Source organism: Beta vulgaris, chromosome 1, assembly GCF_026745355.1.
Source record: "Beta vulgaris subsp. vulgaris cultivar EL10 chromosome 1, EL10.2, whole genome shotgun sequence".
NCBI lineage: Eukaryota > Viridiplantae > Streptophyta > Magnoliopsida > Caryophyllales > Amaranthaceae > Beta > Beta vulgaris.
In genome coordinates this window covers 62,756,739-62,899,513 of record NC_079202.1, presented here as the reverse complement: position 1 = coordinate 62,899,513, position 142,775 = coordinate 62,756,739, and the positions used below count along the sequence as shown (strand labels likewise).

At 35.0% G+C, this 142,775-nt stretch overlaps 15 protein-coding genes across 19 annotated transcripts; 10 read left to right on the top strand and 5 right to left on the bottom strand.

Moving 5' to 3' along the window:
* Window positions 1–3,578: 3,578 nt before the first annotated feature.
* Window positions 3,579–20,115, top strand: LOC104895404 (hypothetical protein). Its single transcript, XM_010681942.4, has 10 exons — window positions 3,579–4,356; window positions 11,972–12,044; window positions 12,392–12,459; window positions 16,228–16,316; window positions 17,302–17,499; window positions 17,596–17,800; window positions 17,926–18,093; window positions 18,331–18,498; window positions 18,584–18,774; window positions 19,445–20,115. Exons 1-10 carry the CDS (start codon window positions 3,892–3,894, stop codon window positions 19,614–19,616), a joined length of 1,797 nt encoding a protein of 598 aa, XP_010680244.2. The 5' UTR covers window positions 3,579–3,891; the 3' UTR covers window positions 19,617–20,115.
* A 5,464-nt stretch (window positions 20,116–25,579) lies between these two features.
* LOC104895550 (transcription repressor MYB6) lies at window positions 25,580–27,362 on the top strand. Its single transcript, XM_010682131.4, has 3 exons — window positions 25,580–25,977; window positions 26,151–26,280; window positions 26,455–27,362. The coding sequence occupies exons 1-3, from the start codon at window positions 25,845–25,847 to the stop codon at window positions 27,206–27,208; spliced, it is 1,017 nt and encodes a 338-aa protein (XP_010680433.2). The 5' UTR covers window positions 25,580–25,844; the 3' UTR covers window positions 27,209–27,362.
* A 21,954-nt stretch (window positions 27,363–49,316) lies between these two features.
* Window positions 49,317–52,154, top strand: LOC104895627 (cytochrome P450 76AD1). Its single transcript, XM_010682207.4, has 2 exons — window positions 49,317–50,273; window positions 50,928–52,154. Exons 1-2 carry the CDS (start codon window positions 49,374–49,376, stop codon window positions 51,531–51,533), a joined length of 1,506 nt encoding a protein of 501 aa, XP_010680509.2. The 5' UTR covers window positions 49,317–49,373; the 3' UTR covers window positions 51,534–52,154.
* Window positions 52,155–57,824: 5,670 nt separating this feature from the next.
* On the top strand, window positions 57,825–60,376 carry LOC104895710 (cytochrome P450 76AD1). The gene is made up of 2 exons (XM_010682319.4): window positions 57,825–58,857; window positions 59,597–60,376. Exons 1-2 carry the CDS (start codon window positions 57,958–57,960, stop codon window positions 60,194–60,196), a joined length of 1,500 nt encoding a protein of 499 aa, XP_010680621.2. The 5' UTR covers window positions 57,825–57,957; the 3' UTR covers window positions 60,197–60,376.
* Window positions 60,377–64,041: 3,665 nt separating this feature from the next.
* Window positions 64,042–64,620, top strand: LOC125499347 (inactive cytochrome P450 76AD1-like). The gene has a single exon (XM_048647925.1). The coding sequence runs from the start codon at window positions 64,042–64,044 to the stop codon at window positions 64,618–64,620; it is 579 nt and encodes a 192-aa protein (XP_048503882.1).
* Window positions 64,621–64,665: 45 nt separating this feature from the next.
* On the bottom strand, window positions 64,666–65,307 carry LOC125499348 (inactive cytochrome P450 76AD1-like). Its single transcript, XM_048647929.1, has one exon. The coding sequence runs from the start codon at window positions 65,305–65,307 to the stop codon at window positions 64,666–64,668; it is 642 nt and encodes a 213-aa protein (XP_048503886.1).
* A 3,310-nt stretch (window positions 65,308–68,617) lies between these two features.
* On the top strand, window positions 68,618–69,980 carry LOC104890018 (cytochrome P450 89A2). The gene has a single exon (XM_048647930.2). The coding sequence runs from the start codon at window positions 68,618–68,620 to the stop codon at window positions 69,743–69,745; it is 1,128 nt and encodes a 375-aa protein (XP_048503887.1). The 3' UTR covers window positions 69,746–69,980.
* Window positions 69,981–73,714: 3,734 nt separating this feature from the next.
* On the top strand, window positions 73,715–78,418 carry LOC104895792 (hypothetical protein). The gene is made up of 5 exons (XM_010682440.4): window positions 73,715–74,686; window positions 75,880–76,344; window positions 76,643–77,020; window positions 77,138–77,205; window positions 77,980–78,418. Exons 1-5 carry the CDS (start codon window positions 73,991–73,993, stop codon window positions 78,164–78,166), a joined length of 1,794 nt encoding a protein of 597 aa, XP_010680742.2. The 5' UTR covers window positions 73,715–73,990; the 3' UTR covers window positions 78,167–78,418.
* Window positions 78,419–79,718: 1,300 nt separating this feature from the next.
* On the bottom strand, window positions 79,719–96,664 carry LOC104895878 (DEAD-box ATP-dependent RNA helicase FANCM). 4 transcript variants are annotated; one of them, XM_048642286.2, is made up of 23 exons: window positions 96,425–96,664; window positions 96,024–96,342; window positions 95,447–95,590; window positions 95,200–95,282; window positions 94,968–95,082; window positions 94,182–94,273; window positions 94,022–94,076; window positions 93,817–93,938; window positions 93,627–93,740; window positions 89,781–89,974; window positions 89,179–89,309; window positions 87,485–87,545; window positions 87,295–87,365; window positions 86,024–86,073; window positions 85,780–85,945; window positions 85,556–85,683; window positions 85,139–85,465; window positions 84,991–85,054; window positions 82,763–83,233; window positions 82,185–82,685; window positions 81,948–81,993; window positions 81,014–81,169; window positions 79,719–80,686 (listed from the first exon to the last, which is right to left on the bottom strand). In XM_048642286.2, the coding sequence occupies exons 1-23, from the start codon at window positions 96,662–96,664 to the stop codon at window positions 80,131–80,133; spliced, it is 4,206 nt and encodes a 1,401-aa protein (XP_048498243.1). In that variant the 3' UTR covers window positions 79,719–80,130. The 4 variants fall into 4 exon arrangements, with proteins under 4 accessions (XP_048498243.1, XP_010680843.2, XP_048498358.1 ...); XM_010682541.3 differs by having other exon boundaries at window positions 82,185–82,682; XM_048642401.2 differs by lacking the exon at window positions 96,425–96,664 and adding an exon at window positions 95,690–95,819 and having other exon boundaries at window positions 96,024–96,105.
* Window positions 96,665–102,911: 6,247 nt separating this feature from the next.
* LOC104896040 (actin-related protein 7) lies at window positions 102,912–107,783 on the top strand. Its single transcript, XM_010682760.4, has 7 exons — window positions 102,912–103,112; window positions 104,009–104,224; window positions 104,678–104,819; window positions 105,123–105,367; window positions 105,710–105,893; window positions 106,764–106,831; window positions 107,201–107,783. The coding sequence occupies exons 1-7, from the start codon at window positions 103,035–103,037 to the stop codon at window positions 107,351–107,353; spliced, it is 1,086 nt and encodes a 361-aa protein (XP_010681062.2). The 5' UTR covers window positions 102,912–103,034; the 3' UTR covers window positions 107,354–107,783.
* A 552-nt stretch (window positions 107,784–108,335) lies between these two features.
* LOC104896130 (hypothetical protein) lies at window positions 108,336–112,421 on the bottom strand. 2 transcript variants are annotated; one of them, XM_010682865.3, is made up of 5 exons: window positions 111,902–112,421; window positions 110,305–110,998; window positions 109,351–109,426; window positions 108,904–109,030; window positions 108,336–108,801 (listed from the first exon to the last, which is right to left on the bottom strand). In XM_010682865.3, exons 2-5 carry the CDS (start codon window positions 110,925–110,927, stop codon window positions 108,584–108,586), a joined length of 1,044 nt encoding a protein of 347 aa, XP_010681167.2. In that variant the 5' UTR covers window positions 110,928–110,998; window positions 111,902–112,421; the 3' UTR covers window positions 108,336–108,583. The 2 variants fall into 2 exon arrangements, with proteins under 2 accessions (XP_010681167.2, XP_048498496.1); XM_048642539.2 differs by lacking the exon at window positions 111,902–112,421 and having other exon boundaries at window positions 110,305–111,670.
* A 390-nt stretch (window positions 112,422–112,811) lies between these two features.
* LOC104896196 (ran-binding protein M homolog) lies at window positions 112,812–123,802 on the bottom strand. Its single transcript, XM_010682934.4, has 11 exons — window positions 123,222–123,802; window positions 118,902–119,048; window positions 118,606–118,692; window positions 118,134–118,179; window positions 117,535–117,611; window positions 116,949–117,111; window positions 116,349–116,417; window positions 115,607–115,666; window positions 113,937–114,023; window positions 113,251–113,510; window positions 112,812–113,148 (listed from the first exon to the last, which is right to left on the bottom strand). The coding sequence occupies exons 1-11, from the start codon at window positions 123,572–123,574 to the stop codon at window positions 113,103–113,105; spliced, it is 1,395 nt and encodes a 464-aa protein (XP_010681236.2). The 5' UTR covers window positions 123,575–123,802; the 3' UTR covers window positions 112,812–113,102.
* A 3,093-nt stretch (window positions 123,803–126,895) lies between these two features.
* LOC104896259 (cytochrome c oxidase assembly protein COX11, mitochondrial) lies at window positions 126,896–131,261 on the top strand. Its single transcript, XM_010682995.4, has 7 exons — window positions 126,896–127,235; window positions 127,316–127,631; window positions 128,193–128,245; window positions 129,731–129,803; window positions 129,891–129,995; window positions 130,521–130,601; window positions 130,703–131,261. The coding sequence occupies exons 1-7, from the start codon at window positions 127,150–127,152 to the stop codon at window positions 130,802–130,804; spliced, it is 816 nt and encodes a 271-aa protein (XP_010681297.2). The 5' UTR covers window positions 126,896–127,149; the 3' UTR covers window positions 130,805–131,261.
* A 324-nt stretch (window positions 131,262–131,585) lies between these two features.
* Window positions 131,586–134,633, top strand: LOC104896332 (UDP-glycosyltransferase 92A1). The gene has a single exon (XM_010683108.4). It carries the CDS (start codon window positions 132,165–132,167, stop codon window positions 133,608–133,610), a length of 1,446 nt encoding a protein of 481 aa, XP_010681410.2. The 5' UTR covers window positions 131,586–132,164; the 3' UTR covers window positions 133,611–134,633.
* Window positions 134,634–135,494: 861 nt separating this feature from the next.
* LOC104896400 (V-type proton ATPase subunit G 1) lies at window positions 135,495–138,360 on the bottom strand. Its single transcript, XM_048642770.2, has 5 exons — window positions 138,201–138,360; window positions 137,285–137,391; window positions 137,059–137,159; window positions 136,414–136,566; window positions 135,495–135,975 (listed from the first exon to the last, which is right to left on the bottom strand). Exons 2-4 carry the CDS (start codon window positions 137,370–137,372, stop codon window positions 136,423–136,425), a joined length of 333 nt encoding a protein of 110 aa, XP_048498727.1. The 5' UTR covers window positions 137,373–137,391; window positions 138,201–138,360; the 3' UTR covers window positions 135,495–135,975; window positions 136,414–136,422.
* Window positions 138,361–142,775: the final 4,415 nt, after the last annotated feature.

Sequence of the window (142,775 nt, the reverse complement as noted above, 5' to 3'; positions counted from 1 at the left end):
CTTTATGGAGCTCCTCCTTCAAATATTTGACCAACGATCAGGTAACATATCTTCAGTATCCTTTATGGAGCTCCTCCTTCATGTAATGTTGCAGTGTTGTGGGAATTTTCAGATAACGAAAATGTAGATATAATAAAGTTTGTAAGACCTTCATTATAAAAGCAAAAGCCACAAGTTAAAAAACAGATCATATGATGTATGATCGCAAGAAGCTATGACCTATCTGATTTACCTATAACCCAATCACCAATTCAGACAAAAAAACATAATAATGCCAATTTCAAACTTTCAAGCATACTCATAGATATAGAGTTTTCAAGTACTTAACACGTTAAAATGGATACGGTTTAATAACATATGCATGGCGGATAAATTTGTTTTCATGTTTTCAACCAAGACACACGACCTCATCTAAACTTCTTGTTCTTTTGCTAGACAAAAGGAATAGAAAGCTGTACTTAAGCTTAAAATTAATTAAACACACAAAACAAAACACCAATCAAGCCAGGAAGACAAAGTAGCCAAAGCTATATTACTCAAACTCTTCATTTCACCTTTTAACTACCCGTGTTTGATGCTCAACACTCAACCGTCGAAAACTACAATACAAGCATATAGTATGAGCACTTCAATTCAATAACATGCAAAACTTCTATTAAATGGCCAAATTTCACACCTCGCCCGCGCTCAAGCCTTTTTTTTTTTTTTTTTGTGGTAAGAAGAAGTGGCCCGGACCCTGCTTGGCTCAATGGGCCAGGCACTTGAGAGTAAGGAGGAAGGGTAAGGGAAATCCCTACCTTCAAAGTGCCTCTGGTAGGGATTGAACCCCCAACCTTACCACTAGACCAAGTACTACTTGGTCCGCGCTCAAGCCTTATACTCTAGTCCAAGTAACAAATAGCACACATAATATGTCATTATGTCACATAGTAAACTAAATACACAATAGTCAATACTTTATACTTCCACCAAACTTATAGTATGACATATAAACATGAATACGGATTCGAACCCTAAAAGGAAAAAAAAGCACAAATCAATGAAGCACCTTTACATGAACTAAAAGCCAATTTAACATCAATAAGCAAAACTTCCACCTCAACCCACTAACCAATTGCCAAAAAAATGCAACTTTTTGAAACAAAAACTCATCAACAAACAACAAAGCCCAAATTTTGACCTACATTTTAATTTTAATCCTCGTTAAAAGATTAACTTTGGAAAATCTCATCCTAATTCGTTGTATTTAATGACGAATTTCAATCTGGGAAATTAGTTCCTCGATAAATAGTAGTGCCCTTTTCTGCAATTATTCAGAATTAACAGAGAATTTGCAGTAAATCTTCATATACGACATAAACAAAACGAAATTATTCAGATAATAAAAAGGAAAAGAATAAACATAGCATGAAAATAAGAAGAATTGCTCACAGTAAGTGGGCTTGATTTGTTTAATTTATGGATGACAATTTATTTCTTCGAATTCGGAAATTTGTCTGAAATTGAATCTCGAAAAAGGTATAAGGGAAAGTATGAGAGATTTTGTAGTAAAATATAAAACTGGAAAAAAAAATGTTGTATTATAGAAACCAACAAAAGAATAATTCTGTAACCGTTAAAAATAAGCGACCTAAACGAACTTTTTTGTTCTTCTTACTGATGACAGTTGGGTTTGGCGCAAAACATATTCGTTTAAGGGTTGCATTATTAATTTTTCTTTGTTTTGGTGTAGATGAGCGATAAAGCGCAATAATGTAAATGAGATTCGGTCTTCAGTTTTTGGTATCATTTTTACACGATCAATAGTCTATGGTATACGAAAATGTTATAGATTCGCATGTATTCATAAATACGGATGCTTTCACGTTTCGAAAAACTCAATAAACTTTATTTGTTCTTGATGGACCACCACCACCACCTACTCTTTCTCTTTTCTCGATAGACGACCCTTGCTAGAAGGACGTCAATTTATTTTAACATGAAATAAGGCTAGATATATGTTTCATACGTCTATCGACATCTGTTTCAGACGTCTATTTGACATTTTTGGGAAAAAAAGTATAAGGAGGTAGTCAAAGATCTGAGAAGAAGAATTCTAATGGTTGGTAATTTGGGAATAAGAAGTGAGTATGACGAAATATTGGGAAATTTCAGGCTTTATAATCCCTATGAAGATATTGTTTGAAAATATGTTTGAGCATGCTTCAAAAGCACCATTAGGCACTGCATGGGCCATGGCATGAGTTCATGATAGTGCATACAACATTTATAAAGTAGGGATCAAATATAATGATGGTGGATGGACTATAAATTCACCAAGAAATTAAACACAATGACAAATGTATTTATGATCTCCACAAAATGAGCATGACACCACTCACCTTGGTAAAGAAGTAGAATGAACAAACCATGTATTTTATTTTTTTTAAAAAAAAGCTAGTAATTCAAAGACTATGATTAATTAGACCATATCTTTTAGCAAAAAGGATCACTTACTATATCGGCACACATCTGCTTGATAAAACATCTTATATAACCTACGTGATCATATTCTATATTACTCCTCGACCAATAATAATTGCAACACTATTAAATTAAAAGCTAAAAAATTATCGATAATTAAAGATATTTAAAAATGTCAACTTTTTTATTATTTTTACTCCTTTCTTGTTACTTTCATCATTATATTTTCAAAATATCAATTTCTTATAAATATAACTAATTGATGATTATTAAACATATCAAAGTTCAAAATTTTTTGACGGAATAGGAGATATCAAACTATATAGTCCAAAAGTACAAGTACGAAAAATATGTTACATGGTTTATTTATACAAATTTTCTTTACGGTGTATCATTAGCCTAATTAATGATTATCTTTTGAAATAATTTGTGAATTGATCTTTCCAATGACTTATAATTGGACGATATCATAAATAATACATGAAAATGATCCAAATTGTTAATTATTATTAATTTTCAAAACAAAGCAATATTATCGTAAAAGTATGTAAAAAGAATATCATATTAATTATTTTTTAAATGTTTCATGCTTAAAAGACACGTGCCAATTCTTAGCAAATTTAGTAAAGTTGGGGCATTTTTTATGTTTTCACTTTTAAGTAAAGTTTTCGATTATAATCTGAATTACTATAGTTTCCTTGTGAGTTAGATCCCCTTATCCCCTCACCTCATAAGTAATCTGTTTGTTATGTGCCAGTAAATTTCTAATAGTATAAGAAAGATGTTAACAAATTTATATTTTTCATTCACCACATGAAAACTACTAAAAAAAACACCTCAATAAAAAATCTTTAACTAAACTTACCATCAACACAAACATACAACCACATCGAAAACATACCTATTCCATGAAATCTTACACCCACAATAACAAGAAGCAAACAAACAAACACTACCAACATCCAAGCACTAAAATTGAATGAGTTAACTTGACAAAACATGTCAAAATTTGTCTTTATATGTTATAATCTCTCTTTCAAAAAAAAAAAAAACAGTATTACATCCCTAATCTAATTTAAGGATCTTAATTAATCCCATAATCCAACTTTTATTTCTTCACTCTCAAACTCCACTTGGGTCGTCGGTGCAGGGCCCCACACACTGTAATCTCCTTTCTTCTTCCTTTTTTTCACCTTTTTTTTTTCTCTTCACACTCTCACTCTCTCTCCTGCTAAACGCCATAGCCATTCACCTCCATTCTTTCTCTCTCCTAAATCATCAAAATCACAATCATTTTCATATCAACAATTATGTTAATCTTTAAAATCTTCAATTTTTTACCCTCTTAATCAAAATTTTCTGGGTTTTCCACCATTTTTGAAGTTTGATCTTCCCCATTAAAAAAGATTCAATCTTTCCTTCGATTTGATGCACGGTTACAGTCGTCTCGGGCCCAATTTCAACCCATCATCACCACCCACTTCTCCACCCTCTTCCCCTCGATTCAGGCCCACACGTATGAAGCCCAATGGGCTGATCTCCGGCCCAGGAATCAGTCGTGTTGGTGGTGGGCCGATGAAGTTGGGTAATTTCGTTGAACGAGTGGTGTACATTGTAATTGCGACGGTTTTTAGGAGAAAAGGGGTGTTGTTGTTTGCGCCATTGTTGTATATTACAGGAATGTTGGCTTATATGGGATCTTTGAGCTTGGATAGTAAAGTTAATGGAGGAGAGAGAATTGGGTTGGAGAAATTAAAAGGAAATATTGTTGAGTTTAGTGGTGGATTTGTTCTAAATGAGCCAAGATTACCTGGTTCTTTGTATAGAAGTCCTGAGGTTTTTGAGAGGCTTTGGCCTTTTTTGCAAGATGAGGCTAATCATTCTACTAATGCTGTATGTTCTTAAATCATTACATACCCTTATTTTTAAATTTATGTTTTGATTAGTTATTGTTTATGAATGTGTATTTTAATGCTTAGTTTATGATTGGTTATGTTATGGGTAGTTAGGTTTAGTTATGGTAGGTGGAAACTTTTAAGTAGGAAATGTGCCTTGTTTGGTGTAGCTTGAACCTTGAAAGGTAACTTGTGTGTTGTTCTAGTATGAATGATGATGATAATAATGTTTTAGTTGGAGCAAGTTTTGGCGAGACTGGCTCACACTAACTAAAGTCACTCATGTAGTCATGTTCTGGGTGGTGTTCTTGGTCCTAGCTTTAAGTGTCATTGCCTGATATTAGAAGCAAAATATATGAACGTTTCGGACATTAGCTAATATATGTTGGCATTTCAGCTTATAGGAAACCCAAGTAAACAACTAAAGGGGATATGTTATGTGTACTACTTACGCCTTGCATTGGATTTTTGGTGAGCTTGTATTAGTATTCAGTTTGGTAAGATATTGTGGACAGGTAAATTGACAAAGAATTGTAAAGTTCGGTATGCAGAAGTATAGCTAGTTACCATTATGTGTTTGCTAAATTTTTATTATGATTGGTACTACGAGTTCTATGTTAACCGTTGCTCATTTATATATTGTTACAATCTGGAACTTAGCTCAGAAAATAGAGAGAATTGTAGAGAGAGAAAATCATTGTTCTATTATTGAGAGAATGAAAATGACTAACTGCTACAATGAATGAAAAGTAACATTTATACAAGAGGGTCTTGAGGGTCTTGCTGACTCATCAAAGTTAGTTACAACTAACTGTAACAGAAAAGGAAGGGAATTACAAGTATATATTTAACATCCCCCCTCAAACTTGGGGTGGAGAAACCAAACCAAGTTTGCCAAGCAAAGATTGAAACTGATGTGAGGGAAGGATCTTAGTGAAGACATCAGCAAGCTGACTAGTGGTAGGAAGATAAGTTAACTGAATTAACCCTTCTAAGACCTTGTCTCTGGTAAAGTGACAATCGAGTTCAATATGTTTCGTCCGTTCATGAAAAACGGGGTTCTTGGCTATATGAATAGCACTCTGATTGTCACAATGCAAGACCACAGGAGTAATATTAGGAATCTCGAGTTCCTGAAGAAGTCTGACCAGCCAGGTGATCTCACTAGCAGCAGATGCCATTGCCCGATATTCTGCTTCACTAGAGGATTTTGAAACGGTGCCTTGTTTCTTAGACTTCCAACTGATGGGAGAAGACCCTAGCATCATCAAATACCCAGTAACAGACTTTCTAGTATCCAGACAAGCACCCCAATCAGAGTCTGAATAGGCTTGAAGGACAGGAGTGGCAGTGCCATTGAGGAGGATACCATGACCTGCTGTAGCATTGACATATCGGAGAGTGTGTTGGAGAGCTTGCACATGAGGGAGACGAGGGGATTGCATAAACTGGCTGAGGTGTTGAACAGTGTAAGCAAGGTCTGGTCTTGTATTAGTGAGGAAGTTTAACTTCCCAACAAGCCACCTATAATATTCAGGGTCATGATACAACTCCCCTTCAGTTGCTTGCAGCTTCAAATTAAGAGGGAGAGGAGTAGCTACTGTTCTAAGATCAGTAAGCTTAGAACTTGTAATAAGTTCAGTAGTGAACTTCTTCTGAGACATACAAATCCCAGTAGGAAGATAGGTAATCTCAATGCCAAGAAAGTAGTGCATTTTCCCCAAATCTTTGATGCTGAAAGTTGTATGTAAATGAGCTTTGAGTTGATGAATGCTAGGAAGGTCATTGCCTGTCAATATAATATCATCGACATAAACTGCTGCCAATGTAAGAAGGCCATTATTGTGCTTCAGAAAAAGGCTATAATCATTCAAAGATTGTGTAAAGCCTTGAGAGAGGAGCTCATGCACAAGTTTGGCAAACCATTGCCTAGAGGCTTGTTTTAAGCCATAAAGGGATTTTTTTAGTAAACAAACCTTGTTGTCAGGGTTAGGGAGACCTTCAGGAACTTTCATGAATACTTCTTCAACTAAATCGCCATGAAGAAATGCATTATTGATGTCTAGTTGGAAAATATCCCATTTGTGATATGCTGCCAGTGCAAGCAAACACCTAACAGTAGCCATTTTTATCACAGGGGAGAAAGTTTCTTGGAAATCGATGCCTTCTCTTTGATTAAAACCTTTGGCAACTAATCGTGCCTTGTACCTCTCAAGGGTCCCATCTGACTTAAGCTTCACCTTATAAACCCATTTAGAGCCTATAGGTTTCTTTCCTTTAGGAAGATCAACAAGGAGCCAAGTATCATTGGCAGCTAGTGCTTGTAGTTCCTTAGTCATAGCAAGTACCCAGTTAGGGTCCTGAGAAGCTTGAGAATAAGAAGCAAGTTCTGTGAATGTAGAAAGATGTGAAAAGAAGGCAGTGTGATGAGAAGAAATAGTAGAATAGGACACAAGATTACACCAGTGGTCCTTAGAAGAAAGATCAGTAGAACTGACTTGTGAACAAACAAAATCATCAAGATGTTTAGGAAGAACATGTTGTCTGGTGGATCTTCTCAGAGGAAGAGGAGGAGAAGTGTGTGGGATAGAGATGGAAAGATCATGGAGAGAAGGAGGAGAAGAAGGAGAACTAGAAGGGGAAGAAGAAGGGGTGTATGGATCAGAATTAGAAGTAGCAGATTGTGAAGGAGTGGAGGTAGGAATTGGTGAAGGAGAAGGGGTATTAGATGTATGAAAGATGTCAGGAATATCATAATCTTGAAAGGGTTGTAGTGGAGTAGAGAGGGGAAGAAATATAGATGAAGAAGGAGAAGGAGAAGACTGAGGAGAGGAAGAAGAGAAGTGAAAGGGAAAGTGCCTTTCATAGAATGTAATGTCCCTGGAGACAATAAACTTGTTGGTGACCAAGTTTAGAACTTTGTAACCCTTTTGTGTGAGTGAATAACCCAAGAAAATACAAGGAGCCGCTCTAGCATCGAACTTAGATCTCCCTTGCTTCAATGTAGAACAGAAACATAGGCAGCCAAACACTCTGAAGGAAGAAATATCAGGCTGACTCCCAAATAACCTCTGAAAAGGGCTGATGAAAGAAAGACTCTGTAGGGGCATTCTATTGATTAAATGAGCTGCACAAAGAATGCATTCACCCCAATATTGAGCAGGAACTTTGGACTGAAAAAATAATGCCCTGGCAGTTTCAAGAAGATGCCTGTGTTTGCGTTCCACAACCCCATTCTGTTGAGATGTTTCAGTGCAACTTGTTTGATGAAGTATACCATGTTTAGTGAAAAACTTCTTCAAATCTCCCTCACACAGCTCCATAGCATTGTCAGACCTCACAGAAATGATAGAAGTTTGGAATTGTGTATTAATAAACACATAAAAATCAGCAAATACTTGAACAACATTAGATTTGTGTTTCATGAGGAAGACCCAAGTCATTCTAGTATAATCATCAACAAGTGTAAGAAAGATATTGCAACCAGAATGAGTAGGGATCTTATATGGTCCCCAAATATCCAAATGAACGAGTTGAAATGGTTTAGTAGTTTTTATTGAACTGATAGAAAAAGGTAATCTAGTTTGTCTAGCATAATGACAAACTTGGCACATACAATTTTCAAGATATTCATGGACATTAACATCAGGACAAACTTTATTAATATGAACAAAAGGTAAATGCCCTAGTCTAAGGTGCCATAACTTGGCTTTGTCAACAGCAGTAAGACAAGCAGTAGGATGATGAGTAGAGAAGGGAACAACAGGATCAGTAGAAACAAGATGCTGATCACCCAGGCAATATAACCCATGTTTGATTTCACCAAGAAGCAGTGGCTGCTTCAGTGAAGGGACCTGAATATAACATGCATTATGTGAGAAATAAATATGGCAATTCATGTCTCTACATAGCATGGGAACAGATATAAGATTGAATTTGAAATTGGGAACATGTAAAACGTTTTGTAATGTGATGTATTTGCCTAAAGATACTATGCCTTTGTGGTGAACTTGCATAGTGGAACCATCTGGTATAGTGATATTGTTATGAGAGATAACATTTTGGATATTAGAAAACAGACTAAGATCATGACACATATGATCTGTAGCCCCACTGTCAATAATCCAGACAGAATTATTGAAAGAGAAAAAACAAGATATATCTGCTAGGAGGGCAGTGTGAGAGAGATCAGAATTTTCAGTGGGTGGTTTGCCAATGAGAGCCAGAATCTGGTTGTATTGAGCAGTGGTAATAGGTGTATTCAAATCAGGTGATGGTAATTCTTCAGTTTCTTCTATTTGAGCTGTAGCAGCAATTCTTTTACCCTTCCAATCATCTTTTGGATAACCATGTAGCTTGTAGCATTTGTCCTTTATGTGACCTAGCATCTTACAGTAGTCACAAAAGGGCCTTTTTCCTGAATAAGTTCTTGACTGAAAAGATCTATCTCCAGTATTAGATCTGTTATCATAAAATCTTTTCTTACTGTAACTAGTATTAGTAGCATTGAAAGCCATAGTATCAGAAGAATTGTGCACAGCATTATACACTTCTTTGTGTTTCTCTTCTTGCATAAGCAACCTATATGCATGTGAGATGTGAGGCAATGGTTGTTGCATCAATATAGTACCCCTGACTTGCTTAAAATCTTCTTTAAGTTTCATGAGAAACAAAGTGAGCCTTTGTTCTTCCTGCACTTTAAGCATCTTTCTTGTCACATCACAAGTGCAATTATTGCAAGTGCACACAGGTAATGGATTGTGAGCATCAAGTTCATCCCACAACATTTTGAGTTGAGTGTAGAAAGCAGACAAGCTCATATTACCTTGTTCCAATTCTGCTATCTGTTGTTGTATACCATAAACTTGTGTACCAGAAGTCTGACCAAAGCGTTCTTCTAAGTTTAACCATATTTCCCTGGCTAAATCAAAGTACAGAATACTTCTAGCAATAGTGACATCCAGAACTTGAATTAACCAAGAGATAAGAGTACTGTTGCATCTACTCCAGGCTTTGAACAATGAGGAATCTGTACTTGGTTTGGTGATGGAACCATCTATGAAACCTAGTTTATTTTTTGCTTATAGTCCTATGATTACTGAGCGTTTCCAGTCATTGTAACCACTTCCAGAGAAGGGTGTAGGAACTAGTCTATATTGAGAATCACTAGGATGAATGTAGTATGGTGAGGAAGGATCTTGTGCTGGATCTAAAGTGAATCTATTCTGAGGATTGTTAGATTCATTAACCTCAGCCATATTGATGAGTGGAGAAATTGATTCAACCATAAATTGAAGAAATCAGATGAAATTTTGATAGAGAGAATGAAATGAAATTAACTAAGGATTCAAGATTTGTAGATTTCAAGAAAGATATGCAGAAATATATGAGAATAACAGATGAACTTGAATGATTTTGAACTCACAACATTTAACAACTTCAGATAATGAAAATTTGATGATTCAAAAATGAATTCAGAGTTACAAACAAGAAAATCAGAATCGAGAAATTTGATTTAGACTTACAGTTCCCGATTTCAGCTCAAGAAATGCTTACTGATTTGTAATTTTGAATAATTGCAGAAATTTCAGATTCCATTTAATTTGAACTGAATCGATGATGATTAAGATTTTGCGGAATACTGACTGAATTAGTTCAAGAATCAGGAGAGCTCTGATACCATGTTACAATCTGGAACTTAGCTCAGAAAATAGAGAGAATTGTAGAGAGAGAAAATCATTGTTCTATTATTGAGAGAATGAAAATGACTAACTGCTACAATGAATGAAAAGTAACATTTATACAAGAGGGTCTTGAGGGTCTTGCTGACTCATCAAAGTTAGTTACAACTAACTGTAACAGAAAAGGAAGGGAATTACAAGTATATATTTAACATATATCAGTCGTATTGTCAAACAATTATCAAGTAGTTTTGTGCATTTTGTTGTTTGTTCTAGTGGCGACTTTGTCCATTTTCAACATAGTTTTCACTTTTCACTTACTGTGTTTGGTTATTGGATTCATGAACCGCACACACTTCTAATATATTGTGAATAGTAGACAATTATTGCATATCAGGTCATGATCTAACAAGAAAGAAACTCTATGCACATTGGACCATGTATACGGAACTTAGAGCAGGAATTTGTTTAGAGACACTGGGATAATGATGATGATGATGATCTCGGTGAACACTGGTGATCCGTGATCTTTACTGACATATAGCGGAACATTTACATCTTAAGACTGAAATATTGCAACTTTCCCTGTATGTTACTTAGACTTGGCTATTAGTGCCAGATATGGGTGTATCGTTCCATGAATCCAGATGTAAGACATGGCCATTCTTTGGTCCAAAACATAAGGGTGCAGGGCTTTGGAGTATATGATTGGAAATGGTAGTGGTGGTTTCTTGGGTGCATAGTCTATTTCATATTAATCTTCTCCAAGTGTGCTCTATTACTTGTGAGTTTTTCAACAGTTTCTTGGAGTTCTGTCATACTAAATGTTTTCATAGACAAAATATTTGACTTGCAACTGAAGTTCCATAATTTTTTCTGAGATTACTAAAAGGCATCGTATATGTCATCAAATAAGTATCTTTGGGGTTTTTTTTTGTGGGGGGGGGGGGGGGGGGTTGAGAAAACAAAATCTATGCTACTGGGTTTTCTATTCTGTTCATTTTTTTGATACTCATAGGAAGGACTTAAAAAGATTAAGTCTGCACCAGTCCTCCAAAAAAGGAATACACTTAAAGATATTCATGGCTTTGCCAGATCCGTTGTAAAGATTGTAGTCTGTAGATCACAACCCATGCAGGAAAAGTAAATCTTTTTCCGGCAGTTGGAGGCTTATAGCATCTTCTATCCATACTACAAAAAACAGATCTAAGGTCAAGTATCAAAAAGACTACAGTGCTGTTGCTCCAATGGTTACCTGTTGGATGGGGGAGTGAAGCATCAAGTCCACCAAATAATTCTAATAGTTATAAAAGGATAGTGACTGAAATAAGTACTTGGCTCATATTTTGATCGCTGCAGTCTCTTGATTAGCCAAAGTAGGGATTAATGAGCTGAGCGTTTTCCATTGAGTTCAATTAGTGGTCTTTTTGGGTTGTGGGTTGTGAACTGAACAGCTAACCTTGAAAATACGGTATCTATCTTCTTCTTATGCGTTTCCAGAAAAAGAATTGAAGTTTCTGATACAATCAATATAGTTAAGCTGAATGAATTGACTATCGAGTTCGTTCTTTAGCTTCTTTTTTATTTTATTTTTTGTGGGGTGGGGGGTGGGGGGAAGGGGGATTGTATAAGCAATGCAGTGGAGTGCATATCAGATTACCCCTTTCAGCCTGGAGGGTATGATGTAATGTGACTCCTTAAAGGGTTTCAATTGTACATAACAATTTCGGAATGAGCAGTGTATACTGCATAGTACCTTTCATGTCCCCTTTTCCTGGTTCTTTATTTTGATCGAGTGACTTAGATAAAGTAGTGTCATAGGTGAAAAATAATTGTTCACCATTCAGCATATTCAAATATGTTTTTTGAGGCCCTTGATTCTTGTCTCTGATGCATTTCTTATATTTGAGCTTCTATGTCAATTATGTGCAGTTGACAACAGTGTGGCCTACAAGATATCAACGAGGCTGGAAACCCTGCATAAATAACAGTGCTGTTGAAACAGGTTTGGCTTTCATTGTCCTCGTGGGGCTAAGTTTTATGCTTTGCTCGTTCTTCCTATCGACGTAGTGGTATCTACCTAGAATATATGTCATTAGCATGAAATGAAACAGTACATGATCCACATCAATGTTGGTCACTGAAATTAAGTGAAACAAAATAACATGCCTAAGTGCAGCCTTTTGCTCTATTGAAAAACTTCTGTTGTCTATTTACTATCACTAATCAGTTAAGCAGTGTCCTTAAGCAACATGAGACATCCTTAACTTATATAGTACGAAGTATATAGTATTTTCTTCTTGTTTGTCTTTTGATTTTGAGTCCTGATCTCCTGTCCGCATCCCCTTTCAGAATTGCCCAAGTCTAATGGATACTTCATAATTGAAGCAAATGGTGGACTTAATCAGCAACGCCTCTCAGTACGTCTGTTTACCTTTGTAATTTTCCATTAATCAAATTTGAATTTCTACTTAAAACATAAGTTTGCTCATTAGAGCAATGAAGGTAAATGGTGATCTGTAAAATGCTGTACGGAGAAATTTGATAGGACATATTTGATAGGTTAGTGCATTGGTAAACACTGAATTTTTTTTGCCTTAAAGCAACTTGTTCATAGAAGATATGGTGTTTTAGCTGGAAAAAGAATTCTCCAGGATGCACTTTTCCTTGAAATACTTCAGTTGTCAGCAAAGTTTTCCCGATGACACAATAGTAAATTTTTGCTTGTTTTTAAATCAATTTCTGAGGACAAATCATTAGGTATTTAGCCTTGCTGTTGTGAACAGACTTTCTGAATGCAAACAATTAGGATTAGAATAGATTTAGTGGTAGCAGTGCAGATGAGAAACACAGACAATATTACTTAGGCGGATAGAATAAGGAAAGATAAGAAGATTTTGAGCATAAAGATAATAAGGAAGCACATACAAGGGGTGAAATTGTGGAGTACCAACACCATGTTGACTAGAATCTGAAAAGGCTATAGGAAGGAATTCTCTATCCTGCTTATTCAAAAAGTCCTTCATTCCCAACCTCATGTTAAGAGTCATTTGTATATAGTGATATTTGGAGCTGGAAATGTAGATTCAAGATGTGCTGGAACTTTGGATGATCATTAAATTGTCGGGTAAGAACTTCATATCCTTGTTGAAGTGATGAGTGTTCAATATGAGTACGTAAGACAAAACGAAGAGTCAAATTAACATACCCCATGTCAGCATGCCATAATTCATTTTTCAGAGACTTGTTCTGGTGGAAAAGCCCTTTCGGCCAGTCTGTTTGTCTTTTAGGTGATTTTCTAAGGTTATCTTCCACTGCTTCCCTTGCAAGGTAGATGAAGCTTGACCCGAAGTCACCTGAAGAAATCCAACTTGACCCAAAGTCACCTGAAAAGTATTAAGAAGCTCCCTTGGGTCATGACATTGCTACTAGAGCCTTTTATGCTGCTAAGACTGCTTGCTCTTAGAGAAGGTTATAGTTTGTGCTTGTGTAATTACCCAATTGCAGGACATATTTGTGGCTTATGTTGCTCAGTTTTGGCTATTAGTGTCCAGTACGACTCATAAGTATGTGTCCAAATGTCAGAGTCAAGCATTTTACTAATATTTTGCACTGGCCAGCAGTCCAAAGAAGTGTTAGTTGTCGAGACATGAGTGCAGGTTGAACCGTTGAAGTGAAGAACTCGACTAACATAAAAACTTCCAACCTCCATTATGGTTTGCCGGAATTTTATATTAGCATAGCCGGTTTTAAATGTATATAACTCATGCTTGTGAGGTGGGCTTGGTTTTGATGGAAATTCTCGAAGAAAATTAAAGGGAAGCCATCATCCTTCAAAGCATCGTTATGGGTTTGGTAATTTCTGTATTAGCCATCGTTAGACTATAGACACTGGCGGAGCTAGGATTTTCAATTCGGGGGTGCACGATTGTAGATTATGTAGCATCGAGAAAGATACGGGGACGAAAAACGCCAACATCAAGATTTTAGAAAGCGGGTACGATATAGATTCGGCAAGAACTTATATTTTTGTTAAAAATTATATAAAAACTATATATAAAATAGGATATTTTGTCAAAAACCACCCTATAAAATATGAAATTTGTGAGAAACCACCTTATATAATTTTTTTTTGCGAAAACAAACCTTAAACAAAAAATTTCTTGTGAGAACAAACCTTATGTCTTCTTCCGATCATTAATCCAAGGTTCATGTTGGGTTTAAAAAGTCACTTGCCTTGCACATGACGTGGTTAATGCCGGAACCTTGGATCGATGATCGCAATAAGGCATAAGGTTTGTTCTCGCAAAAAAAAATTTGTTTGTTTTCGCAAAAAAAAAGTTACAAAAGGTGGTTTCTCACAAATTGCATGTTTTATAAGGTGGTTTTTGACAAAAAAAAATCCTATAAAATAATCAAAACATTGATTAATATTTTGTACTGATTTAAATGGTAACATTTTGGTAATATCTTTTCTACCTTAGTTAAAAGCTTCTTATTAGCTATTTAGATAAAGTACAAAAAAAAGAAAAAGAAAGAACATTAATTAACTGTTGCCATTGCTAGAGGCTAAAAATATTCGAGAAAACAACAAGTCTATGCGTTCCGCACAAAGGCAGTGCGTGCCGTGCAGAGGACTTGGTGAATTTATTTCTTCTATTTTGGGAGTGCACATGCACCCCCATGCCCCTAGCCGGCTCCGCCACTAACTACATATGATGATGCACCCCAAATCTTTAAAATTTGAAGGATATAATTCATGCTAATTCGATTTTGGACGAAGTCAATGAATGTGTTGGATTCAAAATTGGACCACAACAAATTTTCCGTACATACTTGCACCATAACATCAAAAGGAAAGATGGAACTTGAGATTGATGGAAGAGCAAGGTTTTTTTTTCTTTTTGGTTATTTAATGGCTTGCAAGACTGTAGACAACACTAGATCCACCATGGCATTGACCATAAATCATGTTAGAGAGACTTTCAGGCATTAAATTTTTTGATGGATTTTTTAGGAAATATTTTCAGCTTCTTCAAAACTTTAGATCCAAAATTATCGAGATAGGGTCCATTGGAACAGTTACTTTACAAGTTCGTGAAACCTAGATTTGAAGGCTACAACTCCCCTATTAGACCCTTGTAGGATTGATGTGACTTTTTTTAGAAACCTGAGAGAAGCTTTCTTAGGTTGTCTAAGTAACATATTACCTATCTGAGTAAAAAATACATATGGGCCTGAATCCATTTCGGCAAGGCCCTTATTAAAGGCTATAACCCTTGGCTGAAAATTACTATAAAAATTAGGACGCCTTCTTGCTTTGCACAATGGACACCTAGACCATAGATGACTGCATATACAGTAAAGGCCTAAAAGTCGTGACTCGTGAGTCATGATTTGGAGACCCTTTTTGGACATCACATTTGAAATTTCCATGAACATGGTATGGTGGTCTCTTTGGATTTCGAGGTCACTATATGGTTCACCTGACCTAGGGTCATATGAGTGTTGTAGCTCACTTTTTTCTCCACAGAAAATAAAGGGAAAAGTACAGCAAGTTTTCAAGCTGTTATGATCTAGGGCTTTAGGCAATACCAAATGTTGGACTTTTATTGCCTACATCTTAAAGTCCACGAATGTACTATGAAAAAGGAATGGTGAGATCTCCTGCCTTCCACCCTTGGTACAAAAGTTCGCTTCTCCACGAGAGGAAGGGTTGGGGGGTGGGGTGTTTTTTTGGGGCTAGGCTTGTGTTCCTAAAAGAGGTGGCCTAGCCTGACCCCATTATACTTATCCTAAATTAAGAGATCCCATGAATCTATTATGAAGAAGGAAAGAAGTACAATGTTGAACACATTCCTCAAGGGAAGCTGAGAGGTTGGCGGTGGAACAGTGGGGAAGGGTATTCAAAGGCCTATACCATGTGGCGAAATTTCATTTAGACATTTCCTCTCTCGGACCTGTTTCATCTGATTTCTCGTCTACTGCATGTTATTAATTAGGTAGTGTGGTGTTATTTTATTGAGCAAAATGCTTGGATGGTCTTACATGTTTCACATTTAAGGATTCTTGGTAGGTGCAACATTTTTTACTAGAAAGCAGTTTTGTTATTAATGGAACATCACTATTATTAACTGCGACTGAAATTTGATATTGCTTATGAAGTTTTAGTTATTTTCAAAATTCAGATATGCGATGCAGTGGCTGTGGCAGGGCTGTTGAATGCTACCCTTGTTATTCCAATATTTCATCTAAATAGCGTTTGGAGAGATTCCAGGTACCACTTTAATGCACAAATTTTTAATAATGAAAATTTTGTTGCCATTTCTAGGTCTCGGACTCTCATCATTTTTCTTATTAAAGCTAATGTGTTGGTATGCGTGACTTCATATGTGAAGCATTAGCTAGAACTCAACCCTAGGATAGTTTTAGTTTTTATGATGGCTGACCAGCTCATACTAGAATTTTATTGGAATTTGAGGATGCATTCAAGCTGTAATTTCATGTCATTGAGGTGAAATTAGTGAGTTGAAGGACTTTTAACTCCTTAACTAGTTATATTCTCGGATGCTTAGCTTATGCTTTGAAGAGGAAAGGGTGTCGTTGGAGGACCAATTCTCAGAAGAAAGGTACTTTTTTCCACTGTCTGTTAAGGTGACACTAGTGAGATGAACTATTTGAGAGGACTAAACTGGATGCTCTTATTAAGGTCTCAAGAAGAAAGAGTGTACTTGGACCAACATTCAGAAGAAAAAAGTAATATCGTTTGTATCAGACAATACTATCTATTTCAATACAAGCTACACTTGTTTGCTCCCCCATACCTCAAAAAATGATGAAAGTGATAAGGGCTGAAGCACAATGTGTTTAGAGAACTTCATTCGATATGCTGGATAACCATTCTCAATGAGCATCAAATATCTATTCATTGAGTTGCTCATAAAATGTCTACTTTATGATAATTGTGCTGCAATAGTAACTGATAATATTTGTCAAATTATTATTTGAATGGAATTGCTGCCTAGGTTTCTAGGTTTGTTGTTGCACTGGACTTAATAGATTTAGGCCGTCTACCTGCAGTTGATCTTCATTGTATGTGGACGTTTTAGAATATTCATTGTGCTTGGCTGTCTTAGTGTCTTGACAAGTTGACAGGAGGGCTATGTGCTTTATGTATGAGATTATCTTTTTTTGTAGGAATGACTTTGGGATATATTATCTTCAATGCTCATGTATTTCTATTTTCTTTTATTTTGTTGCAGTAAATTCGGTGACATATTTGATGAAGATTTCTTCATATATGCTCTTAGAAATAAGGTGAATGTAGTAAGGCAGCTCCCAGAAGATGTTCTCCAGCGGTATAACCATAATATTAGCAGCATTGTGAACTTGAGATTAAAAGCTTGGTCGAGTCCATCATATTACCTACAGAAAGTACTTCCAAGACTGTTGGCATTGGGGTATGGATTCACTCTAGTACATTGGCCTCTTATGCTCTATGCACAACATTGGTTTATTATAGTCCCATATGCCTCAATTCTTGTCCTACTTTTTAGGGCTGTGCGTGTAGCACCATTTTCAAATAGATTGGCTAACACAGTACCCCCAGAGGTGCAAGGGCTACGATGCTTGGCAAATTTTGAAGCCCTGCGATTTTCTCAGCCTATACGATCACTTGCAGAAGTCATGGTTCAAAGAATGGTTCAGAAAAGCTTAAGTAGTGGGGGGAAGTATGTTTCAGTGCATCTACGCTTTGAAAAGGTGTGTAGAAGATAAGAGGTTAAACAATGTCTCTCATTTACTTCAGTAAGGAAAAGTAATGCCTAAAACATGTCAGGCTGCATTTTTGTCGTATATGCACGATCTTGAAAGCTATCTTCTTCCAGGACATGGTTGCATTTTCCTGCTGTATATATGATGGAGGAGAGGAGGAAAAGCAGGAAATGGATATTGCTAGAGAAAAAGGTTGGAGAGGAAAATTTCGTAGAAGGGGTCGAGTCATAAGGCCTGGTGCAATCAGGAGGGATGGAAAGTGCCCACTAACTCCGTTAGAGGTATGAAACAGCTTGGTGACAAAAGACTGATGTTGCTTCAAGTATTTAACGCATTTCCTTTTCTGTCCATCTCTAAACCAACAATGCATAAAGTAGATGCTTCTTTCCCCCCCTCTTTAATTTCTCTACCGACTTCTTGAGTTATCATCTATGCGGTTGTCCATCCTTCTCCCACTTTCTCTTCCTCGTGGGCCTTGTTTCCCATATTTATTAGGTGATTACTCTAATTTTTTTCAGGTAGGAATGCTGCTTAGAGGCATGGGTTTTGACAATTCCACATTAGTGTATGTTGCTGCTGGGGTAATTTATAAAGCTGAGAAGTACATGGCACCTCTTAGAAAGCTTTTTCCACTTTTGGAGACGAAGGATACTTTAGCAACCCCAGAAGAACTTGCCCCATTTCAGGTATATACATACTATCATGGTGCTGGTATAGAAGTATATCTATATAAGGATATCTATGCAGACGGCTTGACTAAATTTATTGCAGGGCCACTCTTCTCGGTTGGCAGCCCTTGATTATACGGTTTGTCTTCATGGTGAAGTGTTCGTCACTACCCAAGGTGGAAACTTTCCCCACTTTCTAATGGGTCATCGACGTTATATATATGGAGGGCATTCAAAGACAATCATACCTGACAAAAAGAAACTAGCTCTATTATTTGACAATCCCGATGTTAGGTAATTGCATTTCCTTGGTTATCTTTCACGATCCTTGTTAGCTCTGGGCAGTCAGAATTACATCTATTTATGGTGGAGTTTACGAGAAGGTAATATATTGGATATGTATAGGAAGTGAGAAGAGTCTATTGTTGTTAAGAGGATAAGATGCAACTACGTTCTGCATTTGATGTTAAATAACAAAGAAGTGAGGTGAAGATGAAAATTGATTTCTGAAGCAAGTTCAAGTTTTTTTCTCTTCGAATCAAGTGACACTAATTTTGCTTATTGAACTTATTCTTAACCAATGTTTTTTACTGTCAAATATATATTTGGCTATATAAAGTTACTGATTTCTATTGACCCGCACTAAGTTTTACTGATTAAAAGTGATATTTGCTGTATTATGATTTACGATTAAGAGAACAGGGTGTAAACTGTATGAAAACAGTAAATCATGCTTTGCAGTTGCATAATAGTTGAGCCGATGAAGTTTAAGTAGATCTGTGCTCGGATTGAGCGACATTGCATTAAGACACCAAATCAGAACTGTCTCAGTGTTCTTTTGTAATTTTAAAAAACAGGAACCTATTTACTTCGCTTGCAACTTACATGAAACTTAATATGTTACAGTAATCACATGATGATTTAAACTTAGCTTGCTTACATGATACTTAATTTGTTAATGCAGATGGGAAACTTTTATATACCAGATGCAAGATATGCTCTACCGTAGTGATTCAAAGGGTCGCGAGATGAAAAAGCTTACGGCATCACTCTACACATTCCCCATGCCTGATTGTATGTGTCAGGAAGCTGATACAAACACAATCGACGTAAATGGTACACTTAAACTATCTTGATAATTTTTGACCCATATAGATTTTTGCCATTATACTTATATTCATATTGATCTCCATACTTTTTGTATATGGTTCAATATATATAGTAATTATTTTAGCCATGTAACACTCATTCAATTTGCTAATTAGTGAAGTTCAGATGGGAGATTAGCTGCTTTTTTTTATTTTATAAGGAAAACAGACTTAGACTGACCCCCTAGTCTGGGGCTAGCCTAAAACATCCTTTCGGATGATAAGGGAGAAATCCATACAGCACGGGGAAAACCAGTATGGTAACGAGGGGTAGCTCTGCGCCTTCTTGGCCATAAAATCCGCCTCTTTATTTGCTTCCCGAAAGCAATGACGAAACTGACACTCCAGAAAGCAATGGGAGATTAGCTTCTGATTCTTTGAAGTGTATTACTTGGAGAAGTAGGTACTAGAATTTTAATTATTCTTTGTAAAATACAAGTTGTTACATTGTAAATTAATTCAAAGGATAATTTTTCTGATTGTTTTCTGTTCTTTTTTCAAAAGGTAAAAAAGTGAGATATAGTTCTTGAATTTTTTTTTATTCTAACATGATGAAGGATTCTCCATTGTATTTTAGTCAAATGTTCCTGGAAGGTTGTCTCCTTTGTAACGTATACTAGTACCTTTTAGTTTTGGTAAGATGGAATCTCAGAAAAGCCATGAGTCTGACATTATTCGGTGCTAAACAGAATTATGTGCAACAAGTCATTATTAGGCCAATAACTGTCAATGAGAAAAAGTCCTCAATAATACATCAAAGGACCCCCAATAATCTTATATTGTATTTTATTTTTTTCAAAGGTTCTTTTTTTTATAGGTTTCTAAGAGGTAATTTAGTCCATTCATAAGGGATAAGTCTTGAAGAAATAATAAATACTTTCTTTATTTTATAATTTATCTGTCCTTTTAGTTGCACTATTTGACATTTGGTCACTATTCATTTGCTATATTTGACAAAATTTACCTCATCATTACGCAAGAAAAAATAAGATCTTATTAAAGAACTTTAATAGAGATTCCGAATATGAATTTTGTATAAGTATCAATCTCCTATGTACATCACTTTAATTACTTAAAACCTCATATTTCCTCTTTTTTAAAAAAAATTTTTGTTTGGGGTCTCTACTGGAGAACCCGCGATAAGATGAAGGCCTTGTCATACCAAAACCTCTCCCAAGTTAACCCAACTTGGGTTTACAGGCAGACACCTTAAGAGTTAACTTCATATTTTCTCTTTTTTTTTTTAATTGTTTTTGGGGCCTCCACCAGAGAAGTTAACGCAGCTTGGATTTGCTGGCAGACACTTTAAAAGTGGGGGATGATATTATGATAAGGAGAACCCTTCTCCCAAAGTGCTCCTAGTAGGGATCGAACCCCCAACCTTAAGATCAGAAGATTTTTTCCTCACCACTAAGCTAAGTTTAGCTTAACTCATTTTTTTAAATATACCATTTTACTTTTCACGTTTGTCGAGACGTTTATACGACTATCACTTTAATGGCACCATAGTCGACCTGATCTTATACAAGCTATTTTCTAAGGTGAGAATTGGGTGTAGGTGGTTTTTTTTATAGTTTATCTTGGGGAGATAATAAGTATTGATTGATTTGATTATGGAGGCCTAAGCCTAATGTAGTAGACTTCCACAAAATAAGGATGACTATCAGTTATATGCATGAGGTGGTTACCAACCCCTGCAATTTGTCTAACTCTAACCTCGTTCAATCTCCCTATTTTTAGGTTGTTTTTTTGACTTTTACTAACAACGGTAATCAACTACTCATACTCGTTGTTGTCTCTCATTGACCGATTTCTTCCGCAAGATATCTTTGGAAATTTGTTATATATGTTCTTATAATTCAATTAGTTGCAATGATGTTTTTTGGCGCAAATTTCAAAGAAAGTGAAAAAAAGGACAGCAAAAAGTAGGTGAGATTTTTTTTAAAACTAATTTTTACTTATACAAATTATAATCAGAATGTATTTACAACAACTAATTATAAAATAAATGAAAATAAATTGAACAAAATATAATTTCTATTTTCTATTAAAAGGAACCCGATAGACTTAAGTGGGTTGAGAGCTAACTTAAACGGAAAAAAATTACCTAAAGTATTATGTTACGAGGAAATTAGGAAATTTCTAAAAGAAAACTATAGCAACATTTTTGTCTAGGAATTAATATAATTATCATAATTGCTCCATTAGTCCAATGAAAGACTAAAAAAGTATTCATTTTAATTCCACATCATTTAGGACTCATATTCTTCTTATCTCTAATTTAACTAAATATCATAATATTACTTTATGTGTTTCAGATTACATGTAACGATTTTTACACTTATCAATATACGTTTCTGACTATTTATTTATATATTAATAATTATAAATTAGTAAAAAATTATAAAAAAATTAGTAATTCAATATATATTGAGACTGATCCAATAATATTTTAGTTAATGATATAACTAATTTTGTTTTTCATAAAATTATTTTGATCAAAGTTACTCCCTCCGTTTCCTAAAGATCTTCTCACTTACTGTTCCTACCGATACCAAGGAAAATCAAGTTGTGTGGGGCATGGTGTGAGTAAAGTAGGAGAGAGAAAGGGGTTAAGATAAATAAACAAATAAAAAAGGGTTAAAGTAGGAGAGAGTGAGGGAGTAAAATTGAATTAATAATGTAATGGTGGACCATATGATAGTGACATGAGAGGGTAAATAGGGAAATTTATTTTGCCAAATAAAGAATAAAGCAAAAGAGGAAAGATTTTTTGGAAACATCCTTAAACGAAAAGAGGGAAGATTTTTAGGAAACGCGAGGGAGTAATAGATAAATTATACAAAAGTCAAATGATTGCAAATATTAAGACGAAGTTATATGTAAGCGCAAGCTAATCTATACAGCTTGATGGTAAAGATCGAGAAATTCTTCGTTTTTTTGTGCAACTCTGCTCAAACTGCCATCAATCAGGCTAACATTTGGTTACTTTGTCGAAATTTGGTATTGCTTTTTTGACTTTGGAAGCATCTCCACGCATGAAGTGATTCATCTATGAAATAACAATATTATCACTAGTAATGGTAATATTGCTTTGTATAAATATATTTAAGGGATTTGAACATCAAGGAGATCTTTGTAATCTTAACAGTAAATGGTGGAAGTTTCTTTTATTTAGAATATTAGACATTATTTGGTCATTGAGTTTGCTTTTTATTGAATTTATTGATAAATTTATGAATTCGAGGAATAATTTATCAAATTTTGGCGGTTGGAGCAATTTTTTTAGCTAAGAAATAGAATATACTCCCTCGTTTTCATTTATATTTTCACGGTCTCCAACACATATCTTTGATTATCAATATCTCTAGTTACAAACTTACGTATTAATAAATTTATAAAAGTTGATATTATAAAACTTGACATATTAAGTCGAATCTAGAAAGATCTCACAAATAAGTATGCTTTTTTTGTATAATATCAATGAGATATTTTGTCAAAAGTTTAAAGTTTGACCATAAAAAGCAAAACGAAAATTATATTTTGAAATAGCGAAAGTAATCAAAAGGGTAATATTAAAAAAAAAGTGAAAATAAATGAGTTTAAACTTTAAAGGCAATAGCTCGGAGAATAAGGAGAGTGGTGGTCTGGTGGATGTGAGTTAGTTAACAAAATAGATGTAAGATAATGTGAGACAATCATGTATTTTTTATATGAAAAATGACCTAAAGCATGTATAAACATAAACAAAATGAAAATTTGGTGAATTTTAACCACATGGCATTAAGTTTAGAAACATATAGATAAAAGATAAATTTATGAACAACTAGTTGATTAACTAGCCTCCTAAAATACTTGTCGTGGGTTTAACTTCGATTTTTTTTTCCTTCTAACATACTTCATAACTTTGATCTAATTCTATACATCTTTTACTACTCGTTATACATATATAGCTTTATAGAATTACGTAAGAATATGGAATAATATACTTCCTCCGTTTCGAATTAAATGCAACAAATTCACTTTTTTACTATTTATATTTTTCACTTTGACTAAGATTTGTGATTTATACATGATTAAAAACATAGTCAACTCTCTTCAAAAAAAAAAACATAGTCAACTAGAATCTTGTTAGATTCGTCTCGTGACGTACTTTTGTAAAATGAATTTTTATAACTTTTACTTATATGTAATTAAAGATATTTGTGGTCAAAATAATACATCGGCATTTGTACGTTAAAGTGGATTTGTCGCATTTAATTCGGAACGGAGAAAGTATATATGTCCGTTATAGAGAATTAGAATATTAGTTAGCCTCCTAATTCGGAGCGTACCGTGAGCATGATATACTCAAAGCTATATTTTTGCTCATTACTCATTTGAAATCATCCAAATGAACAAAAATGACTAAAAAGGAGAGTTTTCAATGAGCACTAAATTAGTCGTCTTAAGTGTATGATAAATGAACTCATTTCTCCCCTCCCCCATATGGCTATAAGAGTTCTTCGAGTTTTTATTAGTTTACCTTTTCTTTTAACATGGTCCTACCAATTTTCTGCCCTATTGTTTTTATTTATGAACGATAATTGGTCCAAAAACAATCCTTGTTAGACTACTAGCATGCAGGGCACACCAGCTCATAGACAGGGTATAAAGTTAAACAGTTCAAAAGTAAAGCCCCAACATATGGTCGGGATGAGGATTCGAACCCTAGACAATGCCTTAAAATTCAATGTGATACTCCAGTGAGCTACCACCACTCCCTCAATTTTCTTAAAATAACGTGTCTAAAAAAATGGTAAACTAATTAAAATCAGAGTCAATATATATATATTTTTTAGTAGGAAAGATAATTAGTCCAAAGACCAACCCTTACTAGGTTACTAGCCTGCAGGACACACCAGCTCAAAAATTGGGTATAAGACTAAACAACTTGGAATGAAATATCCAACATATTATTAGAATGAGGATTCGAACTTTAGACAATGCTTACAAGGTACACCAACTAAATAGCCCAGAATTAAATACCCAACATATTATTGGGATGAGGATTCAAATCATAAACAACGCTCTAAAATTCGATATAATACTCCATTGAGCTACCACCTTTCCCGCAAATCAAAAACAATATTTCCTCCGTTTCTAAATAAGTGCAACATTTGCATAGTGTTTACTATTCACAGTTTAAACTTTAATTAGCTTTGGTGATTTACATTATAGGAAAAACATAGTCATGTGGGATCTTGTTAGATTTGTCTGAATGTGAATTTTTTTAATATCAACTTTTTATAATTTTTACTTATTGATAATTGAAGATATTAATGATTAAAATAATGCATACAAATGTGAAAACAAGAAGTGTTGCACTTATTTAAAAATGGAGGAAGTATTATTTAAAACAAACGTTAGTGCAAAAGAAGCAAAATGAAGCAAGAAGACCAAAAACATAATACCACGTGCCCCTTAACTTGTGGGACAACCTTCATGCCACATGGTCTTACTGCATGTTTAGTACTTACATGTGACTCTCTCTCTCTACCTCTATCTCTACCTCCACCTCCTCCTTCATCTATTTTTCTCCCTAAATTTTTTAAAAATAACTTAAAACACATAAAATAAAATCAGAAATTTCTGCAAGTAGAAACTTACAGAGTTTGTCTTGTAAGAGACCGCCTACTTTTAAATTAAAATTAGGCAATGATAAGCCTAATATTAAAGCCCAATAGTAACTAGATTAATTTATTTTGGTGACTAATTTAATCCATTTAGTTACTAGGTTTACTTTTATATTAAAATTAGACCGCCTCTTTTAATAATTTTTGAAACTTACAACTACAACTAGATGTACCCACTTGGCCATGACCCACGTAAAATTAGACCTACCTACCAAATCTCAATTCTTCTCTTCTTTCTTTCTTTCCTTATTTATACTATTTACTTCCACCCTTTTTTCTTTATTAACCAGTCAAATCATCTCTATTTTCTTTTAATTATAGATCGAGTCTTTTGGAAATTAGCTTATCCTCCAATCATCTCCATTTCTTCCTCCTCTCTTTCCTCTCCTCTTTTTCTTCTCATTTATATATCTCTCTCTTTCTTTCCTTTTCTTTCCACCAATTTTAACTCTCTCTCTCTCTTTCTTTCTTTCTCTTAACTATATCTATATATAGTTGTTAGTTATATACTTACACATATTAATAATATCATATAGAAACTATGGGTCGTTCTCCTTGTTGTGAAAAAGCTCACACTAACAAAGGTGCTTGGACAAAAGATGAAGATCAACGTCTTATTGATTATATTCGTCTTCATGGTGAAGGATGTTGGCGCTCTCTTCCTAAAGCCGCCGGTACGTCTACTTAACTATGACCGGTCTTCTTAAAATAATCTCGGCAATATATAGCCAATGGAGGATACGCGTACTTTATGTTGGGATTGTTTTGAGAAGACGGGTAGTTATTTGTTATTGTTCTTTAGTGTATAATTAATAAAGGGTTTGGATATATGTATTGTTTGTTTCAGGTTTGCTTAGGTGTGGTAAAAGTTGTAGGTTACGTTGGATAAATTACCTTCGTCCTGATCTTAAACGTGGTAATTTTACTGAAGAAGAAGATGAACTTATCATCAAACTTCATAGTTTACTTGGCAATAAGTAATTCACTTTTCCTTTTACTTTTTTTAATTAATCCTCCTCCCCCAACCCCAATTCAATTTATGTTTAATAAAAAAAAAATTATATATACTTCATCCGTTCTGAAATAAATGAAACAATTCTCTTTATAAGTTTATTTGAATGATTAGCTAAAATTACGGAAAATTGTCACAGGTGGTCCCTTATAGCGGGAAGATTACCAGGAAGGACAGATAACGAGATAAAAAATTACTGGAATACCCATATCAAGCGTAAGCTTCTAAGCCGCGGCTTGGACCCACAAACTCACCGTCCGTTAAATTCCACCTCCGCCACCACCGTAAGTGGTGGCGGCGCCGCAACAATTATCGCCGGGAAAAATTCGCCGGAAATTCTAGGATTTGCGGCGGTTAATCCACCAATTATGGTTACTCAATTTGGAGCAATTTCTCAAACAATTGACTTCAAGAAGAATAGTTACCCCGACATGAATAATTCCAACAACAATAATAATAATAATAACAAGGTGAAAAGTGAATCTTGCCACAGTGGCACAACCACAGATGAAGGCCAAATGGGCCGGATCCCGGGCCAGCAACAGAAGGCCCAAGAAGATATAAACCTAGAGCTCTCCATCGGGCTTTCTAAGTTCCAGGGTGAGGCCCGTAACTCTACTGCCAGCAGTGCTGAATCTAGAGATGTAGGCCCAAGCCCAAGCCCAAGCCCAAGCCCAAGCCCATTTGAGTTGTTTGATAAGCATAAGCCCATGAAGAAGGGTATGTTGTTGTTGTCATCATATGAGGGGCAAAATAGGGAAATATGTTCATGTTGTGAATTAGGGTTTCAAATGAGTAATATTAATGGTAATAAAGTAAAAGAAGGTTGTAGTAATTGTCAAATAAAAGGTGGGTATTTTTATTCTAGGTACATTGGAACTTTAGGTTCATAGAATTGAATATTTTTTTTAGGTTATGGTATAAATGCTTTCACTAATTAACTCCCCCACCAAATTGTATTAAATTTTGGGGGGTCCCAAATATATTTTGATTTTATTTTATGTCATATCACAATCACAATGAGAAATGAAGAAAATCTTCACTGGACATGTTTGGATATTTCATTTCTATCTTATCTATTATGCCTAATTTTTAGTGGTGTAAAATAACTCAACTAGTTGCCATGTTCAAGTTTATGTTCCAATGCTAGACAAAATTTTTATTCTATGTAAATTGATTTAGATTCGTTGCTTAAATGATTGCAAACTTACATAAGTTCACTTTCAGAAAATGTCTACATCTATCATTGAGCATACAAATTAAATTATTTTAAATTTGTGCGAGACAAAAGTAAATCTAATAGATATATAGTAAAAACACATGACCTCTCATTTGGTATGTTAATGCTGGACTAACTACACTACAATACTCATGTTAGTCTTTGGGGGGAGGGGGGAAATGATTTAAAAACATATTTAATTTCTATTTTTGAATACTTCAAATATACGTCATTAAATAATCTGGGGTGTATAGTCCGGGGGAAATGATTTAAAAACATATTTAATTTCTATTTTTGAATACTTCAAATATACGTCATTAAACAATCTGGGGCGTATAGTACGGGACAAGAATTAGTTATTTTTTAAAATTCTTAATCAACATAAATTGAGAGTAATTACATCCAAAGTTCGATTTTGACATTGTGCGTGCCTTATATTTTGAAACGGAGAGAGTATTAATATAAATAATAAAAGTTTAATTTTGTAATGTATTTAATTAGACAGATTAAATAAGACCCCATTTTTTTTTATATATTAGAAAAAAATTAGAAGATTTTGTTTACTTTTTTTTTATTATTGGGAAATTAAGTCAGCCCAAGGGCTAACCCCTACCAAGGCTACTAGCCTTGTAGGAACTACCAGCGCATTGGCTGGTAAAGCATGCAAAGCATGCCAAGGAAATATCCCAGTATAACGCTGGGAGTAAGGATCGAATCCCTGACCTCAGAGATCAGAGGGGAGTGCTCTACCACATGAGCTAGCTCCTCATCCTTAGATTTTGTTTACTTATGAAGAGTGTCAAAAATAGAGATGGGAAGTATATTGAGGGAAGGAGAAATTTTTTTAATATAATCTAACTAGGCTTATTATTATTATTATTATTATTATTATTATTATTATTATTATTATTATTATTATTATTATTATTGATCTCTCTAACTTACCCACTGAATAAATATTTTTTTTTATCCATCACTGAATAAATATATCATTGTCTAACAATAAATTGTCAACTCAGGACCTTTGGCTATTGATAATTGGACTTTGGTTACCTACTTCTCGTTATTACAACACCAACTTTTGGCATCTTTGATTGGTCATAAACATAGAAGTACTATATTGAAAGACTTGAAGTAACTATTTTAAAAACACACTTCATTCTATTAGGAGTATGTGCATAAACTAGAAGTCTTTTATGCCAACAATTTATGTATGAAACAGACTTAAATTACTTTAATGAAAGATTATATATTTAGTCTTTGTAATGAATTTGAACAAGTACTTCAATTATGGAGTATATTATAAGGCCTAAGACATACAGATATAGTCATTTATTAATATTTTTTTAATATCACTCCTAAAAAGTATTTTCTAGCTTCTTCCACATACTGGAAATTAGAATCAAGGATATCTTGATCTAGTGGTTAAGATTGAGGTGTTGTGAACGATATGTCACATTTTCGAATCTCCCCTTCTCTTCTTTGTACTGCCTTCATGGATCATATGAAAAAAATTAGAATTGGGCATTTTTATTAGTGATGGATTCACAACTTATTAAAAAAGGTTTTGAATTAGTTAGTTGCAACTTACTTTTTCTATAGCATGTGGTGTTCGTTATTTTTCCACATCAGTCATCATCTACACCTTTTTTTACTTGTCTAGATCAACACCACCCACCATATTGCATATTTATCTAGAAGAAAGTATATTACATATGTAATCAAACATGACCGTATTCTAAATTAAACCAAATTGAAATTTAATGAACTAATATATATTTTTTTCGTTTAGAAATTGTTGCACCGACCATTTGCACAGTGTTTATTATTCACATCTTAATACGCTTTGTTTATCTTTGGTAATATATATTTTAGGAAAAACATAGTCATATGAGATCTTGTTAGATTCGTCTTCTCATTGATAATTGAATATATTTAACGTTTATCATACATTGATAAGCGTGAAAATATGAAACGGTGCAACTATTATTAAACGGATGAAGCATAAAAAAAGGACTTGAAGTTAGATATTTATCCACATATGATTGAATATGCTGACTCAGCCAAAAATAAGAAATACTTTCTTTGGTAATATATATTTTAGAAAAAACATAGTCATATGAAATCTTGTTAGATTCGTCTTAATGTATATATTTTTTTAATATTAATTTTTTTATAATTTTTACTCGTTGATATTTGAATATATTAACGTTTGAAATCATGCATTGACAAGCATGAAAGAGAATATTTATAGTACAACTGGGTGTACCATGCTCATGGTACACCCAAGACTATTTTCTCCAAATGAGCAAAATGAGCGAATGAGCAAATGAGCAAATGAACAAATGAGCAAACATTTCTACTCATTTAAGAAAATGATCAAACACTTTTATTACAAAATGAGCAAAATGAGCAAATGAGTAAATGAGCAAAATTCCCATATGAGCAAATTTGGTGTCAAATGAGCACCTGAAGTTCTAATTTATTACAAAAATACACCCGGGTGTACCATGAGTTAACTCAGCTTGAAAATATGAAACGGTGCAACTATTTTTAAACGGATAAAGTATAAAAAAAAAGACTTTATAAAGTTAGATATTTATCCACATATGATTGAATATGCTGACTCAGCAAAAAATAAGAAGTACAAATGGGAAATTCCTATCCTTTCATAAGAAAAGGGGTAAATAATTAAAGGAGAAAAGCAGTGCCCTTACAAAAATATGGTCTATGCAATTTGGGTGGCAAGCTTTGATGGAATTGCAAAAACAAAAACAACTTTTTATTTTTTTTTCGTTTTCCTTTATTAACTTGGTCATACTTTTGATCTAGAAAGTTTCAAGTAAAACTTGCGGAACGTGATATGCTTAATTAAGTGCTAAACCTTTCTGATCTCATTTTATCCCTTTTATATATTAAATCATGTCTTTTTTCTTTTTTTTTGGGTGAGAGTTGTATTTTTGACTACTTTTGGATGTTCTTATCTAGTTTTGTAACTTGCACACGGGTTAATTAAAAGGGCAATCTTAAGCTTATGCAAGTGTGTGAATTATGAATCACATAATAAAATTAAATGGTCACTTCTATATATATTGAGATTTCCCGCATGACTGGTATTACTATGTGGTGAAGTTAATAATAAGTCGAGTTATAGACAACACATTAATCGGTAAAATTGGATCGCTGGTAGCAACATGTCGAGTAAAACCAAATAGCGATAGTCTGACAACTTAAAAAGTACGTAGTAGTATTATAGTGTTGTGGTTGCTTATTCAATTTTTCTTTTTTTTTTGCCTAAAAATTAGTATTACATGAAATGTTACGATCATTATTACGAGTCATGAGAGTGATAATTGTAATTTTTACAATATAATTATGAGAACGATATAGTACTTATCGTGTATTTATATTACAGTATTTCCCATGTAAAATTTTACTTAGCTTAAAGATGAATAGAACTTCTATGAGAATTTAGGGTTTCTATTAGGTTTAACAACAAGAGATTTGAACTAATTTGATGTAATTTAAAAAAATGATTTGATTCAAATTGATCCAAAGCAAATTGTGTCAAATAAAAAGTATATGTTATTTTAGAGGATGACAAATTATTGACAAATTAAGTTGTAAAGGTAAGAATAAAGATAATTATATGTTATTCAAAGCTATATTAGTGTAAATAAACTATATATTCTAAAAGTTAAATCAACACTAAATTAGTAAGATTAAAAAATTAAATTTTATAGAAAATAGATATTATGATAAACCGGTCGGGCGAGCTTGCTCGCGGTGTATTTGAGGTTTTTCATATTCGCCCATTAATATTAGCGGGCGGGGCTTGGCACGCCCATTTAGAATTTTTTTCAAAGATATTGTTCAAGTTCACAACTTGAGCAGGACAGGTTGAAAGAGCTTAGCGTCTTAGCATGCCGTCCCGTCCCGTCCCGTCCCGTCGCGTCCCGTCCCGTCCATAAACAACTCTAGTATGGAGTAGTAGTCACCTAACAACATTTCTCATTACATGATTAGAGCCAAGTAGACCTTGACATAGGTTTTAGTACCTCTGTCTTGAGGCTAATTATTGCATTAATTAATCGGTTAATAATTTCGCAAATTTCCCCAAATTAAATTAAGGACTTGAAACTTCCTAAGAAAAAAGGGATGAATTTAAAGCTAGCAATTAATTTGAGTATTTGACAGAGGGGGTCCAGCAAATTTTGATCAAAATTGTCTCTTTACCAAACTTTTCATGGCTTAGCTTGATTTTATTGTTCTTTCTGATCTGCCCACATGTATGGAAATCTTATTCTATATACTACTTAGTAGTTAGTACTTCTATATATCAAATTTACACAAACAATTGCAGGTCTTTCTCTACCTAACTTTATACCTTCGCACTTTTACTTATCATTTCATAATCATATTCCACGTATAGTACAAGTTAATGCTCGTCTAATTATGTAATGTAACACTGAAGATACCTCATATCATTTGAAAATTTAGGCCCAGATTAAAGCATATTGCATAATTATATACTACTAGCTACCTAATGCAGATTATTGTATGTACGTAATTTTAAATCTTTTAGAAGGAAAACTTCTAAAAATATCAAACTAGTGCGTATCGGAAAAAATTGTTAAACCTTTTAATTTCCGTTTTTTCTTTATGTACTTTTCCTCGATGTCAAAAAAAAAAATTGTTAGATAGCTTGAGAGCAGCATATTATTCAGTTTATGTTTTATTTAACGTAATGTAGCTACTTTCAAAATTCTATCTCCTTCATAAGATTATTATATTCTTTTTGTTGAAGTAATAGTTAATAAGTATATCATTAAGAGTAACATGGGATCCGAAAAGTTTAAAATTAATCTTACTGAAACAATTAGAAAATAGCCTATTATTTAAATGATCTAGCTAGAATAAAAATGTAGTCTATTAGTATTACAGGGAAGTATGTAATACATACGATACAAAGAGTTTTTTTTCTAGTAGATCATTAAAGTCCAAATCTTTTGTCCAATTAGTTTTCATCAATATATGTGTCCCTCAATATTAGACTAATTAGTTTCTATCAATATATGTGTCATTCAACAATTAAGCCAAAACTAATTAGACCAGTCCGTATTCAAACAACTTTGCAATATATATAACGGGTCATTGACATGTATATGTTTTTTTCCTGGCAAGATAGGGCATATTGCATGATATATATATGATACATTATTTGTGCTATTAACATATTATCTGCAATCAAAACAACGGTAATTATTAAGATAAATACTACCTCTGTTTTCTATATTTGCAACAATTAGACATTTTTCTTCTCTATTTTATGTTAAATCGTTGCACGTAATGAAAAAAAAAAACGTACATATTATATAAACATCATCCTCTAAAAGGAAAAGATAGAGGCTGTGTAACTTATACTTGGAGAATATATAGAAGCTGAAAACATGTGACATGTTTGGAGGGTAGGTAACCAAATCTCCCCTCTTAAATAAAACAAAAGAATGATTAAGAGTGAGAGAAGAGAAACAAACAGTTGGTTAGTTAAAGATGGGATGAGATGAGATGGTGGGGTTATAACTTATAAAGAGTCACAATAAAGGGATAACTAAGAAGGGGTGTCATGTGCAAATACAGTAGTGTGGAATGAGATTCATTGCTACTAACTAGGAATGAGATCTTAACATGCAAATAAATAATATAATATTATTCTTTTACTTTTTCTTAATTCTTTTTTTTTTTAAAGATAAAGATTGTTCAAAAGACTCTCATTCCAATCCAAAAAACTGTAAATATTTAGTTAATCGATCTTTTTCATGACTAATATTAATTGTCATATTGATATTACAGAAAATATATTATTCTACAATCGTTATAAATCTTATACGTGAATTATTTAGTATTAGTATGATATACTATGTTTTATTGTACATAACCAATAACAGTTTGGTTACTGTATATAATATGATTACATTACTTTGTATTTTATTTGGCGAATTTGGCTACTAGGTTATTAGACATCATCTAATACTTTATACAACAACACATGTATTTTTCATCGATCTATCACATCTATGTTGTAAGATAGTTTGCTTCACATATACTATTAGGTTCTCTTTTCTTATATTTGAATATCGCGTATATATATTACTGATTGATCAAATAAGTGATGTGATTAATTAGTTTAATTATACAAAGTCATCATGAAGAGATCAAACATGATATAGGTTTTTGCTTCTTAATAAAGGATAAATCTTGCAATTCATGCTCTTGGGAACCAAAATTTGATGCGATTTCCTAGATTTCTAGGTAAAACAAACAACTGAATTACCTTGATAAGTTCAATGACATGTATCATACATAATGAAGAATCTATATATATATATATACATTTTTAGCCGCAATTTGATTAACATTATGCACCTTTCATTTTGATAAATTAACTGCGTGTTTACGTAAACATCCAGCAAATTTGTTCACACACAGCTGAAGATTAATTTGGTTTTTGGTCTTAATCAGCACATCAGCAATTAAAGCTCGCAGCAGATAAAGTTTTTTAGATAGAACGTAACGTTCACATGACACATGGGGTCCAAAATGCAATTACTCCCTCCGTTTCAAATTATAAGGCATGTAAACCACTTTTACGCATATTAAGAATTTAGTTAGTTTTAGTTAGATTTGCATAGGTAATAAGAATTGACATTAAATATTGTATTGATAATAGAAAATAACCTATAATATTATCTTGATAGTATAAAGTTGCATTTAATTTTACATTGGTAATTGAAAATGCCTTATATTTTGAAACAAAAACTTTTGGCTAAAATGACTTATAATTTGAAACAGAGGGAGTATATCTTTTTGAAGGTTTCTGGTTAATTAAAGCCCAATGTCTTAGGGCATATACAGTTCATCGCCTATTTTGTCTAGGGTATATCTTGTTTAACAAGAGATATACATACAGGGACATGCATGCATCAGAATAGTAATTTGTGTAAAAATTTTATTATAGATCTGGGTATACCGTGTATATGTATCGTAATGTTTTTTTTTATCTATATGAGCCACGAAGGCGGTACAAAGTACAAAGAAGGGGAGGGTAGGTTCGAACATGTGACCTATCGTTCACAACACCTCAATCTTAACCACTAGGCCAAGACAATCTTGGTTACATGTATCGTAATGTGAGCATGGTATACATGCAAGGTACTTTTTTTGTTCTAAAATAATCCAAATAAGCAAAATGTATTAAAAAAGCGAGTTTTAACTTTTATTTAAATGAATATACGAGCAAAAGTCTTGCATGCGTATACCATGCACATGCATGGAGGATATTTTTTTTGAGAAGGGGAGTGGAAATTAGGCAAGATTAGCCTTTTGTAGGTGGCATATCACATGTCCAAGTCAATAATATATGAAGTGAATCAAATTCAACAACTTTGTTTCTCTAATTGGATCTATTAGCTAGGTTTGTACTCTTACCTAATTTTGCTACATGAGATTGTACAAAATAAAGGGGGTGTCTTTTAGAAAAACGTGTATATTCGAGTATGATATAACTTGAGCCACCAAATGTGATCCGTAAATGAAAAATTATCAGATACATATGTTCAACAAAAATTCGTTTTTCATAGGTTTGCGATATCTAGAGACTATAAACCGTTATGCATGGGGTATTATACACCCATTTCAATGAATACCCCATGAAATCTGCTAAAAGGCATAAGATGATGAAATCAAAATTCCAAAAAGTAGCTCTTTAGTCAAGATTTTGGCTTTTCTAACACCTAATAGCCAAACCACCATAAATTCTAACAATTCAAAAGAAAATTTTGTTATAATATTGTGTGCTTGGAATATACATGTTACACGTACATGACTCCCTAATTCCTACGTTTAATAATATATATATACTTTCCTGTTTTGAAATAAGTGAAAGCTCTCACATAAAAAAAAGCAAGTGTTACACTTATTCGGAATGGAGGAAATACATAGCAATATCATCACAAATATCATAAGAGTTAATAAAATTAATTACACTTCCTAATAGTGATCATTTTCCTTTAAGGGGGGATTACTTTAATCAACGTACATTATATTATTAGTTGTTTCTATTTTAGGAAAGTGATGATTTTATAAATTAACATTCAATAATCATTAAAGAACTCATAAACAAGAAATATAGAATTTTTTTAATGTTTAATAATGATATATATTCATATCAACAAATCCAAGAAATCCAAATATGAATTACATGAATGAGATAGCTAAAAATAGTAAGAGACAACAATCTTAGAGAAATAGCAATAAAAGGCTTTAGAAGTGATGATAGTGGTAGGGGGATGGTTGGTAGCTTGGTTACGCTGAGATAAGTGTACCTAACTTTGTTTTCTTCTTCTTTCCATATTTGTCCGGCCTTTTATTATTATTTGCACGTTATTCATTATATCCATATCCTTCGTCATTTATTGGGCCTTCTTATTGTGTATATAATATTACTCCATCCGTCCCATAATATAAGTCCCCTTTCCTTTTAAAATATCCCAAAATATAAGTCTTGTTTCTATTTTCAATCAATAATTTATACCCAAAATACCCTCATGAAAATAATTTAACTCCCAAAAAGTCCTCATAATTTCAACTTCCAATACACCATTATTAATGATAGATAGAATCTCATAACCCATTAAACTACTCTACACATTAAACTATGCAATATTAATGTTAAGTTTTTATTTTTTGTTAAAAAGAAAAAAACAATGTAAGTGTTTCCCAATAAAAATGAATCTTTTTATTTAAATAAAACAAAATTCTACTTTACCTTAATTCCTGTGTAAAAACAGAATCAGGACTTATATTATGGAACGGAGGGAATATTAATACTACTATTATTGTAATCATTGAAAAGTAATATATATTTTAATATTATTTAGCTTGAATAATTGGTAAAGTTCTAGTATATAATCTACGAGTAGAGTTCATATTCTGAGATCGAATTTTGTTTACATACTTAGTTTATGACTCCCTATATAATATAGATACATTAAACTAATTATAATGGTATTTATATAATGTTTGTATCCCAATTAAAGGTAGTCATTTTTTTTCTCGAAAATAATTATCATATTATACTTCTAGGATGTATGAAAAAAGTTGTCAAGTACACAATGCCTAGATAATGAATTATATATACAACTTCAAATTATTTTTTTTCAAAATTTTTCGAGAATTACTATTGAAACATAAGTAGAGAGGGTTAATAGTTTAATACCCTGCTAGAATAATTGGAATAATGTGAAAAGCTAATTTTGTGGAAAAAAATATATTGCTATGAGGATTCCGACAAAATACAGGATAGTGACAATTACTTTTGGATGATTGGTATATAATTTATGAATATATGTAATAGGTGAGATCATACATATGAACTTATAGCTAAATAGTCAAATAGATAACATGAGCTGACCCTAATAGTCCAGGCATGAACCCATGTTACACTTACCTAACTTGTTTCATCCTTTGCCTAATTGAATAAAATATGGAATCATTAACCATCTATTCTAGCCCTTTCATTATCATGCTTGAAATTGATCTCCAGATTAAGGTGTTAGTCTAAATTTATTCTCCGTATTAAAATCTATATATATAGAAGTGAGTTCATATGAAAATATATACTTAAATGAATAATGAGAATAAATTTTACGCGCTATAACTCTTATGAATATATATATATATATATATATATATATATATATATATATATATATATATATATATATATATATATATAAAATATACGTGACATCGATTGCTCTAATATACACTATAGTACTGCACATATTTAATTATTTATATGAGGAAGGTGCCATGCATCCATTAGTAAGTGACAGACTCACCACAGGTTTTGTTGCGTAAGTCTACATTAATCTTTGTTTTTTTAGAAGCAAACTTTTTTTAAGACATTCTTATAACTTAGTTAATTAATATTACTGCATTACTGCTATTATCCGCATTGTTTTAGTTAAAGATGACATGAAGAACGTAGTAGTTACTCCTTCTTGTCTCTTATCGTATCTCAAGGTATACCTAATACTTATATATAGAAGTGTGGAGCATTAATTGGAGGGATTTATATAATGTGTTTAGCAAATTTTACTATAAACATTAAAACATGGTTATCGCTATATAATTTTATATGTGGGTAATTATGAGCTAAATTGGTTACTTAAAATAGCTTTTAAAGTTATTAATTTATTAACCAATAAGATTAGGACTAAATCTTGTTTGAGCAGGAGGAATAGTTACTATTTGTACGTGATTCATATAGGGTAGTATACATCTTAGGGATTAGTCCAAAACCAAATACATTTATGGGCATTTTGTTGTAGAATAACTCATGATTACGTTTAATTTATAATCCATTAGGAATGATATCATGTTGTATAATATGATGAACACATGTGACATACATATAGTCGGAATTAATGGAGAAAAGGCAAGCGCAATTCCTAATACGAACATATAGATTTACAAATAATGAATATGTAGAAACCCCGAAATCCATCATAAAAGAGTTAGACTCTCGAATATTATTATCACACATAAAAGGTGTCATCTAATGACAGCTATAAACATTTAAATAGTCTAAACAAAATCCTAACACAAAAATTAGGCAAAATTAAAATTTTGAAATAATTAAAATGTTGTTTTCGAGTCCTAAACGAACTTAGATAACTTACAAAGCCTGTAGGTCATCATTGCATAGCGGAGTTGGACTCGTTGACTCGTTTTTCTTTCAAAAAAATGTATTTTATTAAGCATTAATGCATTATGACACGGGAAGCCTAACTAGTAGAAATCATTTTAGGCTTTTTCGACGATGAACTTCCTCGTCGAACTGTGCAGCTAGTCGTCCTACGTACGTCAACATGTTTTGTGTACGAAACGGATGTATCATATATAATTGTGTTTAGTCATTCCAAATGATCCCCCAAAAATCAAATTCGTAAAAGGGTGATTTTCTCTTTGGTCAATATGTATTGTTTGTATCATGATCCCATTAAAATCATTTATTCAATAAATAAAATAAAAAGTAATTCAGATTACTAAAGGCTCGTTCGTTATCGTTTTTTGTTTTCAGTTTTCATTTTTTTTGAAACTGAAAAACAAAAATATAAAAACCAAAAAATGTAGTTTTCAGTTGTCAGTTTTCAAAATTGACATGTTTAGTATAAATATAACTGATTTTAAGTTTATCATTCCCCTTATATCATATGACTTTTATATTCAAAAACTAAAAAACTGGAAACTTACAACGATGTCAAAAAGATCCTAAACTTTACGTTGAAGAAACAACACCGTATACCTTCCAAAAAAAACCCCGTGGGAGAAACAAAGAGGAATATTCAGATGTATAGTTGGTGTACCAAAAAAAGCTCGACTTACACTTTGATCAGATCATCAATTTACTACAACGTAAAGAATAATGGCGCATAAAGAGAGTTGTTATAACTCATAAATAAAGTCACAAGTATTGTTACACAAACAAAACATAATGTCAGTGGAAGTCAGAAAAATAAAGGTTTTAAATTGAAAATACAACAAAATGCTAGTGAATAACACAAAGAATAACATGTTCAAATTACTTACAGATCTATCTATATATTGCTGGTTTCCTACGAAAGTTTCTTTGAAGACATTAAGATTCCTAAATCCTAACAATATCTGTTTTTTTATAATAGTTATTTTACCACAAATTATAGCACATTCTTCCATATTAATTATTGGATTATTAGGTTTAGGATCAGAGACACTGCACTTTGTTTAAGTAGATAGATATATATATATATGGAATAATTATTTATACCAACCAAGAAGAACGTGGATACATTAAAAGAGTTGAAATTACCAATGTTATAACGGATGTGAGAAAGAAACAAATAATTGAATATAAAAACAATAAAAGCAGACAACATATTTACGTGGTTCACCAATTTGGTTACGTCAACGAACAAAGAGAATATTTTATTATGTGAGGAAAACCAGATTACAGATAGAATTAGACTAAATTCGTAATCTAAAACAATTAGGTAAATAACCTATTTATACGTCCGCGTCGAAAACGTGTTTTCTGGAGAAAACGGGCCTCCGTCCCATCAGGTCGGGAGACATCCGCCCAATCGGACGGTAATTACTAATCCTAGAATCGTTGCGGGCTCGATCAGGCGAAACTCACCCGGTCATAGTTCGGTGATTACGCCCGATCGGGCGACTCCCGGAAACTGTTGTTCCCAAAAGGTCACGGTCCCGATCGGGTGACGTCGCCCGACCCGATCGGGTGGTACTCCAGAAACAATCTTTTTGACGCATTTTGACAAGAACTTTCAAGGCACAATTCTTACAACCAATGGGGTGAAAATAATATACTCCCTTCGTAACAAATTACTAACAACAATTGAATATTTTACCTCTTACATATAATATCAGATACTACAAGTAGTAATTCGTGATAGAATACAAAACTATTTTTGGGATTTTAATCAAAAGTTTAACGTAGAAAAACCCTTGATCTTTTTATCTAACCAAGGGTGTGACCAAGAACAAGGAGATGAAGCTATTTGGGCTGGAGTTGTCGTGAAGAGTGAAGACTCGATCAGCGTAAGAACAATAATCATCCACCAACTTACAAAACCCACCCTCTGTCATAATTGGGTTAGGGACGACAACGTCAAATTAAACAAGCTTTATTTCTACAAAACTACACCCTCTTAGATAATGTGCGTCAAGATGAGTAGACAATTTTTTATGATCGATCAACCAGATGTATTTCACAAATTATTAGAATAGGCGATTTAGTTTTATGTATAATTAGACGAACGGAAAATTGAATTTTTTCTAACAAATCCATTTCATTTCACTCTAAACTACACCTTCTCTTCTCCTTGTTTTTTTTTCTTGATTATCGAACTACAACCGATAATCTCAAAAAACTAACTTGGTAGTCTTACCGAACGGATTATTACACTAGTCACTAAATGGATCAAAGAATATCATTACTGAATAGATTAAACTGATCACAAAATAGATTAATTTGGTCTCTAAATAGATTGAATTAGTTACTATATTAAAAAAGGTGACATGTTCTCTTCTTAATATTGGGCTTGGATCGTGCCTAATTCTAAATTAAAATTAGACGGTCTCTTACAAAACTACCTGAATAAGTTTTTGCATTTCTTGGAAAACGTAAAAATGAGATAAACAACTTTGTAAGTAATATTACTTTCCCTATTAACCAAACCATAATCATGAGATGCTTTATATTTCCTTCGTTCTTATGTATTTTTTTTATTTAGATATTTTTTAAGAGAGAAAAAAGTAATGTAGGAAGAACAAATAGAAATGAAGCGAGTAATAAAAAAAATTAGAATAAAACATTTAATTATGAGATCAATAACAATTCAAGAGAGACAAGAGGACCTAAAATTACAATTTTGTTAGAGGGCTATTGTTATTGATGGGTAGGAAAATTTATTCTTTATTTAAGTATGTTTAATTTGGGGGGTCCATGCCCAAACATGCCTCATAAACTAACAACTTAAACCAATCACATGCGTACAGCTTTTCATGTTGTACTTCTTGGTACCAAGTTCATCATTTTGTGTGCTTGTAAGAATATCATACACAGAAAATTGGAAATAATTGGGGGTTGTCCGAAACTGGTGATATTGTCATAATCGTTGTTCATTTTGTCCCTTAAGCAATTGATCGGGGTTTGATCCTCAATTTTTGGGAATGAAAAGATATTATTGGCCAGCCTTTTAAACTTGGTTCGCTAAATTTAATCTCAGCTTTTGATTATTTTAAAATAATTCGAACTTTGAGAAATACTTTCTCAAAATAATTCAAAATTTTATATTTCTTTCATATAAAATACCCAAAAAAATTGGTGATGGCATGAAAAATAAAAATTCTGATTATTTTGAAAAACTACGCTCAAAAATTGAGAATATTAAAATATATTCAACATTGAAATTTAGGGCCTGTTCTCTTCGGCATAAAATAGCTGAACTGAACTGAACTGAAATGAATAGTGATGTGTGAGAGTAAAAGTATTGTCAAGAGCTGAACTGAACTCAGGGCCTGTTCTCTTCGGCATAAAACAGCTGGACTGAACTGAACTAGACTGAACTGAACTGATCTGAACTGAGTTGAACTGAACTGAACTGATCTATACTGAACTTATCTGAACTGAACTGAACTGAATTAAACTAAACTGAATGGTGATATGTGAGAGTAAAAGTATTGTCAAGAGTTGAACTGAACTAAACTGAATTGAACTGAATTGAACTGAACTGAACTGAAATGAAAATAAGCTGGGGAGAACAGGCCCTCAATTGATCTGAACTGAACTGATCTAACTGAATTGAACTAAACTGAACTGAAAATAAGGTGGGGAGAACAGACCCTTAGCGAATCGGCCAGATGTTGGATTATTAAAAATCAATTTTTCCTTGCACTTTAATTTGGTTTTTTATTTTATTTGGTGCATTATATATATTGGGCTGTCAATAATTTGTTTTCACGCTTAGAAATCAATTCAGTCACTTTCTCCAAATGATTTGACCTTATCTCCTCCTTAAGTAAATCAAATCCCAAAGGCCAAGCCATGACTTGAATTGGGCCCATATCTAACTAAATTTCAAAACCAAAATACCAAGATACCAAGATGGGAATGCTGCGTCTACAAGTACAAAAGCGTGGGCCAGATATGCAACCTACGCCTTGGGCCCTATAATTGGGCCGTCTTGGCCTGGTTTGCAACCTGTTGCCGGAAAAGCCCATAGAAAATTTTCAATCTTTTTATATTTTATTTTTGAGGTGGATTTTGTCATATTTATAGTTTGGTAATTTTTACAGCCAATCTTCCCCGAAAAAACACATCAGCAATAGATAGGTAGCCATTATCAAAATCTTAGCCGGAAAATTGCATGCAAGTATTTCGTGAGTTAACCTTCAAAAATTATTAAAAAGACGGTCTAATTTTAATATAAAAGTAGACCTAGTCACTAAATGAATTAAACTAGTCACATAAAGAAGTTAATTTAATCACTATCGGACTATTTTTTTTTTTTAATATTAAACTTACCATTGCCTAATTTTAATTTAAAAGTAGGTGGTCTCTTATAAGACAAATTCAATCCTTATACTTTTTGTTTGTTAGGTTGTGGTTGAAAAGAAGTTAGGATTCAAACGTGAATTAAAACCCTAAATTTATTTAGTAAGTGTATTCGAATCATTTTTGTGGATGTGTTCCAAAAAGTTAACCTTTATAATAAAAATACAAATAAAATATAGAATATTTGAATGAATTTTATATTTTCAGTAACATTATTAGGTGAAATAAAACTAAAAAAAGTTTAATTGACACTTAAGTACATACACTTAGTACCCCGGGCGACCCAAACTGTCAGCATCCAATTCTTAACAAAAATGATCACTAAACCTCAATCTTCAGCTGACCAACGTTTGGGTACATTATTTATTATGTGACACTTGTGCCATTGCAAGTATCTCAATGTGTTCTCATGCTCTTGCAAATAGAGTGGTTTTATCATAACATATAAAATTTGAATTCCCCTTTTATTCCCAAAGGAAAATTTGTCAACAGCTATGTACAAAAACGTTTTTATCATTTGTAAAGTTACCTAAAATTTAGTATTTTATGTATGGGTATTGGTTAAGACCTAAGAGGGACTTGTTCTCAAAGAAAGAGGTAACGGAGGATGAAACCAAAAGAGCTGCAACACTAAGAGCATGGTCAATTGTTGATCTAAGAGGGGGTACCGAATTTGAAGATTAAATACTGCAAGCTCTATCATAACAAGATCGCAGATGGACTAGCGAAGAAGTGTCGTATTAGTAACGATAGTGCAAATGTAACTAGGATTTTTTCCTACTCCTAATCATTGTATGATGTTATACCTTGTGGAATGTAAGAATGCTTAATTAATTTGTATGGTTACTTTATTTAACAAAAAAACAATAAAAAAAAATTGTTGATCTAAAATTTTGGATCATCTATCCTTTTAATAAGAAACATGTACACACAATAACTAGCCACAACAACAATAACGAGAGAGTACCAATATCGTATTCGTATGGTGAAGAAAAAAAAGTTTTTTCACAGGTATAAATCTGTAAGATCTCTTAGATAAGGTGGATTGACTTCCTTTTACAAGTACGAATCTTAGGGAAGTTAAGTGCCTCTTAATTGCTCCACTAAAGTGATGAATCACATTATGGACTAAAAACTTATGGGTTGACGAGTACACCATATATAATTGGCCCAAATTAAGGCGATCTATATGTGGCCCACGTACTCTTAACTCAAGAAAATCATTAAAAGCTACATGATCTAAAAATTGACCTGGATTTGATTCAGAAAGACGCATATAAGAAACTAGAAGTAAAAAATGTTAAGTTATATACTTCCTCCGTTCTGTTTTAAATGAAACATTGGAGGAAATGACATTATTCACTGATCAATTTTAACTCCAATTTATCGCTATTATATAAAGAAGGATAATGTTATATGTAGCCCTTAGGATTCATGACAAAATTTCACATCATTTGAGGTAATAAATGCTTGATTCAAATTTTTATTTCTATTTTAAGCCTCTTATACATAGCCCTAACTCCTAAGGGCTACGTATATCATTTTCCTATAAAGAAAAACATAGTCAAGTGAGATATTGTTAGATTCATCTCGATGCATACTATCAAAATATAACTTTTTTATATTTTTTACGTGTACACAACTAAAGATATTAATGACTAAAGAAGTGTATTGGGTTGCGTGAAAAAACAAACGTTTCATTTAAAACGGAACGGATGAAGTAACAAATTAGCTAAACGCGTGATTTAATGCTTGTGTAAAAGTTTGCACCACTAAATTAATACTTATATTAGTTTGAATATATTTACGGTTTATCAAAAGCCTTAAACTAAGAGCTACTGTTAATCACACGTCTAATAAGAAAACAATTGAATAATCTTATATTAGGATCAACAATTTGAAATTCCCAAAATGGTACTCCCTCCGTCTCATAATATAGTGCTTCATTTCTATTTTGGGTGTCCCAAAATATAGTGCTTGGTTCTATATTTAATTCCATAATTTTTTGTGATTTGCCTAGAAAAATCGTGCCATCATTATTTGTTTGCTTCTTGAAAATAGTTTTTTTGCTTTGTTTATTCAACCCAAGGGTTGCATTTAATGCTCTTTTACCAATTATTCTTCATTCTCTCTCCTAAGATCACCTTTTTCCACACAATATTTATTTTAATAATAAAAAGTTTTTACTTTCCTCTTAGATTCTATTTACCTTAATTCCCGTGAAAAAATGGAATCAAGCACTATATTATGGGACGGAGGGAGTACAAAGTTTATGAAAAGATCACGTATCATCAACCTTGCTGAAGTTCAATGATCTGTTCTCATCAAATGCACATGAGATTGTGGAAGGGGCTATGTTGATGTAATTGAATAGCTACCGACTTGGACACTAAAGGAGGGTGGCTCAGAACTCAGAAGATCTTGTAGTGTTTATTCTACCTTGTTTTTATATACTTCCTCCATTTTTAAATACATGCAACATATTAACTTTCATCCCGTTTTTTATACAAGTAATACAATAACATATTGACTTTCACACATGTTAATGCACTATTCTTATTGTAAATCTTTTCAACAATCGACTAGTAAAACTTAAAAAAAGTTGATATTTTGTAAATAGATTTTAAAGCTAAGCAACAATATATCATATGACATCATTTGTATATACTTTCTCTGTTTCACAATAAGTGAAGCAATTTTCTTATTTGGAATAATCATAATAAGTGAAACCAAGCTCTAAATGGTAAAAAAAAGTTCACTCTTATTACAAATATACTATCAAAAAGTAAGAGGGGGCCATAATTTCAATACTTTTTTACTCTACTTTATTGTGGTCCCAGCTTTCTCTTTCTAAATTCCTTGGTAACTCCCCACTTTCTTTATGTTTTACTTATTGTGAAACGGAGGAAGTATATATTAGCTAACTTTGTCTGAATAATGTAAAGTTTCAATATTGCAGGTATTTGGAACCTTAGATGGAATTAGAGGTGGGCATGGACCGGCCAGACACGAGCCCGCTCGAGACTCGGTCCGACCCGGCCCGTTGTTCGCTACGTAGACCGCGGGTTTGTCACGGTCAAGAAATGTTATTTCAGGCCCGCATCGGCACGAGCCCGCGGGCCGAACACTCCTTTCTTTTGTTTTTTAGCCTAAAACTGTAAAAAAAATACAAAAAAACAACATAAAACACGGACTAGGCCCGCAGGCCTAGGCCGGACCATGGACAAATCTGAAATTTCCAGCCCGACCCGCCATTTCCCAACTCCGCCCATGGCACCAGGTCTAGATGGAATGCTGTTACAAAGTTGTATAAATATGGTCTTATGGAGGCTTAGACAAATGAAAAGTGCACATAATAACATCATACTCAAATCCTTTAGACCAGTTTTTCAACCACCATCGATCACTTGAATAAGATATTATTATCAATTAATACATTGGCGCAAATAATATTTTTCTTAGTGGATGCAACTAATTATTAAAGACATTTTACTAAAGGATATCATTTGGAAATCCTAATATTTAGCCATTTTCTAATTTCTATCATTAGTACACCTCCTGTCGGTTGGTGACATGAATTATTTTAGTAGTATTTCATATACTAAACTACCTTACTAAGTAGTAATATGTTTTCAGTGACAAGAAAGTTGCTAGTTGACACAATGACACTTATTAAGTTCTTAACTGTTAATAAAGTGGTGGTGAATGTTAATAATGCGAGCCTTGACAAAAATGTAGACGATTGTGCGTGCCACCACATTTATGGTTAATGGAATAATGGTCGTCAAATTTCAAATGTAGGAGTATGAGGATCGTGTCGTCCGTGATGCTTAGACGCATGGCTTAGCCGCCTGCGTGACTGCGCTGTTTACTCTTTAAAAGATTCACTTAACTTTTTGACTTGTCAAGATAGTGCTATATAATTAATATATTTTTAGATGCAATTCTATGAGTATAGCACGAATTTTCTTTGTTAAAAGGTATCCATACATCACTACCGGATGGTACTTGGTATGGGTGTAAATGAAACGACATTGTTCAAGATTAATTCGCTTAAAAGTTGATTTGAGAGCTCGATTTCAAATGTTAACGAGATAAGTTGAATAGCTTAGTACTCGACTTGAAAACTCGTGAGAAACTCGAATATTCAAGTATATATAGCAAAATACTTAAATTTAAGATTTTTCTGGCTACCTTAGGATAGTTGTTAACACGAATCGGTAACAAGTTGTTCGAGATTTACTCGGTTAAAACTCGACTTGAGTTAGTTTAACTCAACTCGAGCTCGACTCATAAGCCAAACGAGTCGAGTCAAGGATAGATCCGGTCCCGTCTGAAATTAGGTTATCTAGGTTAAGCCTGGTCTTGATTACAATCGTCCAACTAGTAGGTAGGTCATGGGCCGAGCTTCGACCGCATCGTCATGGAAACCTAATTCTAATGAACTAATCTGAATTCAATTGCACAACACACCTGAGCCCAGCCGGCGTGCATGTCTGGTGACAAGTTCCTTCCCACTCAATCTTCAACAAATGTATAAATAAGAAAACTCTATATAAAAAAGGTAGGATACCTCTAAACTACCAATGTGGGATAATGAATTTTTTATTGTTTTAAAGCAACACTTAGAGTGAGAAATAATATCACTCAACTGTACTACTAACTCCAACATAACCCACTTGCGTATTCTCTAACTTCTTACTATAATTTTTGTTGAATTGTGTAAGATTATATAAGGGTGAGAATATTGGGAGTCTTATGGCTAGACTCAACAAGACTCAACTATATTTGAGTAAAGTCTTGAGTTGGGTTTTGAATTTTGATATTCATGACTCCTCTCAAGACTCTTGCCATGCAAAGGATATATTTTCTGGTCAGTAAAAAAATGTCATGTGTCATCTTTTTTTTTTTTGTGTAATGAGTTTGAAGAGAGTATGAGGAATAAAGTATAAAATTGGAATGAGTCTATAGATTTAAAAATTAGTGAAAAACTGATGTGACATAGTCTAAAGTTTAGAGTTGAGTCTGAGGGATAAACTCACCTTAACGCTTAAGGGCTAGTTAGGCAATGCTTGCCAGTTGCCACCACAGCCTATCTACGTCAAAGTCAGTGAATCCCATTGCTAAAAGTGGAATGTGTTGTATTTGGAGAAGTGGAGGAGAATTCGCATTTGAGAAACTAGCTAGACTGTGGGTGCCAAATTAAAGTAGGCTACACTTCTAATCTTCTAGCCGGCAAGGCTAAAGTTGGTAAGGTGGGGTGCGGCTAAAAAGTGCATATGAACTGCGTAGACCAACTAATAATGATGTAAATTAGGACAACTTTCAAAATTCGATTGAAAGTAGAGGTCTATAATTAATTAATATCTTATCATCTTTACTCTAAAGCAAAAATAATTTCGACTTCTTATTTTGGGCTCTTTCAGGAAATATGGGACCAAGTTTGGTGCACACCTTCGTGCACTTTTTTTCTTGATAATTATGGGTTGTTTGGTAAGCATATTAGTAAAAGTTTTTGGCTTTTTGTATTTTGGTTGATGTTTATCTAATGTTGTTTATTGTTACTAGTCTTACTACTTTGCAATCACGACCAAAAATCACCTAGAATATCGGCGGCTAAACAAGTGAACAACCCGCAAAATTAATCACAGTTGAGTAAAATGATTTTTCTAGATATAAGAATGGCTATAATCTCAACCACTTATCAACTTATTTACATATGAACAATGTATATATATGCATGCTTCTTTAGTAAAACTATAAATAATACATATATACTCTGGTCCAAGAAATTTTGTAGGGAATTGTAAAAGATTAACTTGCTACACTGGCAAAGTACATGCATATGCATATAATGCTAGGAAAGAATAAGATAAAAATAACGAAAGATTATAAAGGAGCGCGCCTATAAATAATTATACGAATAAGAAACACAGAGATAGATTACATACCATAAGGAAGAAATTTTGACAAAAGTGAAAGGTCGAATAGCCCAAAATAGTTAATATTATTCGATCTTTCAGTTTGTAATAATCGGTAGAAATCGAACTTGTAATCTTAAAGGTAAAAGTTAAAACTTTACCAATTAGGCAATTTTTTTTATATAAATTGGTAAGAAGAATTTTCTCTAAACTGCCCTCGCACAGGACCCCCACCCAAAAGTCCATTACAAGCCAGACAGGCAGACACTCCCCAACCCCCCTCACCCCTTAAATTCCAAGCAAATAAATGCTTGGGGTAAGAATTGAACGCTAGACCTTGTTAGGAAAGATGGAAAAACTCACCACTTGAGCCAACCCTAATTCCTTATCAATTAGGCCATTACGTACCTCAAGTACTACATGGTATATTAAAACAATACTACCTAATAACCAAATACAGCATGAAACTGATTGTTATTATACACGATTTATTAAACTAATTTAGCAAATTTTCTTGACCTTCTTGCTTATGTGTCATGGCTGCTGAACTAGTGAACTAATAGAAAGACATCGAAGTTGACCATCTTTTTATAACCAAGTCAAGACTCAAAGAGTTGGAAACTCCTTCGACTACAACACTCTAATAATACTCACTCTATATATATACATACACACCCATCTACCATCTCAACCAAAAAAAAAACAGCTAAACACCCAAAAAAAAGTAACACAAAAAAATGGATTATTACACAACTTTGCTAATTTTATGCTCCATTTTTTTTGCTTTCTTCCATATTTACAAGCTCATTTCACCCTCCTCAAAACTTACTTCCAATGATTCAAGGCTTCCTCCAGGGCCTAAACCTATACCAATTTTAGGAAACTTGTCACATCTTGGAGATTCACCACATCTTTCATTAGCTAATCTAGCTAAAACTTATGGCCCTTTAATGTCTCTTAAATTCGGAAGTATAACAACTATTGTTGTATCTTCATCTATAGTAGCTAAAGAAATGTTCCAAAAACATGACCTTACGCTTTCTAGTAGGCATGCCTCGGCCGCGGTACGCGCAAACGGGCACGATAAATGCTCTATAGCATGGTTGCCCGTTTGCGCGAAATGGCGGACTTTGAGAAAAATCGCAGCCCTTCACTTGTTCTCAAGTCAAAAACTCGACTCGAGTCAAGCTCTTAGACAAGAAAAAGTGTCTAAACTTATTGATTATGTTAAGGAATGTTGTAATGTAGGAGAAGAAATTGATGTTGGTGGAGTAGCATTTACAACTTCGCTTAATTTGTTATCAAACACGTTCTTTTCGTTCGATTTAGCTAGCTATAATTCTAGTGATTCAGGAGAGTTTAAGGAGCTTGTTTGGAAGATTATGGAGGAGATTGGAAAACCGAATTTGGTTGATTGTTTTCCTATGTTAAGGTTCTTAAGTGTGTTTAGTGTTAAGGGTAAGTTACTAGGGTATGATAATAAATTAAATGAGGTTTTTGAGAATATCATACAAAAGAGGTTGCAAAATTATTCTGGAGATAGTTCAAGTGGTGGTGATGTGTTAGATACTCTTCTTAGACTCATGAAAGAAAATAAATTAGACTTGGATCTTGGGGATATTAAACATCTTCTCATGGTAAGTCCAATTTAATTTGAGTTAATATAATCTAATTTAATTCAAGCATCTTGTATAGGGTTGGCAATCAGGTCGAGTTGGGTCGGGTTCGTGTTCGGATGCGATCGATAATAAATGGGTCAAAATCCCTCAACCCAAACCTAACTCAATTAATAAACAGATTGAAAAACTCAACCCTGATCTGATCCATTTAATAAACGGATTACACGTACAATCCGTTTAACCCATTTAATACATTATATTATTATTTTCTTAAAAAACAAAATGAGCAAGTTTACCACTAAAAGTATGCATGTCTAGAGTTTCTTGGAATAAATGTGACATATTTTAGAGATATTTTACTATATTTTAACCAAAATTTAGGTTTATCAATATATTTTTCGAGAATTTTCTATATGTTTAAGTTAATCAGATCAAAGTAGGACATTTTGAGGTCGGAAATGTCAACCTCAACCTAACCCTTTTAATTAAATGGGTTAATTGTGTCAACCCATTTAATTAAATGGGTCAAAAATTCAAACTCTATTCCACTTATTTCGGGTTGGGTTTGGATCGGGTTGTAGGGTTGGGTCAACTTTTGCTAACCCTAATCTTGTGTAATAAGTTTTGTATTTGGACTGATCATGATTACATGTTATGTCGTATGTGGAACAGGATTTCTTTACAGCCGGAACAGATACTACTTCGAGTACATTAGAGTGGGCAATGACAGAACTCCTACGTAACCCTGAAAAAATGGCAAAAGCTCAAGTTGAATTAGAGCAAGTCCTAGGAAAAAACAAGGTTGTAGGAGAATTCGATATCCCAAAGCTTCCTTACTTACAAGCTATAGTGAAGGAGACATTAAGAATGCACCCACCAACCGTATTTTTACTACCACGTAAAGCAAACAATGATGTAGAATTGTATGGTTATGTTGTGCCTAAAAATGCACAAGTTTTTGTTAATGTTTGGGCTATTTCAAGAGATCCTAATCATTGGGAAAATCCGAATTTGTTTTCACCGGAGAGGTTTATAGAACACGAAATCGATATGAAAGGACAAGATTTCGGACTTATACCCTTTGGAGCAGGAAGAAGAATATGTCCAGGAGATATGTTGGCGTTTCGAATGTTGAATCTTATGTTGGGTAGTCTTCTTCATGGTTTCAATTGGAAGGTTGGAGATGGGATAAGTCCACAAGATTTAGACATGACTGATAAATTTGGGATTACTATACAAAAAGCAATACCTCTTCGTGCACTTCCAATTCCTAAGTAAAATTAAGGAGGAATGGAAGAAATGGAACATATATATGCTATGTTAAATAAGGCGGATGATTCATTTTATTACTTGATTATATGGTTATCAAAGTACTTCGTAAGGGGGAGTTATGCGTCCAATCTTGACTCGTAATATCTCAAATATGTTACAGTTACACAATCCTGGTGAGATAGACAAAATATTTTCTCCGTTTTGAAATAAGTGAAACACTTCTCTATAGGGGGAGTTATGCGTCTAACCTTGACTCGTAATATCAAATATGTTACAGTTTCACACTTTGGTGAGATAGATAAAAAGTAATTCTCCCGTTCTGAAATAAGTGTAACACTTTTATTAAAAAAAACTCTCATATAAGAGAGAAACGTGTTTCACTTATTTCAAAGCGGATGAAATATAAAATAGTACTCTCAAAGTCTCAAGTGTAAGCGTGAGAAGAGAAGACATGCTATAAATTTCACTTCACCAAATAAGTATGAAGAGAACTTTAAATTTACTTCTCCCTCCTTCCCATATTATAATGATTGTTTCTCTATTTTGAGTCAAACTTAGAAATGTTTGACCAAATATTCTCACTTGTATATAAAAAAAAATATATTCATATGACACCTTGTTATATTCGCCTCAATGTATAGTTCATAATATCAATTTTTTATATTTTTATTACATAAAAAATCGAAAATATCGAAAGTTAAAGGTGTGTTTTGAAAACCGTTAAAAAAACAAGTATTATATTATGGTAAATATGTTTTTACTATACACCCCAAGTGTGAAGTGTCTGATAAAGTTGGAGGGTTACACGAATTTAGCACTGAAGAATGCCCAGATAACCTATACTCCTAAGTCGTAAGTCTAATACAATTATAAGACAGACCAAAAAAGCGCAATACCGACAAATATTAGTGGTTCTTTTTTTTGGTTTTTTTGAGGGGAATATATATTAGTGGTTCTTTGTTATGTGTAATACATGTGGAGTTATGGGCTTTACTAAAGAAATGCAATATACGGGTTGGCTTTCAATGCACCAAAAGTCCAGTATTTTTATCGAAAAGTACTACTCTCGCATCACTCCGTTTGGTTTATCCCCATCAATTTTGTTTTTCAGGATATTTTTGGACTTTTTCGAGTCTAGTTATATATTCTCCTGATACATGTTTAGGAAAGTTAAAGTGCCTTGTGACATTGCGCGGGTGCTTGGCACCATTTGTGTTGCCTCGAAAAACCTTTGAACATCCCATTTGTTCATTTCTCGTGAAATCCAAAATTACCTTGCAATGAACGTAAAGACACCCATAAATTCGTTCCAAGCCACATGACTTCTTTCCAATGACCTCCCATACCCTAGGAGGCATCCCGTGGTTCGGAGCTTGAGCTCCAAGAAAGTCCGAAAGCATGTATTATAATCTTCAATTTTGGCTGTTTTTGCGACATTTTTGGACTTCTTCGGGCCTGCTCATATTTTCTCCCGAAACATTCTTAGGAGTGCCGACGTGACTTGTAACGTTGCACGTGTGCTTGGCACCATTTGCATTGCCTCGAAAAGCCTCTGAACACCCAATTTGTTCATCTCTCATAAGACCCAAAATTGTCTCGTAATGAATGTAAAGGCATCGATATATTCCTTCCAAGCCACATGACTCCTTTCCAATGACCTCCCATGGCCCTAGGAGACATCCTATGACGTTTGGAGCTCGGGCCTCGGAAAAGTATGAAAGCGTGTATTATAACTTTCAATTTTGGCTGTTTTTGCGACATTTTTGGACTTCTTCAAGCCTAGTCATATTTTCTCCGAAACATTCCTAGGAGTGCCGACGTGAATTGTAACGTTGCGCAGGTCCTTGGCACAACTTGCATTGCCTCGAAAATCCTCCAACATTCCATTTGTTCATTTCTCGTAAAGTCCAAATTGCCTCGAAATGAACGTAAAGACATCCACATATTTGTTCCAATCCACATGACTCCTTTCCAATGACCTAACATGACTCCGAGAAAGTTCAAAAGCGTGTATTATAACCTTCAATTTTGGCTGTTTTTCAGACATTTTTCGACATCTCTGGGCCTGTTCATATTTTCTCCCGAAACGTTTTAGGAAAGCCGACGTGACTTGTAATCTTGCGCGGGTACTTGGCACCATTTGCATTGCCTCGAGAAGCCTCTGAACACCGCATTTGTTCATTTCTCGTGAAAACCAAAATTGCCTCAAAATGAACGTAAAGGCATCCACATAGTCATTCCAAGCCACGTGACTCCTTTCCAACGACCTCCCATGCCCATAGGAGGCATCCGGTGGCGTTCGGAGCTCGGGTCCCGAGAAAATCTGAAAGTGTGTATTATAACCTTCAATTTTGGCTGTTTTTGGGACATTTTTGGACTTCTCTTACCTTGGTCATATTTTCATATGAAACATTCCTAGGTTAGCCGACGTGACTTTTAAGTTTGCCTAGGTGATTGGCATCAGTTGCGTTGCCTCGAAAAGCCTCTAACACCCCCATTTGTTCATTTCTCGTGAAACATAAAATTGCCTCGAAATGAACGTAAAGGCCTCCACATATTCGTTCAAAGCCACATGAATCCTTTACAATGACCTCCCATGCCCCTAGGAGGCATCCCGTGGCGATCGGAGCTCGGACACTGGGAAAGTCTGGAAGCGTGTATTATAACCTTCAATTTTTGTTGTTTTTGGGACATTTTTGGACATCTCCGGGCCTGGCCATATTTCCTCCCAAAACGCTCCTAGGAAAACCGAAATGACTTGTAATGTTGCGCGGGTGCTTGGCACCATTAGTGTTGTCTCGAAAAGCCTTTGAACACATTATTTTGTTCATTTCTCATGAAACCTGAAACTGCCTCGAAATGAACATAAAAGCATCCACATTCGTTCCAAGCCACATGATTCATTTCCAATGACCTCCATGTCCCTTTGAGACATCCCGTGGTGTTCGAAGCTCGGACCCCAGGAAAGTCCAAAAGCGTGTATTATAACATTCAATTTTGGTTGTTTTTGGGACATTTTTGGACTTCTCCGTGCGTGGTCATATTATCTTCCCAAACATTCCTAGGAAAGTCGATGTGACTTGTAACATTGCGCGGGTGCTTGGCAGATTTGTGTTACCTCAAAAAAGCCTTTGAAAACCCCATTTGTTCATTTCTCGTGAAACTCAAAATTTAAAATTAATTAATTGTTGTTGCATAGAAATTTGTTGTAGTTTTGTTTAGAACCGACAAAAGATGTATATAATAGGGCATAGACTGTAGAGTTAGCTAAGAGATTTTAGTTGGGAAAATATCATTTTGTAACTGGGGATCATTGAGGCATGAAACTCGCTGGTCTTTCAAAGAAATTTTGTCTTCTCGAGTTCCAGGAGTGGGAAACATGATCTTCATGAGAGTTTTCATGCTAAATAGATTTTAAATTTTTTTAATGTTTATTGATTTACACATCCTTACTTCCACTTTTGTAGTTCTGTAAGTGAGGTTTTCTTTTTTCATAATGCAAAGCGATGGTCTACGAGTTTATTTTTACCAAAAGGGTTGATTATCTGGTGGCTTCTTATTGTATTATGTCTTTTCCTATATGGTAATTTAAATTTTTTATTGTGGACACTTAAAGCATGATTAAAAGTTGGTTGAGATAGTAATTGTGTGATGTTATAATAGCAAGAGGTCAAGGGTTCAAATCTTGTTGCAAGCTAATTTTACTTTTGTTAATCGATATGACTTATGTACACATTGGACAATTCTAGTGGAGTAACATAGGTGACACGTGGCGTGTAATATATTGTCACACACGCCTTTTAACATATTTGTATAGATGAGTGGTAATGAAAATTGCTTCCCCTTAGAGACAAAAACACAAGTTTAGGGGTGAGATTGCTTGTCATTGGAGAAAAAATGCATCCTCATGGAGATTTTGAGGGTGCTTACCTGATAAAATTACATTTAAAATTCATTCACATTACCACAATTTATTAACGACTACCAAACGGGTCGTAAATGTTATTCTTTTAACATGAAAATATTAATAGCCCAAGCCCCAATGTATCGTCTGGGCCTAACAACTAGTTAGCTAATTATTTTGAGTTAGATATTCCATGATTAGTTGTGGACGAAGTTTATTTGGTTTCGAAATGTTCGTTACGGTTTGGATTCCTATGCTGATAAGAAAAGAAGTCAAGACTCGATAATGAAGTTTTGGAGTATTTTGGAATAATGATGGGAATATGAGCTTGTATGTTAAGATGTCACAATTCAATATGCCCAAACAAGAAAAAAAAAAATTGAGGTAGAAGTTTAACCGCATATGTAGACTTCATCCCTTTCTATGCTTCCCTCTTTTGTTTCTCTTCTTTCATTTTAGTAATTTGACCAACTATTACATGTATAATAACAAGGACTAGAGCTAAAATGTGTAATGCTTATACATGTATGATATCAAAATCATCAATTGGTTTTAATTTTAAAAAAATTTGAGATTATTTTTCAGTTAAACATATGAAATTGATTGTGTTGTACGTAGGCAATAGAAGGAGAGGTGGGGTCAAACTCATATAATCACAAAAAAAATCTATCACAAACAAGTTGTAATCGCTTTGTTTATATAGCCATAGGAATTTGGGATCCCACTTTGCAATGGACAAGGTTCGAATCTCTGTCACAGATGTGAAAGGAGATCCTCCAATCAACTAGGTCAAACTTGATTCTTAAAACATACTTCCTTTTTTTATGTTCTTTTAAAAAAAACAATTTTTTTTGTAATAACAAATTTCATTATAATAGGATTTGACCCCTTAAGGATGTAGGAGATTTCATGTGTATTTTTCTTTATCTTACACATTGGGGTTGTTTGGCAATCGGTTATTGGCTGTTGGCTTTTGGCTGGTTTAGTTGACTTGTTTGACTGGCTGGAAGCATTGGTGGTATGTATTAACTTTTCAAGTTGGTTGTTTAAGCTAGCTGTTTGCAAAAGTATTTGGCAAAATTAATTGTGGTTGTTGGTTGTTTATTAGAGAGTTTGTGGGCCAATAAGCAAAAAGTCAATCCAAAAAGCTGCTTAAAATAGCTTTTTCATTTTGGTTTAAAAGTCAGCAATTCAACCAACCAAACACTTTTTTTGGCTGTTTGACCAAATAAAAAAGCCAAAAGCCAATGAAAAAGTCATTTACCAAATATGGTCGTTGTTAATATTTTTAATGAGATCATAAACATGTGGCACATACATTGGATAGTGATATGTGATAGTGAGCTCTAAGGCACGCCCGAGCCTAACAACTAGTTAGCTAATTATTTTGAGTTAGAATTCCATGAGTAGTTGTGGACGAAGTTTATTTGGTTTTGAAATGTTTGTTACGGTTTGGATTCCTATGCTGATAAGAAATGAAGTCAAGACTCGATAATGAAGTTTTGGAGTACTATATTTTGTAATCATGAATTCATGATAGGAAATTGAGCTTGTATGTTAAGATGTCACAATTCAATATGCCCAAACAAAAACAAAAAAATTGAGGTAGAAGTTTAACCACATATGTAGACTTCATCCCTTTCTATGCAGCCCTCTTTTGTTTCTCTTCTTTCACTTTAGTAATTTGACCAACTATTACATGTATAATAACAAGGACTAGAGCTAAATTGAGTAATGCTTATACATGTATGACATCAAAATCATCAATTGGTTTTAATTTAAGAAAAATTGAGATTATTTTTTAGTTAAACATATGAAATTGATTGTGTTGTAGGCAATAAAAGGTTAGGTGGGGTCAAACTCATACAATCACAAAATAAATCGGTCACAAACAAGTTGTAGAGTCGCTTCGTTTATATATCCATAGGAATTTGGAATCCCACTTTGCAATGGACAAGGTTCGAATCTTTGTCACAGATGTGGAAGGAGATCCTCCAACCAATTAGGTCAAACTTGATTCTTAAAACGTACTTCTTTTTATGTTCTTTTTAAAAAGAAACAATTTTTTTTGTAATAACAAATTTCATTATAATAGGATTTGACCCCTTTGAGATGTAGGAGATTTTATATGTGTATTTTTCTTTATCTTACACAATTATTTTTTAAAAAAAAGGTTCATGTTTTCATCTTTTCCACTATTGTTTTCTTTTGGCTAACAATGCTGATGAACTCAGTGACAAGGAACTTAAGTTTTTGGTTGAGTTGGTCCTTTGACATGGTATCAAGAGCCAGCGTGACAAAAAGGTCATGGGTTCGAATCTCATCCACCCCCTCTTATAATAGAGTATAAATTTATTCCTGGAGCATCAACCATCTGCTTAACATTTAATTATCAAAAAAAAAAAAACTCAGTGACAAGGATATAATAGTACTCACCTACTTACTAGATCACTAATTATATAAAGCCAGTCATAACTGATCATAACACATTAATCTATTACTACACATCCATAATTAACAATTACAATGGATTATTACACAACATTATTTTTTATTCTACTCCCTATTTTCTTTGCTTTATTGTACTTATATGTTTTTAAGCGCAATCCAACATTCACCACAAATAATAATGCAAGGCTTCCTCCAGGGCCTAAACCAATACCAATCTTAGGAAACTTGCCTCATCTTGGGGATAAACCTCACCACTCCTTAGCTAATCTAGCTAAAACCTATGGCCCTTTAATGTCTCTTAAATTCGGAAGTATAACAACTATTGTTGTATCTTCATCTATAGTAGCTAAAGAAATGTTCCAAAAACATGACCTTACACTCTCTAGTAGGCATGTTTCCGCGGCGGTACGTGCAAATGGGCACGATAAATTCTCCATGGCATGGTTGCCTGTTGGTCCGAAATGGCGGGCTTTAAGAAAAATTGCAACCATCCATTTGTTCTCCAGTCAAAGACTTGACTCAAGTCAAGCTCTTAGACGGGAGAAAGTGTCCAAACTTATTGATTATGTTAAGGAATGTTGTAATGTAGGAGAAGCAATTGATGTTGGTGGAGTAGCATTTACAACTTCGCTTAATTTGTTGTCGAACACGTTCTTTTCGTTCGATTTGGCTAGCTATAATTCTAGTGATTCAGGGGAGTTTAAGGAGCTTGTTTGGAAGATTATGGAGGAAATTGGAAAGCCGAATTTGGCTGATTGTTTTCCTATGTTGAGATTCTTAAGTGTGTTTAGTGTGAATTACAAAGTTATGGTTTATGGGAATAGATTAAATGATGTTTTTGAGGATATTATACAAAATAGGTTGATAAGTTCTAGTGCTGATAAAATTGGTGGTGATGTTTTGGATACCCTTCTTAGACTCATGAAAGAGAATGAATCTGAGTTAAGTCTTGATGATATTAAGCATCTTCTCATGGTGAGTTTTCTTTTGTGTGCTCATATGTATATGTATGAGAAACTTCTTACTTCCTCCGTTTTATATTACTCGTTACACTTCTTAATTCACGGACTCCTAGGCAATTTTTGGAGAATAGAGAGGTACAGAGTAAAAAGATAAGGGATCCATGTGAGAGGAGAGAGATAGAGAGAGTTTATTGTCCAAAAAGAAAGTGTAACAAGTAATGTGAAACTTCCCAGAACGGAAAGTGTAGCGAGTATTATGAAACGGAGGAAGCATATAATTTCTCTAATGTAATTAAAAGATATCCTAGTGAGGTTTGATACGAATAAGAGTATACAATGGATTTTGAAAGAATAACACCTAAATGATCCAGTTGATCTCTATCTATTTACAAATTTTATCTAAAAATTCGAAAAAAATATACTCCTTCGTCCCAAAATATAGTTTCCATTTCTATTTTGGGAGTCAAATTCTAAAAACTTTGACCAAATATTCTTACTAATGTATATAAAAAAAACATATTCATGAACGGTCTTGTTAGATTCGTCTCAATATATAAATTCGTAATTTCAACTTTTTATATTTTTTACTAATAAGAAATTAAAAAGATATCGTAGGTCAAAGGTACGTCTTGGAGACTGTGCACAATAAAATGTGAACTATATTTTGGGACCGAAGGAGTATAAAAACGAACATATGAAATTAAAGTTATGATTTTGATTAACTTTGATCACATCTCATGCATGTGGAACAGGACTTCTTTACTGCAGGAACAGACACAACCTCAAGCACATTAGAATGGGCGATGACAGAACTCCTACGCAACCCCGAAAAACTGGCAAAGGCTCAAGCTGAATTGGAACAAGTGGTAGGCAAAAACAAGGTAGTTAAAGAAGCTGACATCTCAAAGCTTCCTTACTTACAAGCCATAATAAAAGAGACATTAAGAATGCATCCACCAACTGTGTTTCTACTACCACGCAAAGCAAATAATGATGTTAAATTATATGGCTATATTGTGCCTAAAAATGCACAAATATTTGTTAACCTTTTAGCTATTTCACGAGATCCTACTCATTGGAAAAATCCAGATTTGTTTTCACCTGAGAGATTTTTCGAGCTCGAAATCGATCTGAAGGGACATGATTTTGGATTCATCCCTTTTGGAGCAGGAAGAAGAACATGTCCTGGAGATACATTAGCATTTCGAATGTTGAATCTTATGTTGGGAAGTCTTCTTCATTGTTTTAATTGGAAGTTTCGAGATGATGAAGATCTGGATATGAATGATAAGTTTGGGATTACTATACAAAAAGCCAAACCTCTCCATGTTATACCAATCTCAAAACTCTAGGGCGCAAATAATATGTAGAGAAGCAATAAAGATATAGGCTTTGCTAAATAATCATGATGTTCTGTGTTCGTTTTGTTACTTGAATACTTTCTCTGTCACAAAATAAGCGACACATTTCTCTGAATAAGCTCTCACGTAAACGGAAAAAGTGTATCACTTATTTCGTACCAGAAAAAAATATTAGAGGGACTTATTGATGTGTACATGTTACTGATAATTGTATCATAAAAGTGATATGACTTTCAAAGTTTTAGTTAAAGTTAGATTTGGCAAATGTTATTTGCATTACATAAACACTTCTTGTAATTATGTGATCTTCTTGACCCCGGTCCCTTAACAGGATCTAGTATATTGCCCAACAAATGAGATAGCTTATGTGTGGGGATAGCTTATGTGCACGACCACGTAATATAATTTTTATTGTTGAGCTTTTCAATATTATCAGATGAATTAGTAATAATATTTTTCATTATTGGTGATGCTCGGCATTCAAGCAAGCAAATTAAGGGTGTGTTCTCTTCAACTTAAAAAATGAAGTTTCAAGTCCAATAGGTTCAGATAAGTTACAATCAGGTCTAATAAGGTCCAATAAGTTCAATCAGGTGCAATAAGTTCCAATCAGGTCTAATAAAGTCCAATAAGTTTCAATTGCTAAAAGTTAATACGGTCTAATAAGTTTCAATAAGGTCAATAAGTTTCAATCAGGTCCAATAAGTTCCAATCATGTTCAATCAGGTCCAATAAGTTGAATCAGGCCAATCAAGTTTAATAAGTTTTATCAATTCAGTTCAGGTTCAATAAGTTTAGTTCAGATAAGTTCAGGGCCAATAAGTTGAAGAGAACGCACCCTAATTGGTCCTAGTCTACCAGATCAACAAACTCCACAATCCCACATTGTGCATTAATAGAAATTTGAGAACGTATTGTGTCGGACTCGTCCGACCATAATCTTGGTCGGACGACTTTCAGATGGTTCCAATTTTTTTTCAGGTAGTCTTCATTGTTTATCAGGTGGTTCCAATTTTTTTTCAGGTAGTCTTCATTTTGTTTTCAGTTAGTCTTCTTTATTTTTCAGTAGGTTTTTGTGCTTCAGTTAGACTTACTTGGGTTTCAGTTGGTCTTTATTCTTTTTCAGGTAGTCTACATTTTTCTTCAGGTAGTCTTCATTTTGTTTCAGTTAGTCCATTATTTCTTTCAGTTGGTCCAACTGAAAGAAAAGAAAGTCTAACTGAAAGAAAAGAAAGTCTAACTGAAAGAAAAGAAAGTCCAACTGAAAGAAAAGAAAGTTCAACTGAAAGAAAACAAAGTCCAACTGAAAGAACACAAAGTCCAACTGAAAGAAAACAAAGTCCAACTGAAAGAAAACAAAGTCCAACTGAAAGAAAACAAAGTCAAACTGAAAAGAAAATAAAACACTAACCTTTGATTTCTCTCACTTTCTCCTCCTTCTTCATTCCTCTTGGATACTCATGATGATAGTTCTGATCAACCAGTTGCAGACCAAACTAGAAAGACTCCTAGAAGGTGGAGGAATTCTATTTCTTGAGCTTTGTGAAAAGTTTTTACATGGAATAGGCTGTAGCTGCTATGTAGTAGGCGGTCTGGTGGCTGTTCGCTGTAATAAGGACATTGGTTGTTTGTCCTGGGCCAATCATGACAACGTTAGTGGTGAAGGGTTTGGTGTAAGCTGCATCTGCTTCTACGACTGTCATCTGGTGGTTAGCAATTGCGAAAAAGAGTTGTTGATTGAGTGCAGCATTGATGATCCGCAGGAGAATTGTTTCGCCGGCTTTAACAGGGAATGTAGTTGTATTTGCAAGACAAATGATGCAGTTGTAAAAATCCAAAGAAGAAGAAGAAGAAAGAGGAGGGAGAATGTGACCTAAAAAGTGAAGCAGAGAGAAGATGTATTGGGCTCAGCCCGTCTGACAGTAGACAATACGTCAGACGGTCTGGCCCAATACTTTCACTAGAAATTTACCTCGCACTGCTGTTCTAGACCACCATCTTTTAGATGGAAAAGTACTAGTTATTATGCTCGGGATATGCTTCGGGACCTCGGGTATATAAGAAAAAAATTATTTATTAATATTGTACTTTAAGATAATAACACTAAATGTCACTTTGTCTTATTATTACGACTTCGGCATATAAACTTGAAGTCGGATCAAACCCTATACAATGCAATTACTAATTTTTTTTATATAGTATATGTTTTACAGAGAGTAGAATATCCATAAATATCAAACACCATCATCCAACGTGCTCTTATCCTTGCAAGTTTTCGGGCTAAGAGAGGGAAGCACACTAAACAGGAGGAGGGTCCAAGAACTTCTACCACCCGAGAGATCGTAGATATTGCCATATACGTTGATGCATCTTTTGTGAGTATTCATGAGCCTACTGGGCTCGGGGGTTATTCGGAATAGGAAGGGTGAATGGGAGGTGGGATTTAGTCAACGAACCTTTGCTAGAGATAATAGTCTTGCGGAATTAAGGGCCATTAAACTGGGTCTACATACAAATTGCTAAGGAACAGAACATCCATACTGCTACCTTATTTTCGGATTGCGTTCCACTCTTTTTAGACCAATGATTTTGTTTGTGTATAATGGTGTGAAAACTGGAGAAACATATGGAGTAGCATTGTGTCCCGTAGAGTTCGCCATAACAATGTCAACGTGGTTGCGTGAAATTTCCATTGGAAGACGACATCTGGATCTTCTGGTGTTAGATCACCATCTTGGGCAGATATTCTAGGCCCCATGCGTCGCAGCATGAAGTTTTGTTCATGAGCTAGGTTAATATGATCTTGCTGGTTCATGGTGATAGGAAGAATCAATTTTTTTGGTTGTGTTTAGCTGTGAAAAGTGGTTCCCTTGAGGTTTTTTTCTTTTTACACTTTTTGTTTTTTTTTCTCTCCCTCTAACTTCTAGAGTGAGATGCTCTCAAAACTTGAGACTGTGAACATTTGCAGCCCTCTTTTGTTTCTCTTCTTTCACTTTAGTAATTTGACCAACTATTACATGTATAATAACAAGGACTAGAGCTAAAATGTGTAATGCTTATACATGTATGACATCAAAATCATCAATTGGTTTTAATGCTTAATTCATCTTTTCCACTATTGTTTTCTTTTGAATTTTTTTTCTTGAATAATGTAAAAGTGGGTTTTGATTCCCAAAATATGTCCAAAAAAAATAAAAATTCCCTGCGTACCGTCCAAGTAGGACGGCACGCGAGAAACTTTTTTTTTTGTTTTATCCTAGGTAACCGCTACTCAGAGTAGCGGTTTATTTTATTTATAAACCGCTACTCAAAGTAGCGGTTTATAAATATAAACCGCTTCTCTGAGTAGCGGTTTACTTGGGCAAAATGTTCCAAACACATATCAAACTCAACTTGATTAATGAACCGCTACTTGAAGTAGCGGTTTACACAACATTTTTTTTTTTTGTAAACCGCTACTTCAAGTAGCGGTTTTACTTAAGTTGAAAAAAAAAAAATTCTCGGCACTTGTAAACCGCTACTTCAAGTAGCGGTTTTACGTAAATTAGAAAAAAAAATTCTCGCGTGCCATCCTACGTGGACGGTACGCAGGGAATTTTTATTTTTTTGGGCATATTTTGGGAATTAAAACCCACTTTTGCATTATCCAAGGAAAAAATTCGTTTTCTTTTGGCTAACAATGCTGATGAACTTAGTGACAAGGATATAATAGTACTCACCTACTTACTAGATCACTAATTATATTTTTTTTGAATAGAGATCACTAATTATATAAAGCCAGTCATCACACGTTAATCTATTAATACACTAATACACATCCATAATTAACAAATACAATGGATTATTACACAACATTATTTTTGATTCTACTCCCTATTTTCTTTGCTTTATTGTACTTCTATGTTTTTAAGCTCAATCCAACATTCACCACAAATAATAATGCAAGGCTTCCTCCAGGGCCTAAACCAATACCAATCTTAGGAAACTTGCCTCATCTTGGGGATAAACCTCACCACTCCTTAGCTAATCTAGCTAAAACTTATGGCCCTTTAATGTCTCTTAAATTCGGAAGCATATCAACTATTGTTGTATCTTCATCTATAGTAGCTAAAGAAATGTTCCAAAAACATGACCTTACACTCTCTAGTAGGCATGTTTCTGCGGCGGTACGTGCAAATGGGCACGACAAATTCTCCATGGCATGGTTGCCTGTTGGTCCGAAATGGCGGGCTTTAAGAAAAATTTCAACCATCCATTTGTTCTCTAGTCAAAGACTTGACTCAAGTCAAGCTCTTAAACAAGAAAAAGTGTCTAAACTTATTGATTATGCTAAGGAATGTTGTAATCTCCTCCTCAATCCAGGGTGTGCTTGTCACTATGAAAGTTTCCTTCTCAGGAAGGGATACCTTGCTTGAGTTAGAGGTTATTATTCCTCTTACATGATTAATGAAATTGAGTGTTTAACTATCAAAAAAAAAAAATGAGAGAAGATGCTTAATATCATCAAGACTTGACTCAGATTCATTCTCTTTCATGAGTCTAAGAAGGGTGTCCAAAACATCACCACCAATTTTATCAGCAGTAGAACTTATCAACCTTTTTTGTATAATATCCTCAAAAACATCATTTAATCTATTCCCATAAACCATAACCTTGTAATTAACACTAAGCACACTTAAGAATCTCAACATAGGAAAACAATCAGCCAAATTCGGCTTTCCAATCTCCTCCATAATCTTCCAAACAAGCTCCTTAAACTCCCCTGAATCACTAGAATTATAACTAGCCAAATCGAACGAAAAGAACGTGTTCGACAACAAATTAAGCGAAGTTGTAAATGCTACTCCACCAACATCAATTGCTTCTCCTACATTACAACATTCCTTAGCATAATCAATAAGTTTAGACACTTTTTCTTGTCTAAGAGCTTGACTTGAGTCAAGTAGTCTTTGACTAGAGAACAAATGGATGGTTGAAATATCAAACACCATCATCCAACGTGCTCTTATCCTTGCAAGTTTTCGGGCTAAGAGAGGGAACCACACTAGACAGGAGGAAGGTCCAAGAACTTCTATCACCCGAGAGATCGTAGATATTGCCATATACGTTGATGCATCTTTTGTGAGTATTCATGAGCCTACTGGGCTGGGGGGGGGGGGGTTATTCGAAATAGGAAGGGTGAATGGAAGGTGGGATTTAGTCAACGAACCTTTGCTAGAGATAATAGTCTTGCGGAATTAAGGGTCATTAAACTGAGTCTACAAATTGCTAAGGAACAGAACATCCATACGGCTACCTTATTTTCGGATTGCGTACGAATGATTAACCTCCTAGATAATTATGATGGTTATGCTGACAATTATTTGAGTGACTTATGTGAATGCAGAAAGTTGTGGAAGGATCTTCCGGGAGTGAAGATTAAACATTGTAGCCGGACACTTAACATGGTTGCAGATGGACTCGCTAAAGCATGTAGAAGTAATGCGGATAGTATGAATGTAACTAGGATTTTCCCTACCCCCCTAGTTATATTATGAACAATTTCCTTGCGGATTGTAAAACTTTCATGACTTCGTAATTTATTTAAAATACGCATGTTCACCAAAAAAAATGAATGTCCATAAAATTAGGAAGAGCGTCACGTGATACTGTTCTTTATTTATAAACACCTTTTAATGTATTTGTATAGATTAGGCAGAAGATTAATGAGAGGAATGATGCTAATGTGGATGAGGTGTTTTTTTTCTTCTCATTACTCTCAAAACTATAGAACATGGTATATATAGGAATCATGTCGGCACATTTTAATTAGCCGACTTTCCCTATCATGCTCTAATAAGTTATGTCTAATAAGTTCTAGATATCTCTATCGCATAGGTTGGTTAGTCTAACTAGTTTTCTTTTGATATCATTAAAAATCATAATTCTAGTGTCTTGCACCTAATTCCACATGTACAATATACTTATCAAGATTTTTCAAGATTACATTGTTTCTAGATTTTTCAAATTAAGAATTTTACAGTTTTAACTGTGGTGATATATATCGATGTCCGACCAATAATTGGTCCTTATAAAACATAACACACCGTGTAGTTCTTGATACTAATTGTAGGATATTTTTGAGGTAATATGTGAACTCAAGCAAGTTATGTGTGGTTGTATGGAAAGAAATTTAACTAAATAAAACGAGGAATCAAGTAGCCAAGTGCATGTAACAAAGAGACAATTACTCACGACGCAAGGATACTAAACTATAGTTCCATACTGACACAACTAACTCACAAGATATTATTTACTTTCAGTACAAAAAACTAGCTTCAACAAAGCTCTCTAACATAGATTGTTGTACGACGACAGACTACCATATTCCAATAGAGACGAGACACTTCCCTGTTGAAAGGTATGATCAGTGTAAACAAGCTCCAAGTTTGACCTCAGAAGATCGGGTCATAAGTGATAGAGTATAGATATAAACCTGGGGCCTCAACCATCAGCTTAAGCTTTTGGTTGAGTTGGTTCTTTGACATGGTATCAAGAGCCCGCATGACAAAAAGGTCACGGGTTCGAATCTCATCCACCCCTCATTTCTCAGTGGAATATTTCGCGCCAGGTATGAGGGAGGCCTTTGCTGCATCCACACTTCAAGCCCAAAGGGCTCTTGCGTGAGGGGGCGTGATAGAGTATAGATATATTCCTGGGGCCTCAACCATCAGCTTAACCTTTTGGTTGAGTTGGTCCTTTGACAACAAGTATGGATTCTAAAAAATCGTCTTATTGTTCTTCGTTAGTACCTCTAAGTGCCTCCTTCTACTCAGCAAGCAAAATCTACTTTATGGATCACCAATCACTCCACCAGCAAGGGTGGGCACTCTAACTAACTAAAGTCTACTTTCTGATGTCAAAAAAAAAAAAAAAAGCAAGGCTCTCTAACTAACACAAGGGTGGGCACTCTATGCAACTGAAACCGTGCACCTTCTTTGTCCATCTCATAGATGAATTGGAAATTTTCCAACCATGTACTAATATGATCAAGTTTTGTTGAAGCCCAATTCAATTTACCAACTTATGGCCGTACATTACATATCAGTTGTTTTCTCATACAGAAGTTATACAGTGTTTTCTTCACAAGAACTGTTCTGTAACAAATAAAATCGTTTACCACGGATCCTTGGGTGAATGGGTTTAATGATATGCCTTCCTATTTTCTACATGGGAGACCAAGGTTCAAATCTTGGTGGAGCAAAAATTTCAATATTGTTGGGGAGGGGGGTTGGAGCTTGTTGGGTCTCTGGGTGAATGGTCCTATGCAAGGGTAGCCCAGAAGAAATTCATCTTACCACGAATTCTCGAAAGGGGGTAAAAAAACAAATAAAGTCATTTTTGACAAACTATTTTCAATAGTAAAATATCATATTTCTTTAATATGCCATGGTTTCGAAATACTATTATTGATAGACTCTAATCCATGTATTAACCCAGTGGCTTACTACATCAAATCCTACATATATCATTAATTCGATCGGTTGGCTACCTAAATCCTAAATTAATAAATTGGAAAAATGTTGACATGCTTCATGTTCCTATTCTTTCCCATTCTAACAAATTTTTCAAGTTTGGTGCTACCTAATTCCTTAAAGAGTTTTTTTGTTTTTGAATGAGTTTCTTATAGATTTTTTAAATGTTGATATGTGTCTTAAACTCGTATTCGTGTCTACTCTTTTCGTCCAAACAAATCTCATTATTATATGTTATAACTGAATACTCCTATCATTAGACTCATACCTACATGATCTATGATTAATAAGTACCTTTGGAATCCACGCTACATTTATTAGTTGCTACATGCATATTGTATACTATAAATACATAACAATTAAAAAGAGATCTACTAAGTACACAAACAAGTGAAACAAATTAGACATGGATTCATTGTTGTGGTTAGTAATAATGGTAACATTAAGCATTGTTGGACTCCTCCTAATGCTCAAACCTTTCCTCTCATTCAACTCCACATCTAAATTGCCTCCAAAAGCTCCGGGTGTACCCATCATAAGTAGTCTTTTATGGCTCCAAAAAACAACTATAGAAGTTCGGGCTGGGCTTCGAGTACTTCACTCGAAGCTCGGCCCGATCATCACCATACCCATATTGTCACATCCACTTATATTCATTTCCAATACTTCTCTAGCACACCAAGCCCTTATACAACATGGTGCTTTATTTTCTAACCGGCCTTTTTGCCTCCCTACTACAAAAATCCTCACAAGCAACCAACATAACATCAACACAGCCAATTATGGGCACACTTGGAATGTCCTACGCCGCAATCTAACCCATTTTTTGCACCCATCTCAACCCAATGGCTTCTCGAATGCTCGAAAATGGGTCCTCGACAACCTCCTAGCCCGCATTATGAGGTCTAGTGGTGCATCGAATCAGTGTGCCATCGAGGTGAATGACCACTTTCGTTTTGCAGTGTTCAATTTACTAGTGTTTATGTGTTTTGGACAAAAGTTAGAGGAGTCTAAAATTAGAGAAATCGAGGCAATCCAACACCGACTATTAACAACCTTTAATCGCTTCCTAGTTCTCGATTGCTTGCCTTGGATCACCCGTATGTTACTCCCTAATCGTTGGGCGGAGGTCTACGAGTTAAAGAAGAAACGCGACGAGGTGCTAATTCCCATCATCAGAGCTCGAAAGAAGTTGCTTCAAGCTCAGTCACAAGATGATAACACAAGTATCATTGCTGCTTATGTCGACACTTTGTTTACTTTGCAACTCTCAGAGCCAGAGGATACTACTACTACTGCAACTACTACTACTACTACGACTACTACTACTAATAACAGTAATAGAAGAAGAAAGAGGAAGCTAAGTGAAGAAGAAATGGTAACAATCTGTTCCGAATTCCTTAATGCAGGAACTGACACAACTTCGACAGCATTAGAATGGATTATGGCTAATCTTGTTAAGTACCCGAAAGTACAAGATAAGCTATATCAAGAGATTCAACGAGTAGTCGGAGTATTAGAAGTTGATGAAGTGAACGAGAAACAAGTGTCTAAGATGAAGTATCTTAAAGCTGTTGTATTAGAGGGACTTAGAAGGCATCCACCAAGTTATTTTTCTTTGCCTCATGCAGTGACTCGAAAGGTGGATTTGGGTGGATATACTATTCCTGAAAATGCTATTGTGTTCTTCACAATTGCAGAGATGGGTTGGGATGCAAAAGTGTGGGATGATCCGATGGAATTCGAACCCGAAAGATTTTTATCAAGCGATAATAAGGTGGAAGAATTTGACATAACTGGAAGTAAGGAGATAAAGATGATGCCATTTGGGGTAGGAAGAAGAATATGTCCTGCATTTCAATTAGCCATGTTTCATCTTGAATATTATGTGGCTAATTTGGTTTGGAAGTTTGAATGGAGAGTTGTAGATGGATATGAGGTTGAATTATCTGAGAAACAAGAGTTTACTGTTGTGATGAATAATTCACTCAAGACTCAAATTTTTCCTCGTCAGATTGTTAATTAAACAGCATGAGCCATGACTCATGAGGAAGTACTATATGCTTGTATTTTGCACTTAATTCCGATAAGTTATGTTCAAGTTCAATAAGCGTAAGGCTCTGTTCTTCTCAACTTGTTTGATTGAACTAAAATCTTTCCTCGTTAGATTATTAAACAGCATGAGCCATGACCCATGACTCATGAGGAAGTACTATATGCTTGTACTTTGCACTTAATTCCGATAAGTTATGTTCAAGGTCGATAAGAAGGCTTTGTTCTTCTCAACTTGTCTTATTGAACTCAGGTTACTTCTGGGTTAACTTGATTTATTTATGCTAAACTTAAATTTAGCTTAAAAGAATAGATCATGAGCAATAATCACAACAGCCGTTGAAAGTGAAAGTTTCAGCTTCAAAAAACGAAAATTATATCAAAGTACTCCAAGGAAAAATGGTTTTACACTCTTTTGCCAACCAAACAATGTAAAACTGAAAATAGATAAAAACAGTTTTCCGAAAAAACGTGTTACGCCCTATCAAACGGAGCCTATATCAAAAATATTATCAACCAAAGATGTGCCTGAGAGACTGGAAAATACAATCATGATTATGATGATGATGGAGCATAATGTTCCATTTTCAATTAACTTTTTTTCTCCTAATACGATAATATCAGCATCGTTGTAAATTTGCATCCTGTAGATGATAAAGTAATTCAGATATTATTTTTTTTGGATCTCAACCGGAGAAACCCTTGGTAAGAAAAATGACATTACTACACCAGCACTTCTCACAAATCAACTAACCCGATTACACAAGTCCACTATTGTCGCTTCAAAGTACTGGGATATAAGGAAATCTCTACTCCTAAAGATAAGTAGGTTGTAATGTTTGAAGTTACGATATGAGTTATTACCCACCACTTCCAGATCCAGCAAGTTTAGTTATAAAGTACTCCGGATATGCTCGTGAACATATTGCATAAAGTCATAAACTATTAGTAATCATATGTAAAATTGTATAACATCACACTTAAAGACTCACATAACAGCATACATCCCATATTCCCAAATCCCACCAAATACTATATGCAATAATTTTTGTGGCTTTTTTAATCTCCTCGCCAACATGTCTTTCTTGCTTCAAGTTCAATGCATACTGCAGCTCATGCTGATCAACCATCAAAAAGTGTTTCGCCCTTTTACGGTGACCCTGAACTCATACCAGGGGCTGCACGAGTGTAGCACTTAAATCAGCCCAAATAAAATATTATAGCCCAGATAAAATATTCAGCCCACTTATAAATGTTTCTACTTCCTCCGTTTTTTATTAGATGTTACACTTTTCAAATCACGGACTCCTAGGTGATTTTTGGAGAGGAGAGAGATAGAGAGGATGAAAAACAAAAGGGTCCCATGTGAACATGTGATAGGAGAGAGATAGAGAGAAGTTATTACCCAAAATAAAAGTGTAACATCTAATTTAAAACTTCCTAAAATAGAAAGTGTAACATCTAAAAAAAACGGAGGAAGTATAAAATTTGGAAAGACCAACATGGACACGGTGGACCTAGCTTTATGAGTGGTTTACTGGTTAAGCATATAAAATTACTTTAGGTTTAGGTTCAAGACAATATCCTAGTATCATAATTCCTCCCTTTTTTGTTTTTTATTTATCAGAAAAGATGATTAATCTGAATACTGTTTTATGCTAAACTACTAGCCTGTAAGCCACACACACTTAGGGGGTGTTTGGTATCATGTTTTTTCACAAAAGAAATCGAATCAAAGAACAAAATCCGTTTCTAGTTGTTTGGTTAGTGTGTAAAGTAACAATTACCGTTACTTGAGGGAAACACATCCCCCCAAGTTGTTTCCACTCAAAAACCTAAGGAAACAAATAACGTTTCACTCTCAAACAAGAGGAAAAGGAGTGGATTATATTTGTTTCTATCCATTAGGATACCAAACAACTAATAAGGGTAACACTTATTATTACCTTTTCCCCTTCTTATCAAAATCCTTTCCATTCCGTTTACGGTATTCATACCAAACACCCCCTTAGAAGTTATATGCACGGCTAAACAATACAGAAGACAACAAGCCTAAAGGTCCACTGCCACCACAAGTGAAATCCCTAATATATTGTTGTGAGAATTCAAACCATGGAATAGAGTGGTACTCCATTGAGCTACCACCTCTCTCTCATTCTTTCATTTTTAGTAAAACATAGGAAGTATAAAACTAGGGTTGACAATCAGATCGGGTTGGGTCAGTTTCAGGTTGACCTGCTTTGTATTTCAGGTCACTTACCCCTGACCAAAACCTGACCTGATTTATATTTCAGGTTGAAAATCTCAACCCAAACCCGACCTTATATTTTTCGAGTTGACCCAAAACGACCCAAAATGACATGAAATAAAAATATAAATATCCAATGATCGAAAAACTGCCAACTTAATTAAAAAAAGGTAATGTACATGTAACATGTTTAAGTTTCACTATTCAAAGACGGAATTTTCAGGAGAAGTGAGTTGGGCTTGGCCCAATATTATAACCTAACCGGCTAAAGGCTAACCTAACATAAATATAAGTTATTTTTAAATCATGTCATTTCGGGTTATTTTCAGGTTGAAAAGATCAACCTTAACCTAACCCATTATATTTTCAGGTCGGGTTGGGTCGACCTATTTTTTTTTCAGGTCGAAAATCTCAACCCAAACCCGAAATTTTCAGGTCAGTTTCAGGTTGGGTCAGTTTTTGCCAGCCCTATATAAAACTGACCTCATATCAGGGATTCCCTCCTTTTACATGGGTTTCCCTCCTAACCAGTCTTCCTCCGTATTTCCCACCGTAAAATGGTAAAAGTAATAAAACACAAAAAGTATAAAACTTCTAATGAATTCATTATCACCCAGTCCTTACATTTTGTTCTTTATCATATGAAGTATCAAGTTTTTGAAGTAACAAAGTCTAGCCAAATACTTCCTCCGTTTAGAAATAGTTGCATCATTTCTATTTTGTGCACTATTCACATCTTATACTTAGATTGTCTTTGGTGATTTATATTTTAGGAAAAATATAGTCATGTGGGATCTTGTTAGATTTGTCTCGATGTAAATTTTATTAATATAAACTTTTTATCATTTTTACTTATTGATAATTAAAGATATTAATGGTTGAAATCATACATCGGCATGCGTGAAAAGTGAAAATGGTGCAACTATTTCTAAACAGAGGAAGTATAAACATAAGATTAAATTAGAATTAATAAAATTTGATCAAATTATTAGTCTTAATTTAGATAAGTTGACATGTAACGAAGACGACGTTATAATTCAAGAGAGTCGGTTAAATCCAAAAAGAATTTCGATTTGTGGGGCTGGGTTAGGGTTTAGATTTTATGGTTAGGGGGTTAATAATGGTATTATCGTAAATGAAGCTAACAACGACTAAACGTCTGTTATAAACAGGGTAGATGGTGCATAATTTTGAAAACTCGGAGTTATAGGGTGAATATCTGAAATATTAAAGGTATATGATGAATTTCGTGATTTGTCGGTATTATTTGGTGGAAAAACAATTCAAAAAATTTATAACGATTCGATACCGATAATGTACTTATTTATACGAATCAAACCAGACACACATAACTATACTTTCCTTATATATTGTGAAAAAAATTAAAATATTCTCCCTAATTATAGATACTATCAAGATTTCAAATGTGTAAAATAAAGTGAAACTATTTGTTTTACTATAAAAAAAAAAAAGAGCAAATGTTTTTAAAAATCTATGTTCCCCAACATCATCTGAAATTCCAACGCTGTCTCTTTCCCCCCATCTTCTTTGTCTTCTCTCTTTTTGACCTCTTTTCTCTCTCTCTCCTCTCATTCAATGTGCCAAATTTCTGGAAATACATCTTTCAAAACACAACTATTATGAGATTTTATGACAATATACTATTACTTATAAATAAATTAACACTACTATTAATCTAGAATATAAAGTACAGAGAAATTTCTAATTTTAAAATCCCTCTAAAACCCTAAACATCAGCCGTTACTCTTTTTAGCTTCTTCTTCAAAAACCCCTCTTTTTATTTTCTCTCTCCTCCTCATCCCTTTTTTCACGTTTCTTCTTCATCATCTTCTTCTTCTTCCCGCCCTTTCTCTTTCTAATTGGACCTTTTTTCTGCAAATAATTTCATCTGGGTTTTTTTTTCTTCTCTGCAAAATATTATCTTTTTGCAGGAAATGCTAAGTTATTTCAATGCAGAAGCTACTACGTCGAAGCCCACCTGGCTCACCTCTCCTCCTTTGCTCATCTTCTTCAATTGATTCCAACTTTCTCTCTCCTCATCATCCTTACAAAACCCCCAAAAAACCCAAATTAATTTCACTTTCTCTCTCCTCAAATTACCCACTAGGGATTTCTGTTAAACCCTCTGTAAAACTTCAAGAGTTAATGCCGATTTCATTTTCTACCGCTTTTCACTTTTACCCATGTGTTAAATTTCCTCCCACTTCATCTTCTTCATCTTCTTCTTCAGTAATTTCTGCAACTCCTTCACTTGCGCGCGGTTTTTCCGGCGGAAGTTGCCGGTGCTCCGGCGAAAGAGGGAGGGGCCCACAAAGGCCATGGAATGTTCTTAAAGGAATGCGAGGTGGGTCCCGTTTAGCTTGGTTGCAGAGTGCTGCTGGAGATGGAGATGATAATAAGAGTTTGAATGTGGATGAGGTTGAGGTTGATGAGGAGGGAGAAAATGGTGAAGTTGAGGTGGAGGGTGAGGAGAAGCCGGCTAAAACACAAAGGAGAGCAAGAGGTTCTGGGAATGGTTCGGTTTCCGGGCTTGCGGCGAGCCCCGATTTGTTGACAATACCAGGTGTTGGGCCGAGGAATTTGAGGAAGTTGGTGGAGAAAGGAATTGGTGGTGTTGCTGATCTTAAGCAGCTGTATAGAGATAAGGTTGTTACTTGTTACTCTATTCTTTGTACTTTTGTCTAATTTTTTGTGTTGAAAATAGTGTAGTTTTTATTGGTAATGTGAATTGGTTAAATGGGTAATGTGTTAATGTGGTAATGTGAATTGGTTAAATGGGTAACGTGTTAATGTGGTAATGTGGTAATGTGGTAATGTGGTGACTTGTTTGTGTGCCTGCGGTCAAAATGTAGCAACTAAATTGGGACGGAGGGAGTAGCAGTGTTGTATGTTAGAATTTGTGGGTCGTGTGTGTTTTGAGGAGAAATAGATGGATTTTCGTCTTGGAGTTTAGGATTGTTGTTGGGGATATAGATTTGTTAAAGGCTGATAATTAGTTTGAACTTGTTGTATGTTAAGATTGGGTGTATCTTAAACTTGCTGAACTTATTAGCATTAAACTGAAGTTAGATGGACTTTCAATGTATGTTAAAGGAGAAATAGATGGACTTTCAATGTATGTTAAACTTGCTGAACTTATTAGCATTAAACTGAAGTTATCTGAACTTATTTTGGGTTCTGATTTGAATTTATAATCCCTGGATTATAGACTATTTTGAACTTACTAGCTCTAAGCTGAACTTGTCTGGATTATCTTGACTTATAAGACCTTAATTTTGTTTTCCTTTGGCGAATAAGATTGGTTGTAATCAATGATGCAAGTTTGACAGAGGCATGAATGGTAAACGATAAGGCTGAGCATATGTTTCTCTCTCCTTAACTCTGTTAAACAGCAGGGTTGATGGCACCTATGTCGTTGTTGTTGTTTCTTGTCATTGATATTGTTGTGGTTCTTGTTGCTGTTGTTGAAATTCGTAGGTCCAAATCTATGTACGGTACACTTGGGTGTACGGTATAGGTTGGCCGTATTGAGTTGGATCTTTTTTTTATTAAAAAAAATTGTGATGGGAGGAGGGGAGATGATGGGTAGGATGATGGGTCATGGGTGTACAACCAGATTTTTGGCGTTATTAATTAAACTTGAGACCCTTAATCATCTGTTAAGCAAGGTTTCGTTTTTTATTAAAAACACCATTTTTATTCTGGTGTGCTTATATATGGCTTTTGAAATGAGATTCTTAAATCTGTGTACTTCTAGTGTATATTGGCATTGTTAGTTGTCCGAATTCTTTCATTTTTTTTATTGATATGAGTTTGCTTTGTTGGTCTTTTGTTAACAGTTCTTTGGCAAGTCAAATCAGACGATGGTTGAATTTCTCCAGAGTTCAGTGGGAATTATTCACAGAAATCATGCTGAAAGTATAACTAGCTTTATCATAAAGAGCGTGGATGAGGAATTAAAGGAGGATGGATCTGATTCCGGTTTTAAATCACAGAAGAATAGAATCACCCTCTGCGTGGAGGGAAATATAAGCGTTGGAAAAACTACCTTCCTGAAAAGAATAGTTAATGAGACCATTGAGCTACGTGATCTTGTTGAGATTGTCCCTGAACCCATTGATAAATGGCAGGATATTGGGCCTGATCACTTTAATATTCTGGATGCTTTTTATGCTGACCCGCAGAGGTATGCCTACACTTTTCAGAATTATGTATTTGTTACGAGGGTCATGCAAGAGAGAGATTCATCAGCTGGAATCCAACCCCTGAGGCTGATGGAGAGAAGTGTCTTCAGTGACAGGATGGTAAGCTCACGGTGAATTACTGTATTATGCTGATTCATGTTATTACATGATCATGATTGATTATTGATTTGTTCATGGATGAAACCATATATATCAAATCTGGGGTAATGTCAGATTAATCTATGAACAAGAACATTCGGTGATGAGTTGTCTTGAAAGCATTGTTTGTACAATGACAATAGTTTTGACCAATCTATTGAACTGTGCAATGATTGATATTGGTTTTGTCTGTGAGTTGAGAATAATTTGCTGTTAGTGTAAGATGGATAAATATATTTCTCACTGTTGCATACTATAGGTTTTTGTACGGGCAGTTCATGAAGCAAAATGGATGAATGAGATGGAAATCAGCATCTATGACTCTTGGTTTGATCCAGTTGTTTCATGCTTGCCGGGGCTTATTCCTGATGGTTTTATCTACCTTAGAGCGAGCCCTGACACGTGTCATAAGCGTATGATGCTACGTAAAAGAGAAGAAGAAGGTGGTGTAAGCTTAGATTATCTTCGTGATCTGCATGAAAAGCATGAGAGTTGGCTTTTCCCCTTTGAAAGTGGAAATCGTGAAGTTCTGTCAGTCAGTAAGCCTTTCTTCGACTTGGACAGTACTTCATATCCTACTATAAAAGAACGTGTATGTTTCTTGGAGGGTCCTGGCATGCATTCTAGCATTCAGAAGGTAATTATTAGCAAAATCTTGACGCACCCCCCCCCCCAAAAAAAAAATAAAGGAAAAAAATGAACAAGACTGCAATTCATTAAATCAAACAAATTCAATCTGGTTTGCGCTGTGCAGGTTCCTGCTCTTATTCTGGACTGTGAGAATGACATTGATTTCAACAGAGATATTGATGCAAAGAAAGAGTAAGACGCCCTCTTTTGTCTTACCTTGACTGCTGGTTTATCTCTTTGGCTGCTTACTCACCGTATTTATGGACTGCTCTCACTTGTTTACAAGCTTTGTCACCCACCTTCTGTATATTTAGAATCTTGCTGTGGCTATATGAGAGTGCCTTCTGTCTGAACAAGTTATATTTTTTGCCCTTCCCTTTCTCCTCTTGATGAGCATCTAACAACAAGAAAAAGAAGTATAAGACCTCATCTTACGTCCCGTGATCTTTAGTTCTTTCTCCTTATCCTGAAAGCAGTTTCCTACTCAGTAAAGAAGGCAAACGTTGTTCATCTTCTTTCAATAGTAGAGTACATATGGCTCATGGCTGCACATGGTGTCATTGTTTGATACATTAGTATGTTAGTTGTTACATTCCTGTAACTAATCCATTAGGCGGGCTGCACATGGTAGTATAGTTATGTTAAAAAAAATCGCATTGTGGCTGGTTTAGAGCACCGCAACTCAAATTTCACATCGTGGATCTGTTATTCCTCTGTTCATGTAACTCCTTTCAATTATATCCCTTCTTACGTGTTGGGGAAAGAAGGGACATAAGAAACTGTGTATTGGTTCATCGATTGTGATGGATATTGGGAGGCATGGAAAGATTAAGAAGATGATCCATATGTATCTACGTGTGTATGTATATATGTTAGCATGTTTCCATGTGATATTCACATGTATATCTGCTTGTCTTGTAATTTTGATCTCTTTTACATACTAATATGTTAAATTACCTTTTGAAGCTATGCACGCCAAGTTGCTGAGTTTTTCGAGTTTGTGAAGAAAAACAAAGAACTGCAACCTCCTCAAGCTGGTGAAGAAGGTGGCAAGCCACAAGTTCTGCTTCCGAAGAAGGACGAAATGTGGTTCCCCCCCTCAGCCCTTCAATCTTTGGACTTCAGACAGGCAATGTCATTGTTCTCTGGCTAGTCTCTCTTCTATCAGTCTTGCTGATCTTATAATGGGTCGTGAGGTACCAGTTTTGTGTAGTATGAAAGCCTTTAGCTGACACTGCTTTCTACTTGTTTAAAGATTGTTCTAACCCTTAGGATTTGTGTCGGAAAGATGTAGATAGGGTTGTTTTGGCCATGGATGCTGTGATGTATTCTGGTGTTTAGATGGTTGTTTAGTTTAGACAAAAGATTATTTATCTGCTCCTTTATTCAAGCCTTGTTCATAGTAGATGATTTGGTTATAGTTAATTTCTGTATATTGTAGAAATGCAACTTTTTACAGTTCTGCAAGTCGTCGTCGAAATTGCCGTTTGGGCATTGAGTGGCTTGATGCACTTAGCTCTTTGTATGCACAATCATGCTGTTGTTCTTTTTATAATGTGTATGCATGTTGTTCTCCTTGGACTTTCTTTGTTTCTTAGCATGATGATATTTTACCACATGTACATGTTAGTTTTGTGATGCCTTCATGTTCTTTTTATTTGAACATACGATGTGAAATGGAAAGAACATTTAGGGTTGATGAAAAGAATATGCATCTAGAAGTATGAGGCCAATTGTGCTTTTGGCTATGTGCTTTCGGAGGGGCTTGCATGAAAGAAGGAAGCTTGAGCTTAATGCAGATGGCTAAAATTTTGTCTGTTTTATATGATTATCAATCAAATAAAAAGTTATTCGAAGGATATGGTACCGTTCTTGCTTATACAAGTGTGATGACACCATATAGTCTAGATGATATCATGTTATAGAAGAAACACAAATTTCATTAATGTCGTTTACAATGTATTGGTTATAGCATTTTTGGAGGGAAAGGAATGGTAGGGAAGAAGTTTGAGAGTGAGTTTTCATTTTCCGTTTAGAATTAATATAAAATTTAGAGGAAAATAGATCCCTTTGATTTTCACATCCGATCTCCTATTTCATATATACGGAAAAATGCTCTCGCCATCAAAAACTTGACTTTTTATGCTTGATTTTTCACCATTTTTAGAGTTAACTTTGTACATAATCAATTGTAATTGTACGATATTAATCAACATGCATTATGTAAAACCTGAACAAAAAATTCACGTTGTACTAAACCTAACAAATCGTGCAAGTAATTTGATAATAAAATATATATATTAAGGGAATATCACTTGTATTGATATTTCTTGCCAATTATATTATTTTTGACCGAAGTTATTTAGTTTTGTGACATCAAATGCATTGATTCATTTGAGATATATAAATAAAGAAAAAATTTAAAACTGATAAAAGATTGGAGTAAAAGTCAAAGTTAATATCTAAAGGTGCTTTATTATGTTGTTTTACTATACATGCAAAGCATGCTAAGGAAACACCCCAACATACTGGGGGGTAAGGATCGAACCCCTGACCTCAAGGATCAGAGGGGAGTGCTCTACCATATGAGCTAGCTCCTCATCCTGGCTTTACAGGCTTTATGACGGATAATATGATTTATGTAAGTTTCTGACAAATAGGAATATTCTCAATCAAATGCATAAAATTTTTCATATTCATGGCGATTTTTCAAATCAACTGGGCATCCTATTATATCCAGGTCCTCAACAAATTTGTGAAGATGGTACAACGGTGAAATTCAAGATTCTTGCTTTTGTACAATTATATACAACTATAACACTTCACATCGTCATATTCTAAGCGAAAGACTGAAAACATTTCAGCTGATACATCTCATATTCTCAATGGACATACAAAAAAGTTACACTAGTGCTATCTTCTCCCACTGTACAGGTTATACACTATAACTTTCTCTCAGAACTCCACGATCTTCCAAATAACTTAGATAGAAGCTTGTGTTGGATATCTAGTCTCGAGACTAGCCGACTAGGCGTCAATTGAAGGTGATGGCGGATGACTAGATGCTGCAATCTCTCAATCACTAACGAGTGATATAAAGAATTTTGTTAGTGATGATTAAATTCCGAGATCAAATGTTGGAGAGCTAAAAATTGTGGTGTCATGTGGTGAGGGTTCAGATACTTTTCTTCTTTGTACAGAGGGCCCTGTTCTTTGACTGAGAAGCTTTGCTGCCTGCGCTTCTAGTTCATCAAGATCAAGGCCCTCATAAAACTGATCGTCAAAGAAAGAATTACAGCCTGCCTCGATACCATTGGCTTGATCTGATGATGGTGCTTCTTTTCTTGAAACTGTGGAAATAGAGCAGAATTCCTTCTCCAGGTTCTTTGCAGGAAGAGTATGAGCTTTGCTTGAGTTCATTTTTCTTTTCCAACTCTCTGTATTAGAAACATTTACCAGAGCATTCTTGCTGCTGCTAGGTATAGCTTCACATGCCGACAGATTCAAACGAGACTCCACTGAGTTTCTTGTAGAAACATTAGGAGATTTCAAGCATTCTTCAGGAGTTCTCAAGCAACTTCCTCTCGCTCTAGCAACAGAAGGCACAGATTCTGGAGTATCTAGATTAGGTCTGCGCTGTTCTTGAAATGGAGATTGGGTGAGAAGTGAGCGCCTGTTTCAAACAGTAGATAAAGTCAAGTGAAATGAAGTGCAATTTTCGGGATTTACATACCACCACTTTAAGCATGTTTTGGCATTAACACCAACCTGTTGGGGAAATAAATAAAAAACTTGTAATTATGTTTTAGTTTATCTTACTCCAAAGTATTGCTTGAATAGCTGAGTACATCTTCAAATCTGTAGCCTACCATTGTATATATATGGGCCTCCACTAGTGGCCTTCCAAATTCTAACTAATAAGATTGATCTTGTATAAAGATGCATGTATTAGACAATTTATTTTTCAAGTGCAGACTACTGAGATTTAAGAAAAAAAAACCTGTAGATTGCCATCATATCCAATTTACTGTCTTCTGTTTGACCACTACCAACTACGGGATAAGATTGGTCGTCTATGAAACTCTCTTCATATGCATCACTATCCTCATAATTACCCTCATCTTCCGAATCTGGCACCACATCTTCTGAGGAAACCCTGAAATTAAATAATTATATAAAATTAATGTGACTATGTTTCCAGCAATACTTGTTTCCACTTATAATTTTTTCTTTTCATTAGAACCCTCTGCACAGATGAAATTTATAATAGACAGTAGATCCATACATCATAGGCTCGTAGCAAAGGCTGCATTTAAGGATGAACTAAAAGAACATCAAAACAATGTAATTGAAATTAAAACCCCTTCATCACGGTATCATTAGTGTCTAATAATGCCCAACATGAAATCTCATTATGTACTTAGAAAAATAAATATTATTTAGCACAGGACTGAGACGACTGACCAGATATACAACATGAGATACTATGGAATGTTTTGCATGTTTCGGTGGGAATGATGACCGGCAACTCCAGGTGAAGCTGGCGAGCTAGTAAAACCAGTGTCATATATCTATGGAGGTATAGCAATATTCCAACAAGAGGCGGAAACTTGCTTCCATCACATCTCATGCTTTATTACATGTTTAAGGTTAGGTACACAGATTTATGAATTTTAATCAAAACTAGCAGTAATTTTCTTTGGTGTTTTCCAAAGACAACTAATAGTGCATTGTTGTTTCAGAGACATACGGCATAAGGAAAAGTAGTTAATTCGATTGATAATAGGGAACGCATAGCCATTTAAAAGATAAAGGTTTCTCTGCACAACAAAGTGATTCTCGAAGCTAAAATCATTTCCGAAGCATCATTAAGAAGGGATATGTAATAAAAGAAAAACAGAGGTGACTTCGAGAACAAATTATCCATGACTTACTCAGCTTCTGCATCAATGAAGTCTCTGGCATCTTCATGTTTCCTAACTGCAAGCAACAGTGATCAGTAAAAGAGGACTTGTTAGTATGTCACAGAAAGGTATTATATTGAATACTTGCAGCAAGCATCAGGGGAAATGCTTCCCTGCTAAAAGTATGCAAAACCAGTCTATTCATATTATGGAAGGCAGCGGCAGAAACTTTAACAAATTATTGATCATTCGTAAATTGTATGATACCTTTGCTATGCTTGGTAACCTTAGAAAGTACATCAGTTACTTTATATGCAGCTTCTACAGAGGAGCAAGTTGACTTCTCTTTTACACCGTTTTGCAGCCTTTCTTTGGCCAAATCCCCAATCCTGCGTAACCTTTTTAACCTAAATGGACGTTCACTTGATCCAGACTTTTTTCCAGAGCTCATACGCCAATCTTTGCTGCAGTTGCTATTTGTCAAATTTTGCAAAGGAGTTCGATGTTCTGGGGAAGATGGGGACTGAGAAGTGCCTGCCATTTTAGAGATAACATCACGTATCCCTGGTGACATTTCATTAACAGTTCTAGTATCTCTTCTCTGAGGGGAAGAGGTGACTGTGACCTCTCTACTAGCAATAACTGAAGGAGTTGCACAAGGTTTTGGCGTGGACATGATATCTGGAACAATAATGTCCCGTTTCTGTTCACCATTTTGCGAGTCCACAACATCGCCATTGTTCTCAGATGAAGTGATATCTTCACCTGCTGATAGCAAGTAGAGCATACATGAATTTCAAGCTTGAAACAGGAACAGGATAACTTGTTTTTCAAAATTCACCTACCACCAATACCCAGAGGAGACTCTGGAACAAAGCCACTTTCAATAAAATTGGTTAGTCGAGGGCTGAAATCAGAATTTGCAATATCTTGGTCAGATTCATCAGCCAGTGTCACTGGGGATTTGGGTTCTGTTGCATCTGCAGTCTCACAGACAATATTTTCATTTGGGCACTTCTCATCAAAAGCTGGGGTTTGGGCAATTATTGCATCACCTACAGCTGCATCTAACATCTTCTGGTCAGCTGGTAATTGAAATCTCCCTACTGAATGAACTTCGTTTACATCTTGAATGGAAAAGGCCGGCACTGTAAGTTTGTCAGATGGTGACATGGCTGGATTAGAAGCCACAATTCCCAGTGCTCTATCTGGATAATCAAAAAAATCGTTCTCAGCCACTGAAGGGTCAGGTGGAGAATCTTGAGAGTTGGATATTTCATTCTGTGAAGGAGAGAGATTGACAGGATCAAGTACATCTGCACAAGAGTTTAACATGATGAACTGTCAATTTCTTGCAGCACAATCATCAAATAGTTAATTTTGCAGAAGTGCTGACAGATTTCATAAGTGAAACATCCAAGGCCATATCAATGCATCTCATGCAACCCAAGACAACTTAAGAGTCAATAACGGAAGAAGTTCTATAATTCTAATCAACAAACCACGTTTGTAAATATAATACTTCCTCCGTTTTATTTACATGTTACACTTTTGAAAAGTTCGGTTAACTAGGCAAAATTTTAATGAGGGATTAAGAGAAAGTAAGGGTGGGGATTACAGGGAGTGGGGAACACCAGTGCGCCACACCAGTGCGCCACCACCACGACCATCGACGCCACCAAATCGACCACCGACACCCTCTCCCTCCCCTTCCCCTGCTGAACGCGCAACCCCCTCCCTTTCTCCTTCCCTTGCAGTCGCGCGACTCGATTTTGCGGGTGAGTGGTTTTGAGTGGTGGGTGGGGTTTTCGGCGGTAGGGGTGGTGTTTTCGAGGCTGAGGTGGGGTTTTTAGCGCGTGGGTAAGGTTTTCGGTGGGTGGGTGGGGTTTTCGGCGGGTGTAGTGGGGTTTCCGGCGGGTGTGGTATGGTTTCCGGCAGATGTGGTGGGGTTTTCGGCGAGTGGGGTGGTGTTTCGACGGGTTGGGTGGGCTGCGGTGGTGGGGAGGGGGTTGGACTGCTAGGGTTGGTGGAAGAGGGATGGTAGTTAATTGTTAATTTAGGTTAAATTAAATAGGTTTAATTTTGATTAATTGTTACATTTTACAAGGCAAAACTTACTAATTTAGGAAAGAAAAAAAGTGTAACATCTATTTTGAAGCATGCCGTTTTAGGAAAGTGTATCGTCTAAATAAAAACGAAGGAAGTATCTAGAGGTAAACAGAGTGTCTTAATAACCCATAAGGATAAACCATAAGAGCACAAGCTGACAAGCACCACAAACTATCATCGTTCCCGATTGCAATTGTTACAGCCTCGTCTTAAAAGTCATCACTTTATCAGCCTGACAACGTGTTACCATGCATAAAGGGATGATCCAATTTTTTTGGGGGGCCCCCACTGGGAACCCCTTGGTAAAAAGGACAGTACTGGTTTCCAACACCTCTTGCAGGTCAGCCAACCCACCCAGCTACACAGGTTAATGCTTGGAGTAGGGAGGATATAAGGGAATCTCTACTCCCAAGCACAAACAGGTAGTTGGGTTCGAACTTGTGACCTCAAAGTCACAAGGTGAGTTCCCCACCATCTCCACCAAGCAATTTAAAAGGAAGAAAGAGGACATCTAGACACTAAGCAATTAACCCTGCTACAAGCTAATAGCACTCGGAAACAACACTTGTTAGTATTTTTACGTGAGCATATAAACTCTAACCTTCTGAAAAACTATAAGACCAAACTGCTGATTTAAAACAAAAAGTTTTTGCCCACATTGCCATTTTGCTTTCTTCCTCACACGGCCACATCAGTTCAATCTCCACATGAAACATATTTTCAGAGCAGAACTACACACTCTCGCCCACCATGCAATAAAAACTTCAAGGCAAAACAAACATGTTGTCTTGCTGATAGTAAGATTTGTGTAACCTTTCAAATAACAGAAAAACTCGTGTTCAAAAGCTAAGTTTTGTAGCTTTCTGCTTGGTGGGGACAAAATATTCCAATCAACCTTAACTGCTTTATGGAAAAATTATTGATATATGCTTGAAATTTGTGAATCAACAATACAATGTATTACCTTTTCCACTTTCAGTACGTTTATCAACACTCCCAGTTATTAAGCACTGAACACTCCTAGAAAGCTGCGAGGAGATAATGAAAACTAAAACATAAATTACACTGATAAAAATGCAAGTGAACAGTAAAAAGACCATCTCAAGACATACATCATGCCCGAAATTTCCGCCAGAATCGGAGGATGACAACCCTTGCAGAAGCTGCATTGCATCAATGAGGCACCCGGTTCGGGATGAATGCATTACTCTATGCACCCTAGAGGGAAACGCCTGGAAATAAGGAAAGGCAACAAGAGATGGTTTTATTGCCTCTTTGGGCAAGTAATACCTCTCTAACAATGCAGCTTCAGCGTCAGTAAGTCTCTCCCTAAACTTAGGTCGGTGGGGGGAATCAACTTTGACCTTTTTAGCATGACGAATAAATTTCTCAATTGATAGTTCTACAAAACGCAATTCTGGTTTCAGAAGATGAGGAACCTACAGCAGTTCACACAGGAAAGGAGAAAAATTCAAGCATCAGATTACGGCTAAGAAGTGTAATCTACAAGTACCTGTATTTAGACTTACCATCCTTGGGCTGCAATGAAAATTGAAACTGTTCATGCCACCATTTTGCATGTGCTTCCCAACAGTCTTACCTGTTGCTAGCTTCCGCTTATAACCTTTTAGCTCAGTACCCTCACACGCTAAAACAAGTAATGGAGGTCAAGGATCACAAAAGTTCTTGAAGTAAAAAACAAAATGAAATATAGGCCACAACTTCCAAAAGAACAGTGAGTGTCTAAGGATATCAACTCGGCCATCATTTTTCCTTCCAGTTCTTCCCATCCGCTGAATCATCCTCAAAGGTGATATATTAGCATCAAAACATATCACAAGATCGACTTCCATAATATCAAGGCCTTCTTCGCCAATTGATGTGGCAACAATAACATTGTAACCACCCGACCGGAATTTCTGTTCCAAGAGGAAAAGCAATCATAAGATAAAATGCCATAAATACTGTTAAGGAATTTAGTAGCATGTCATCTTCACCTCGAGAACAGCCTGTTGAACCTTCTGTGACTGGCCTTTCAATGTTTTTCCTGTAAATGAACATATTAGAGATCCAATTCATGACAAATATCATTAATCATAAAAAGAAATTTATAACAAAACAAGATAGCACAGACAAATATAATTAAAAACTTAATAGTAACAAATAATAGGAAAATGTAGCATTTTGCTCTGATACATCAATGTAGATCTCTTTATAAAGCCACCCATTTATCAGAAAAGGAATAAGTGGGAAAGAAGCAATTGTAGTGAACCTTGACCTTGTAATGAATCAGCATTGATAACAGACCAAGACCAATAGATTTATGGCATAAAAGAGAGATTACGGGAGTGAGAAAGATGATTTAAGAAGAACTAGTGATGATATGACTGAATGGATGAATAAATCACCGATTACAACCTAGCCACTCTTTCGATAGGAATGAGACTCTCCCAATAAAACTGTCAACATTATTCAACGTAACCTTTTCTTTCTAATTTCCCCTATATATAGTGTTTCCCCAAAATAAACTAACTAGCTATTTCCCAAGCTAATTAACAAAGATAATACCTAGATTACCCTCATCCCAAACATCAATTTATTACAGACCTCTATTCAGAAATTTCAAAAGCTAAGAGTCTCATACTATTTGGATGATTGTATCAAGGATTGAAGACAATAGATGTCCATATACGTGGTTGTAGAGTAATACGAAAAGCAGAAAGCCACAAACAGTAGACTCTGTCTAATTCAGTTAAACACAAAGATTGTGTTATAATTGCAAAGCCAAATATCTTCAACTAATGACCAATTCCCATTTGATACATTGCACTTGTCCAGGACTGCTGACCAGACAAAGAACTTCCGGAGAGAGCAGCGAAACCAATGTTTATGATCAGCTACTTTATGTCATACCCTCCAGAAATAAAATATTAAAACTGCAACAACTCTTGCAACTTTAAACCATGACATTCATATTCATACACAAGTAGCAAATGTTATAAAATCCTCATTTATGTGCAAAAGAGGTACAAGGCTTCCCTAGTTTGACATGCCAAATACACTTAAACTTCACAGAAAAGTTAGAAAAGAGGAGAAAGATAGATTAAACCTAACTCATGAAGGGTCTATCACATGATGCCATTATATAAGATAAATGGATTAGCTAGTCTGCTTCAAGCCTTTGACGTAAAGTAATCAAAAGCTTAAGGGTTATCCTACATCTTATTTATGATATAGGCAAGAGATTTCAAAATTTATTAGAACAAACCTGAACTTTGACCAATAAACTGAGTCGCTTTAACTGAATTTCCAATATGGGCTAATGAATCCAATATATCCCTGTAAAAGTCAAGTGTGAAATAGACCTGTTATCCTTGTACATTTCCAATCCAACAAAGAAAGAACATGCGAATAATGAAATCCAAAGCAATATTCAGAATTATCATAATAATATTCACCTGACACTTCCCCTAAAATTGGAAAAAATGATTACCCTTGAGTTCTCTGGATCGTTCCTTCCTGCAAAATATCATCATCTGTCAAAAAATAAACCCTGTGCTGATATTAATATACAAAAGAATGCAACCATCACTCCGTCAGCAGTTGAAGAGTGTGCTTGGGCTATATATTCTTTATTAAGCTTGATGGAAATCTCGATGGATCCCGATCCTATTCCCCTCCCCCCGCCAGAAATAATAAATGAAAAAAAAAAAAGAGAGAGAGAAAAGGCACTCGGGGTGCATTCTCTTCACCTTTAGAAAACAAGTTTTGGGTCTAAAAGTTCCGTTGAGTTCTAATATCTTATAAAATAACATTCAACAAGTTCAATAAGTTCAGAAAAATCAATAAGATAAGGTAAAGATGCACCCTTAGTTGTCTCCTACACTCCTTAGTTTAATCATCATGAATTAATAGGAAAATTAGAGATTGCAGCATGAAAATTCAATCACCATCCAGAATATCTTAGGACAGAAGCTCACTTTAATTCAGAGAAATTTGACAGCAAGTGTGTGCTAAGGCCCATTCTAAGCCTCCTATTCTCTACATGTAACTGGTGATAAGTGACTCGAGCTATCTACTGCAGCTATCACCAGGGGGGAAGTCACCAGAAATAGGGAATATTATGATAGGAGTTAGTTAGTTTGTTATGCCACCTGTTAGTTTGGTATGCCACTAAGGCCCACTCAGTTGTAAATATTTGTAATAAATAGCCAGTAGGAGGAAGGGAAAATCAATCCAGAAAATTGAGTGAGGTCATTGTTAGCAGGAGGGACCCTTTACCTCTCGAAAGTATAGGAGTTGTAATTGTTGGTTACCGTGATTTCGAAACATCTATCTAGTGACTGAGTAATCTCTTAGATGTATTAATCCTATTGTTTTTTGTTAATTGGAGTGGAACTTAGCAGAGTGTAGATGCGAATATGATATGCTTCTTTGGAGTTCATGATCTAATCTTCAAGTCTGCACAAAGAACATGAAAACTACTCTTATTATTTCATTCTTACGTTTTCTTTCATTGTCCTTTTAACTCTATCCCGCTTTCACTTCTTAATTTGAATCTTGGCGCCTTGGTCATTTGTCCTACTCCTATGTCATTCAATTGGTCCCAAATAAAATTATTAAGCAGTGTTTTAACAATGTTAAATCAAAGAAAAATTAGCAGTCATAATTTTTTACAGGAATCCTATGATAAAGACCTAGATACAAATACAGATTCCAAAGACGTAGAAAATATTGTGGACAAAAGCTGCTGCAAACTGAATACCTCCTTATCTAATGGAATCAGCTGACTGGTAGAGTCAGCATCTATATACAAGTAAGCCCTTGTTTTCTAGTACCTGACCCAGAGATAAAGCGTATATCTTTCCAACCTTGACCAGAGGATGGATGTCCTTGGGTGTGATCCAGAAGCACAACTGACAGTTATCTTACAGAAAGAATAGTTCAGGATCACCTCGGTCCATTCTACTAACTCAACTTGCTACCAAGTCAGTTCAATAATTAAATCGGACAGTGCACATGCAAAAAAAAAAAAAAATCAGAAAACAAACGGAATTACTTCCATGCATTCTAATGCAATGAGAATCTTAATGCTATGTATCTTAAACGCAACACCACATCAAATAACGAAGTAAGGCATGGAGATACATACTGAAATGATCCACCAAAACTTCAATCATTTTCGACAATTTTGGGCTGGGGGCACCATGCGATAAACTCTTCTGCATAAGGACCTTTGCTCTCTGGATGGCTTCATTTCTACTCATAAGTCTTGCAAAATACCTGCCATTTGTCGATCAAATAATAGCACCTTCAGAGAACAAAACTTCCACCGGCATGAAAGTATGTGTTTTGAAAGAGGAAACAATATTAAACTTAGCATTCATGTGAAGTTATCATATCGCGAAACAGTAAAATAGACCTGTAAATCAATAAGGTTTATGCTCAGTATTAGGCTGGTGAAACCATATATATTTGCCAATAACAAGTGGCTTACTATTTCCAAGTAATATTGCCTATATCTCTTGAAACCACAGTAGCATATAACTCTATATATCTGTCAGATCTAGTTAAGCTGTCTGCCTTCTGGTGTACCTTCCAGGCACCTAATTTTCAAGAGACAACATCTTTCAATACAAAGTTTAGTCTCCAGTCTCCAGTTAGGAAGACATGAGCAAAATTTTGCATACATTAATCAACATGGCTGACATCAATGATTGCAAAAGAGTTAATTGATATTGAACACTAGCTTACCCTTGTTTTAACTTTTCCTCGAGCATCTCATGTGCTGGTCTTATTCCATGGCTAGAGAGTAGCTTGCGTATGTGGTAGAGTGTAATAAGAACACCAAAGTAACCTTCTACTTCACCATACTTCACATGGGAAAGTTCTGGCGGTGGTGCTTGACGAAATTTATCCCTTGAATTCAGCAAATCACAAGGGCTTAGCTGCAGAAGTATAAGTTTCAGATCAGTTGCAAAGGTAAATGCAGTAAAAGAGGATGTCCATTTTAACAGATACAAAATTTACCTACTTAGAGAAACGCTCAATCTGTGTAGTATTACTACAATGCAAGCATTAAGGGCGGTAAAGATAGCCCTAATTATTGATAACATGCACCAAATCAGCAAAGATGATTCAACAGAACATGATATAAAACTCCATGTAAACCATAGTCCACAAATATCTTTATTGATCATGTCTGCCACCGGCAATAATTCTTTTCTATTCCAAGATAAAATAAACAAATAGTCAACACAATATCTCGTGAATCAGGCGATACGGACCAACCAAAATCCAAAGTAAGACACTTGAATAGATCAGCATTTTACAGCTACTGGGTCCGTGAAACCTTACGTATTCAATAGCTAAAGCCTGACATAATAGGATTTCAATGGAGTGAATAAGAAGTAAGGAGAGATCCAGATAGATGGAATTGAACATCAGTTTCATCGATGTGAAAAACTTTAGAATAAGCTCTCTCCCCCCCCCCCCCAAAAAAAAAAAAAAAAAAAAAAAAAAAAAAAAACCTCCAACACAAAGAAGAAAAGGGATTAATTTTCACAACATTGCCTTATTACAAAAATCAGATGTAAGACTTTGATTAGATGTAACAAAAAGATGTCTGGCACAGTTTCAGGAAAACAATTAGAAAAATCTGCCTCTTATTGTCTTCTAAATAGGCGATTTTGTCATTTATAGCCTTGCGGGAAAAAAGTTAGACCCAAGAGGCAACTTATGCTAAATTTTGATACCAGTTATGCTTTTCACGTTATTTTTTTTGTCATTTGTTTGTTTAATTCATATTTACTTGATTGAAAGAAAGGAAACAAAGTGGTAGGCTGGTAGCATACATTTAATGATGTCGTTTGATGGCTAAACCGAGTGGAAGACGAGAAAAAGTCACAATTTAATATAAATTGTTTCTGGGTCCAAATTAAAACATTTTCAAAAGGCTGTAATTGACAAAACATTGTAAGTGACAGAGAATCCAGCACTCCAAATCGTTAAATTGACAATTAATGCTCCATTACTGTCTCATTTTTGTATGCTGTTTCTTAATTAGGAAAGTGCATGAGCTAACCTCTCTTGTGTTGTGTAATGTGTAGTATTACTTAGCTTAATTGTGCAACATCGTGTAAACATAGATTTATATGCATTTGTTGTTTCAACAAACATTGAGTATTTTTATTACGGGTGTCAATGAGACGAGACAGCTCGTGAGTTACTCGACATCGAATAAGTCAAAACTCGACAAGAGATGTTGGCAAGTCAACTTAAGCTACTCGAAACCCGATTTGAAAACTCACTAGAAGCTACTTTAATACACAATTATCAAGGACTGACAAAAGCAAAATGCCTAAATCCAAGTATCCAACATATCTTCCACCCTGAGGGTGCTAAATGCTAATGAGACGAGCAACTTGTATACTACTCAACATTGATTCAGTCAGAACTCAACTCACATTGGCTCAACTAGGTCAAAACTTTAGCTGAACTCAAGAAGTGACTCAAGTAGAGATAAGATGCCCTGTACTTGAGCAGTTGAGCTTGACTAACATCATTGGAACACCTACTTGTTATGTTGTTGTTAACCCCTTCGGAAATTCCAATACTCAATTAATGAATTATAGGCCAAATGACTGAGTTAAATTCAAGCAATTTCTTAATTCTAACCAAAACTCAATAATCAAAGTTGATAAAGGGAGAATACAAAACTTTCATAGCAAACAACTTTATATGGGATTTTGGCAAAACAATGGAAATGAATGGGGGGAGACGTTCCTGAAGATATTCCTGTGATGTGTCTTATCAAGTACTATTCCTGCCCTTCCATATTTATGTTTATCATACCACTTAGCTCAAAATCCTTATTTCATACATTTATCCATTGAAATATCAACACACTATATGTTAAATATTTACAGTATATTCTTCAATTTTAAATTCTAATTGTGCATAGCCTTAAAAGGCACTTATTTGGAGTGAAAAACAACATTCAAAAGAAAGACTAAGGGGAAAGAGAAAGATAAAGAATACAAAATGATAATAATGACTTGAAAGACTCACATTTCAAACCCTAAGACTCTGAATTCTCATACATCAACATGTTGGCTTCTTACATCACTAAGAGTAGATCATTTACACATAAAATCAAAAGCATAAGGAGACCATTGTTTAGTCAAATCCTTGTCCTAAATGAGAACCATGAATCAATTGAATGACACTTTAGTTTGGTAAAAGTACTAAATGAGAGTAAAGCCAACCATTGGCAAGTGGTAAAAAAGAACTACACATGCTCCACAAATAGGCTGCTGCTTTAACACAATATAGCTCAAACAATCATATCTACTCAACTAAACTTAGCACATTAATACTCGCTCCAACAACAACTACCAAAATTTCCAATCTTAAGAGGATACACCCGAAGATAAGTTATGAAGAGGATATAGCTCTGCCAATTGACCTTATACATTATAAATTACAAGACTTGCTAGCAAATTTATTAAGGCCCGATTCCAATGTTCATGCTAAGAATTACACTCATGGTGACCTCCATGATCTATTTTTGATTCATCCTATGATAATTTGTTCCATATGTATCCCCCTAATCTGAAAGTATTGTAGCTACCCATTAGCAACCATGGGCACATCCCCCCAAAAGAATTCTTTGAACCCTTCCATAAAGCATTCGTCTCTTTCTACCCTAAAGCGCGAGCAAAACCACTAAAACACCTTTTTCCATATTTGTGCCAAGCCCTCATGAAAGGATTTTGCTAAGGGATGTCAATTTTGTTGGTGAGTTGTGGAATTGTAGCATTTAAAATGGAGTTTCCAACCATATTTCAAAGATAATAGGGAACAAAAAGCTTTAGTGTTCAACACTCCACATATTTCATGTCATTATTTTGTACAAGTAAAGATTAGAGATATGGCATGTTAGATATTAGACTTGCTTTGCTCAAAGGAATCGCTTAGGCATTTGTTTGTTTGTAGTTGAGTAAAAAAGATCAGTAAAAAACAGGAAAAAGAAGGATTTGGGTGAAACTGAGAGAAACATATGATAAAAAAAGTGGAGGGAAGTAGGAAGAGAGGGACGCCATGGTTGGGGGCAAAGGATATGGAAGGTATCATCCACAAACTACTGATAAGTTACTTATTAATGACAAATGACACAAGTGGCGGAAGAATAAAAAAAAAACAAAGGGCATTCAATCCCACAAGGTTAAATGAAAGTGAAAAGAGTAGTCCATTAGATGAAAAATGAAGACCATTAGCTCCACATTATGTAAATAATAGATTGTTTGATAATAAACAAGGAAAGAGGTAATTACCAATCAAAATCCCATAAACATAAAAGAAAACAGGCGATACCACATCATGGATGAGAAGTTCCTCAGACATTCTAAAAGAAAGGGGTTGTTACGAGGCCGGCTGCTGCTGTTGACATGTAAAATTATATGGACTTCCCTACTCCCTAGTACTGTGAAATAATAAAGAAGCTAGCAGGCAAGTATTTCAAACACACTCAAAACAGGGTCAAAGATATAAGCAGGAAGTCAACTGGTAAAATGTATGCAGGAAGGGGGAAAAGCATACTGTTTGGAAGTCCCTGCCTGATAGCACTCCCATTGCACCAAGCTTGGCAGCAATTGGTCTTATAACATCTATGAGCAGATTATTTGTCTCATCAGCATCTTTTCCCATTGGAACCTACATAAAGAAAGTCCGAATGTGAATGGTAATTGTAAACTCACTTTAAAGTAGAATGACATGAGCTTGTGTGTACCTCAATCAGTTCAATATTCCTATTGTGTACATAAGGATAAACATCAGTGTCACTTTCATTGCGATATTCAAGCGTTGATATTTGGAGGTTGTCAATTACTAGCTGAATTGTGTCTTTCTTCGCTGAAACCAATGATATATGTCAATATTCGGGAAGACCAATTAAAGAATTTATAGGTGAAAATAATGGATAATGACAAACTTACACCCGGGGGTAGCAGTCAAAGCTAATATTCTCAGCTCGACAGGAACTGCCATCAACTGTGACCAAAACAAAGAGAAGCACCTAAGCTTTGCAGTCAAGGTTAAGAAGAATGCACAATCATACTGAACATAATCATAAACACACAGGTAATTTGATGTAACCTCGCGAATGGCCACACAGTAAGAGTAATTCCCCATTGCACGATGAGCCTCGTCAATCACCAGACACACTAAATATTTAACAAGACACGCCCCTGGTAGTCATAACAATATATTATAACTAACAAAGACACCTTCAATAAAAGGCAAACAAGTAAGCAAGACAGGTAAAAAGGAATAAACAAGAGTTGGCGCAGATATATATTACTACTACTTTCACTGTAATTTTATCTCGAAAATTTTAAAAGCACATTAAGGGTAATTCTTTGTGACTGCAGAATATAATAAGGACAGAGAAAATTTCTGAATCTAAAGTTGAAAGAGTTAAGTAAATACCCCCATGAACAATTGTATAGCATGACTTTCTGGTCAAAGCATAGATTGCAATAGAATGCAAAAAGAAAGTTATTATTTAGTATTAATATAACAAGCACCTTGCACACACTAAAACTATAGCTTGCTAATAAAAAAATGGAACACCCAGTAGCTCTATGATCGTAATCTGTATATTGCAGTTAGTTGAGAACTTATAAAGAAACTTTTACAATACAGTATTAATGTGATACTACTGCGATATTTGGGAGGCAGTAGCTACTCAAAAGACAGTTTTATCTATGTCAATTGTCACAATATAAAAAAATCATTAAAAAAAATGAAGAAAGAAGAACCAAAAAAATTTGCATTACAAGAAAGCCCACGACCTTAATCGAATAATACTTTAAGCCAATTTAGGACCTTAAAATCATCATGAACTCCATTTTCACTAGCAATTCTGAGGCGGTAAATCACCTGATTGAATATCTCTTTCAAGCACTTGAGGCGTGACAAAGAAAACTCGCTTAGATTTCCACAAGGATGCTCTTTTGGGGGGACTTGTTAGACCTGTCATATCAATTGTCCATTCCTGCAATCACTTATTCTTAATTCTTTTCAAAACATGTCTACATATTATGAATTTCAGGAAGAAGAAAAAGTCCAACATCAATATATTAGTACACAACAATGGAAGACAGCAACTTACTTGTGGTATACCCACAATATTATGGCAAGCTTCTATCTGTTGCATGACCAAAGGTCTTGAAGGAGCAGCAAAAACTATCTTGCCTGTGTTTCAAGAGGAAAGTAAGGCATCAATGTCAATCACTTCACATGAGGTTCTTCGTGGAAGTTAAGTGACTAACTTCAGAAGGCAATGAAGAAGAACATGTTCTTTCTTTGTAACGATGGTAATGAGGCACAAAGAAAGCGCTGAAACAAATGAACATTACCTTGAGGGAACCATCTAAAGTAATTATACATAACTACAGCCGCTATGAGAGTTTTCCCCAGTCCTGTAGGAAGTGCCACCAATGTGTTTGAAAATAAAGCCGTCCTAGCTATCGCAAGTTGATATTCACGACGAGGAACATTTTCTGTAAAATGATAAAAAGGGGTAAAATCCAATTAGTTTTGAATGCTCACATCATATAGAAACTAACTAATATTACAGTCACTGTGGTTCGCCTATGCACCACTGTACCAAAGTCAGATATTCAACACCACAAAAACAGATATCGACACTTGAACACTTCAATTTCAGCTGAAACATGCAAGCTTTACAGAAACCATCCCCTAAAAGCACACATACTTCACATATCTTACCTGAACACAAAAAATAAATATTCACATCAAGCATAAATGTGAAAGAGATACAATTGAGCTATGACATTCCCTATTCTATGGTAATTAAACCACACATTTCACAAACGAATTCAAAATGCACAAAATTCTGTTCTAACCGTGTCAAATTTCTGCTTTCTCCGAAACCCTAAAGATTAGCATTCAAAAACAACCCAAAAAAATTACCAGGGTAAATCCAAGTTTTAGCAGCCTCATGATCAATATCAACATAGCAACCCCTTTCTTGAACCCTAACTTGCTCATCATCACCTCGAAATCCAGTTTCACTCACCGCACACGGTCTCGACAGCCCGTTACTGATAAACTTATCAAGCGTTGATTGACGGCAATTATTCTGAAATTTGTTCAATTGATAATTCTTCAATAACTTATTACCGCCAACAACACCTTCAATCGGCGGAGGCGGCGTCGTTTCTAGGGTTTTGCCGGCGGTGTACTGACAAGCGACATCGATTTCTCGCACCGCTGCATCCCAATCGAAACCCTAGAAAAATGAAATTAGATTGAAATTGCGAATAAAAATTAGATTTCAATGAGATTGAATGATGGAAAGAGAATAAGATTACCTCTTCATCGTCGTCGATTAATTGTATGGAAGATGTCGTCATTGATTTTTGCCGGTGAAATTGAAATTCGAGTATAATTTTAGAGGGGAAATCGTAAACCCTTGATGAAGATGATTGAAGAGCTGAGTGAGTGAAAAAATGGCGGGCAAACGATTTTTGGGTTTCAAAGTTTTTATTTGGGTAGAGTGAGGAGTAGTTTAAGACTCTAGGTCCTAGGAGAGATGATTTAGACAAAAACATTGAACATGGGCATTGGGACCAACTTAAATAAGCCCAACAAATGATATGTTGTTGCCTTGTTGAATTCGTGTCGATGTATATTTTCATGAATTATTAACTTTTATAATTTTTACTAATATAAAATAAAAGTTATTAATGATGATTAAAATATTGTATCACAAGTATTAAAGTCAACACGTAATATTTATTTTGTTACAGAGGTAATATATTTTTTGAGTATCATCTTGATTTAAGTTATGCTCTTTAAGTTTAGTTCTCAACTTTATAGCTCTTGGATGGAGATTTAGATCCTCATCTCTTAGATGACTATCATGCTAAACTTTATAGCGATCTTTCACGGCATAATTATATTAAAACAATGTCCAAAATGTATTTGGAGTATTATTTATTCTTTAAAGAAATATTTGATGGTATTTTTTAAAAAAAAAAAACGCAATTAGGTAATTATTTAATGAAAATATATGTGAATTGGTAATTTTTCCGTTTTTATAAAAGAAAACACGATTTTTCCACCATATACCCCGACAGATCACGAAATTCATCATATACCCTTAATGTTTCAGATATACACCATATAACCCTGAATTTCCGTAAACGTTTACCAAATGTCCTTTTCTAACGGACGTTAAGTTTTTGCTTTATTTACAATTTTTACCTCCAACTCTTAATCCCCTAAACATTAATCCAAACCCTAATTCTAACCCTAACCACCACCCCTCCCCATGCCAACCCCAGTCTACCCCCCCCCCCCTTGACAGTCCAGCCCCACGCACAAGCAATAGTGGCAGCGAGAGCACCACCATCAATAGTAGCGGGAGCAGTGACACCGCCAAAAAACAACTGCGGGGCAACAAACAACAACGACAGGGAGGCGAACACTCCTCCATGAACAGCAGAACAACGACGGAAGCACCGCCAAGGGGAGAGAGATAAACGGTGCGCCAGCACCGCTCTTCCACGAAACAAACAACAACAAAAAAGACGAGAAAAAGACCAAAGGGCACAAGAGAGGAGCTCCAGCAAGCTGAAGTAACGCCGACAATGGGGCGGTGCGGGTGTGAGTGAGGAGAGGGTGTCGGGGAGAGAGAAATCGAAGGGGAGGGTGGGGGCTGCGGCGGGGGGAGGGGGAGGGGGAGGGGGAGGGGTTGGCTACTAGGGGGAAGGGGGTTGCGGCGGTAGAGGTGATGTGGTGGGGGGGGGGGGCGAAGGAAGATAGGGGAGGGGTGGAGAGTTGGGATGGGTGGAGGGGATTGGGAGGAGGAGGGGAGGTTGGGTTAGGGTTAGAATTAGGGCTAGAGGTTAGAGATTAAGGGGTTGATAATGGCAAAATTGTAAATAACGCTAACATAAAGTTAACACTCGTTAGAAAAAGGGTGTTTGGTGAACGTTTTTTGAAACTCAAGGGTATATGGTGAATATCTAAAATATTGATGCGTATATGGTGAATTTCGTAAATTGGTGGAGGTATTTGGTAAAATAACCGATAAATCATATTTTGCTAATATTCACCTTGTTAATACTAGTGCAATAATGTTCCCTGATAATTGATAAGTAGTGCCCACTGTAAGTAGTGGTAGTAACTTTCCCCATACATCTTCCTCCTTTATAGCTCCCCTGTTGATAAAAGTTTTGAGCCATATTATCAAGTATTTTAGAGAAGTTGTCGATAATTTTTTGTTCGTTCTTACTAAACTTTAAAAATTTTGGATTATTTGTATCTATACATTTATATACAGATAGAAAATAATATTGCTTAATTTAAGATAATTGTTTTTGTTATGCGGAAGCGTTTAATTAAACCAACAAGAATTCACAACAACCAAGCACACACACAAGAAAACAAGAAAGCGAATAAATGACACACAGATTTAACGAGGTTCACTATCAACGTGATAGCTACGTCCTCAAGGCAGGGAAAAAGATCGCTTCACTATGAACGAGACGATTACAAATACAATAGGCAAGATTCAATTGAATAGACTTTCAATTGAATCTCAAAGACTCTCTCTAATCTTCTCTATTGTGTTTTCTCTAATCTCTCTCTCTAGTATTTTGTGGTTAAGAAACCCTAAATATGACAAAACATATTTATATGAAGTCTAAGATACAAGCCCTAAGTCGTAAGATAAAAAAAAACCCGGAAAAATTTCGCCTCCCCGATAGGTGCGGGAGCACCAACATTTGGTGCGGGAGCACCAACATTTGGTGCGGGAGCACCAACATTTGGTGCGGGAGCACCAACATTTGGTGCGGGAGCACCAGCCTAATGTGCGGGAGCACCAAAGTGTTCTGCCTCAACTTGAAGAAATCCGTCGTAGCGAATGTGCGGGAGCACCACTACTTGGTGCGGGCGCACCTGACATGGTGCGGGCGCACCGACATTTGGTGCGGGAGCACCACTCGTGCCGAGCCATTCTTCTCTCGCGCAAGCTGCTGTCTTCCTCATTCGGCAAGTCACAACTCAAAAATCTCCACCTTGACTTGCATCTATCACACGACTCCACCTCGAAACCATCAACACATCATGTACCTCTGCAACAGTACGCGAGATACTCCTTTCCCCTTCCTGCTCATGCATCTTTCACCCGATGCCAGGCTTGCCATCATATGAGTCTCACCCAATCTCGCCAAGATCGCTGACCACTCATCATGAACGACCCTGTCTCACAGCCTATGAGACCCATGTTGCGCATTCACCTGAAACCCAATTTATTACCCGTCGGAAATCAAACGCCTTCACTGAACCGCAAACACACTAGCTCCACCTTAATCAAGACGAGCTCGTACCCTGCCAGTTGCTCCAACTAGAGCCATTTGCACTTACGTCTAAGTACCCAAAACAAAACACCCTTGGCGCAGGGGAACTTCCGTCGAAGTTCTTCTATGCTCGCGCCGGAGCACTCCACCTCGTTCTCACTGGAACGCAGGCAACTCCTCCTGGAGTTCCAATCTAGCTACCTCTTGGTGACTTCTCCCAGAATCACCTCTCAACCCAACACTCCCTGGCAAAGACATGTCGCTCGAGATCCCATAGCTATAAGCTGCACACAAGTATCGATAGAACCGAACCTTATCATACCAATCTGCTGCTGAGAGACCCTTGGTTGTTCTTCTTGATGACCCTCAGTTTCAACCAGTTGTGTAGAAGTTCCCACAAACTCTACCTCACTGTTGACACTCTCATCCTCAGCCCAACTAGTACTCTCAAACCCGGTTGTTGAACTCATTCTCGTTGACTCTGACCCTCAACATGTGTAGAAGCCCCCATAAGCTCCACCTCACACTCAAGACCATCATTTTTCAACCCAGAATGCAGCTTCAACTCAGAATCATCTCTAGCCAGTGTCGTACCCTGCAAATCATACAAGTTACCCACACCTGACTTCACGCCACGAAGTAACTCACAAGAACCCTTCACCACACGCAAAACTCCATCCCCTCCTTGGAATCGAAAACCCTTACGGTCTAACATCCCAAGAGATATAAGTTTCTCTTAAGTTGTGGAACATGCCTCACGCCTCTAAGATCCTTAACTCTCCCATCATGCATTCTAAACCTCACAGAGCCTACTCCAACCACCTCACACACCGTATTGTCACCCAAAGTAACACTACTCTTGCATAAGCTATAGGTCGAAAACATCTCCTTGTCAGAACACATATGTGAAGAACATCCACTATCTAGAACCCACTTATCTTCTAAGGTTTCTCCTCATGGACAATTAGAGCTAAATCCTCCTCAGAATCGTAGTCAACCTTATTTTGTTTTGCAAAAGAAGCCGAACCATCCTTCTTAGGACATTCACTCTTCCAATGACCCGGTTCTTTACAATAATGGCAAAGATCACTACTTTTAGGGCCCTTCGACCTAGGTTTTCTCCTATCCCTACTCGAATCTCCCTTATTTTTTCATTTGCTACCAAACCTGCAGAATAATCACGATCCTCTACCATATCACCAGTTGCTTTATGACGCAATTCCCTAGTGTAAAGTGCCGACTTTACCTCCTCTAGGGACACAGTGTCTTTTCCAACCACAAAAGACTCTACAAAATGTTCATAGCTACTTGACAATGAAACCAACAATATCAATGCAGCATCCTCATCCTCAATCTTAACATCTAAATTACGCAAGTCCAGTAAAATAGAATTCAAACGATCGAGATGATCTTTTAGGGACATACCTTCTCTCATGCGTAGGCCAAACAACCTTTGCTTCAATAGCAATTTGTTTGTGAGCGACTTTGTCATGTACAAGCTCTCCATTTCAACCACAAACCTGCAGCCGTGATTTCATCTGCAACCTCTGTGATGACATCGTCCGCCAAGCATAGCAAGATAGTGGAGTGTGCTCTTTCCTCCATAGATTCCAACTCAGCCTCAGTTAGACCAGTCAGATTTCCCTCTTTTGATGTCGTTGTGAAACCCTTAATCAATGGTTTCCAGATACCTTGTTGTTTCAATAAAGCTCTCATCTTTATCTGCCATAGCCCAAAACTATTCCTCCCGTAAACTTGTCGATCTTTAAGGTTGTTGTTGCCATGTCCCAAAAGCGATTAACCCCGGTGTTAACCTGTAGCTCTTGATACCACTTGTTATGCGGAAGCGTTTAATTAAACCAACAAGAATTCACAACAACCAAGCACACACACAAGAAAACAAGAAAGCGAATAAATGACACACAGATTTAACGAGGTTCACTATCAACGTGATAGCTACGTCCTCAAGGCAGGGAAAAAGATCGCTTCACTATGAACGAGACGATTACAAATACAATAGGCAAGATTCAATTAAATAGACTTTCAATTGAATCTCAAAGACTCTCTCTAATCTTCTCTATTGTGTTTTCTCTAATCTCTCTCTCTAGTATTTTGTGGTTAAGAAACCCTAAATATGACAAAACATATTTATATGAAGTCTAAGATACAAGCCCTAAGTCGTAAGATAAAAAAAAACCCGGAAAAATTTCGCCTCCCCGATAGGTGCGGGAGCACCAACATTTGGTGCGGGAGCACCAGCCTAATGTGCGGGAGCACCAAAGTGTTCTGCCTCAACTTGAAGAAATCCGTCGTAGCGAATGTGCGAGAGCACCACTACTTGGTGCGGGCGCACCTGACATGGTGCGGGCGCACCGACATTTGGTGCGGGAGCACCACTCGTGCCGAGCCATTCTTCTCTCGCGCAAGCTGCTGTCTTCCTCATTCGGCAAGTCACAACTCACAGTTTTTTATTATGTTTAATGATTTTTTTCCTTAAGCCTTGTTTCATGCATTTTGTTTTACACTATTGGCATCTTTCTTGACACGAGTGACTAAACCAATGCAAACATCTAAACACGCTAACACTGATAAACGAAATCATCAAACACACAATTTATGTCAAGACCTAACAAAGTGAGACTATCAAAACTCAAAATGATGTTAAGCATATCATGTGACTTAGGGTACGTTCTCTTCACATAAACTTATATGAATTGAACATATTAGGCCTAATTAGACGTGACTAACTCTGATTATACCTTATCATATATAAAATCCATTTTTTAAAGGTGAAAAGAACAAACCTTCAGCCCTAAAACAACCACTTTACACTCCACAATAATAAAGCATGAGTAAGAAACATAACTAACTTATACAGTTACAGCAACAAAGCATGAGTCAAAATACCGATCCGGATCTTACGATCCAACAATTCTACGATCCAGAACGACCTCATCGATCCCGATCCTGCGTAGGATCTTCATTTTGCAGGATCTTTCGATCCCACCGAACCACAAAAAATCACATGGTAGGATTTTAATACGATTCTACGACTCTACGATCTGATCCTATCGCACAAAAAGTCATATAGTAATTTCACATAGTATTATATTTCTCTTATTAGATTTTGATTGCATGTTACTTCAATCTTATAGTATTGACAAATTATCACCATTTCTTAATGAAATAAGTCATTATTAATTTTTATAAATTTAACATGAGTTTCTTACCATATTCTAGAATAATTATCTCTATCTTAAGAAAATGTAGGATCTTACGATCATACGATCCGATCCCACCAATTCGATCATACTAACCCCTACGATCTAAAATAGGATCTCAATCCTAATAACATTGAAATACACCACCTGATATAATCTTTAATATATCTCGAAAATAACTAAAAAAAATACGATTTAATTTGATACTCGTACTTCAATAGTGTAAAAATCAAAACACTGCAATTGTCTTGACTAAACCAAGACCTTAACAATATCTTGCATAGTGCAACACATTGGCAAAGAAAATAACATGGTATCATAGGATTCAAAAGGCCGCCGGAGAAAAAAGAGGAGAGAGAGTGTGTGTGTGTGAGTGAAACGAAGAAAGGAAAATGGAAGCAATTGTGGTAGACGCAGGATCGAAGCTTCTCAAGGCAGGCTTCGCCATTCCCGATCAACCTCCTTCTGTGGTAAAATTTTCAGCTTTTTTCCCAAATTCTTCAATGTGTCCCTCTTATCATTTTTTTTCTTTTTCCCCCACACAAAAGAAATATAAACTAACTTTATTTGTTTAAAATCCAATATTTTACACTAATTTTACATGTTTGAAGCTAACATAAAAAAAATTAGAACTTTATGTTTTTGGGATACTGACAAAATCAGTGATTAATTGAATTTCCCAATTATAGGAGAGAAAATGACATTGTGGGTCATCACAAGTCCCTCTTATTATACTATGGGTTTTATCAATTTAATGTTTTATGGGAGGCCCACTAATTTTGATTATGAATTGAATTGAAATTTGGGGTCTTTTTTTTTTTGTTTTAATTGAAAATTCTTATATATAATAGTTGGGTTTTACCCCATTAATGGGTTATTTGAAGCTTTGTCATCTGGGTTGTGAGAAGGGTTTGAATATGTTAATTTGTGGAATTTACTCTCCGAATTCATACCCTTTATCATCCTTTCTGGGTCTGAATGTGATGAGATTTTGGGTTTTTGCTGGTAAGTGTTAAGTGAAAGCAAGAAATTAACTAACTAAAGACATTGAAAGGTCTAATTGTGGAGCTTAAAGTAATGAAATGCTGACTAGTTTTATTGCTTCAAATATGTATGATTGAGAATTCAGAAAGGTCGAATCTTTACCGTAATGCATGCATGTTTGAGTTGCAAAACTTCAGTATAGAAATTATTGAGAATAAGAAGGAAATTATTGGTATATCAAGTATATAGTATTAGTATGATATAACCTTTGTTTTAGACCTTCCTGTGCTGGCCATCCTTCCTTCATAGTCTCATGAAGTTGTGTTGTTTTAGCGTTGCGTGTTTTAACAAGATTCATTTTGGTTTCTGCATTGTGATTCAGATCATGCCCACGCAAATGAAGTGTGTGCCAGAAGAGGAATCTTCAGATGATTCTACGTTGTTAGAGGCAATTACTGTTGAACCTATTGTGCGCGGTTATGTCAGTGATTGGGATGCGATGGAAGATTTATTGCACCATCTTGTGTATACAAGCCTTGGATGGGAAATTGGCAACGAAGGCCATATATTATTTGCTGATCCACTATTAACTCCCAAGGTTACTGCCACTCTATCTCCTTTAAAATCTGAATATTTGATATCTTATTAGTGATGAACTCTCCCCTCCCTAACCATTTATTTAATTTATACTTTCCCCAATTATGTGAAACTTTAGAGATTTTGAGTTATTGAGGCCAACCTATGCTAGTGATAATTTGGTATTTATTCATGTCCCTTGTCAGGATTTTAAGTCGTCCAGTCATGTATGCACTACTGCTACATTTGATGTTACCGTTTCTAAATTGTTGCAACTTGTTGAAAATTGAGTCAGTGAGTTGCTTCAGCATGCACTGAGTGCTTGCTATATCCGTTGCTTTGCTCTTTTATGAACAATGGTTGCTGATCTTGTATCGCGAAAAATAATTCAGAAAAGGTTCATACATTGTAATCCTTGTATGTGTATTTCACTATTTTGTATAATCTCACGTCCACTTATTTGTGTTGGTTACAGGCTGTGAGAGAACGGTTGGTTCAATTGATGTTTGAAAAATTCAATGTATCAGGATTCTATGCTACAGAGCAAGCTGTATTATCACTCTATGCAGCTGGGCGTATTTCTGGTTGCTCTGTTGATATTGGTCATGGAAAGATAGGTTTGTTCAAGTGCTGTCTTTCATTAATAGCAAGCTCTTGAGTATTTGACTCTTTTGCCTGTACGCTTATGCTGCGTATATCTTAATTTGTTGATTAGTTTACTGCTTTCTTCATGGTGCATTCACTATTAATAATGCTGCTGAAATCATGCATGCGCATGTGTGTCTTTATATAGTTATACTTATTAGGATGCACGGGCTTGTGTTTGCATCTGTGTGTACAAAAAATTCTTCATAGACTGTATCTTAAAACAGTGAATGTTTCGGATTTGAAAGAATTTTTGCTTCTTTCATGATTGACAGATATTGCTCCAGTGATTGAAGGAGCTGTTCAGCATATTGCCTCCAGAAGATTTGAAATTGGGGGTGCCGATCTAACTAAGCTGCTTGTCGAGGAACTTAGGAAGTCTAATCCACTGGTGAATCTCCAGATCCAGGATGTTGAGAAACTTAAAGAGCAATATGCGAGTTGTGCTGAAGATGAACTTGCCTACGAGAAAATCCAGCAATCATGCCCCAATGAAGAGCATATGCTGCCTGATGGCCAGGTATGTATGTATCCAATAGTTTTATTCAGTGGCGCATTCAGACTACTAAATTTCTTAAAGGTGCTGTTGGCAAATAGAATCTGTTCAGACCCCGTTATGTTTTACTTGCATTAGGTTCAAATTGGTATTTTTTTGTATCGAGTATGCACACTTCGGACATGCGTTTCTTTAAAGTTCATAGTATTTTCTGTTTGTTATCTTTTTTACTTTTTGCGTGCTTTTATAACTCTGCCTAAAATGAATTGTTTATCCTAGCATCTGGTTGGAGTCTATTATATAACTTGAATTTGAAATCGATATGCTCTGGCATCAATTGTGTAAATTGACTGAATATATTTATAGGTAATAACAATTGGAAAAGAAAGATATGCTGTGGGTGAGGCTCTGTTCCAGCCTTCTATATTGGGTTTAGAGGCACATGGTATTGTTGAGCAGCTTGTTCGTTGTATATCAACTGTACCATCCGAGAATCACCGACAGCTGCTGGAGAGCACTGTACTATGTGGTGCCACAGCCTCCATGACTGGTACGTTACCGCTGGTCTTTAGTCTTTACTAGATTAAAGATCGTTTTCTATAAGTAACTTTTGTCATTCCTTATCAATGAATGTAGCCAGTCCTCATTTTTGTGTTCCAAGTATTGTCTTAATCATCTAGTTAAATATCCCAAATTTCTGCTGTGTATAAATTAATTTGGATTTTCTTTTTTTGGTCTAAAGGTTTTGACACCTTCAATCAGAAATATATTCCTACTAAACTACACATTTATTATTCTGAGCCATCCCAATTATATGACCACTTAATAACTTAATTAGTTAGTTAAAATCTGATTTTGCCCATATTACAAATAATGATACCTTACCAGAAACTCTAATGATAGATAACAAGTATGGTAGAGATGTACAAACTTAAAGGATAGTTAGTAGTATATGAACTCCATTCTTAAAATTTAATCCCTAACCAAGAATCATCTATGCTCTCTGCTCCCGTTTGTTCTTTAACCTTTCCGTATGAGGATTTATCTTTGTGTTGTTCTTGTTTAGAAATTATCCTTTCATGACCTACATAAGAGCCTAATAGGTCTGTTTAGTCGCTCACTGCCACTCTCTCTACTGAACCCCCTTCTTTTAATCATTAGTTACCCTCAAATGCCCTACCTAAGGGGTCCAGCTTAGAGAGGTGATGAAAAACCCTATCAGATACATGGATCAGGATCCTTATTCTGTGTGGTTAACTGCTAAAATTATAACCACCAGCTGATTTGCATTTTAAATAATAATTAAAATCCCTATCTGAAAATTCCGATACGAGACTTAGTTATTTTACCGGGCTATGCAAGATCTCCTATACCACATTTTTCTTCTGCTGATCTTTTCTAACTTGTTCTGTTATTGCAGGTTTTGAGAGCAGGTTTCAGAAAGAAGCTAATATGAGCTCATCTGCTATTCATCCTTCAGTAGTGAAGGTACTACTCAATTACTCATTCAAATTTAGATCAACATGCTTTAATCGACTTCCTCTGTTTTTTTTATTAGTTGAATGTTTGCGTTTTCACGGTCTCCAATTAACATTTTTGATCATGAATATCTTGTATATTCGATATCCTACTAGTGAGAATTTTAAAATAGTTAATATTTTGAGAATATATACTGAGATGAATCTGATCCGATCCCATGTCTTAAGTTTGTAAAGTTGGACTTCTAAAAAATGAAATGTTGCGTTTAATAAAAAATGAAGTATATTGTACGTCTTGCGTAATTGTGACTTCCACAAAATTTTGGGAACTTTCATTTTGACATTTCATTCTTGTTTGAAATTACCTATCTCAATACAGCCTCCAGAATACATGCCAGAGAATTTGTCTCAGTATTCGGCATGGGTAGGTGGTGCAATACTTGCGAAAGTTGTCTTCCCTCAGAATCAGCATGTAACCAAGGCAGACTACGATGAAAACGGGCCATCGGTTGTTCACAGGAAATGTTTCTGACAAATATCTCCCGCTTCAGTTTTGGTACCTTGTTTACCCTTGACAAATATCAACTAACACTAACAAAGGCAATAGAGACCCAAGAGTGATCGGATTGTTGAGTCAATTCACAATGGCATATCTAAGTTTAACATGTAGGGACTTTTGAAGTATTTCGTGACTAAATAGGAAAAAAAGTCATGTACCCTTGAATCCACGCACTGCGATGGTTACATCCGAACTTTTTCGGGAAGAAGAAGTTGGTAAGGATTGAATATCTGTAAGAAGTTAAGCACACATGTTTCAGTAATTGGTAGATGTTATCTAAGCTATGTAGATTGTTTTTAGTCCTTGTGTATTAATCATTTCTTGAGGTGTAAGGTGACAGTAACTTACATCTCCTATCATATGTTTGCAATTGATTTTGTGGCGAAAGATCTATTAAAATTCATGGGTGTTTGTAGGACAAGGTCCCCGAGTAACGGTTGTTTGGCACCGAGGATACAAGAAAGGAAAGAGATCAAGATCTCCTGCTTCTTTTTGTGTATGTTTGGTCCATAAATTTTTTATAACCTCTAATAGGTTCACTTGAAATTACTCCACATAATAGGTTCACTTGAAATTACTACACATTTATTCTCAACTTTTACCATATTTTCCCTCGGGTTTCATTTCCGCCATGTTCGGTATTCAAGTAAAAGGGTTAGCTATAAGCAATATAATTGACCTGGCCACCACCCCCTCAAGCCACCTCTGCACCAGAGATCAATTGATCATCACTATTGCCATCCCTTGGCATCAACACCTAGCTACCGTCTTCGCACGCGCACCACCACTCAGTCTTAGGTTGTGCTCACCAATGCCAATGGTGGTGGATGGTGATGCTTCAAGGGTAATGGGTCGTCGATACTCGATAGCTACTATCTTCAACTAGCTAGTAGCTACCATCTTCTTTTATAAATTATAATCAGAAGTCGTTGCATAGAAATTCATCTGGGCCAGAACTGCATTCTTATCTCTCAACTTAAATATATATTCACAACCATACAATAAACTTACATTGAAGTTTCTACATTATTAATAACTAATACATAAATTATGATAGCATCTAACTCCAATATGAACCCCTAAATTAATTACAATAAATTATAAGCTAGAGAACTTCAATGATTTACATAGACAAACTTGTAAAACCACAAAGTTCAAGGGATAAACCTACAGTAAAATATCACAATTCACAATCTAGAGCGATTACTGAAGGGTCGCGTTGTTGGCCACAACAGCTCTTGGAGGATGTATATTAACCCTAGAAAACTGAGAATCGAGGTCATTATAACTCCGACCACGACGATGAACAGCAGGATTCTGTTTTCGTCGTTGTTGCCGTTGCTGATGATGGTTCATATTTCGCTGCATATGGTACAAATATTGAAGCCTAGCAAGTTCTTTGTCCAAGATTTCCTGTTCCACTGAAACATGTTTTTTTTTGCATGTTTAGACATACCATATATTATACCGTTGTATATGTGCAACCATGTTAATTATACAGTATGTGTTATTATTGTACTAACTTGATTTTATGAAATGCTCCTGAGATAAACTCTCTAAACGTTGCTTTAAAGCTCTATTCTCCATCCCAAGTATAACATTTTGCTGGTCAAAAAATTCCAACTGTGCTGATACTTCAGCTCCTGCCACCTGCATTAGCAGATATATAAGGTGTGAGATCTTGCTCAAGTAAAATTATTGTACTTGTTTTTAGCCAATCCACCAATAAACTTCATGTTGCTTCAAATGGAGTATTTATCCCACTCATGACTCGCCAATATCCGCCCACTCTCTGCAAGTCTGAACCTATCTAACCTGATTCAGACGACTGAGCGAGCCGTTTGACAGGTTCAGGCAACCATACAAGTATGAAGTAGCAAGGACATGTAACAATAAGAATAATGGTTTATGCAAAACATATTGAACAATTGTAGTTGCTCAAGTAACAGAAGAAAAGTTAATGGAAGTACCTGCAAAGCTTGGGCATTTCTCTCTAGCTCTGCAATGTATTGAAGCTTCCTCACACGCGATCTTCGAGCATTATGCCTGTGTAATTGCAACACCTTAGAGCTTGAATGATTTCCATGGAATTCAATACATCCTTCTAAACTTTTACATACCATGTTGCTCATTGTTTATTCCTTTCATCTTTTCCCCCTTACTTTCTTCAACTTAACCTTAATTTTTCAGGAAAACAAAGACACCCAACGTGATTATATCTAAAAATAAGTTTAGTACTTAATTGTGAAGATTTAGGTCATAATGGAGGCCATAGAATTCAGTCACTTCCCCAGTTCCCCAGTCTCAATATATTTGCTCAAATAGGTCCTTAGCAAGTTGTCACATTACTTTTGGAAGGAAAATTATCGCACATTCGTAGAAGAGTGAAAAAGTAGAGAGAAAAAAGTTGGTAAGTGAGTGTGAATACTAATTTTAAAGAGAGAAAAATATTGCCCTAACAGGGTGGAATAGATAATTTACGACATCCCAAAATGGAAAATATAGCAAATAATTTGAGACAAAAGGGGTATTAGCCGAAATGAAAAATTAAAGCACAAATCTTCAATCAATCTAATGTGTTTCTAATAGAGTGTCTGTGCTTTTACTTTGCCTATGTAACTATGGTACTTCAACTTTCATTTGTCTTTATATATGTACCCATGTCATACCTACACTTCCAACTTTCACCTACACCCCTCCTTATCTCAACATTTTCATAAAGACAAATGTAAAAAGTAACACAGGGAAAGGGAAAAGAAATTTACAAAATAGTCTACCATCATTAGAAAATTTACATTACTTCGACTTTTAGGGTCTCGACTCTCGAATGCATAGTTTTGACCATTAATAACTTGATTACGTATTCGTAAAAATTATTTACAACATATACTCTGAATACTCATGATCAAGGAAAAGAGTCTTACTGTTTACGTTTTGCATCAGTATTAGGTGGTTTCATGTGGGAGCTATCACTTCCTCCAGAAGAATTTCCCGAAGTAACAGTAGTATCACATTGGTTCTCTGTTTCATTCCTAGAAGATTTAACTCTATCTAGTTCAGATGAACAAATCACACCTAAGGCCTTACAATCACTATCATCCTTTGCGTTTGTGAGACCATTTGGTACTAATGGAGGAGTACTTGACTGTGATTTCTTCCTGTCAAATGAACCTTGAGCAGGTGCACCATTGAAATAGCGCGGCATTTGGAAACTACAAGGCCGTGTTCCTATAATGTTTCTAAGCCATAACTCATTCGCGTTGCTGTCTGCACCAAAGTATGTACAAGAGTCACTAGCTGCACGACGATGACTTCTATTAGCAGGAGAATCTGGCTCATTTAGGAGATCCTCGAGCCAGGCTGGTGGCTCCTCGAATAAGACTTCTTCAGAGCAAGTTCTTGGCATATTGACCTGTTTATCAGTGTGAGTTGGACCATAATAGAGTGGTTGCGAAGGACCTTTAGGTGGAAGAGACATTCGTCCCCTGCACGGGGCAACTTGAATGTTCGCGAACCCATTTGGGTTCGCCATGTATTCAGTCAGCATTTTGCTTGAGAAGTGATCGATCAAGTAACTTATATATGTCACACAAACAGGTCAATATTGGTTTTTAGTAGCTGAAATAAAAGAATCAAGCATTTCATCATTACGAAGTTTAAGCAAATGAAAATGCTTGTTTACAAATTTTCATAATGTAACTCAAATAAACTTCACAAAAAAAACACAAGCAAGAGTTTATTTCATAAATGAACTTAGTTTTATAAATTAGTTACAGTTCATAGAAAGTAACTCTAATTTCATAAAAATATGTTAGCTGGAAAGAACATAGATTGCACATATGTATTCACAAGTAATTGGCCTAGCCTAAGACCTAATTGACCTTCCACCTTAACGTAATAGTCAATTATTTACTTTAGTTATTTTTAGATTGGTAAGAAGAAGTGCTCTAAAGGATCAGGATCTTGTATAGGCCGATTTGACGTAGGTAACCTTATGCATGCATGTATGCACATAACTTTGAATGTAAGATTGTTATGACATCATATGAGCTTCTTATAGCATCAGTGCTAAGAATAAGAAGCATTTAAGAAAGTATTTCCCTAACTACATAAACTAACTAACAAATTAACATATTAGATTCGAAAAAAAACATATAACAGGAGATCTCCTCTGTTGTGGATATGATTATTTAAGATGTTGAATCTAGAATTGTTAGAATGAAAATATAAAAAAAACTTATAGGATCACGAAATGTTTTAGAATTCAACATGAAATCTAACTCTTCCTCCAATAATCTCAATTAAAGAATAAACATAAATGATAAAAATATAATTCCTTCCGTTTTTATTTATTCTTTCAACTTTGACTTTTTTTCTTCGCAAATAGATTCTAAATAGGAACAACAAATAAAAACGGAGGAAGTACGTAGCTAATTAAAACTTAAAAACTAATATATAGAATTTGCATCATAATCTAAAATCAATAGATAAAAAACCAGATTATGTGACAAAGAGGTGTACCAGAAAACCGGAAGGCCAGATATCATGGTGGTTCCGGCGCCGGCGGCGGTTATTCTCTTATAGAGCGCCGCCGCTACTACGTTAAAATTTTATTTATTTTTCTTATAATAAAATTATGGGGTGATTATTTGTTGATTGTTATGAGCTAATTACAGGGAAATAAGGAGAGAAATTGTAAAAGAAGAAAATTTAGTAATTGAGAAAGCAGCAAAGGGGCGCTTTTCCCGCAATGAAAGCTAAATGCTGTTATGTGATCCATCATTTTCGTATTCTAGCTTTCCCTCCATATTTTTTTTGTTGTATTAATATTTACGCAAATTAACTATTTTATCATATTGTCCGTTGATAACACGGTCCAATTAGTTTATGAAAACGTTGTTATAAAAAAAACTTAAAGATTAATTAATATGTTATTTCCTTCCCAAAAAAAAGTTAAAATGTTTTTAAAAAATATTAAAATTTATAAACAAGGTAAAGAAATGATGATTGAATAAATCAGAACTCGAGATATTTTAATATAGATATACTTCATCCCTTTTAAAATAAATACAACGCTCTTCTCAAAAAACTCTCAGATAAAAGATAGAAGCATTTTATTTATTTCTGGAGGAAGTATATAACATAATGCAAAGTTTGAGATGGAACTTGCAACTTTTGTATCTCATCTATTTCACATAATAATAATATTAAAAAGAACTCATGTATGATAAAAAGATTGGCGAAAATAAAAAAATATATTGAGATTTCGAGTTTTTGAGAACTTGAAAACCCCACAATTACTTATTACTGTATGAAAATAAAGGAAGTTCTTATCTATCTCTTCCATAAGCTAATTTTCATATGGAAACTTTTTTCCCCCTCTTGATCAACCAAACAACTTTGTTCATTTACCAGAAAATGACATTACATATACATATAAAAGATATATTCATGGTTGTGTGGGCTCTCACAAATCAGAACAAAGAGAAGCTACAATATGTCCAGAATCTAAAACAGAAAAAGAATTCAAACCATCGTATATAGAAATACTATAATCCAACTAAAAGTTTGTTCTTTGATTACACATTTGCCTTCTACATTCAATTGTAAAATTCAACAAGATGTACTATATCAGCAGCCAAGATAAAGATCAGTTGGCTTTATCTGGTACAAATTTACAGGGAGGGAAGCACAGAATTGCCACTAGTGTAGGATTACTGCCCTATCCGAGGCTAGGACAAACGTAGATCTGTCGGAGATAGCAAGTCCTGAATTTTGCAGCACCCATCAGTGAATTTATGATTGAGATTTTGGGACTATAGGCAACAATCAATCACATATTCCTAAATTTTAAAGCTTGTCCATCTTACTTGCTTAACGCTTGATGCAGATTGAAAGTTTCACCTTGACCTCCACTAAAAGACCGCCTTTCTAAGACGCAAGCAGTTAACTGCCTTAGTAACTTTTCAAGCTGTGAATGCAAGCAACTCAGCGGATCTTTCAAGCCGGAATTAGTTGATAAGACCATTGCATTCACTGCATCAGCAACAATTTCTCGTTGTGATTCTCCGAGAAGATGTCCAACAGGGGACTTCAACGGTTCTTCATAAGCCAACAAGGCAACACATTCCTAAAGAAAAATTGTCAATCTAGAAATCTCAGTCCAGAAATTTTGTTTTTTTTCAGAAAGCATGATAGCTGCAGAAAGACTCTATCTCGAGTCCTGACCTCATAAAGAATAAAAAGCAATTCCTCCTTTTGCTAAATATGTGCAAAAATTGGTTTTTCATGGCTAAACTTCACATAATTTGACCTCGTACTTAAATATTGTATAAAAAAATATCATCGCATGGGATCTTATTAAATTTGTATCAATGTGTATTTTCAATGTATCCTTTTTCACAACTTCTATCATTACATAATAAAAGATATTAATGGTTAAAGGTATTGCATTACAACAAGTACATAACCTACATTGAATTGATAAGCCTGGCAATGAATTGATGGCATGGTAAACAAAAAGGAAACGGGATCTAATGTCAAAATAAAGAGTTACCCGAATAAGTTCTTTGTATTCTTCCAGCCCAAAAAATTTGGCCAGCTCTACCCTTCCGTATTTGACAGCATCTTCCAGCTTTCCAACCTACATGGTAAGGTTGACAATCTCAGGCATATTAGACTAACATCAAAAGAAAACACATTGGCACAAGGTATTAAGGAAACAGACAGTACAAGAGAAAGAAACCAAATGAATTACAAAAATGAATTGCTAGTAGAGATCATTGTTGTTAACATTTACAGCCAGGACATGTAGAGAATATGATCCACTTTCTCTTCATTTGGCACATCTTAATCATCCTTCAAGTTTTCCTACGGGGGATTGATTACAAGATTAGATGTTCTGGCCTCTACGAGCTCCCAGGGGAAAAGTATAACATATTAAATACTAAGATAAACACCAGACTGCCGTCAAATGAAAACACGTCCGCAGATGGAAATGATGACAGCATACATTGAGGAGCTGTAGTGTCATTTACATATTTAAATACGCACACTTACTACAGCATATGCAGGGGTGGATCCAGATTGGTCCTGGATGGCACACTGGCACGTGCCCCACCAAAAAAAAAAAGTTTTTTTTTTCTGAGCAAGCAAATTTATTCAAAGAAAAAAGCAGTTTCGCACGCACTATGTTACATATAGTGTGCTTTGCTATAGTGGTAAATTTTTCTGTATGAATTCCTAGCTGGGAGATGTTGGCCAGGTTCAAATCTAACAACAGCACATATGAGATTTTTTAATCCCCAATTCTAGCTACCATGTTTTTGTTTACTTCTCATTTTTCTTATCTTTTTTTATTCCTCTTCCTCGTTTTCAAATTTATTTAATCTTTCTTCTCTTTGGGTTAAAACTTGCAGTTCTTTACAATTTTATGTCCAACTCTAAAACTCTAACCCTCTATGATCTTTTTTTCTTAATACACATTTCTGACAGCGACTCGCTTTTACTTAACTTAAACAGCTTGATTTTGTATCGTTCATACATTTGGTTTATTCTGATCTTTTAATTAATAATATATAAAAGCAAATATACTTATCTAAGACGTTAGATTTATCTCAATGTATAATTCTAAATATACTTCCTCCTAGTATCCACTATTCATCAGCCAACCTTATTTCATATTTCTCTCACAAATGTATAAGAAAAAAATATAGTCAAATGGGATCTTATTTGATATGTAATAATGTGTGCTTTCACAATATCAACTTTTTATAGTTTTTACTTGTACAATATCAAAGATATCAAGGATCAAAGCAGTGAATTGAATAGCGTGTATTATGCAATCCTTTTAAGAAAAGAGGAAGTATATGATAACTACTTATAATTTATAGTTATATGTTAATGGTACGATTAAAGTTGTCTTTGAACGAGGTCTTCTTTGAGTGGGTTAAGGTTGTGTATTGAAGTCGTGAAAGTTGAAGTGTTGCAATTATTATATAAAAATGGAAGCAAGCACTAAACTATAGTTTATGATTTCCTTTGTAATTTAGTTCCCCACCTAATTGAAATCCTGGATCCACCTTTGAGTATATAATTTACAGAGTATGACAATAGATAATAGGCAAAGGAGGACTAACTAACATATTTCTTCAAAAGATGAATGATGAATAAACAAAGAGAATTTTCTAAAATGTAACATGATGTAAAACCAAATAGAGGACATACCCGAACTAATTCTATGAAATTCTGGGAATGAAGCAGAAAACATACGGGAGAGTTGTCATCCTGCAAAACGAAAATTTGACCAGACACCCATTTAATATCTCAGGTTCAAACAGAACAAAAGGTTGTTCTGTGCATCCAATTATCCAAAGGCTTAGTGTACATGCATAATGCACGTCTGCCCCTCTTAAAAATGAATTGACAATAATAGTTTTGTTCCAGGACTGAGGGCAGAGGAGAAGAAAGAAAACTAAGATAAGCAGCATGATTTGACCTGGAAGTGGAGATAAGAGGACAGTAATCAGTAAACACTACTACTCAAGGATTCAATCAAGAACAAAACCACCACGGGATTTTTACCAACAGAAGCCAGAAAATCTATTGGGCATTTGTAGTAGAGCTTATGGAGTCATCATGATTTATCAGGATATAACAAAATATTCACAGGCATAAAACGAGGGAGGGACACGCAAGGATTTAAGAGCAGACACAAACATAACCAGGAATAGTTGTCTAAGGGCACACACACCAAACAACAAGAAAATCCAGATATGTCCAGCAAACTAGCACGTCTAAGGTCATGATATCTGCAACCTTACCAGTAACCCCTAACAGGCAGAGGCAGATATACACCGGTCAGTAAATACTCCGGTAAATTCATCAAAATGAAGCATGCGATATATATGATAGAGTCAAATGGAAAAAACTAATTACAATGCTAATCTATGGAACTCAGACAACTCACCGGAATAATCTGAGGATACCAATCACGTAGTTTACCAAATGCATCATCAATCTGTCCCATCCTGATCAACTTTATTACCAAGACAAACATATCAATACCAGATCTTAAAGAGCAACTGATTACAGGATAAACACTAAAAACCCAACAGACATGACAACTCAAAAGCCGATCAACAAAAGTTAAATAAATAAGCACAGCAATTCCCATATCTAATAGACCAAGGAAGAACGTATAAAACATAAGAAATTTGTTTCTAAACAAAGCAATAGGCCCTTTTTCTTAAGCAGGATGAGCAGTGTGATGACTGTGATCTGACCCAAGTCAGCCTTACAGTTAGAATGTTGTTAAAGCCATAATATTGTAGCTATACGGTTGATTGCAGCGGTACATTATTTAAACAAGTTTCATGAACTAGTAAAACCTGTAGAGATACGATCTTATAAAAGGATGGATAGAAGCCAACATTAGACAGGCATTCTGCCAAGCAAAAATAAAAGGTTCAACTGACAAAAACTGCTGGCAATGCTCAGAAAATGATGCAGCTGAACAAAGAAAGTGCTCAATCAAAATGAAAAGAACAGAATTACTTCACAAAGATACCTGACGAAGGGTCTTCCGCTGGTTGAGTGCATACAGCTTATCTTGCTCAATGAATCCATTTTGCTGAGATACATTGATCGGTGGAACTGAATTACTAGTAGCTGCGTCGAGCACATTAAGTGTGTCTTCATAGCCATAATGTAGCAGGTAAGAGCGTACAATGCTGGCGTACCATAACCACAAGTTAGACAAAATTTCAACATTCAATGTACAGATCATGATATAATTTAAGGTACCATGTGGGTCCCACAGATCCCATGTCACGAATGTACCTGTGAGGTGGTATCCTGTTGCATGGGGTAGGGATAGAACCAAGGTGGGGAGTGAGAAAGGCTATTGCTTTACCACATCCTCCAAACCTCATCCTCAATGTATAAATCATGATATATGATGCATGATACTTTATTTCAATGCCAACAAGAACGGCACAGAGGAACAAAAAGTAGCGAAAGAAGATTTTAGATAATACCAGTAAGCTTCAACAACTTACACAAGGACATGTAGGAGGGGAAGACTGATAGATCTCACTTAAGCTTTGTATAAGACGTGCGATAAGACATTCGTGAACATGATATAAGTCACTTACCCATAACTAATATTCTGCGGCAGAGACAGCTTTTCGATCCTGCTTTGCTGCCTCAACCTTTCTTCTACTTCATGACTCTAACAAAAGATGATCAGATGAGTGGAAGATCACTAATAAACAGAAAGGCAACAAGGGATTGAAAGATATAATAATCAATATTTGTTCGTATGTTACTCGCCATATGAACAGATATCGAATTTCCTGGCACGACAAACATTACACAAAAAATAGAACAAATTATGTAAACAGCAAGCAACCTATCTAAAGTGACAGAACAAAGGCTTTAGAAAGGGCCGTACACATGCTGGATACCATCTCAAGCACAGTCCAGATGTTCTTTGGATTAAATTACATGGAAAACTAAGAAGCATGTGCTTGCAAATTGGTAGCAGTGCCCATAAGATGAATATTATAATTTATAAGCACCAGGCATTAGCATAACCCCCTCCCCTCCTCTTGCAGCTGCCCTAACACACTTGAAGAACATGGGAGCTGTATGCTAACAACCACTTCACTACTGGACACAATAAGTAAACGGCAGAGCAATCTAGGCATTCTCCTCTCCTACATATGAGAACTTTCAGAAAGAGTAGACTTGCCTCTAAATCAAAGAGAAACTCTTCCTCTCCAAAGTTGACTGTAACCCTGCACGATATAAGAATATATTATATTAGTGTATTCCTTTGTTGCAACTTTCACGGTCCAGTTTTCCGAACACCTCCCTCCCCCCAAACCAAAAATGAAAAATAAATGAACAGAGGAGGACGTAGGCATTAGCCCACTGTCAGCAAATAATGGTTTCAAAGGAAACACAGTACAAGAACGTCAAAGATGTGAAACTAAAGCTTTAGCAAATTTTGGTTGAGGAAGACTTTATGTCACCAGCTACCAAAGCTAATGGCCATTTCAGGACTTACAAGAAAGCAAAATCACTCTGTAGTGAGTAGCAGAGTTTTCAAAGCATAGAACCACCACCACCACCCCTCTCCATTTTTTTAAAAAAAGCAATTGAAATCATTGCTACATCATTCAATTCTATATGCATAAAAGAAGTTTGAAATGCAAACATACTCTTCATTCTGGCTGTGAACAGCTATTGTAGGAAACAACTGGCTCTTAACATCTTTGTACACTGTTCCCACAACGTGCCCATTTTTACTGAAACCAACATTAAGAACCATGAGTAACAGAAATGCTTAAAGAAGCTGAGATCGATGACAAGGAATTAACACCAAAACAGAAAATATATTAACTAACAATCAGGATATCTATGCTTACAACATCAAGTAAAAAAACTACTTGTAAACTTCATTGAGATAGAACTTCTACTTTCATTCTAATGCTGTACAAAGTGGTAGCTGTCTTACGTAAAAAAAACCCCTTCAGAAGCATAATTGATTCCTCCACCAACTACATCACCAGTAGTGAAAGTTGGGCCAAAAGTTTCTCCTTTTCCATGACCACGATAGAGCAGTCCATCATCTCCATGATAACCGTAACTGTTTGCTTCCCACCTGTCCAATTAAAGTAATGAAAACAAGAGAAATAAGATGCTTTTCAAACTAATCTTTTCCAGCAACCTAACAGGAGGATAGCGGGGAGAGTTTAAGAAGAGTGAGAAAGAGCTGACAAAGAACAGTTCTGCAGTCAAACTCAGTAGCAAAAGCAAAAGGAAGCAAATTTCGGATGCAAATAACTAAGAAAGTAGAGCCAGTTTATGGATAACCTATAGCTCTTCCATATTACATTTCTTTTCCAAAATATCTCGTACAGAAATACAAAGTCAGCCAGGTAAATTGTCCCTGAACAGGACATTTGATCGAAGATGAATGAGTGAAAAGAAAGATAGCCCACATGCCAGCAAACAACCATGTACAGCCAATGAGGTTTGGAGGTAGCAGGTGGATGATCGTGAAGGAAACTTTCATTATAGCAATCGACAACTGGAGATCATTTTGGCTCATGTAACCAACCTCATCCTATTGGGAGTTTGGGACTAAGGCTTTGGCATTATCGTTGTAGTTGTATTAAGACATACATGATGAGCTGTTGTCTGTTCATGGAGCCACCAAGCCCCACAATGACCAAACAAGGTGTTATTTTTGCTGATATTGTGCATGAACTACTGTCTAAGTGTCTATAACTAATATCTTCCGTCTAGTATAAAATGAACCCTTTAACATAATGAAGAACCACTATTCATCCTCATTTTTTTAGTGGCATGTGGGACTAAATCTTGTAATTATCTATAACCTAAACTTAATTAAAAACACTATTAATGTCTATCACTCCTTTGTGCAAATTCATGCTCGAATTCTGTCATTTTTTCGAGCATAGAGAACGAAACAAGGCATTTGCAGTACTCAATTCAAGTGCACCTCAAGCTCTGCCTAGGCACCTATACCAATGACCATTCGTTCAAATTCTAATAAGATAACACCTTTAGAAACTAAAACAATGCACTCTGGGTCTGTGATTCAGTGTGCTAGTACGTATCCTTCCGGGACAATTCCAGTTATATTGACTACTATGGCTTTCAACTAAGACTTAGCTCCACGTCACTACGTCAATATACATTAGGTCATAGAACTTTCAATTAACTCATAGAACAATAAAAAAAACGTGTTTGAAACTTAGCCATTTACATCAACTACAACAATGAACCATGTAGAACCCTCCATTGAAAATGAAACAGGAGGTCCAAGCCTTAACTCCATCCACAATATTTGTACATATTATTGATCGTATAATGCCTTGGGACTAAGGGTTTGTTCTTGTTGTTGCATAATGCCTTGGCAACACTCTGATGTTAGCAATTCCAACACTAAAGTGTTTTCAACATAATCAGATGCGTAGCATAGTATGAAATTACCGCATATAGTGTATGGTCCCTTCTACATCACTGCAATTTCACAAAATTCCAATCCACTCCTTTGAAAAACCACTCATATACAGCCATTGATCCACCAAAAGTGCAGATATTCTTAATATCTCTAATAAATATAACAAAAAAAAGAAATTAACCTCAATTAAATCTCCCCATACCATCAGAAAAACCTAAAGGATCTAAAGCTGGCAAGTTCCTGATAACCTACTAAAATCTACCATGTAATCACGCATCATATCATGCATTACTATCATTAGCAAAAACCCTAAACACAGACAAATATATATATAGGTAAATCAATTAGTGTAGTAAATGTAGTGTTAAGTTATTACATCAAGTCCCTCAGAATAAAATGTCGTGACATCAAGCCACTAAGCCATAAGGTTAGATACACAACTACCTTACAGCATCATAATACTCCCTCTATGCCTAGATAAGAGGTCGTGGAGCATGTGGTTTACTTCGATGCAAAGCGAAGACCGTTCAAGTGGGCTGCATCTCTATATTTATGAAGTATAAAAGGCCATAAATCTACATCTCTATACAATGTGTGTTTCTTCATCTCCACCATGCCACAAGGTACTCTTTTCTTAGTTTCTTAATTGAAGTGGTCATCAAGGGGGATATGACTAAGTTGAAATTTTTAACTTGGTAAATTTAGAAGTAGATTATACGAGTAATATACTAAAGGCCCAACTAAATGTAGCCAGTTATTTAGAACAAATGGAGCACATGGAAAGAAATTTCTTCTGCATAAAATTATATCAGCCCCTCAATTGTGAAATTCGAATATGCATTCACTGGTTAAACTGAAGTGCAGTCATGCAGAGCCATTATTGCACGGAAATGTGCAGTATGAAAAAGTACAAAAACTGGCTGTAAAAATTCAACAAATACAGAAAAATGTGACATTTTAGGCATGGTTATAAATCTCGAAGTCTCGAATGCAATTGCAAAACCACTTTTGCTGACTATGTGGATAGTTTGCGGCCTTTGCAGCCTTATATCATGGTTGCAATAAGCTTAAAACCTTTACAATGTGGTAATGTGATCATCATTTAAATGCCATGATTTTAAATACCAATGATGATGTATGGATTTATTGTACTAGCCTATAAAGGTCCAAAAGAGTGAAAAACCCCACAGGCAACATCCTAAAGGAAGTATTCACTGAGTTTTTGAAAAAATACGTTCTTAAAAGTGGTCTTTGAACAATGAAGAGCTCGCATGTTCCTCAAAATAGCCTCGTCAACAAAACTTCATTAGTCACTCTCATGCATACTGGTGAGATTAATAAACACATCGAAGTGGAAGATTTGATATTATTGATTAACAGATAAGTATACCACTATAACCAAAATTTTATTTATATAGAAAGTTGATATTTTAAAAGTATATACAGAGACAATTCTAACAAGATCCCACATGACTAGTTTATCCTTACCCATAAATCATTATAGATGGTCAAAGGGGAGTGTGTGGATACTTTAGAAGTCCTAACATTATGAGTAATATAAAATGGAGCGCAAATCTTCTAATCATACTTAAGATTTGATATTAGGAACTCCAAAAGAAACTATTGTATATGCTTACACACACCTTCCTAGCCAAAGAAAATATGTGGAATACTGGAATCTCTCAATAGTTTCCCATCATAACAATGATAGAAAGGCCAAATAAAATATTGAGCATTGATTATGCCCATATTATCTTGTCAAGAAGACTCCCAAACACGGTGTCAGTAAGTTACTCCTATGGTCTCCAACTCTCCATCACATTTTACAAGCCTATCCTGCTTCATCCAACTGCACATAACTATGAAGCAAAAGAATCCTACATAAAGTTTCATTAATACGCTTAAATGTTCTTTCACGCCCTACACTAGATTTTTAGCAAATAAAACAACCTCTAAGGTTGATCATACAACTATCCAGATGGATACGGACACTATGTTCCAAAACCTGTGATAATCAATAGGAAATTACTGCATTTTACTTGCTTGCCTGTTTAATTGTTAGAACATTGTCCATTGACTGGTATATAAAAAAGAAAGATAAGTGCAAACAAATATATTGACAGAGATGATGAAATACAGTTTTCTACACATCTACTTAATTCTTCTTATTGAGTTTAAATATTCACACTAAACTCTTAATCTTTTACTTCTATCGTTTAATTATGTCAAGAATATGATTCTTTACGATGATTCATGTTAGCCAACCCCAAATCATTTCAGAAAAAAAGCTTTGTTGTTGTTCTTGTTGATTTTAACTTCACTAAACTAAATTCACAATAAACTTACTTCAATTGTTTAATTTTGTCACGGATACGATTCTTTATGACGATTCATGTTAGCCAACTCCAAATCATTTCGGAACAAAAGCTTTGTTGTTGTTCTTGTTGATTTTAACTTCACAAGTACACAATTAAACTAAATTCAAGATAAACTCTTAATCTTTTTACTTCTATAGTTCAATTTTTTCAAGGACACGATTCTTTACGACGATTCATGTTAGCCGACCCTAAATCGTTTCGGAACGAAAGCATTGTTGTTATTCTTGTTAATTTTAACTTCACAAGTACTCAATTAAACTAAATTCACACTAGACTCTTAATCTTTACGTCTATTCTTTAATTTAGCCACGGAGACAATTCTTTATGACGATTCATGTTAGCCGACCCTAAATCATTTCGGAACGAAAGCACTATTGTTGTTCTTGTTGAATTTAACTTCACAACTACACAATTCAACTAAATTCAATTCAAGAACAATATAAAAGAAGCCAATTAAGAGACTAACCCTGGTTGTCGGCGCATCTTGAAACTTTCAGTAGTGAAACCAATAGCAATCTGACCTTTAGTACCGGCATTCTTCACGGTCATCTCGAAGTAATACATGATTCGTTTCACCGGAGCAGGATGATTCGCTTGAATAACACCGACATCGTGACCGTGTAAATTGACATTTGTGTATTTTACCGAAAGTTTATCAGTTGATACTACTAAGAATCCGCCGGAACTATTAACGGTGTTTAATTCATTCGGAAGAGGTTCGTTTTCATCTTCATTGATATCATCTCCACTTGAAGATGCGTTGAGTTTCGCTTGTTCTAGGAAGTAATTGCTGATTTTTTCTTGTTGATTTGACACCATTTTTGTGATTCTTGTTCTGGTTCAGAAAACCCTAGTTCATTGAAATCGGAAATCGGAAATCGGAAATCGGAGAAACCCTAGGTTGATCGATTGAGAAGTTGGGATTATAAGTTCGAGGAGAGAGAAAGAGGGTGGGAATTGCTTCAAAATGGGGAAGTTGAAGATGTTGCAAGATGTTTTTTGTAACAGTTGGAAATGAGATTTTGAGCGAGAATAAGGTAAGTACTAGTTTTTATATGCACGCGATGCGTGCGAACATAAGTACAAAATTATTTTTTTAAGAGATGAAAAAAATTAAATTAATTATTAATTATTTCTGATAAATTAGGAATATTTGAATTCTTGATGGTTTTCTTTTTGTAATATTTTTTTATTTTTTAAATTAATTAGGTAGTTTTTTTTTTCATTAAAGGAAGTAGTTATAATAGAGATGTTATGAGGGTAAAATGGGGTTTCTAATATTTTGGTGTCCTACCCCTCTTCCCATATAGAATAGAGATGAGGGAATTTTTTTTTTAACGGTGTAAGCAAAAAAAATGCAGACAAAAGATTTTGTCTCGTTCCTTTTTCCTCTTTAGCACGTGAAACTCGCGCTACAGTAATGAAATCGTTTATTTTAAAATTGAAATTCGATAATAGATTTAAGATAAAATTAGTCCAATAATTACTCGGTTAATTTCTTTCTTGTTATCCCCTCAAAAAAAAAATTCTTTCTTGTTATTAGTTTAATTCATTTAGTGACTATATTTACTTTTATATTAAAATTAGACCGTTTTTCTTTAATAATTTTTGTAAAATAGATTATGAATCTCTTTCGTTCACCTTATTTTCAGTCTTTTTGATAAGAGTAAATTTAGATAATGACTAATAAGTTTTAATAAGTTCAAATCAGTTAAGATTAGCAATAATAAACAAAAGAATCGTCTAACATTCTAACAAAATAAGGTTGAATAAGATTAGATAAAATCTAAGCAAAAACTAATAGGTTAATAAATTCAAATAAGTGGGATTAAGTTGAATAAAATAGACCTTATGATGTGTTATCTTAGTTTGAAAAAATAAAAAAAACTATAAGGTCTTATTCATTTGCGCACAATTTAAGTTTAATTCAGTTTTTTTTTTAAATTCAATGCAATTTAGTTCAACCTAAAAGAACAGGGGCAAAGTTAAGTTTAATAATATTGATTTATGATCAAGTGTATATATAAAGTTATACTTCATAGGATTTAACGTGTCCAATAAAGTTTGTTACATTTAATTCAAATACATTCATCTGAAAATAACCTTCCTAATTAAATAAGCTTTCTTTTATTTATAAATGGATTCTATATATGTATGTACCAAGGACCTCTAGGTGATTGGGTCTAATGCTATAGCTTTCTAAATCCCACATGGGAGAACAAAGTTCAAATCTTGGTCGAAGCAATATTCAATATTGTTCCTCTGAGTGGCCCTGTGCGCGGGCAGCCCAAATGAAATTCATCTTACCATGGGTTCTCGAAAGGAGCCAAAAAAAATTCTTACATATTCGTGATACATGTATTGATGTAAATAAAACATTATGAGAACGTATTGTGTCGGACTCGTCCGACCATAATCTTGGTCGGACGACTTTCAGGTGGTTCCAATTTTTTTTCATGTAGTCTTCATTTTTTTTCAGGTAGTCTTCATTTTTTTTCAGGTAGTCTTCATTTTGTTTTCAGTTAGTCTTCTTTGTTTTTCAGTTGGTTTTTGTGCTTCAGTTAGACTTACTTGGGTTTCAGTTGGTTTTTATTCTTTTTCAGGTAGTCTTCATTTTTCTTCAGGTAGTCTTCATTTTGTTTCAGTTAGTCCAACTGAAAGAAAACAAAGTCCAACTGAAAGAAAATAAAGTCCAACTAAAAGAACACAAAGTCCAACTGAAAGAAAACAAAGTCCAACTGAAAGAAACAAAAGTCCAACTGAAAGAAAACAAAGTCCAACTGAAAGAAAACAAAGTCCAACTGAAAGAAAACAAAGTCCAACTGAAAAGAAAATAAAACACTAACCTCTAGTGGTTGCTTGGAAAATGAAAGTCGTCACCCGCTTCGAAATGGGTTAACCCATTTTGTTCTGGGACTTGTTTTGCCATATTTCTCTTTGGAAGTTAAAGAACAAACCTTCCTAAGAAAAGTGACAGTCCTGTGCTTAGACTTATCACCAATGATGGGCTCATTTCAGCTCTACAAGTCATTGAAAATTTAATTCCATATACTTAAACAAAGGTTCATCAGATCAGGGAGTTTCGACAGGAGTGTTCAAAGCCATAGAAGACTCGACCCATCTCACAGCATCCTTTCCAGTTTTGTGAAGTGAAGAAAATACAGTACTCTATGAAATTAGCACATTATAAGAAAATGGGCCCACCGGCGGCGAGTCTCCGGCATCGGTGAGGGTGGGTTTTTTGCTGCGTTTTTTGAGTCCCATTTTTTTGGGTTGTTATGGAGGAGAGAGAATGTGGGAAAGTTAGGGGTTTTGGGGAGGTGAAAAGTGTCGGGAAAATGGTGATGATTGAGCTTTGTGAAGGGCCAAAGGAGATGGTGTTTTGTCACTGGGTCAGCCTGTCTGGCAGAAAGTATTTGGTCAGACGGTCTGACCCAATACTTTCACAAACATTATTATTGGAAAAATAGCTTTAAATTTTGATTTCATCGGTAAACACATTCGTAAATTTGATGGTAGACATGAGTCAATTATCTAAATGATGCATCATTCTATACAGTGTCGACAACATCCTCAATGACCAAACTAAGCAACATGAAGATGAAAGTAGAATAAAATAACAACATAAGAGACTCAATGAACACCTGAATCAGTAATGAACAACAAGAAAAAGAGATGAACATAAGAGAAAATATCTGATGAACAATCACTCAACCTAGGCCTTGTTCTCTGCTGCATAAAGCAGCTGAACTGAACTGAAATGAATAGTGATATGTGAGAGTAAAAGTATTATCTAGAGTTGAAATGGACCGAACTGAACTGAAATGGACCGAACTGAATTGAAAATAAGCTTGGAAGAACATGCCCCTAATGAACAGTCAAAGAAAACACAATGAACAAAGAAATTTTTGCAATAAACAAACTAAGAAACACAAAGATAAAGGTCAACAAAAGAGAATCTTGGAGATCGATGTTCATTGGAGAATAATCGATGTACATTAGTTTCACATGTTCATTAAAAATTATTTAATCTACATTAGTTTTACTCGTTTTACGATTTTTGGACGGCGTTTTGACCCGCATCACTAATCCACTATCTCCCAATTCATTTTAAACCTTGTAAATGATCCAACATATGCAACGGGCTAACATTCCTCCAAGTCATACCTCTCTCCATCCCTAAAAAGCCCTAGTTTTATTGGCCCAAAATTAACACCATCACTAATTTATACCATCAGACTGAGCTCGTGATCGGTTAACGCCTTAACTTCGCCTGCTCGTCGTCGTCAGCGTTAAACCTCGTTATCTCGATTGACGCCATTGTAGAATACTCAAGCTTAAACAAAAAGCGACAGGAAAAAAATCGAGGATAACGAAGCATTGAATACTCAACAATGTCAATTTACAAGCTCTCCAGAAGAATACAAAACTTGCCGCATGTATTCAAGCATAATACACAGATTCCTAATTCTCAATTTCAGTAAGTATTTTTTGCTAAATTTAAACCTAAATTTCATTTTAATTTGAACTTCTATCAATTTTGCAATTATTTTGATATAGGCGAATATTCCAAGCAATAGAACCAAGTAGTAATGAAATTAGACGAAGATATAGCTATAGTTCATGGCCGATTACCAGGTGTTGTCAATTTTCTGCTAGTAATGTTCATAATTTTCAAAAATATCGTGCCGGAGTATTTGAGTCAAGACGACTATATTCATCAACTGCTGTTGTTCAAGAGAAGAAATCGCGAAAAATGTTGATATACTTGACTGCATTGGTGTTTGGGATGGTAGGATGTTCATATGCTGCTGTTCCGTTGTACCGGAGATTTTGTCAAGCTACTGGTTATGGCGGTACAGTTCAGCGCCGTGAGGTGAGGCTTTCGTTCGTTTTGTTTTGATGTATATATGGTTGAGGAGATGAAAGTTGCATATTTGTGAATACATGATGAACTGTGTATAGTATAAGATTGGCTCCATGTACTAAATTACTAATGTATATTGGTTGATTGGAGAAAAGCATGTATTGAATTTTTCTACCAGTTCTAAATGGCCGCAGAAACCATAGCACAGCTAATTGGTTGATAATCGATATGTGCTGTGTGCATCTTGTGTTTTAGTGATCAGTAGTCCTTATGGAGCTTCCATAGGTCAAGAACCTGAGGTTCTCTTAGTTCAACACAAGAATTTCTAAATATCATGTGCTTGAGCAACGTGATTACTACTTCCGAATAAAAGGAATTTGATATCGAAAGATCAAAAGTTGTTGATAGTAGTAGATTGTGATAAAGGTTGTGATCAGAGCATTTCAAATGTTGTTGGCACCCAACTAGTTGTCTTTTGCTATGATCTGTTGCTTGTGCCATGTGCTGAATCCTTTTTGTTTCAATGATGAGTATAACTGATTGTGTTAACTTTCCCTGGATCCTCCGCAGACCGTAGAAGATAAGATTGCTCGGCATTCTAAAGATGGTACTGTCACCACAAGGTCTGGTTTGTTCCTCATATTCTGCAGATTCATAGTTCTTCTCTGCATCGTACTGTAATATTATTTCCCTTCTTCCAATTAAATAGAAGTAAAGCAAAAGCCTGAGCATATAAGTATATAGAAGTGTAGTAAGCGTAAAAAGGGTGAAGGTTGCGATATGAATTTTTAAGGTTTATATATATATATGTTTTATGTGCCTGAATCGTACGTTGAATAACTTATTAGGTGTTAATATGCCACCAAAGGTTTTAGTCATGGTATAAAGGAATATATAGTAGTGCAATGCTGCGTACTTTTTGAATCCATTGGTGATGAGGATTGCTTCTCTGTTTTAAGTACATCACAATGGTTTCGGCAAAGACATAGAGAGGGTTTATCTTTGGGGGGAGGGGTTCAAAGTGGCGCTACACGATAGTTTGGGTTATTAGTGGGATGTTTTTTCTAAATTGCATTGCCATTTGTCCACACTTAGCACATTGACAATCCATATTTCCCACTTATCTAGAATTCCATAGTCTCTTAGCAATATGCCAATATCTTTAGAAGACAGTGAATTTCTAGATTGCTTAGACCCCTAGACATTCTTTGGATTAATGGTTTTCCATGATCAGTATCACCCTTGTGGGAAACTAAGGAGCAAAGACATGACGAAATTTTTTGGTTTCACTTCCTTGCAATATTATTTGAAACATTATCTAAATGCCAGTAAAAAGCGAGCATAAATTTAATAGATACAACAAAGAAAGTACGATTGCACGTTATCTATCAATACAATTGACGATTTCAGCTACTTATATGTAATCTAATCGTGGTGGTTGAAATGTGATTTCTAGTGGACATTTTGCCTTAAAAATTTAAGATTATCTAGCTACGTGCTAAAGTTACTTGATATAAGTTCCCTTTATAACATTATCCATTAATGTTGTAGCTCTTTTACGTGCAAACTTGACCTTCTATCTCTCGTCTTCAGGATCAGGATATATCGTATGGGGTTTTATGTTGCCTTTATATAAGCATTAATGGATGATGTAACTAGAGTACTAGACATTGATGAATTGAGAAAATATCGAGCCTTGATCTTGAAAAGTTCTCTCGCAATAAATTTGTTTTGTTTTGTTTTTGTTTCCTTAGGTTTCCCCCCTTTCCCCTATGTATTCTTGATTAAACTTGGTATGAGATGGTTAGCTATTTCATTTTGGTTGTGTGGTTACTGCTCGATGTGACATTTATAATTTTGTACATAGCTTGTTAAAAACTTACTGGTGAGTTTTCATATCCTATGTTTCCTCACACTTATTGTCTTTTGAAGATTAGAGTCCATATCTCAAAATCGACATAAAAAATTCATAACGTTCCATCTTTGATTTGTGAGACTTACTGAAAGATTGCGGCTCATAAGAACAATAATTTTTCAAGGACTCCCATATTAATCAGTTTTCTTTTTTCTACCTAGGCTGCTGAAACTTTTACAATTTTTTGTTATAGGGAGATTGTGGTTCAATTTAATGCTGATGTTGCCGATGGGATGCCGTGGAAATTTACACCCACCCAAAGAGAGGTATCTAATTTTTGAAGCTTGTCCATGACATTATGGCTGCAATGTATCCAGCACATGTAAGGCTTTCACTCTTGATTTTCTCTGTAGGTGAGGGTTAAACCAGGAGAAAGTGCTTTGGCATTTTACACAGCCGAAAATAGGAGTTCAACTCCTATTGTTGGTGTATCCACATATAATGTTACGCCCATGAAGGTAGGAGTTATTGGTAATGCTGTGTTTTCTTTGGCATATTACTGTTCCAAAAGATTGTTTTATCGTAGTTAAAACTTGGTCATGAACTCTCAGCAATCAAGACGTTATTATTTTCAATGTATCACAATCTAGTACACCTGCTGGTGAATTTTGGATAATCGGAAGTCTCTATGCATATTTCTGTTAATAGCTATTGCAGCGTTTTGGTCTATTTTCACTTTTAATGCTTATGTAGGGTACATGTAAGTCCCCAAGTGTCGGACTTATCTAATTTATGAATAATTTCCATGATTTTGGTCAGAATAAAGTGTCTACATACCTAACTCGCAGTATCGAGAATCTGACTCCAAAATACTAGTAAAGCTGTAACTATAGTTTTGGCTTGAACATTTGGTAGATCCTAAAAAGGAGTATCCAGCAATGCATTTTCTAGCAAAATTTGCACAGTCTTACTTTGCTCTTTCATATTTTTACACACACTGTTTTTCATTGCCTCCAAGAAATAAATGGATCTGTTTATTACAGGCTGCGGTGTACTTCAACAAAATCCAGTGTTTTTGCTTTGAGGAACAGCGACTTCTCCCTGGAGAGCAGGTTGACATGCCTGTAAGTAGTAACAATACTTGTTTTTTTCTTTTCAAGTTAAAGACATGTTGTTTGAAAACCGATAATCCGATATAGTAACATCCATGTCCACATGCTTACAGGTTTTCTTTTATATCGACCCCGAGTTTGAGACAGATCCTAGAATGGATGGCATCAATAATATGATCCTATCCTATACATTTTTTAAGGTCTCTGAGGATTAAATTGTGAAGTGGACTTTGCTTAACTGCAAACTTGCAAGTGAACACCAACGACGAAGTGAAGAAAAATTGTCGCTGTCCATGTCATCTGCAAGCTCAGCACAATGTATGTTTTTGTTGGCCATTGCAAGAATCCTCCTATTATTTGTCCCCCTGTCTGCTTGGAGTTAAGTATGACTGGTGAAGCCGGTAAGCTATCATGAATGGCTTTTGTTGGTTGATTATACTTCTATAATAAGTTATTATTTTTGCTATTGTTTGAAACACTCATACTATCACTTCATCAGATTCTTACTGATATAGAAAAACTTCCCTGTAATACCTTAGGAGTCCAGGGTACAAAAGCTTACATAACTCTCCCATGTACCTAAATATAGGTCTACTCAAGGTACAGTTCATGTTTTAGAAGGTGGATTCAACGACTTTATGCTCTAGAATATACAATGAGATATGCTTTTAACGTTCCTGTTATTAGTTATATGCTTGGCTTTATGATCTCCTTGCTAGAAACTAGGGAGACTGCTGGAGAGAGAGAGCGCGCGTTCTAGAAACCTTGTAATGTGTTCTTATATTTTTGGTGTTTTTATTTGCAACATGTCAGATTCTATGAAGTTTTAAGTTTAATATTACTAGCTTTGAACACAGTGTGATGCAATAAGTTTAATTTCATAATGCTACGCACCCCCCAAAAAAATAGCATAATGCTATATTGTGAATTTCTGGGAAATTGTAATTTAGTTTATTTATTATATTAATAAATTGATCTTCTCGAACTATGTTAGCCTCTTTGGTTGTTTATCAGGAATAGTGATTTAGCTCAACTTTAAATTAAATTGATCATCTTCCACAACAATACCTCGTATGCTCTTGAGTCTTGAGAATCTTCTCCTTTTATATGCATCGGTGAAATCATTTAATTATCATTCTAATAGAACCTTCTACAAGTTGTATAAGTATGTGAATCATTAATCTTATTTTAGAACATAATTCACGCTATTTTTGGAGGTATGAACTTTCTAATTCTTCGAATTCAGATATGCAGATAGCTTTTACTCCAAAAAAAAGGAGATAGCTGGATTAAAATCCTCCCATATAATAATAATAATAATAATAAAGATAGTTGGATTCATTATTATATACTTATAACTATTAGAGCAGAAAAATTTAATGGCCATTGAATAGCTAGCCTTAACTTCTACCAAATCAATTGGCCTACTAATGAAGGACTCAACTAACAATTTAGCATTGATTCTTTTCACCTAAATCATGGATAGATCAACAGTTCACAGACCCTTATTTATCATCAACACCAATCGTAAGTAACTAAAGCATAATTCGAAATTATAACACAGTTTAACTTCACATGAAAATGGAGTCAGAAACAACAAAGCACATCCTCCTCCTCCCATACTTAGCTCAAGGCCACCTCCGCCCTTTCCTCCACCTTGCTCACCGCCTTCACTCTCACACTCCTTTCACCATCTCTCTCCTCACCACCCCTCTTAATGCTGCCAATCTTCGCCGCCTAAATGATAATATTGAAATCAACATCAATGAGCTTCCCTTTAACAGCTGCGACCACGGCCTCCCTCCTAATACTGAAAACACTGACAAACTCCCCTTAACCTCAATCATCACTCTATTCTATGCCTCCACCTCTCTTGAACCGCATCTCCGCGACTATCTCACGCGCCACCATCTTCACAGCCCACCTGTGTGCATTATCTTTGACATTTGTTTTGGTTGGGCTGACAATGTGGCCCGATCATTCGGGTCCATTGGAATTGGTTTTAACACTAGTGGGGCCTATGGCGTAGCGGCATATGTCTCCATCTGGAATCATCTTCCTCATCGAAATGTCTCTGATGACGAGGAATTTTTGGTTCCAGGATTCCCCGAAAACCAAAAATTTCAACGGAATCAGCTTCACCGGTTTTTAGATACTGCTGACGGTTCTGATGATTGGTGTAGGTTTATTCAGCTCCAGCTTAGATTGTCTATGAAGTGTTCTGGGTGGTTGTCTAATACCGTTGAGGAAATTGAACCTTTGGGATTTGAAATTCTGAGGAATGTAATAAAAATACCCGTTTGGGGAATCGGACCTACAATTATGACATCTTCTTCAAATGATAATGATGAAGCTTGTTTAGAGTGGTTGAACCAATGCAAAAAAGAATCTGTTTTGTACATTTGTTTCGGGTCACAGAACACTGTGACTCCAGCGCAAATTATGGAACTAGCAAAAGGATTAAAAGAAAGTATCGTTTCATTCTTATGGGTAATCCGTCCACCACTTGGGTTTGATTTCAATGGGGAGTTTAAACCCGAATGGTTGCCGGAAGGGTTTGAGGAGAGGATGAGGGAGAAGAAACAAGGGAAGTTGGTACGAAAATGGGCGCCTCAATTGGAGATTTTAAAGAATGAAGCAATAGGGGGATTCTTGAGTCATTGTGGGTGGAATTCGGTGGTGGAATCTTTAACAGAGGCGGTGCCGATAATAGCATGGCCCTTGGCGGCTGAGCAAGCGTATAACTCAAAGATGTTGGTGGAAGAGATGGGGGTTGCGGTTGAGTTGACGAGGGGTTTGGAAGGGGAGGTAAAGAAAGAGAAGGTGAAGAGGGTAGTAGAGATGGTGTTGGATAGAAGTGAGGGGAGTTGTGGGTGGGAGATGAAGAAGAAGGCTGTCGATATCGGGGAGAAAATGAGGGATGCTCTGAAAGTGGAGGGAGATTACAAGGGGTCTTCTATTAGGGCAATGGAAGATTTTTTAGAGTTCATAGTTTCCTTCAGGGGTAAGGAAGTGGCATGAGCTTAGCGAGCTCCGTTAATATGTGAACAATATGTGTCAACATGTGTGATGGACATGCCAATTTAAATTCACTCTGTATTGAGTGATTAAGTAGGATTGGCATGTTCTTCTTTATGTTATATGTAGGTAATTTTAATAAGTATGTGTCAAGTAGTTTATGATCTCAAATTCTCAATGTTGCTTAACATGAATACAATCTCTTTGCATTGAAACCTAGCCTACACCAAGTTAAAATGATAAATTGGAATTATGTATTGTTGTGGTGGAAATGAACACCGCACTTATGAATTGCGGCTTCTTAGCCAAACTTTTTTTTCATCATATATATACTGTTATCCTACTGTTGTTCATGAGAAGAAATCGCGAAAGATGTACTCGACTGCCTTGGTGTTCTGGATGGTGGGATGTTCATATGCTGCTGTCAGCACCCTGAAGTGATATGTGCGTCTCAGATCTTGTGTCGACACAGTGAATCTAGAATTAACTACCTTAAATATGTTCGATGTAATTTGTGAGGTGAAGAGATACTAGCTATCTGGAAAAATAGATGAGACACGTTACCAGAACGAAGCTATGTTATGGCCAAGGATGGCTCCTCTCCCCCCCCCCCCTTTTTTTTTTTGAGCTTGGTGTACAGTACTGCAATTATTTCATTTTCTTAATGGGACTATGGAAGTTACTAATTAATGGACTCCCTATAAAAATTATCTAGCTTGACGTTTGAGACAAACCATGGGACTGAAAAGTAGATACTCGATGTGCGTCGAGCCGTCGAAAGTTGAGTGCATCCCATATCTAAGTGATCAAGCTTCCATAGTTCAATAGAGCTTGAAAGCTTTGAAAGTGTGTAGTTACGGTTGAGTGAAAGTAAATTTAATGTGATTCAGCAACGTGACTATTGTTTCTGGATGAAAGGAGTTCTATTTTGAAAGGCCAAAAGTTGTCTTTGGTGTTATTATGAAGATTTATGTCGTGGGCATTTCAACCTAAACATCTACATTACCTAGCTACGTGTTGAAGTTACTTCATCCGTTTCTTTTTAATGGTTATACTTTGAGTTCTGACACTATTTATAAATTTATGTTTGACTATCGTTTGTGATTAATGGGTAAGGAAAAATATAGTTATGTGATATCTTGTTTAATTTGTCTCGATAAGTACTTTGAAATATCGACATTTTATAATTTTTATAAATGTCAAGTTAAATTATTAATGTTCAACCATTTAATTGACAAGCGTGAAAAGGTAAAGCGTAAATATAAAAAAGAAATGTAGGAAGTATTATTTTTAGTGTCAATATGATACCATCTAATAAAAAGAAGCGTAAATGCCATTTGTTGATTTGGCTCATATTATTATTTATTAGGGTGTTCAAAGTACGGTCTAAGCCACATCAAACTGTTTTCTCGTCTTCCCCGTCTTTAAGTACTCGTATTTTTTTTGCAATACTACCACCTATATTAAATTATAGAACCTTCACAATTATTCATTTATTACCAAATCGGAGGTTCAAATTCCTCTTTTCCTGTTTCAATTTCTGGGAGTGAATGTAGGACGTGCAACGACATTCTCCCTTAACTCTATTCTATTTTTTGAATCATGGAATTCTCTTCCAGAGCTAAAAGAAAGTTCTCGAATCGGGTTCCGACCAAATAGAGCGCAAAGCCAACGAGTACTTGGCCTAGTGGTTAAAATTGAGGTATTGTAAACGATAGGTTACAAGTTTCAATTCTCCCATTCTCTTTTTTGTACTTTGTATTGCTTTCGTGGCTCAAATGGAAAAAATCCTATTATTTATTTATTCGTTGTCTTCGACCACTTATAAGTAAAATTAATTAAATTGTAATAATTAGTCATGGATCATACTAGAGGTGATTGAAAAGCTGACTAATTTTGGCTTGAAGTAGCGGGTTTTAGACACTAAAATTCGGCCTGAATTTAGGTCCAGCCTGACCTATTTAATAGGCAAATTTTTTTGACCACAGTCTGGCTCGGCCCATGATCACCTCTATATCATACACAGGATGAAGAAACTACAAAAGAAACATTAGTAGCAAAAGATATGATACATATATCAAACACATTTAACAAGTGACTCATAACCAAAAAGCAAATCTTGTAAGAATCTTCTTTTATTATCTTTCCTACAAGTAGCTCATATCTATCACCATCGTATATTTAAAATGTTTTTTTTACAACGTACTTAACATATGCAAACGATAACTAACTAATCGTATACTCATGTCAGTCTAACATGAAAATAGTTAGATAAATGAAACAATTTTTTTTGGTAAGAAGACAAGATACTCAAATTTAATGCTAATTGTTTTTGCTTGATTCACAACTGTGAGAGCTAGACATCATCCTGTACAACAAACATTGCAAGTAATTAATCAGAATGCTATTGCATGTATTATGTCTAATTATTCGACATATCTTAGGATTAGCTAATTAGGCTCCGTTTGATGGGGAGTAAAATATTTTTCTTGGAAAATTGTTTTCCTCTATTTTTAATTTTACATTGTTTGGTTTGCAAAGGAGTGTACAACTAATTGTTTTAGGAGTAATTCCTTTTCTTTATCTCTTTTGTACACTCCTCCGATCACTAACTCCTTACTTTCCCTTTCGTTTCCTCATTTTCTTACATGGAACCAAATAACGAAAAACTAATTTCGAAATTGTGTTTTTCATGAAAAATAATTTTACACTGAAAATGTTTTACACCCAGCTAAACAAAACTTTAAGTAATAGACATAAAACATAAGACTTATTTGGTATGTGAATATGTGATGACTAAACTGACCTTGTGAGTTTAATTTTTGACAGTGGTCACATAATTAAGCAGAAAGCTAACAATATCTGGTGTAGCTCTTGAAGCAGATTCCTTCAAATTCTGGATCTTCACTTGAGTTTCATCTTCAAGCCGTTTCACAGTAGATTCTGACTGCCCACTTGACTATGATAGATATTGTTGTTAGCTTATTAATCAAACATATTAACTCCCTCCCCATAAATTATCAAGATTTAACACGAATAACAAGTCAAATGAACACATGTACATAATTATCAATCCAAATGAACATATATACATCTCTGTTAGGTACATATTCATTGGTATTGGTCTTTATGTTTATAATCTAGTGCTTGATGTTCATCGTGCGTATGATACTCATTCTATAGACGTGTGTATGTACTAATTTTGATACTAATTATGCAGAGGGGTGCTCTTCTTTATTTCTATACCAATATGACTACTTTAAGATTTTAGGTGGATATCTTTGACGCGATGAAGAAACTACAATGATACTCTCATAGAAATGTGAGACAAACTAAACCAAAAGTTTAAGCAGATGGTTGAAAATTCCGTCTATATTGTTGTTTTTTAGTTGAACCCTAGTAATGTTTGACTTTCACGAAGGCAAGCGTTATAGTGTAGAACTGGGGGTACCTCAGAGATTGCCTTCTTATGCTCCTCTTCTAATTGGGAACGATAGTGCAAAATTTCCTGCTCAGCTTCATCCTTGGCCTGTTTTAACCTTTGGATTTTCACTAAGCACATAAATTATTCAATCAATATAACAAATAATTATCTCTTGTTCTAATAAATTGCATTTTTGAAGTTCATGTGTTTTTTTTTCCTCTTTGGCATGATAGAAGTATAATTAATGACTAACAATTTCTAGCATTGGCAATTATTTGTTGAGCCTCTTGTTCAGCAGCTTGCAACATCTGAATTCCTTCTTGCCCTTTTATTGAACTCATGATGTTGGTTACCTAAAATCTGCAATCCATCATACAAAATTACATGCAAATTATATTAATGTAGTCAAAACATAACTTAAAGACTATAAGTTTGGAGCAAATAAAATGAACATTATCATGTCTAAAGTGTTATTGCTTTAAAATTGATCTGTCTCATTAGTCATTAAGCTCAATACATAATCTAAAATATGTTGCAAGCCACGCCATTAGTTGATGGTGCGGCATAGAAAACCAATTAATATACTTCCTTCGTTTTGTTTTAGATGTTACACTTTCTATTTTAGGAAATTTTAAATTAGATGTTACACTTTTATTTTAGGTAATAACTTCTCTCTATCTATCTCCTATCACATGTTCACATGGGGCCCTTCTGTTTTTCATTCTCTCTATCTCTCTCCACTCCAAAAATTACCTAGGAGTCCGTTATTTGAAAAGTGTAACATCTAATAAAAAACGGAGGAAGTAGTAGTTTTGTTAAATCTCAATATCCCGACTCTAATCCTACTTTATCTCCCTCAATATCTCGACTCTAATCCTAGGATCGATCCTTACCACATGATAAGGGGCGAGCGAGTTAGTACTAAGTAAATCTTGTATGTATACGTCTATCGATGTTACACTTCTACCCGTTGATTGATTTGCACCTTAATGTATCATTATGATTTAATATCAATCACTAAGAAATGAGTCGTATGAATCTATAATGTTCATATGATTGATTTGATTTTCTCCTCTCCTCTGAAAAGCACCAAAAGATTATCAAATTTAATTGTATTTCATCATAATAATATATAAGTATATTAATAAAAAAAAGATCTAGAAATTTACCTGATTAATTTGATGGTTTGGACTTTGGAGGAATGAAAACTTTGGCTTGTGATGTCTTTGGGAGACATAAATTGGAGGTTTGATCGTATTTGTGGATGAAAAATGGAACTCCCGCGTTTAACAAAGCTAAAAGAAAAAAAGAAAGAAACAGAAGAAACGCATTCACCCCCCATAAATAGGAACATATTCTGAACTCTTAAAAATTCATATGACTTTTTTTAAAAAAAATTGTTTTTTTTTTTTACTATTAGGATAAAAAATTAGGTCGAACACCAACCCCTACTAGGCTACTAGCAGGCAGCGCACACCAGTTTAAAGGTTGGATATAAGGCTAAACAGTTTATAATTACATGCCCCAACATATTGTCGGGATAGAATTTGAGGTAGTACTCCACTGAGCTACCATCACTCCTTCTTTAAATATTTTTTTCGTAAACAATAACTTATTTGTTATAATTTGAAAAAAAACCACTTATATAATTTTTTTTAGTGAGAAATCACTTATAGCACTTTTATTAAAAGACACTTCCTTATCAGATTTTGACTAAATAATTGAATCTAGATAATTAACACTCCTTTTTTGTACGTCAGTTTAGGTATTTTTTTAAAAAGGGAAAAACTATATGCAGCCTAAGAGTTGTATATAAGAAGCTAAAAATAGAAATAAGTTCCATTAATTGATCATTTATTATATCGGTTGATTTAAATTTTTTTCATAAATTCACAACTTATGTCCATTTTAAGTAGTGTATTTATCTCTATTATATAAGGGAAGGGGGGGAGCAATAGTGTCCTCTTTTGAAATGCCTATGCCCCCCTTCCTATTCTAAATTACAATTTCACTTACAAATCAAAGGAGGCTTCAAACAAAACTCACACGTCAACTAAAATCATAGAATTGCATAATTTACGTTATGCAAATCACTAAAATGAGGAAACTTTATAAAAACTTAAAAATTCACTTACAAACTACAACCTATGAAAAAAAAATTGACTTGAAATCAAAGTGTCCATTTTCTTTACAATTTATGAAGTACTGTACTTCATTCAAAAATCAACTAAAAAATTATAATATTAGAAATCATAAATAAATTCAATAAAATTTCTATTTTGTTAATAGAATTTAACTTTGAAAAATAAAAAAAATAAAAAAAGAACGGTGAGAGACTTAAGTGACAGAAACTAAACCAATCAAATTTTGCAACTAAAAATAATTATACTTTGTATGTCTAATGTTCAAATTTTGACTCTTATGTCAAAAAAATCGAGTTTCTATTTAAAAAAAAAATTTAAGCATGCATCGCGTGCAAAAAATTCTAGTGTCTTATATGCAACCCCTAAAGGATGCATATAGCATAACCCTTTTAAAAAAATGTACATGACTTTCACGTACAAAGAGTAATTTAGCAAAAGTTGTAAGTTTGTATAATTGACAATCAAAAGAAATTGAATCATGAAGGGAACATCCCATATTCCACTATTTTTGATCCTAAGGCCTGTTCTCCCCAGCTTATTTTCAGTTCAATTCAGTTCAATTTAGTTCAGTTGAGTTCAGATCAGTTCAATTCAGCTCTTGACAATACTTTTACTCTCACATATCACTATTTAGTTCAGTTCAATTCAGCTCTTGACAATACTTTTACTCTCACATATCACTATTTAGTTCAGTTCAATTCAGATCAGTTCAGATCAGATCAGTTCAGTTCTGTCCAGCTATTTTATGCCGAATAGAACAGACCCTAAATCAAAAGTTATACGTTGACTAAATATCCTAAAACCGATTTAATTAGGATATCTGGTTGAAAATTGAGATGATTACCAAAAATAAACATTTTCAATCTTAGCACCAAAAATAAACATTTTCCTACTACTTACGTGTACATTTCACGCATACTTATCTCATTAGGTGAACATCGTGCATAATCATAAATAAGATGACTTGAGAAGTTCCTTCGATTTAAAATTAATGACTTGAGAAGTTGAAATACTTCATTTATTATTGTATATAAAAAATAAAAATGTCTTGCTTGAGATCGTCATAGTCCAAGGCATGATTGAGTGAGATCGATATTAGCTTAAGCTTAATATTTATAAATTTAAGTTATATATTTATCAGTTCAACTCAAAAACATATCAATTTAATCCAAAATTAGACTTGATCAAATCAGCCTAGCCAGCGGGCTCGGCCCGGTCCGACTTTTGGGTAGATTTTTGGCAGTTTTTGTCCGTGATCGGGCCTGGTTCGTTTTTTTGCTCTGGACAATTTTTTTGATGCGGCCCGATTTTAGCCCGAAACCCGCTCAAAATGACCCGAAACAACGAAGTTTGGGCACAAAATTTTGGCTCGAAATTTGGCTTGGTCCGGCCGGGCCTATGATCACATCTATCAAAAATATATATCAGTTTAACTCACAACATCTACCAATTTAAACCCATAAACTAAATAATAGTTTGTGCTCGTAAACTAATAGTCTTGTACAGTTGTACCCCATACATAAACGAAATAGTGTTTATACTTTATGTCTTTATCCTCATTATATTCAATTTTCAAGATTGGAAATGAATTCTTTCAGTACAACATGAAAATAAAGTATGATTTTGTTGAGAATTTCAGAACTTATGCTTCATATGAATTATTTCTAATTTTATAATATTATATATTTTAAAAGAATATATAGTCAAAGTTATATTGCCAAAGCCAATCAAACTTTGAATAAGCTGAAACTAGGCTGCTCAAGAACTTGCACGTAATTGCTACCTATTTAAAAGTATATATTGCTGCCTATAAATACATACAAGTAGATCTCCCTTTCCTCAATACAGCATACACATTCCAATTATTAATCATTCTGCATAATCTCATATTATCAAGAAAAACAGTACTTATGGCAGCTAATTATCAGAAGATTAGACTTTCTGCTCTTCTTTTGGTTTTTGGTAAGTTTATGAAGCATTTTCAACTTTTCCATCTTCAAATTGTTTTTGGTGTATAGTATAGAGTGTCGTATACTTCATCTGTTTCGTTTTAAATGCAACAAATGAATATTTTATATCTCATAAATAATACAGAAATACCCCTTGTTGCATTTAAAACGAAAATGAGAAAGTATTAAGCTTTAAACCTATGAAATATGGTTAATTCATTTAAATTTGGCATATGTATGATGTATCCATATACTGATTGCAATACAATATGGATTATCAATGAGTATTGGATAGTTTGCTCTTAAATTTTTTATTAGGTTTGCTCTAGTATTCTTTGTTTAATTCATCTTACTTGAATATTATACTACAATTTATTGAATTCTATTGTAAAGTTTCATAATTATTTAAAAAATTATATACTTCTAAGTAATATACTTTTGAATATATTATATTAATTTTTTAAGTAATATGAACATACATCTATAATTTTTTTTTAATATGTTTTTCTTAATAAATGTTTAAATTCATTAGTTATTTGTTCATCATTATTCAAATATAGTATTGAGAGAAGGAAATTCAAAGTAGAAAAAAGCTTGTGGTCAATAAAGTGAAGAATTTGTGTATCAGGTTCAATTGTTGAATATTAATAAAGTGGAATAGTTTGATTTATTTAAGAAAGATTACCGAATAATAATCAACATTAAAGTTTTAAAATATTATCAGTACAAAGGTACAATTATTAATATGAAATTCAAGTTTTTATTTTTTTTCTTTTGATTGTGTCAATCAAGTTATGTTGTCAATTTAATTCTTGATCAGAGTTTTTTACACATATGTATGAAAAGGAAATCATTCTCCTTAATTTAATATTTAATTGAAGTTTTAAATTCAAGTCCATTGTTAATTTGTTCAACATATATGGGAAGCGGGAAGAAGAAAATATTATTTAATATATATAACAATTATTTGAATTCATTAAAGGTTTATCAGACTTTTTGTAACAAGGACACCATCTTCCTCTCCTTTCAGGCTTCACTTATATAGTAGAGATTATATGTCATGTATAATTTTCTATAGTGCTAAGTCTTTGTTCTTTTGGGCTCAACTAAACTTAAACGAACTCAACTGAATTGAAGTAAAATTATAAGAGTCTAAAAAAAATTTAGAGCAATAACTCAACAAATACTAACCTTATATAGGTGATGCATGCATTAATTTCAAAATTCAAGACCGCATTTCGAAAATGCAGGTTTGATACTTATGTTGGGAGTTGGAAACGTGAAAAAGGTGGATGCACAAGACAATGACAAAATATGTCCTCAATTTTGCTATGATAATTTAGATTACATGACTTGTCGATCAACAGGATCTCAAAAGCGTACTCCATCATGCAATTGTTGCATAGCTCCTGATAATGATGGTTGCATCCTTTATTTTACCAATGGAGATACACCTATTTTCTGTTAATGTTGAACCATGGCTTATTTATATTATTTATGTTATTACAGCCTAATTTAAGGTCCATATATTGGATCTGTCTACTTCATTGTAATGTTTCTTTAATTAATGTTTGCTATAATGAATAAGTTATTTGTGTGACATCTTGAATTTTTTTTTTATATATATACTTCCTCCCTTTTTTATTAGATG

Excerpts from the sequence above, each read along its gene's own strand:
- LOC104895404 (XM_010681942.4), top strand. The coding sequence starts at position 3,892 with ATGCACGGTTACAGTCGTCTCGGGCCCAATTTCAACCCATCATCACCA. Across the intron at positions 17,801-17,925 it reads TGCATCTACGCTTTGAAAAG|GACATGGTTGCATTTTCCTG; the intron begins GTGTGTAGAAGA and ends ATCTTCTTCCAG. Across the intron at positions 18,094-18,330 it reads GCCCACTAACTCCGTTAGAG|GTAGGAATGCTGCTTAGAGG; the intron begins GTATGAAACAGC and ends AATTTTTTTCAG.
- LOC104895550 (XM_010682131.4), top strand. The coding sequence starts at position 25,845 with ATGGGTCGTTCTCCTTGTTGTGAAAAAGCTCACACTAACAAAGGTGCT. Across the intron at positions 25,978-26,150 it reads CTCTCTTCCTAAAGCCGCCG|GTTTGCTTAGGTGTGGTAAA; the intron begins GTACGTCTACTT and ends TGTTTGTTTCAG. Across the intron at positions 26,281-26,454 it reads CATAGTTTACTTGGCAATAA|GTGGTCCCTTATAGCGGGAA; the intron begins GTAATTCACTTT and ends AAATTGTCACAG.
- LOC104895627 (XM_010682207.4), top strand. The coding sequence starts at position 49,374 with ATGGATTATTACACAACTTTGCTAATTTTATGCTCCATTTTTTTTGCT. Across the intron at positions 50,274-50,927 it reads ATATTAAACATCTTCTCATG|GATTTCTTTACAGCCGGAAC; the intron begins GTAAGTCCAATT and ends TATGTGGAACAG.
- LOC104895710 (XM_010682319.4), top strand. The coding sequence starts at position 57,958 with ATGGATTATTACACAACATTATTTTTTATTCTACTCCCTATTTTCTTT. Across the intron at positions 58,858-59,596 it reads ATATTAAGCATCTTCTCATG|GACTTCTTTACTGCAGGAAC; the intron begins GTGAGTTTTCTT and ends CATGTGGAACAG.
- LOC125499347 (XM_048647925.1), top strand. The coding sequence starts at position 64,042 with ATGGATTATTACACAACATTATTTTTGATTCTACTCCCTATTTTCTTT.
- LOC125499348 (XM_048647929.1), bottom strand. The coding sequence starts at position 65,307 with ATGGCAATATCTACGATCTCTCGGGTGATAGAAGTTCTTGGACCTTCC.
- LOC104890018 (XM_048647930.2), top strand. The coding sequence starts at position 68,618 with ATGAGGTCTAGTGGTGCATCGAATCAGTGTGCCATCGAGGTGAATGAC.
- LOC104895792 (XM_010682440.4), top strand. The coding sequence starts at position 73,991 with ATGCAGAAGCTACTACGTCGAAGCCCACCTGGCTCACCTCTCCTCCTT. Across the intron at positions 74,687-75,879 it reads AGCAGCTGTATAGAGATAAG|TTCTTTGGCAAGTCAAATCA; the intron begins GTTGTTACTTGT and ends TTTTGTTAACAG. Across the intron at positions 77,021-77,137 it reads TGCATTCTAGCATTCAGAAG|GTTCCTGCTCTTATTCTGGA; the intron begins GTAATTATTAGC and ends TGCGCTGTGCAG.
- LOC104895878 (XM_048642286.2), bottom strand. The coding sequence starts at position 96,664 with ATGTTTTTGTCTAAATCATCTCTCCTAGGACCTAGAGTCTTAAACTAC. Across the intron at positions 96,343-96,424 it reads TAATCGACGACGATGAAGAG|GGTTTCGATTGGGATGCAGC; the intron begins GTAATCTTATTC and ends TCATTTTTCTAG. Across the intron at positions 86,074-87,294 it reads GTTTATTGGTCAAAGTTCAG|GAAAAACATTGAAAGGCCAG; the intron begins GTTTGTTCTAAT and ends GTTCATTTACAG.
- LOC104896040 (XM_010682760.4), top strand. The coding sequence starts at position 103,035 with ATGGAAGCAATTGTGGTAGACGCAGGATCGAAGCTTCTCAAGGCAGGC. Across the intron at positions 105,894-106,763 it reads TGCCACAGCCTCCATGACTG|GTTTTGAGAGCAGGTTTCAG; the intron begins GTACGTTACCGC and ends CTGTTATTGCAG. Across the intron at positions 106,832-107,200 it reads TTCATCCTTCAGTAGTGAAG|CCTCCAGAATACATGCCAGA; the intron begins GTACTACTCAAT and ends ATCTCAATACAG.
- LOC104896130 (XM_010682865.3), bottom strand. The coding sequence starts at position 110,927 with ATGCTGACTGAATACATGGCGAACCCAAATGGGTTCGCGAACATTCAA. Across the intron at positions 109,427-110,304 it reads ACTGATGCAAAACGTAAACA|GCATAATGCTCGAAGATCGC; the intron begins GTAAGACTCTTT and ends GCAATTACACAG. Across the intron at positions 109,031-109,350 it reads GAAATGCCCAAGCTTTGCAG|GTGGCAGGAGCTGAAGTATC; the intron begins GTACTTCCATTA and ends CTGCTAATGCAG.
- LOC104896196 (XM_010682934.4), bottom strand. The coding sequence starts at position 123,574 with ATGGTGTCAAATCAACAAGAAAAAATCAGCAATTACTTCCTAGAACAA. Across the intron at positions 114,024-115,606 it reads ATTTCATAGAATTAGTTCGG|GTTGGAAAGCTGGAAGATGC; the intron begins GTATGTCCTCTA and ends CTTACCATGTAG. Across the intron at positions 113,149-113,250 it reads CTGCATCAAGCGTTAAGCAA|GACTTGCTATCTCCGACAGA; the intron begins GTAAGATGGACA and ends TGCAAAATTCAG.
- LOC104896259 (XM_010682995.4), top strand. The coding sequence starts at position 127,150 with ATGTCAATTTACAAGCTCTCCAGAAGAATACAAAACTTGCCGCATGTA. Across the intron at positions 127,632-128,192 it reads GTACAGTTCAGCGCCGTGAG|ACCGTAGAAGATAAGATTGC; the intron begins GTGAGGCTTTCG and ends GATCCTCCGCAG. Across the intron at positions 129,996-130,520 it reads ATAATGTTACGCCCATGAAG|GCTGCGGTGTACTTCAACAA; the intron begins GTAGGAGTTATT and ends TGTTTATTACAG.
- LOC104896332 (XM_010683108.4), top strand. The coding sequence starts at position 132,165 with ATGAAAATGGAGTCAGAAACAACAAAGCACATCCTCCTCCTCCCATAC.
- LOC104896400 (XM_048642770.2), bottom strand. The coding sequence starts at position 137,372 with ATGAGTTCAATAAAAGGGCAAGAAGGAATTCAGATGTTGCAAGCTGCT. Across the intron at positions 137,160-137,284 it reads AATTGCCAATGCTAGAAATT|TGAAAATCCAAAGGTTAAAA; the intron begins GTTAGTCATTAA and ends TTATGTGCTTAG. Across the intron at positions 136,567-137,058 it reads ATAAGAAGGCAATCTCTGAG|TCAAGTGGGCAGTCAGAATC; the intron begins GTACCCCCAGTT and ends TATCTATCATAG.